Source organism: Uloborus diversus, chromosome 1 (genome assembly GCF_026930045.1).
Source record: "Uloborus diversus isolate 005 chromosome 1, Udiv.v.3.1, whole genome shotgun sequence".
In the NCBI taxonomy this organism is placed as follows: domain Eukaryota; kingdom Metazoa; phylum Arthropoda; class Arachnida; order Araneae; family Uloboridae; genus Uloborus; species Uloborus diversus.
In genome coordinates, this window is record NC_072731.1 from 131,657,785 (window position 1) to 131,801,963 (window position 144,179).

A 144,179-nucleotide genomic window follows, 5' to 3' on the forward strand; every position below is an offset into this window, starting at 1 on the left:
GTGTACGTTTGGAGGATTTTCACTGTATACCAATCAATTATAGTTCTAGTCCGCCAAATATAAATAATTTTTAAAAGCACATAAAACAAATGTGCAGGAACACTGCAGACACGTGTTTCTGTTTCCCCCCCCCCCCCCCCACCCATTACAAGGAACATATTTTTCAGTGCATAACACGTGAGCTAAAAAAGGTAAAAACATTCGACAAAAAAAATCCGAGTTTTGTCTTTAAATCCGCGAGTTCCCATTTTGTGCATTGAAATAAGAATTCCTTGTAACGCCAAAACATGTGTCTGCAGTATTCCTGCACTGTACTTTTAACGTTGTTTTATTTCTTTTTATTTTTTAAGCAAAGATATTTTTATATTTTTTATAACTAATTTTTGGTTGAAGCAAAAATCCATTTTTAATATAAAAATTCCATATTTTCTGTACTTTCCTTTTTTGCATAATTTTTAATAAATAAGTTTTATTAACTTTGGAGACATTAAAATAAAGATTTATTCCATTGAAGCATTACAAACTTCATTATTCTCAAAATTTAAATTTGACTTATAAATTTTAATTGTAAATGATTGCAGAATATAATGCTTGCTCTTTTTTTAATAAATTTTAGTATCTGTCTTGGACAATATTCAATTTTTTGCAACTACTCGGTATTGGCCGAGTATCTGATCAGAATTTGGGCGAGTACCGAGTACTCGGCAAATTGACCGAGTAGGCCGAGTACCGAGTAGTTACCAAGTACTCGGTACATCTCTAAAAATAAGTAAATAAAATAAGGCAGTCAAACAATAGCTTCGCGAAAAAAAACGCTTATCGACTTTCAAAATACTTTTAAATTTGTTTTTAGCCAAGTGTGATTGAAATTAGCCAAAGTAACAAATATCAGCCAAGCCTGGCAACCCTAAGCAAGTTTGAAATTTTGAAACAAGACTAAACTAATTTTCATTGTTATTTTTGAAAAAATATCTTCCTTACATGTCAATTCATAGTTTTTTCAAGGCTTAACTTAAGCAGACTTTACATTAAAAAACGGGTTTATGTAAAAATTTATGTTTTTACAGAAAAAAACACTGATGTAGGTGAACTTAGAATGCAAAACTACAATTAAATACAAAATTTTATCCAGATCGTTGGAGTCGTTTCCGAGATACGAAATATAAATAAATATATGAACTAGGGTTTCCAATCCCGCATGGAACTCAGTCCCGTAGGATTTCGAGATTGAAAGGAGCCAATCCCGCGGGATTTATTTCATACTTCTAAATTTAAATATTAATGTCAAATAGAATAGGTTGTGCTTTTTAGGAAAGACTGCTTTCATTACTTGAATTAATAGTCTTCCTGAAATTTCGTACACCACTTGTAGAGCACAACAAAGTCAGATCCTAATTTGCAATTATCGTTTGGTAAGCATGAGTGTGCTGCTCGAATGGGATGAGAAAGAATTTTTGCTCTAAAAATAATGTGCTTAATAAAAACACTTGTTGTGGCTTCACTGCAGTCGGTTTTACTGAAATTAAATAATTGTGGACATTTAGAAAAAGATCGCTATTAACTTTATCACCTTCTGAACTAGATTTTTCTTTTGTCATACTTGGTTTTTGCTCAAGAACTGCAAATCTCGGACAAAAATGATGTCCATTGGATATGTGTTTTGTTTTTTCTAGTTTAACTTGCATTGATAATACCCTTGTTGTTCTCACAGTCAAAGTAAAAGGTTTTGGATAACTTTGCTAATTTTACCTCTCACTTAAAAGATACATTCAAAAACATGAGCAGCTTAACGTACTGCACTGTCATTCCAGTCATCCTGTGTTTCATACAAGTGTCTGTCACCCCTTTAAAAGTCGTGCTGAATATATGTCAGGTTTTTCATTGTTTCTTCTTTGGATGCACTTTTTGAAACTTAAATTTATATTGAGTGCATTCCTTAAGCTTACAGAAGTGCTCCAATATTGCATTCAGGCATCTCCAACGGGTTTTTGAATCTGTAATGCGCTTTCTCTATTTTTTCTAAAGCATAATTTATTACATTTTAAATTTTAGTGATGGTTTTCGAAAATGCTTATAAATGTTAAGCATTTTCTCAATTGCTGTACGAATGAAAACTGAAACCTCGAAGGAGAATACCATTACCAATTCATTCTCAGGAAAATGTACTCTATTTTTATTATTTTCTTAAATGGTAAATCCACCATTGGTCATATGAGACACAAACACTTTCTTGCTTTTCTTGATACAAGGAAGGGGATTCAAACTTCAGATGATGCTTGTGAAAATAGTCATTTTATGAGCGGCAAAAGCTGGAAAACACTTGCATGGAAAAACTTTGTGGGATTAGAAATCCCGCTAAATATCCTGCGGGATTTGGGATCAGGATTTCGGGACTGGAAACCCCAATATAAACATATTTATTTATATACATACATACCCATACACCCACAATAATTGCTCGTTTAAAGATGTAAAATTGAGAAACACATATACAATTCTAAAATGCCGCCTTTCATCAATCTGAATCTGGATTTGAATACTTAGTTTTCATCACTTACAGAAAATGAACCTAGCCTAACATGCATTTTTCTATTTATTGAGCGCCTTGCCTCCAACACTTGCAATTTAAATTTCTTACCAAATGTTTTATAAAAATGTCAGCAATCACTGGCTGTGACTGCTTTATGAAAAGTTAATAGTAATCACAGTTCTGAGAGCTTGCGCTATGAGCTAGCACTGCGAGCAAAGTCATAACTGCATAGACCCATCTAACAGTTTGAAAGGAAAACTGAATTTAGACTTCCTTAGTTACAGCTGCAGCTATGTTTCCTTGACATAGAAAACTGTCAAAAGTGTTTTAAACCTTGATGATATTTGTCCTCCATTATCGATTGTTAACTTTAAGATTAGAACTGTTGATGTATTTGTGTGGAATCTCAGTTATGTGTAATATTTCTAGTAATATTCTTAGTTATGAATTTCATTTCATAAGTATTTTTACTGGCATTGATGGTAAGCTTAATATCTGTTACTGTAACTTCCAAAAAATTCAAACACTATGCACCAACTTTTTATTTTCCTAATGCACTGTTGTTCATAAATTCTAGTATCCAAAATGAACTAGTCGAAATTGTTTCTTACATCTCAATTTAAAATTTTCTATTTGCTGTTTTTTATGCTCTTTAAACCAAATTAATATAAAATAACCAATGAAAAATAGTTTTATATGTGTCTATGCAGGGAGAATTTGACCTAATCTGCTAAACAAAAGGAGGTGATAGAAGAGCCAAAGTTGAGCATTAAATCTTATTAACTTGTCCAATCCATTACGGTATATGACTGAAAGTTAGCCAAAAAACAAATTTCTGAAAAAAATACTGATTTCTGAAATTTGAAAAAATATTACATACAAAATAATTACATATTCAGAAAAAGCAGACAAAACCCTTTAAAAGGAGATTTTATTCAACAAGATTGTCAGATTTTTCAGCAAGCTACAAGTTTTGAAACATTTTAAGTACTCAATATTGAATTTGCACAAAAAACTGTAAACGGCAATTTCAAAAACAATCATTTGAGCAGCAGTCTTTCAAACGTACAGGGTGTCCACACTTATGGAAAGTCATGATTTTCAGTGAAAAATTCTCAAAAGTCATGGAAACTGACTTCTGGTCATGGATTTTGGGTTGAAGAACATACATATTTATCCAATTCTGCAAATTAGGTGCAAAATTTATGCATCTTAGCCGTTTCTTATGCTTTTACCGGTCAGCCCCAAGTTTTCACACATTTTGGAATCCAGTTGCATCCGCTTCTATAATGCTCTCTCTTTTTTCTTTACTATATGATTCTACCATTTGGACATTAATAATTATGTATTTAGCATTATTTTAAACCCTCGTTATATGCCTAACTGTGTAGTTGAGGAGTTGTGGACTTCTAATTTTGCTGCTCTCATTCGACTCGATAATTTTAAGTCATTTGCATCCATTTTGATTCAAGAGACTCATAAAAATTATCATTAATTTTCAGCAATCTTTAATTAATGAAGATTTTTGAAAATAAAATTGGTCTAAAGAATTAATTAAGGACGTTTAGGACATCGATAAAATACAGAAATCAGGGAATTTTCAATCGGGAATCTTTTCAATACTGTAGCCTATCCTAAAACTTTGGCGGTAGTATATCTGGTAATTCCTGGTAAGTTAATTATTATGTACTTTAATCTTTTAATTTTTCTGATTATTTGTTTTATTTATTGTAAACACAATTTTAGTGTTTACTAAATTATTGCTAGTCGCAAACTTTCTTCGCAGCGAGTCAGTTGCTAAAACAGACAAGCCAGTCGCAGCTTTGTTTTAGAAAAATATTAGCTTTAAAAAAAATAAGTTTTAGATATAGAATGAGTTTTAGTATTTGTTTATAAAATAAAATATTTATTTAAACAATGCATGCGAAAAAAAATCAAGCCTTAATGTTTCACTGTTCACCAGTAGTTTTAACTCATTATTGCTGCATGTTTGAAGTTACTTTTATTTTGAAAAATGTTTTGCAACTAAAACTTTTTTTCAGTATTTTTAGTGATAGAAAAAATATTGTGTATCACATCAGATTCTTCTGAGAAAAAGTAATAAATTCATTTTAAAGTAAATTCTTACCTACATAAAAATTTTGTTATTTATTGGAATCCAAAAAATTATTTCCAGAAATTTTAGATTTCTAAATGTATGCCCTTGATAGAAAAATAATAAGTTGGAACTCTAATTATTTCATGTATATCACTAGTCATTGTTGCATAAATTGTTTTTCAGTTATGATAGTAGCTGAGCTAGTTACATTTCACTTTAATTTGAATTTTTATGAACATATGTCCAAAGCATAGATCAAATGGTTGAAATTTAATTTTCACCAAACATATATTTAGATATTCTTGTGAAAAATTAATGTTTTTCTGGAAAAATTGCCTCCCCTGCGTCATAGAAAGTTTCGAGCAAAAGTCATGGATTTCAAAACTTGAAATGTAGCAGATACCCTGAATATACCAAAAACTATTTCACTTCTCTAGCTTTCAAATGATATCACAGCGAATCATGTTGGGGTTCAAGTTTGGCAGAAAGTTTTTGCCTTTTGTTTGAAACATGTGATATGTAGGACTTTTGCAGAGACCAGAAAATCAGAAAATGTAGAAAAATAGTCATTTTTCCTAAAATTCAGGGAGTTAGAAATTAAAAATCTCTGCACCTCTTACAGCTAGAGTAAAAATAAAAATATCTTTTTAAAGGTCATTTTATGATCTTTAATAAACCAAAGAATAGTTTTATTCTCAAGTAAAAAGGTTTTGCGATAAGAAACTGAAACTGAAAAAATGCACCTTCCAAGGTGGGACTTCCCCTTACATCTGGCCATATTTTGACAAACAATACAGCAAAAAAATATTCACCTTATCATAGTTATGCATAAAAATCTTTTTGTTCAAAAATAAAAATTTATCAGACAGATCTTGCACTTAAAGGGCTCTGACAGGTTTACTAGTCCTCTTTGACAAATGCTGACTTTAATGTTTCAAACAAGACTTAAATTCTGCAACACTTAAACCCTAATATGATTTGCTGGGATATCATTTGAATGCTTGTGAGATGGACTAGTTTTCAGTAGATTTGACTGATTGCAGCTCAGACAATTATTTTTGAAAATGCCTTTTACAGATTTTAGCGTCGATTCAACTTTGAGTACTTCGCAGGGGTGAGATTTCCTATGTTGGCTTCCTATGATGGTTTTGTAAAGTTTGTTTGTTTTTGTTGTTTCCTCTTTGTTTCACTTTTTTAGGCCTCAGAGCAATTCCATACTATTTTAAATCTGAAAAGATTAGGATTTTTCATATATTTTCAGTCTGTTTCCTTCCTCCCTCAAATTTCATCCACCCCAATATCCGTATGTATAATTTACGTTTTGAAAACATTCCAACCTTGAAACAGGTGCCTCATCAAAAATTGCTTGCCTTGTTCAAGATTTCAATCCCTTTTCATCCTGAAAATATTTTAATTATTTTGAACGTTTAGAGGTATTTTTTATATGCTACCATTTTTTGACTCATTTTATTCGTTATTGAAGTAATTTATTTACTGTCATAATTTTAGTTCATTCATACCGTATATAATTAACTCCCAATGGCTTGACACCCAGTCTGGAATTTTTTTTGTAAAATTTTGCATGTGTGCTCTTTTTACGCATTAATGAAAACATACAAAATAGTTTTAGAAAATTTCAAACTGTTTAAGTTTTATAACCTGCTAAAGTTTTGAGGATTTTTTATAATTTTTGTTATCAACTAGTATTGTAATTTCAGTGATCTTTAACTCATCTTTGAGATGCGAGAATACTAGGCTTTGAGACCAAGCAATATGTGCAATCTTAAGAAGTTTTTTCAAAATATTTGAAGCCAATAAGCATGGGAAAGTTTTCATTGTGTCTTTAAAATTGATAAATCAGACACCTTTTTATTGAATTGCTATGTGTCATCTCCTCTGGATGCTTCTTTGATACATTTTTAATTATCTTCCTTTCTGCAAGTCTTTGAGATGAATCTTTAGATTTCCTCCTTTTTGCTTTCAGACCACTTTCATCCTGGACTTTGAATGTTTCAAAGCCGGCTTCGTAGTTCGCGAGTTTCGTAGCTCGCTCAAAAATTTATCTTTTTTGATGTAGAAAACGTGATTTTATAGGACGTTTATTTTTCTGCTCTTTCCAAAAATATATACTCATTTTGTGTATAGATTGCCCTCAAATTTCAGGAATCTAAGAAATTTGTTTTTTTTTTTTTTTTCTTTTTTCTTATTTTCCTTCTATACCCCTTAACTCGGTTACAGTTTGGAATTATACAAGACATGGGTTTCTCTGTGCTTGACTTTGACTGTTCTAATACCCCCTTTCATTTGGCAGATTATGTCATATTCACCCTGTATTTTACTACATAATTTCTTACAGGTTAAAGGAAGATGAAGGTAGTGCTTTCAATTCCAAATCATCTAATATTATTAAATTAAATAATAATACTGTACTTTATTTAAGAGAAGTCAACAGGTTTCTTGCTTTAGTTTGTATACTCAGAGAAGACAATTTCAATAGACAAGGTAAATGTTACATATGTCTTGTATTTATTTTTTTACTTTATAAACTTTGAAAAAGTGTAGCTGGAAAGTTATGTACCTGAAGTTTGTTATTGTATCAAATTAAATGTTTTTGATGTAGTGTAACATTTTGTTTCAGTCTGACAATTGACAAAAGATTACACAATCAGAACCTTATGCGTCATTGTTCTGTTTTATAACACTGTTTCGAACAAACATATTAAAAATCTGCAACTGATAGTATTTTGTAGATTTTAAAAAATCTAATTTCATTAAAGTATCATAAAACTCAAGAAAACTACAGGTTGTTCTATTTGGAATGTTGTTGTGAAAGTACTTTTTCAAAAAAAAGTCTAGTTGCTTTAAATGTAAATAACTATTTCTTAACAAAACATTGAAGCTGTAGAACAAATTGTAACAAAAAAGACCACAAGAATATCACAAATCTTTTCTTAAAATTATATAAAAATGACAAAAAAAAAAAAAAAAAATCTTGCTGTAGAAAAGCATTGAAAATTTTAACTCTTTAAGCATCAGTTTTTGTTTTTGTAACCGTAACATGCATGAGGCGTGGCACCGAAGAAACGCTAAAATAATTTGAAAGTACTTTGTTTTCAACAAGTAGTAAACAAACAAAAACAATTTTGAACAAAATGTTTTTAAAAACAATTAAATTTGGATGGAAAAAAAATCCAAGATTTTTTTTTTTTTTTTTTTTTTCAATCTAAGGGGAAAAGTTGCAGTTCTTACGTATTGGGCCACTTTAAATAATGTTGATTATTTTGAAACTATTGCTATTCAAACTTAATTTTGATTGAAGTGAGTAACCTGGAATTTTCTAAAAAAACAACATGGAAAACCTGGATAAGTCGGGGAATTTTTTTAACCACAAATGTATGAACTGTGTAGAAGTCATAACTTGTTCACAGTTACAAAATCCAATGATTTTGTATAAAAAGTTCATAATTTCTTTTAAAATAACACTTTTATAGCTTTTATTGTGAACTCTTTATTTATGAATGTTCCAATCAAGTATTCATTGTCATGCCTTAAGAGTAGACTTTCTTCATTTCATTTTACCTCTACAGGAAATTAAAGATTTAATTTTCTTTAACCGTACCTATCTGAAACAATGTTCTTTGTACTTTTAATGGTAAATTTTATACAGTCGAACCCTGATTTAACTTAACCCAGGACCGACACTTTTATACGTTAAATTGGAGTGAGGAAAAAATTAAAAAATTGTACTTAGCTTATCTAAAAGCCCTAATAAGCAACTTCAAAAATATCCATAATTAGAAAGTATAGACTTTTTACTCAGTATTCCGTGACTTATTACACTAGTTAATTTGAAATTTTAAACTACTGTGCAATAGATATTTGATAATTTCCTGAATATTTGACTCGAAATAGTTCTCTTTCCACATTATGGAAAGAAGAAAATACTGTGTCATTTACAGCCTGCTGCATGAGATATGTTTTTAGTTTCCAGGCCATCTAAAGCATTTGTAAAAGTAACAGTTTTAATGAAAGTTTCATTATCGCTTTCTGTATCAGAATCACTGTTAATTGGTTTTCCCCTCACCCGTCAAAAATTGCCGATTCCAAGAGAACTACTCTTTTCCTGCTTCGGACAATATGGGTTATGTCATTTGGAAAACAATCCAATATTTCCTAACTCAAATTGACAAAAAAAAATTATCGGCTGTTAAAATAATTCGTTACTTCGCGCAGGCCCGTGTCCAGGATTTCATAAAGGGAGGGGTTTTTGCAGGCCTGTCACTTCAAAATATTTTGTTTTGAAGGGGAGGGGCAAAGCATTTGATCGATACATTTTATCTGGAAAAACAACAAAATATGTACAAAAATGCTTAAATTCATCATGTTTGCAGGGATGTGCCAGTTGCGACAAACTGCTCCAAAAAACTGCTAAATGAACTTTTCTGCTCCAAAATCGGACAAACTTGCGCCAAAAGTGCGATTTTGCATTTAATGTTGCAGTTTCTTCAGCATATTTGGCAGTTTTTTCAGATTATCATCAAGTTTAGGCATTTGGAATTCGTTTTTACGATTTTTTTTATATAGCCCCAATTTTTTGCGTATAGTGAAACCTGTGTAAGTTGACCACTTGCGGTACACTACTTTAGTGGTCAACTTTAGCAGGTGGTAAACTTATAGAGGTTGAATTATATGATAAGATTTAATTCTCTGTGCCTGAAAATAGCGGTCAATTTAGACAGGTGGTCAACTTACAAGGGTGGTCAACTTTCCAGGTTTTACTGTATTTCAAAATCCGATTGCGTACGCTTTTGAAAAATTCAATCGTTTTAATTTATTATGTGATCGTTTCCTTTGAGTTGAAAAATTTTGCATTGACCATTATTTTCAACCATTCTTATCTTTTGTTTTCAGAAGGAGAGGACTTCTAAGTTCGTCTTCTTGCCACGCCCACTCAAAAATGTCAAATCTAGTTGCATCCGAATTGATCTAAGCAAATACCATGCGTAAAAGTTAATATTGTTCACCAGTTTTTAATCTTGGGTTTCTTAAGATTTTATGACAGAAAATTGATCCCTAATTTTGGTTGGAGACACATAAGACAGCAAAAATCGGGGAATTCTAATGCTCTGGCGATGAAAATGCAGACATTTAAAGTTTCTGAGACTCAAGCATTACTTTCCATATTCTGAGCCTGCCTCAAAATTTTTATTTTTTCACTTGTATTTTAAAATTCTTTTTCTTATGACATCATTTCTCAAAAGCATTTTTTTTTCATTGTAATTTCATTATTAATTTTGTGATTAAATATCAAATAGTTAAAAATTAAAAGTTTTAATGGTTTCCTTTGCATGATATTCAGATTTGTTAATCAAGTAGCTCAGTATGTAACATATATGACTATGTGTATAAGGTCAAATGTTAGTAAATAACTTACAGGTACCAAAAAAAAAAAAAAAAAGATTAATAAATAGCGCTTTAAAACTCACTTGTAATTTGTTGAGGTAAAGTTTTTAAATTTAACTATTCTTTTTTGCTTTTTTTTTAGCCTTTTTGAATATGTTTTTGAGTTTTATGTATATATATCTTGTGTCTTTTACATATATGTATGAACTACATAAAAGCAAACAAAATTTAAAAATAGATATCAAACACCAAAACTTAAATGTGAACAAAAGCAGTGATGAATTAAGCAAAGTAAATATGTGAACTAAATTTAAATCAGTGTAAGAAAAAAGTAGAGCAGGACATGGCTTGTTTTTTGTGAAAAATATTAGACAAAAAAGAAAATAAATAAATAAATATAAAATAAAATAAAAATAAACAAATAAATAAATGTAATTAGGAGAGCTTCAATAAGTAGTTGGAGTGTTGGAGTTACGGTTTTTCGCATCCTTAATCTCCTTTTTTATCATGTCACACATGTTTCTGTGCGTGAAATATACATAGTTGCTACAAATTGATGCAAAATTTAACTTTTTGCTGCTGCAAGCTGCTCCAAATTTGCAATTTTACTGCTCCAGGCTGCTCCAAATTCACGTTTTACTTCTCCAAACTCACCATTTTCCTGCTCCCAAGATTGCTCTAAAAGCGAGTTTAGGATGGCACATCCCTGTGTTTGTAAAAATCCAGGAAGAGGGGTAGCAATTGACCCCCCTGATCTCCCAAATGACGGACCTGCTTTTGTCTTCAATTATTTTCATTCGTAGTTGCATTGTCAGGAAAACACACTTCAGTGTGCAAATAATTCTTCACTGTTTAAGGTCACAATGAGGGGCTTAGCAGTTTGGAGGGGAGAGGGGGATGGTTCAAATTCACAGAAGATTAGGTTTTAAGTAATATACTACCTATTCTATTAATGTATTTTACACACAGCAGAACCTTGTTTAGCCAGCGCCTGTTTATCCAGATCAAATTTGTAGAAAAAATATATTTACGTAAATAATCAATTAAAATTATGATTTCAAGAACAGAAGTTTAAATGCGCCAAATACTCGGTTTCATTTCAATTAAGCATACTACTCCTGCAAAGGACGTACAATAAAGTATAGTACTAATTTAGCAAACAATATGATATACTCTTTGGATGTCAGCCCAATACTATTGCAGCTGAATTATAACTGATGAAGTAATTGAGAAAAAATGGTATGATATAGTTTTGTTAGAAAGCATTGTTTTTTGGTGCAATAAAAGATAAATCTGCATATTTGCATATTTAAGAATATTATTGATTATTGTCAGGATTTTCGTTTATTAGGATTGCCTTTGGTCCTATCTAGTCCGGATAAATGAGGTTGCATTGTACATGTAAGGATCGTTATGAACCCCACCTCCCAGAAGGAAATTTCTGGTTGGGCAAGAAAACCTCAGTATTTATCCGTTTTACTGCTTGTTTAGATTCAAACCTATTATCTGTTTACAGTGCAATATATTGCAACAAGTACTGAGAAAATTTCACAAACTCTTTTATAACATATGTTTTCAGGTTTTAATATTGTAAGATAATGCTTAGCAAACTAAATAGGAAGAGTTTTGATGCAGATGTAAATTACATTAACAAAAGCAATTACTATGCATCTACAGAGCGGCAACAGTTATCGCTTTTTGTGAAACGCCCCAGATCAAAACCCCTTATGAGAAACAATATTAAACAAAGTATTGACAGCCTATTCAACTCAGTCCTTCTCCATCTCTGTTTTCCAAAATATGATTTTAGTTGATTAAGAGAAGACAGTGTCATAAGTTACCAGGCAACTTCAAAGAGAATGCTTTTAAAAAAAGTTCTGCATACAAATTTAAACATTAAAGCTAATTTTAAGTCAAATATGCACAATTCTTCATTTATTTTTTTATTTTTTCTCCGATAGGAGGGGTTTAACCCTAAAACCCTCCCCTTGGACACGACTCTGACTTCGCAGTTTATTATTTGGTAAATGGGGTTTTACCTTCATTTAGGTTAGGGAAAATAAAAAATTCGTCAAATAGAGATTCATTAAATCGGGGTTCGACTGTACTACCTTTGATAAACTAATGTTCTTAACAAAAATTTCTTTACTAAGAATTTGATTGTTTCGTCATTCCTTCCTTCTGTTAGTTTTCAGATTACGAAGATTCTTAAGCGTTTCCATTCCCAGAAAGCGTTTTCCCCTATTAACTTTTAATTTTGTCTCTAAAAAATTCTATTAATCCTCTTAATTGTTATGAAATTTATGAAATTTATTTCAATTGCGATTTTTTCTAGCTCTGACGCGACAGACAGTTGTTCTTTGAAAATTTACTTAAATGAGCATAACAATTATGTAAAAAACAACAAATAAGTATAGGGTTACTCAACTACGCTGGGAATCAAATCACTCCTTTCGTTTTAACCTTTTGTAAAATAAATTAAAAATACCCAAATTCATCAGATCTTGATTTTTTGGAATCTCTCCACATTCTGAAGGATTGTTCTTCTTGTAAATTGTCCTTAAAACATTCCTTATTTTTCTGTGATTTGGCTTCCATTTTTATAATTTGCTTCTTTTCTTTTCTGTCTGAACTATTTTGTTTTTGTTTTTTTATGTAAGTGTTATTTCTGTCATTCTTAATTCTTTGTATGTGTCTTTACACGTACATGTTTTTTTTTTTATACTGTAACATTAGTCATATTTATTTTACTCTTTTCCCAACAATTTTCTATTGTTTTTCCCGGTATTATATTTAATCTACGTTCCCTTAGCTGTAACACTTGATTCATTACATATTTTTTCTGCATTAATTAGCAGTTTCATTTGGGCAGCAAAATTCATTAGTACCAAATTTTTTTAGAAACTTATTGATCAACTGTTTTCTCTTGGCAGAAATCATGGAATAAATTTGGGCTCTGAGTTGAAATTTGTCATGTTTGTTTTGTTAATTCACCCCCCCCCCCAAAAAAGCAAGAGCGCACCCCCTAAATATTCCAAAGACCCCCTCCACAAGAGCAAGAGCACACACCCCTAAATATTGCAAAGACACCACCAAAAGCAAAAGCCCCCTAAGGTAAAAAAAGCCCCTCAACACACCCCCCTAAAAATTTCAATGACAGTCTTGAGCCACGACCCTCCCACCCCCTAGGTGGTCACTAGGGTGGTCACAAGGTACATGGGGAAAAACTTTTTTCAACTAATCTTTTGCGGCACCCCTCTAAAATGTGCCAATAGACTAGAAAATGTGATTTGCAAAGTTTCAAGTCATTTCGATGATATTACGCGTGCCGCAAAGAGGCTAAAGTTACGAAAAATAGCTATTTTTAGCAAAAAATCGTGGTTTTTCATCTGTGAAACGAAAACTATTCATTCTAGAAACTTTGTTCTGGTCTCATTTTATAAGGAAATTTATTCTCTTTAAGTCTAATTTCATTTAAACTCTTGTAAAAATTGATTGAACATTATTCAGGATTTTGCAAGTCAGGTCGTGCTAATATCCTCAAAATGGCGTACAAAGAAGGAATCATTAAAAAATAAATTGTACTAGTTCTTTTAGTTAATGGTTGTAACCCCCTTACAATGCTAAATAATCAGAGCAAAAACAGCAATATTATCAGAAATGTATGCAGTGAAACCCCGTTACGGCGAATACTGATACAACGAAATAACCGATTTAACAAAAGAAATTTTCAGCCCTGATTTAATTTCCATTACATTGCTTGACTTTCATTACTACTAAAACCACGTTACAACTAAAATTTTCCGTAATCCGAAGTTTGTTGTAAAAGGATTTCACTGTACTATAGTTGTCTCTAAGACTCAAAACTAAAACAAACAACTGCGTGTAAAACTTTTGAAATTAGCTATAGAGGCCATAAATATGGAACGTTGCTTTATTCCTCGATGGTCAGAGCTAAGCAATAGCTTAAAAATCCCAGTCTTGTAAGGACGTTTGATCCCCTAGACAGGCCGGATTTGGAAGTGTGGAGGCCCCGGGGCAACGAAGGAGTGGAGGCCCCTTATCAGGGTTCAAAAAGATCATCATATTTTCGAAAATATCCGATACTTTGATATATATCCGAATATTTTGATATATATGTATATATCCGATATTTTCGATGTTTTTGGACCCGTGAAAGGTAGGATATTTTGTAAAAATTTTACTGTGGGGGCCCCTTTGTTGTGGAGGCCCAGGGGCAGTAGCCATGCCTGCCCTCCCCTAAATCCAGCCTGGCCCCTAGAGGAAGGAAAAACTACGATTCCCAGGAAAGTGGTCTGTGTTCTTAGACCCGGACGTGTTAGGGCTTCTTCAGTGCAAAACTGCGTTTTGTGAGTACAGTTGTTACAGAAAATGTTTTTGTATTTAGCAAGTCTCTACCATATCTTAGAAGTTGGTTTAAAAGAAGATTTGATTTGCAAAATAGGTACGTCCACTAGTCCTCAACCAGATGTTTTCAAGAATTTCAGGATGAATGGTATAGATACGAAGCAATCCAAATTAAGTATAGAAAATTAAAAACAAAATAAGCAATCCTGTTGAAATTTCAAGCTTTCGTTCTTGAGAAATAAAATCAGTAGCAGCCTAGGGATGACTACACGGAATTCATTCAACTTTGATTAACTTATTTAGGGATTCTTTCTCCGAACAACGTTACTTTTCAAGTACCTGGAGCTATTCATCACACCAGATGGATGACAAAGGCCATATGAGGTAGTGAGAAGCAAAGGGATGTAAGTGGACTTTTTAAGTTGCCTTATGAAACGCGTTTAAAGTTCAGATCCTAGCTAGGCTTTCAGTGAACTTTTTTTTTTCTAAATCATGCTATATAACAGCCCCTACCAGAGCTATTATTACTATCTCCTGCCCCTAAGCAGAGTAGACGATCCCCTATTATTTGTAATGATTATTGATTCTGTCAATTACATCCCTTTGCTTCTCACTGCCTCATGTACTCTTCAAAGATATATCTTTTCATGGGTCAGCTTTCCTTAATCGGTGAAGATATTTGGTTGTTTATCGTGGATATTTACGGAAAAGTGTGGTTTATTGTCTGCAATCCAGCTTTGGCCCCCAAACAAGATCTAAAGTTAGTAAAATCTTTGGTTCAATACTACAGTATTTATGAAGATGATGTAGGCACAGAACTACATAAAATAATTATCCATCTGTGGCCCTGAACTCAGAGAAGGTTGCCTTTCCTTTTTTTTTTTTTTTTGGATGATACTTAAAAAACAAAAAAGAAAAATCAAAACAAGGGAAGCTGCAAAATTAAAATCCGAAGTAGGAGATAATGAAGATGATTGTGATGGTAGGGATACAAAAGCACAGCTCAATCTGAAAGAAATTTAGTTTATTGGACAAAGATGTAGATTTTTTCATTTCTCTTCAAACTACTTAAAAGATTCAATTTTTTTTAAAGAGATTTGAAATCTATACAAAGTTTTTAAATACTGATCTTGATTAATAGTGTACAAACCAATATTATGTTAAAACAAAATAGATAGTGAACTGTTTAAGGGTTGTCAATGTCACAGCTGAAAGAGGTGTAAAACTAATTTCTAACTAATGACAGTTTCTATTATAAGCTATGTCTGAATGCAGGCACATTTTTCCACATTCATCAAAATCTATCATATCGAAGCTATTACCACTTGTTAATGAAAAGTAATAACATAACGATAAATGTTTTTTCAGTCTTTTCAGTGTATGTCATTTAACAGTGTAAGTAATAAAATGCAGCAGATTTTTTTTTTCTTTTTTGTAGTTTAAACTCTTTGCTTTCTCTTTGAAACAGCTTAGTTCCTTTATTTTAAATCAGCAATTTGTTGCTTTAATTTTTAAAATAACTCCAAATGAAGCCTCTTTAATGGATAAATTAAAATTAACAAAGAGTAAATAAATGTAATTGAATATTGTAAAGCTTTTAGGTTTTTGCATGAAAATTCCTTATTGATGATTCTTCCATGACCTGACCGGAATAATGCCAAGTACCCTTCTTTTACTTTTATTTTAAAAAATGGATAAAGCATCTCATCAGGAAAATAAAATTTCCTATAAAATGAGACCAGAACGAAGTTTCTAGGATAATAAGTTTTGGTTTTAAAGAGGAAAAACTACGATCTTTTGCTAAAAATCGCTGTTTTTCGTAACTTTAGCCTCTTTGCGGCACGTGTTAATATTATCGGTTTAAGCTAAAACTTTGCAAATCATGTTTTCTAGTTCATTGGCACATTTTAGGGGGGTGCCGCAGAAGAAATTCGAAAATCCATTTTTTGTGACCACCCTAGTGGGCACCCCTATAGCATCTCTTTGACTACAATATTATTCTTTGAGCAATCAAGCCACTAAAGTTCATCAATTGCATCCACCCGAGGTTTTTAAAAAATGAAAAAAAAAATCCTTCTGTCATAACCCGACTTTTACATTTTGTACTTCTGAGAAGATACAGACTATTTTCAATTTTGTGCCCGGCACTAGCAGAGCCAGAATTTACCTTCTGTGGTGCGGGTGTCATAACAGTCTTTACATGGCAAAAATTTGTCATGTAAGGGTTGGAAATATGCATTAAAACCTATTATTTTGAGAATTGATGCTCAAACGTCCCATCACTGTGAAAAAAATTTAGAGTTTAAATTCTTTTTTCATGTCTTAAATAATTAATGTTTTAAATATTAAAAATTGTTTGCTAATTTGACTCTAGCTAAAAACTTTCAATGAATAATTTGATCGGTGCTTTTCAAAATTCTATTGTTCAAATTATATCAATGTTATTTTTAAAATTTTGTTGGCTTCACAATGAATAAAAAAAAATAATAAATTAATTTTAAAGGTTTTAAAAGGATTTTAAAAATATTTCAGAGCATTCTCCTTTTTATTTGTAACTTAAATCTTTAAATGATTTAGAAAAATTCTTTACTTGTTGTTTATGTTCACAAAATCTTTAATACATGGTTCATATCTCATTTTTAGTTGGCATGTTGCACTGTCTTTTCAATTTGTTTAACTAGAAATAATCTTTCTCTATACTGTGATTTTGTTGTAATTTACTTGAATTAGAGTTTTCATTTATTTATTATTTATTTTTTATTTTTATTTATTTATTTTTTGCAGCACTCATCGATTACAACTTTCATTGTTTTAGACAAGCTATACAAGAAGTGTTTGATGTTAGATTTAAGTCTCCAAAAACTTCCCGCTCCATGTCACGCAACAACTCAGCAGCGGGAAATGGGTTGACGAATGGTTATGGAGATCAGCCATAATGTTTTAACTATGTGTGCCATTCATTTGTACATGGTGTTTTCTCAGTCCTGTGGCAAAATTCAGAAATATCCTTATCATTGAAATTTTTGATTTAAAAGATATTTGTTTAAAAATTATATGTCTAGTTACTTTTTTCTTAATAGCTGTTTTGTGTTGGTTGCAAATTTATTTGGTTAACTTTCAGATAGAGTGGAACCTTGCTATTCACACGCAGTTGAGGCAGTGAGAGGCAAAGGGATGTAAGTGGACATTTTCAAGCTTTGTGTACAACTCGTATAAAGTTGCGGTCGTAGCTAGGCTTTCATTGATTTTTTTTTTTTTTTTTGAAAATCATGCTGTATAGCAGCACCTACCAGGACAACTAGTACTATCTCTTGCCCTAAAATAGATGGGAGGTTCACCTTCCATATGCATTGATTATCTCCAAATTTTTAGTTTTGGCACTTGGATCATTTCACAGTATTTTTGACATTTATGTAGAATACATAACGTGATATTTTTTCCCATATCTTTTTAATTTACTGTTTAATTAGGATATTATTGTATTTTGAGCTTTTCCTACCAGCACACCAACACAAATTAAAATAATTTGCAAATTAAACTAAATTAAAAGGTTATGGCAAAAAAATGTCAGACTCTACATAAATGTCAAAAATACCTTGAAATGACCCACTTACATCCCTTTGCTTCTCACTGCCTCAATTCAGCTTGAATTTTGATTTGTGCAATTGGCAAATCATTTTTAGACCAATTGAATCGTTATTTTCTTCTTTTTTTTTCTCTGACCCACAGCTGCATCATTTTTAATGAAAATTCCGAAAATAGCAATAAAATTGTACAAAATTTTATGGAGCCTGCATGTTGTGCACCATAGGGAAAGAGTGACCAGACTAAGCTGAGATGACCGTGTAGCTCAATTGACAATGAGTGATGTTGCCCAAATCACGGAGAAAACGTACAAATGACAAGTTGAATTTTAATAGAGCAAGTTAGACAATTAACAAGTTTTACGTGTAAAGAGGCAAATGAATGGTGTGGTTCCACTGTGTTTGAAAGCCACTGTGGTTATGTTCGAATCAATATTTTGGCCCTAGCTAATCTTTTAGCATTTGTTATGGTGCTTAAAAACATAACATTAAGTTTGCCAGCATTACCTTCAAATGTTCATACCAATTTGTTAGACATATTATATGTAAAATTTATTCAAAGAACATTTTTTCTGAACCAGTTATGTTAGAGACCATATTATGTTTTGAAGGTGCTTATTATTAATGCTATTAGTATGTAAAGGATAATTGAAGGCTTTCAAACTTTCTTTGAGGAAATAAGCATGAAAGCTATAGTTCAAATGTTTATTACTGCAACAAAGTTTAAAATGCCAAAATAATTATTCTTGCTCAAAATTTCTGAAAATTACTTTCTTACTAAAGTTTCAGTATCAATTTTTAACATACAATAAGGTGTCAAACTATAATAAGTTTGAAGAATGATCATTGCTGCTTTATCAAAGAGAAAGTGATGGACTGCGACCTGTTTGCCACAAAATTAGTTCAACTCCACGACTCCCACTCTGCAGCCCTGTGGACTTGGAGGGAGAATCACTGACACAAGTTTAATACTTCTTTTGTCCCAATTACTTCAAAATCAGTCTGATACCACATCCCTGATATAATTGTAAAATGTAAAAGATTGTTGCTCTATGTTTCAAATTTTATGTTCAAAATTAAACTTCTATAGCATCATTTCATTCTGATGCATCCCCTGAAAATATCATTAATTTGTTAAAATTAACTATTGTATGTGTGTGCGTGCTAGAAATTTAATTTTGAAAGCTAGTCTGTTTATTTCTTAATGATATTTTAGTAATTATAAACTTAGTTCATCTTTTGTCTCTGCAGCATTATTTTGATAAGTAATCTTAAAATAGACATTTATTTCTTTTGTTTGCTCTCTTGAATTTATTTTACTCTTTTTTTTACCAGAATTTTCGAAATAAATTTTCTCTTATTATGCCTTCTCATGAATTCCCAAAGTTAAATTTTTACTTTATTATCGTTAGTAATTTTTTTAAAGCTTTTGATTTCTGTCCTTTTAATGAAGCCTTATGAAGTGATAACATAATCTGAAACTAAATGTTTGTAATTATTGAACAGAAAATTGTAATGTGTAACTTTGTTAAAAAGTTGCCTGATAGCATAAATTTATATTCTTATTTTCTTAACTGTTCTATATAATTATATTGTGGGGGGAGGGGGTAAAAGTTTATATTGGAAAATCTTCAATGTTCACCATGCTGCTTTGTTTAAAAGGATTAAAAAGATCTGCACATGCATGTTTTAATCTGCCTTATTAATTGAAGAGAGACCAATGGTTCTCATAAAATGTTTACATACATTAATATTTCTTTATCATCAGTTAGTTTATACTCAGTTCAGCTTCAAGGATCTGAAAATAGTGACAGTGAATCATGCTTTTCTCATTTTGTACATTATTTAAGGAGGGGGTTTCCCCCTATTTTTTTTAACTTTGGTTTTAAGTATTCATGTATGGGATGATTTTTTGAGGAGGTGCTGAGATGAATTTAGTGATGTATTTTTTGCAGTAGCATACTTTCTCATGTGCTACTCATTTTAACTAGTCATATTGTCTTCAAAAAAATAAGACAGAATATTTTTAATGTTTCTTACACTGAAAATTTGTCTTATAACATTACAGTTGCTTTTATAAAGTATATTTAATGTTTTTTTTTCTGCATAATTGTGTACTTTTATTTCTGTACTTTTTCCATACTTAAAACTAAAATAGGGTAACGGCATCAGTAACAGACATGCTTAAGACATCGCTCTCAGGTTAACTCAATTCTCTGAACCTTTTAATGTGTTTAGAATTTTTAAACCATATTTCTCTCATCTAACGTTTGACTGCTTCTGGATACTCTGAATTAGTTAATTTTATTTTTATTTGCTCAATTTCGAAAAAAAGTCCAACCCCCAGTAACAGGCACCCAGAAATCTGATGATACCCAGTAACAGATAGGATGAGGAAAGGATGTGTAATGGGCAAAATTCCCTTTTTCTGTTCAAATTGTGCAAAAGTTCTTTATTTTTAGAACTAAAGCCTTATTTAATTCAAATGAACATGAAACACCAGCAGACCTTGTGGTGTCTGTTCATAACCTTTCACCATTGCCTTGTAAATACCAACTGGCTCATAAAATTCACTCGAACACTAGATGGTTGCACTGTATTCATGGGCCACGACAACGTCAGTTTTACCCGCCAAAATTCTTATTATTTAAATCCATACTTATGACTGTCTGTTACTGAACCCTTGGCTTTTACTGGTTCTGTTACCTTATCTCTGAGTATTAAAAAAAAAGCATTTCAAGATGGATAATTTCGAAAACATGATTTATTTATGTATGAATGGCTCAACATAAACTGCTCAAAATTATATTTTTACTTAGCATTTCACTTGATGTAAATAGCTTTAAAGTAACAGTATTTCATCTCTTATTGTTAGCATTACTCTGTTAAATGAAAAAAAAAACATTATTTTTAAACTCTATTCTGACATTTAGCAGTTACCTTATTTGTATGCTTGGAGCCAAATGTAATAATGTATCTAACTTTTTTAACCAGCATACTTTTGAAGAATTGTTTTTAAATTAAGTCTTTGTATATTTTGTCTGTAAGAAAAAAAATAACTTTAATATATACTTTATTTACAAAAATCATACTTGCGATGCTTATGTGAATCCTTCACATTACAGCTAGTTTAAAACGTTCTTGCCAATGACTATAAGAAATAGATATTTTTGTAATGCAAATGATGTGATTTAATCTAGGAGTTGCACAACAGAAAATCTTTTTTCTAAGCAAATTAATAATGGCATCATCTGTAATTTAATAGATGCTAATGTAATGATATGTAAATTATGTATTTATAAATGTTAAGTCCTTGTATTTTTATGTAATATTACTGTATAAAAAGGTTTTTAACTTAAAGTTTGCTTTCAATTTTTTGCTACCTACTTACTTATTTTTAATCCCCGACACTCAAAAGAAGGGGGTTATAAGTTTGACCTGTATGTGTATCTGTTTGTGGCACTCTAGCACCTAAACGGATGGATCGATTTTGAAAAAAAAAAATTTTGTTTGAAAGGAGAGTTGATCGAGATTGTTCTTAGCTGGGTTGCATCTTTAGATGACATTAATTAAGATATTAGATTAAAAACCTCTTAAAGGTTTTTGGGATTTTTGCTGTGAAAACATACTTAAAAATTTAATCCCAAAATGAAGAGTATTTTTTTCTACGTCTGATAGTGAGTTTAGAACTTCCATATAAAATTTGAATCATGACCTTTTTTCAAGCAGGCTAAGACTTGATTCATGCAATTGGTAACCAAATTCATTGTTGGCCCACAAGGAAATTAAATGCAATGATTGAAATTTTTATCTGCTGCTAGTTTCTATTTGTCAACAAATAAAATTCTTTTAATTGACAAGGCTTTTAAAAGGGTTTTCAATTTTGCCTCTCGATTCTACATTTGCGACCCAGTCGGGGGTCTTTAAAAAATTTTAACTTTAGTTACTTGAAACTAAAATTGCCAAATTTTTTATCAGTTAATGTTATGCCTACCTTTGTTTTGTGAATGAAAGTTTATTTAAATATTTTTAAACTTTTTTTGATAATTTTTCATATACAGTAGACCCTTGTTTTATGCGGGGGTTACATTCCACGGAAATGCAGCGTAAATCAAAACCGCATAAATTGAGACCTAGTAGTAGTGTTAAAATAGGAGTTAGGTTCCGTAGATAAAAAAAACTACTTCATTCTAGTGAGATGACTAATTGTATAATATCATAGACAAAAGTAATTTAAGAGTAAAAATATAAATAAAAGGGAAAAAACAATTTTAAGATCTCAGATTCAAAACATTCTTCATAAAAATGTAGTAATTTTCTTTCCACATAAATAACCAAATTGATTATATGCAGGGGAGTCAGGATAGGAGGTCATTGCGACCTCCAAAAAATCCTTATTTGGAAAATTTTGTTTAATTATTCGTCAAATTTGGAAACTGAATCGCGAAAAAAAAAATTCAATGCCCAAATATCCTTTTTCATTGGATGCAATTTTGTGTAAATACCCGTATTTTATAATTGGCTTGTGAAACATTTGCAGTTTTCTGCATCTTCGCCCTCCCAAAAAGTGGAATTTGGTGTGCCCTGGATTATAAAATAAGCGTTAATGCTATCAATTAGTTCAGTTAACGTTATAATTTTTATGCTTTTATATCAACTCAAAAGCCAATGTGTTGTTTAGCTCTTTTTTTTTCTGGGTTTGCGAGAAATGTCGACTAGAAAGGAAAAGAGTGGTGTCTAATAAATTTTCTGTTACTCGCCCAAAGCGACTAGAAATTTTTTAAATTTTGATTTTTGCTTTGAAAGAAATCACATAGTACTTTCTTGGTATAACCGTGCTATTAATGGAGACTGAGTGTTGCACCAAATTATAATTTCAATCGCATTATGGCTTTGCAAATAAAATAACTTGCTTCGAAGGTCGTGAAGAAATAAAGGGTGTTATAGAATCTTGCACTAATAAACTTGATTTTAAAAAAGAAAAAATCTCTAGATATTTTACAAAATACATATTGAAAAACTCTATATCAATTGTAGCATGATTCTTGACAAAACACGCGTCACTTGACAAAACTTCTTTTTCAAGGTAGACCCTGCAAAAAGGCGGGCAATGCAGTTAGTTAAAAATAAACGAGAAAAAAAAAATTGACGAAATGGTTTTTTTTTTTTCGCAATTTGCATGCAAGTGAACCCCACCCCTCCTTCCATATTTGGTTCTGTCTGCATACATGGGTCTGGTTTATCTCTAATTGTGTCTGATAATAATATTTTAAGAAATATATGCTTAATACTTTCCTGAAAGTACAAAAAAACAATTACTTTTTTAAACATTTAACCATTCATTTACTAAAATTAATTACTTCACTGTTGTAACTGTCAGTTGGCGTGGAAAATTGGGGGGCTAAGCGCCGCCTAAAGAACTTTTACCCCCCCCCCTCAGGATCTTTCTAAAAAGATCGTAAAAATTTCGAGGAATATCTTCATTCCTGTCCCCTATTTATCCCCTTTCCCAGTCTTGAAAAATTAGCCCCTAAGACTTCAATTTTAAAAAATTCCAACAATTTTGTTTAAACACCAGAAATAAATTAAAACTGGTTTCTTAGGACATCATCAATTTCGCAAAATTTATGATGGAGAAATCCCAAACCCCTATTCTCGGTCTAGGAAGATTGGGCGCCGAGCACATTTTGTGCCAAATGTTCCCGGTTTCCAAAATGCTCGGCGCCCAATCTTCCCATTCCGAAAATTTATAGATCCGGGCCCAGCCCTGGTCATACTATGTTCTTTCATTGTCCGTATTACAGTACATGTAGGTGTAATTAGTTTTTATAATTTTGTATTTGAATAAAATTTCTTTTTTGAAGCTTAACTTATTTCAGAGTAACAAGAAATTAGTTTACACTTTACTGATGAAAAAAACAACTGACTTGCGTTAATAACAATGAAGACATACTGCAATCAAACCTGTTTAAACAAAATCAGAGACCTTTTATGATCTAGATGAACTAAAATAAGTAAAATACATTAAAAATGTGTTTAGTTTAAGTAAAAAGAACTTATTTTCTGCACAATGTGTATCACCATTTAAAAACTGGATGTATCTTATCGATGTGATTATTTAACTATTCTACAAATTGCTTTTAACTTTTGAATTTAAACTTGAACATAACCCAAACTAATAACAAAAACTCTCATTTTGCTTCATAAGTAAACATATATTTACTTACTGCTGAAATGTTAATAAAAGGTGCAGGCAGTCGACAGGATTTTTTTTTTTTTTAGTGGTGGTTGGAGGAGGCCCCGCAAGTCAGTATTTTGCTCCGGGGCCCGGTTGAGCTCTTGGCGGCTCTGTCCACGATCACATGCATCCATTGGCGTCGTCAGATGAAATTCATTGGGGGGAGGGGGGGAACAACTTTTCTTACCTAGAGATTTTTTGAAATTATTGTTCTATAAACTCAGCTTCAGACAATTTTTGGTGATGTTTGGGAGAAGAGATTCGAGGGTCCTCTCCGGAATTTTTTCAAAATCGAAGTTTTAAAAATACGATTCTAAGCCACGTTTGGGAACAAAGGGTTCGTACGGGTCATGGAAATCCTGGAAAGTCATGGAAAAAAAATAACAGAATTTCAGACCTGGAAAAGTCATGGAAAATTGAAATTTTCATTGAAAATCATGGAAATTTATTTCAAGTCATGGAAAAATGTTCTGGACAAAGAGAAAGGAACAGTAACTAAAGGAGCATTAGAAATCTTGAGTGATTTAACAGTATAGTACATAAAAGCTATTAAAAGTGGAAAATTGAACGATCCAAAAATCAAATCTGAATTTTGAAATCTCATTGCATCCACTTCTGTCGCAGCCGTTTGCCATTTTTTGCGATGTGATTTTACTGCCTGGACATCATTTATTTTGAATTTTCTGTTATTTTCAACACTTATGTTTCATATTCTGTAGTAGCAAAATTTCACGTTCTTACTTTTTCCACGCCCACTCAAAAAAAGCAATTCAGTTGCATGCGAGTTCGATTCCATCACTTGTAAGAACTTTATTATTAAATTTTTCAGAGTTATCTTAATTTGTTGAATGTTTTAGAAAATATAGATATTAAGTGAGGCGACAGAATACAGAAAAAGAGGAATTCCAATGCTCTAAAACAGTAGTGACCAACATACGGCACGCAAAACTAATCCATGCGACCCACCATCCATGCGACCAATTTGTAAACAAAACAAATATACTTTTGAATCAGAAGATTTTGATTCATTATACTGAATGGTTTTTTCAAAAACAGATCTGGTTTGGAAACAAAGATCTAAACTATGTGGCTTTACTTTAAAGAACCAAAATACTGTCAAGTTATGTGGATGTTTAATGGCACTTTTGACACTAAAAGGTAACTTTTGAAGCAAATTTATTGAAACTTAATGATGACTCATTCAACCTTTGTCCCATGCAATATCATTCTGCCTGTTTTTTTTTTTTTTTTAATCATACATTTAAGCATCATCATATTGGCTTCACTGCATTTTTACTTTACTTAAATTTATATGATAAAAACAAATAAGAATAGTTTAGTTTTTTAAGTGCGCACTTATATTATTTTCACAACGAGTAAGTGCTTCAATGAGGCTGTGGGACGTTTTGCTAATGCTCATTTCCAAATATTACCAAGTTTGAGATTAAATAGTGCTATTCTCTTCGTATACGAGGTCATGAAAATTTTCATTGAAGTCATGAAAAAATCTTGGAAAAGTCATGGAATTTTTTCATCCAAATAGAGTATGAACCCTGGAACAAACAATTTTTTGAAATTGAAGCTCCGAAAAAGTCGAGTTTATATCGATGACGTTGGGAAATGGAGTTTAAAGGCTTCATTCCTAAATCTGTCGAGGTCTAAACACGAAGTTATAGGTCCCCTTTGCTGCTATTAGTGAGTGGGAGGAAGGTTCAGGGGATCTCTGGAACATTTTCACAGTTGAAGCCCTGAAAACGAAAGTTAAGACTATCTTTGATAATGGGGAGTTTGTGTTTCTTCTGGATTACGGTGAGGGCGCTTTCCTGGAAGTTTTTCGACATTGAAATTCTTAAAACATAATTGTGGGCTATCGTTGCTGACGTTAGAAGAAGGAATGGGATTTAAATACTCTCCATTGCTTCCAAAATCTAAGATTGAGAAACACAATTTTTAGGCTACCTCCGATAAAGTAAACTGGAGGGATAAGGCTTGAAGTGAGTCTTTTTCTTTTTGTAAAACCATTTGACTGCTTTGGTATTCTATACAAATTTTCAATTTGCAGCCGGATAGTTTATTTGTTTGAAATACGTCTGCGGCTTCAGTAAAAACACTTATTTTGGACTAATGCAATACTTTTCTACACTGATACCAGAGCCTGATTAAATCAGAGGCATGCGGGACGCTCTAGGTAGATTGGGCGCCGACTATTAGGCTCCGCATATTGGGCGCCGGGAACTTTGGGCGCCGAGCATTTTGGGCGCCGAGCATATTGTGCCCAGTATTCCCGGGACCTAAAATGCTCGGCGGCGAATTTTGAAACGCTCTCAATGCTTACGTTACGGTAGCTACCGGTTACTTAACCACGTGACAGCTAATGAACGCGAGCTCCAATCAACTGCTTAGAATGGTAACCGGTTGATCATAGAACGCTGGGGTTAGTAACTGGTCGACCGGTGAGGTTCGTCAAACGCAAGGAATGCTTGCGTTCGCCGAGCCCAACTGGTAGCTACCGGTTAATCGATCACGTGACATCTAATGATCACGTGCTTCATATTAATACGGTAACCGGTGGATGATAGAACGCAGCGGTTAGCAACCGGTTACTCAGTGGTCGACTGGTTAGGATAGCCGAACAAAACCAATTACAGTACATTGGCGAAATGAGAAATTAAAACGAGCGCGTTCTATTAAACAGCATGGTAACCTGGATACATTAAAGCAACCCCGAGTAAAATGTAAACAGAGCCGCCCCGTTAAATTGTGAGGTAGAAATTGCAATGCGAAATATTGCTGTTTAAAGTTTTAGTTCGTTTTAATTTCACGATTTACTGTTTTTTGTGTTGTGAAATATTTCCGTTTTCGTAAGGTTTCTTCTGAATCTTAATTTACGTCTGTATTGTTGTTATGTTTGGAAAATTCTGCTTGCTGTAAATATTCGCAATAAACTCACATTGAAAGAGACGCAGAACAGATTTTAACATGGTAGATAATACATGCTGTTTCAAAATGAGTTTCTTTGACTGTTGATTTTTTTTTATATTCTTGAGAATAATAACTGAAATACAATCTGAGTGCGCTTCTCTTATGTTGTTGATGTTTTAATTTATTGGTTTTCTCTGAACAATATGTTGAAGATTTTGGTTATTTCATAAAGTTTTTTAACAATAAAAATGTCGTGAGAAAATCTGTAAAAAATACTACCATTTAATGATCTAAGAAATACATTTTATCTCAGGAAAGAATATAATCCTTTTCATTTAATTTAATTTCACCTTCATTTGTCTCAGTTTTTAGTTTTATAAAAAAAAAAAAAATAAATAAAAAGGGAAAGGATGGGTGGGAAGATGTTGAGTCACTGCTCCTATGCTCTGTGGGGCTGGTGAGAATTTGAGCGACCAGTGTCAGCCTTTGCACACTCCCCCCCCCCCCCATTTCCTATAAAAAATTAAAATGACACGTTTGGCTACCACCAACTACTCGCAATCAGTAGTCATTAGCCCCAGGAACTGTAAGCTTTTCCATTTCGATTGTTTTATGCTCCGAGCTTGTGTCACTCCTTAACTGTACTAAATCACTATAGTCTAATAGGTGTGAGTTCATTTGTATGCTAATGATAATAATATATTCAGAGCTCTAAAAAATTTTTTTTTTTTTTTTGGCCTTGTTAATTTTGCCTGAATGAACTGATAATTGATAACAATTTGCAGATGGCACCAAAATCTTAATTATATTAAAATGTTCCCTATCAAAGAAGTTTACAGCAAATATTGTATAATTGACTTTGAATTCATAGCACCTGTGATAGTTAAGAGGGGGGAGGGGAGCCAAAGTGAGTGCCCTTGGCTAGTACATTCTTGCACCCTTTGAACTTGTTCGTTTCCGTTTTTTTCCCTTACATTCATGGCATGCGAAAAATCCGGAAAACTTGCAGAAGGGGTTGCTATTCATATTGTATTGTAATTAACTCTGAATTTGGAGCACTTCAGAATTCATTGGTAGTTGGGGGAAAGGGTTCCAAACATAACAACAATACAGACGTAAATTAAGATTCAGAAAAAACCCTACGAAAACGGAAATATTTCACAACACAACTAGTATGTTGTGGCCATCACGAAACTTTCTTCTATATTTTTCTTTTTTTTCTGATCCCTCCCCATGCTTGACGAGGAAGCAATATTCCCAACAAAACAAAATTACACATGAAAAAACTTGACGACCATCCCAATGTCTGCATTATTGCAAAAGCAAAGCAAAGAGCGAAAATTGAAAGTTATTTTAAAAGCCTTGCTTGAATTAATTACAAATATTTTATTTGTTAACAAACATAAGATGGCAACAGTTAAAAATTTTAAATCATTGAGATAATATTTCCGATCATTTCCATAAAATTAAAATCACGAGAAATACGCAGACGACAATCTAATTACGATTTATCTTTCTTATTGTTGCATTAATAAAGCTATTTTTATTCGCAAAAAAAAAAAAAAAAAAAAAAAAAAAAAAAAAAATCAACACCTCTTGGAGCGATTGGCGTCAAAATTGAACCAAAGCCTGTTTACGTATGGATTCACATATATTCCAAATTTCAACCAGAACGTAGCATTACTTCTTGAGATAGGGTACTCACAATGGAAAAAAAGAACGGGCGATTGCGCTACCCCCCTTTTTAGCTGTTGACACCAAAATAAAATCAGCTCTTATACCCACTAAGGGCTATTTGCCGATAAATTTTTCTTTCATTCCGTTCATTATTTCTTGAGATACAGCAGTCACAATTGACGACAAAAAACGTTCTATAGCTCAACCCCCGTTTGAGTTATTGACACCAAAATTGAATCAGCACCTGTACCTGTTAATACCAACATATGGACCAAATTTTGTTTGATTCCGCCAGTAACTTCCTGAGGAATAGCAAGCACGCGTAACTCGAAAAACGTCCCATTGCTCCACCCCCCTTGGAGGAATTCGCGCCAAAAACTAATGGGCACAAGTTCACATAGGGGCACATATGTGTACTAAATTTCGTTCGATTTCATGCGGTAGTTTTTGTTGTAGAGCAGCCACAAAAAACTGGTCACACACAGACGTGACACACATACATACATACATACACACACACAGACAGACATTTTCCAAAAATGGTCGAAATGGACTCAGCACACCTCAAAACGTTCGAATCCGTCAAAATTCGAAAATTTGCACGAATCCAATACTTTCTCCTATATTAGATATAGAAGAAAGTAAAAAACAGTAAATCGTGAAATTAAAACGAACTAAAACCTTGAACAGCAATATTTCGCATTGCAATTTCTACCTCACAATTTAAAGGGGCGGCTCTGTTTACATTTTACTCGGGGTTGCTTTAATGTATCTAGGTCACCATGCTGTTTAATAGAACACGCTGTTTTTATTTCGCATTCCGCCAATGTACTGTAATTGGTTTTGTTCGGCGATCCTAACCGGTCGACCACTGAGTAACCGGTTGCTAACCGCTGCGTGATCATTAGATGTCACGTGATCGATTAACCGATAGCTACCAGCTGCGCTCGGCGAACGCAAGCATTCCTTGCGTTCGACCGGTTACTAACGGCAGCGTTCTATGATCAACCGGTTACCGTTCTAAGCAGTTGAATGGAGCACGTGATTATTAGCTATCACGTGGTTAACTAACCGGTAGCTACCGTAACGTAAGCATTGAGAGCATTTCAAAATTCGGCGCCGGAAACATTGGGCACAATTTGCTCGGCGCCCAATCTTCCCATTTCGCATGCGGGACACAGGCGCTTCTCTTAGATTTCAAGGGGCCCAAAATCCCCTTAATTTAACATGCTAATTAAAAATAATGATTTCTCTCAGAATCTAGAGTAAAATGATGTCATTGATATTTTTTCAAACACCAAGGCAAGGAAAAAGTTGATCACTTTGCAGATCTCAAAACCACTCCAAGTTTGTCTGTATTTACTCTATTAAAAGTTATATCACAGATAACTGTGATATTTATGGTAAACTGTCAAAGTTTAACCACGTAATTATCGTATACTATCTATCTTCTACTTTTTGAATACTGTGATTGAGGTACCACCAAATTTAGCATGGTTGTGTCAATAAATATCAAAATATTTTCTAACTTCAGAATAAGCGAAAATAGAGGAGGGGGGGGGGGGGAGACCCAAAATGAATTTCGTACCCAGTGTCTTCTAAACTCTTAGGGGGGCCCTGAAACAGAAATGTGCCCCATGTCCAATATCAGAATGATCGGGCTCTGACTGATACTTTAGGTCTATCTTTTCAATTTATTTTAAATGCTAGCTGCATTACTCGGTTTCGCAAGATTACCTCGCAAATAAACGTTATGTCAAGCGACGCATGTTCAACAATCTGGCTTGAACCGAAAAAATCTAAAATTTCCCAACAGACTGTGAAAAAATAACCAAAAAGGCTCGTTTATCACATATTTGTTCATTTTCAAGATAGCAGGCTTTTCTTTTATGAGGTTGAGGGCAATTTCTGCATATGGTGTATTTTGAAGGGTTGCTTTCCAACGTAGAACGTCTCTTCGTGATAAATCTGAAATATTCAATCGTATTCGTAATAAAGCATGAAATCTAACAAAATGTCGCCGATTGAAGTATAAAAACTGTTTTCATTGCGATTGACGATATATTTCCAACATTAGTCAATGAGCAAAGAGGAAGCAATCATTCGGCTCCTCATGGTCTGCCACCAAAACAAAATATTTGTGTTTGCTGCCACATGATTTTCTTATTGCTCTTTATTTCACATTTTTTATTTTACTTTATTTTTCCTTTTGAAATAATGTTGAAGTTTGTTAAATATTGTTATTAGCTAGAATACGGGACTTTAGCCGTCCCGTATGGAAGTTCCCCGGGATGCGGGACAATTTTTCAAAATCCGGGACGTCTGGCAACCCTGTTCAGTACATACCCTTTGTCCCCCACTCTCCTCCGTAAAAATTCGAAATGAGGACTGTGAGGTAGGTAGTTTAGACTTCTGGTTATAATTAGCAGCAATTCTTTGCTTCTAAGCTGTCATTGTAGACAGTTGCTTTCTATTGTACCAGCGAAGTTGTTTTATTAGATTACATAATAATTAAACATTTCACATAATAAATTATGTGTTGTGTACCATCTGCATTATCGTTCTTTGTTGGACTTAAAACAGTAACAAGTTCCCACAAAATAATGGATTTCATCTTAAATTCCAATATTTGCAGGGGTCGACTAAATTAGTTAGGGGGTCCGGACCCCTCGGCTGCAACGCCCATGCCTGCGTCATTTCCACAATATAATCTTCCTTCACTATCAAATAAGAACCATACGAAATACACCGCCTGCTCAGTCAATTCCAGCCGAGGACTGCAGTTCGTGCTTATTAGCACTCATCAACCCGGAATAGGAGTGACTGAGCTGGATTTCTATTGTCTAGGAATGGCTCAAATTATTCAATATGAACGTTATTTGTTGTGCGTCACCGACATTCGGTATCCTCCTTTACCACTTCTAAAAGCTCTACTCCTCAAGAGTTCCAATCGCATAATATGTCTCCTGTGGCTCAAGCTCGATTAGCAAGCCAAAATGCAGTTCATTATGCGCAATCCAGACTTTGAAAAGAGGGGAAAATTTTATGTTCGCATTGCCGCATCGCGTAAAACCAAAACCCATCCACGAAAAATAAAATAAAGGTGTCAAATTATTAACCATGTAAAACAAAATACTGTAATCCTTAAAAATTTACTATTAAGACAAAATAGTTAGTTTTTAGCACTGAAGCATGTACATCAATTAGAATAATAAGAAAAAGTTCTGAAGATAAAATTCTGCATTTTTCCAGAAAATAATTACGAGAAAGGCACATTTTTTCAATAAATATCCAATGCCGTTTTCAGGGACTTAAAGACACTTAAAAAAAAAATTGCAGCACATTTTGCGTTATTTTCATTAGTTAGCAACTGAAGAAAACATAAAATTCTGCTTTGACTTTGGAAATTTACGCATTCAAGGATCGTGTGTACTTCCATGTCGTGAATTACCAAACATGGCGACAACGTTTCCGACGTAGCTGAGACTTTTCGATCAAAAAAAAAAAAATTATTTTCCTCGATTGACCCTCCCATCTTCAGGCTTGTGCTTCTGAAGCAGTCAATTGTCTTCTCCCCTGTTGAGTTTGTGCATAATTCCTGTTCACCTATTGATGGTCAAAAATGGCGGCTGTAGAAGTTTTTTTGGGTTGCCACTTTTATTGTTGCTAGCATCATTTTCCCTTTAACTTTTACAATTTATTTTAGGAAACATCGATAAAAAAATTTTGGTGACAAATTTGGGAAATTCCCTGTGATTCTTCCCAGATATTTTGACCTGTGTCATTTTCCCTGACAATTCCTAGTTTTCCCGGAGCGTACGAACCTTGCAAAAGTATTTAATAAAAAAAACTGGCGTATGTTACTCCACCTGACCTTGATCTAGTTTTACATGTACTTTATAAGGATAAGCCACGACATGCTCGTAGAGCCCCTCACACATCAGCTAAATTTAAATGAGTGAGAAGATAACTTTCCTTTTGTTCCAGCTCCATAAAGATGATCCCTAACGAAGTTAAACTATTATCCCTGGATGCTATGTGCTTGAGTGCTCCAAAAGTAAATCAACATGAGGAAAAACTATTTCAACCAACATAAACATGCTATGTTTAATGTATTATGTAAAACAAATGAATGATCACATTAACAAAGAGTACAGTTCTTTTATTTGCAAATTCCACTTTATTTGCCACTCTTGCTTGGAAGGATGATACCGTCATACTAGAAAAAAAAAATAAACAAGTAAATAAAGTTATTCAAACATGCACGTTAATATTCTTTAATAATAAAGATCAAAGTCTCTGTCTGAATCTCTGTGACACGCATAGCACCTAGACAATTTGAACGATTTTCATGAAATTCGATTGGATCCCGATAAAGTCATGCCATGTATCACTCACTGTCGTCATAATCTTGCCTCACTTCTTCTCATGCCATTCTCCTACGGCAACCTTTCCTTGGCTACTTGGCCTAAAACCCGGTGCTGTGTTCCACAAAAGTATCGTTAGCGCCAAAATTGGCGAGATACATTCCTCCGCTATAAAACGTGAAAAATTCGGAAGATTTTGCTCATAACCGGAAAAGGATATGAAAGTCCGGAAGGGTTGGCAGGTATGAACTACAATCTCTACAACATTTTCCCGAGGAGGCACTTCACAAATACTAAGACTGTAGATGCATATTTTTTAATTTTCTTTCCTAGCTTATGTAACACAATTATCTACGCCCAATTAACTTTCTCAACAAAATTTCAGAATTTCGATGGCGCAAATACAGGGATCCAAGTGACCAACTGACAAAATATGGGAAATTTTTGGAAAAAATATAGGATTTATTGGACGGACACACACACACACACAAAAAAAAAATGTTGCATACATTATAAAATTGTTACCTTTGAGCAGGGTTTGTTAATTTAAATCACAAGTAAAATCAAGGGATTTTTTAAACAAAATTATTGTTTAAAACCAGTTAATTTTTCAAGTTAATTTTGCATTTTTAGAATGTGTTGATCTAAATTTAACTATGCTGCCTTATAAATCTTAACTCCAACTGGCAAAACTACATAGATGCCTGTTTCCGTGTGTAACAGATTTTCAGAATCTTGCAATATTGCTTTTGCTCCAAAATTAGTTCAGAACAAAATAAAAATTAGCAGGTTTTTTTTTTTACACAATGACTAATATAGTAAAGAAAAGTAATTGCTCGACATAGTACAGTCACAGTAGTAAAATAGTCATGAGATCAATACTAGTTTCTAATATATTGAAGAAAATAATAATGAAAGCGAATGATAATCATTTCGTTTTCTCGAAAGAAATATTAATGGGGTTCTTTGAAAACTTGCGACATTTTGAGGAAATTTTATAACAGTCGTGATTCATAATGGAAATCAATCATTACACTGTTAAAATGTTGCTCTGTAAAGTACCATAAGTAGTAAATTAGTACTCATGGGTTGCAGAGAGCGATATACTTTAGCACAAAAATATTTTTGGTTATTTAACCTATCTAAAAATTATTCTGTGCAATGTTTGTTCTCTCGACAAGTTTAAAAAAGGAAAGGAAATTAGGAACAGTCTAAATCAAAACTTAAATAAGACTTCAGAAGGAAGGCAACAATACTCTTCAAGAATGTACAGAAAATTAAAAAATTTTCATCATAAGTCTTATTTGAAAATTTGTGACACTTTGAGGCACTTTTATAACACAATCATTATTCACAGTGGAAATCACGCTAAATACACTTTTGAAATGTTGCTCCGTAAAGTACCATAAGTAGTAAATTAGTACTTATGGGTTGCAGAGAGCGATCTACTTTAGCACAAAAATATTTTTGGTTATTTAACCTACATAAAAAATTATTTTGTGCAATGTATGTTCTCAACAAGTTTGAAAAAGAAAAGGAAATTAGGAACATTCTAAATCAAAATTTAAATAAGACTTCAGAAGGAAGGCAACAATACTCTTCAAGAATGTACAGAGAACAAAATTTTCATCATGAGTCTTATTTAAACATTTGCAACATTTTGAGGCACTTATATATCTTCTAAGCTTATAGCCATCACCATATCTTAGAATTGGCGACCTGAGAGCTTAGGGACTATCTCCACCCCCTCACACAATAACTCCTTAAAAAACAGAGCATATAACATATAAAAACAGAGCAAACCAATTTTTTTGAACTTGATATGGCTGAAAAGGTCTTCATCACATCAAATTGCACTTAAAATAAAAGCTTATTTACTATGAAAAAAGCATAGAAACCAAAAAAAAAAAACACACCAAGAAATTAGATTTTAAAAATATAGTAAGAAATAATTCTATTGCATTTAAGAATAATTTTCTTTTCACCATTAGGTAACTAGAACAGTATCTCTAAAATATTACCACATAAAAAATATCAACACATATCTAAAACATTATTGCATGCAAAAATGTCAACATGATTGTGGAAAACTTAAATGAATAATAAATTAATACATCAAAACATAACAAAACTAAAACTGATATCTTGAATAATAGGCATGGAAATTTGAATAAAACATCAGAAGGAAGGCAACAATATTCATCAAGATAATCAGTAACATTCAATGTAACATCATTGTTTTACAATTCTTTCCACATGCACTACTATACTTGATACCTTATCGAGAACCATTTTGTGCGACAAATCAACTTAAAGTGAGCAAAATCTGTAACCATTAAGAAAAGCACATTTCTTAACATTTATAACCTATTTGCAGGCGAACCCCCCCCCCCCACTCATACCTTAACTATCTGTGAGCGAACTGTACTTTCGAGTACCTTCACAGGTAGCATGTACTTGTGTCTTTTTAAGTGCAGCATCATACTTTTAAGCATTCAGGGTTCATACCCTTCAGGGAGAAAAAAATTCAAGCCTTTCCAAGGAAAAACTTTTCCCCCCCCCAAGGTAATACCATAAATTTGTACTAAAAATATTGCATGCAGATTTCATTTACTACAAACATAGAGATAAGGTAATAATACAAAAAAGTATAGAAAAATAAAATTCAACAAGAGACACTTTGATGAAAGACCTATTGTGTCGAAATATTTTCTGAAAATGTCTGAAAAGTTCGGTCATGAAGAGAAGCAGATCCCAAGAGGTTTAATTTTACAATCTCCACATTCAAAAAAGTACATTTTCTAGAATCAGCAAATTAATATTAAAGGAAAAAAACCTTTCATGAGTGCTTAACTTTCATGGAAAGAAACCAAAATACATAAATTCAATGGCATTGCCAGAGAGGAGTTTTTGAAGTCAAATTTTAAGTGAAATTTTCTTAAATTTAGCCCATGCAGGACCCAAAAGCTACTTATAGGTGAGGGGAATGTTTTAATAAGTTTATTTATGCTTATAAGCAACATGAATTCTTAGCAAAAGTAGGAGATGCAGGTAAAAACACAAGAAAAATCTGGAGTATTTTATCAAAATTTTGATAGATGATTTTATTTCTGTACCAAAATCGAAGACAAGTCCACATTTAAAAGGGTTGGGACCTCTCTCTGAATCAAAGGAAGATGTAGAGGAACCCTGCAGCAGAATTTCCTCTTTTTATGTTCTGTGACGTAAACTGAAAATTCTTATAATAGGCTGCACAAAATTCTAAATAAGCACCTAGGAATGCATTTAAATAAAATGAATAATAACTAGAACCTGTGGATTATATATAACCCAGAAAAAAAAATCCTTTTGCTGAAATAAAGGGGGCTCAAGAAAAATATTTTCAGTTTTAATATTTAAATCAAGGGCTTTCAAGAAAAAACCAAATTCTAGTTTTACGTAGATTAAAAGTAAGTCAACTAATGGGACAGGAATATATTAAAACGTATGTAAGTTTTATTTTCAAACGAGATTTTCTTAAACTTCCAAAAATTCATGTTCTCAAAACATTACTATTTTTTCACTTAATACAATCATTTCGTCAACTTTCAGCACATCCAGGGTTCATACCCTTTAGGCAGAAAAAAATTCAAGCACTTTTCAAGGTAAAAAATTTTGTTTTCAAGGCAATATCAGAAATTTGTACTAAAAATATTGTATGCAGATTTCATTTACTACAAACACATAGAAATAAGACAATAATACAAAAAAGTATAGGAAAACAAAATTGCTTTTTTTTACAACGAGAGACACTTTGATGAAAGATCTACTGCGTCGAAAGCTTTTCTGAAAATGTTTGAAAAGTTTGGTCATAAAGAGAAGCAGATACCAAGAGGTTTAATTTTGAGGTTTTTCAAAGGTTGCCGCAGTTAGAGGTTTGTATATTTTCTAGAATCAGCAAATTAATACTTAAAAAAAAACCTTTCATAAGTGCTTTTAACTTTCATGGGAAGAAACTAAAATACCCAAGTTCAATAGCATTGCCAGAGAGGAGTTTTTGAAGTCACTCCCCCCCCTGGTTTCAACATTTATTAACAATAGCTATAGAGTGGTTTATTACAATATAAGGGCGGTTAGGACAAAAACACTACCCAGAAAGTTATTTCAGTTTGCACTATTAAGTTCTAAAAATATTAGGTTTGCAAATCATTTATAAGTATGCAAATCAATTATTTGTATGTATGTATTATTAGCTGTTCAGCCAATAAGGCATTTCAACTGTCCTCGAGTAAATTTAAAAATTAGGAAGTAAGAAAAGTTTATGAAAGTCCACAGTCCAGTCTCTACACCTCAAAATATACAAAAGCAGCTTAAACAGTGATAAATACTCTGAATGCAAACTTGAGCCTATTCAGCTTTCCTTGATTAACTTGCAATAGACAATAAATGTGCAAGTTCAGATTTATAGAGCCATATTTCGAAATTGAAAAGATTCACAAGAAGCTGACATATGTTATGACAAAAGTAGTTTTATTTTGGGAACAAATGGGTTATTGTTGAAATCAGAATTTAAATTTAGAAAGGCAATAATATTCAGGTGTAATTGTGATTGTGAGTTCATAAAAAATTACCTGAAAGTTTCAAAGAGCAAAATGGGGCGAGGGGGGGGGGGGGAATAATTTTTAAACCTAAGACCCCTATTACTTGAATATACATATGTACAACAATAACTTTTGCTATGCATACAATTCATAAAATGGTTTATTAAGTCAAAATATTTTGCATAGAAATACCATGCCCAGTGCCTGTTGATAACCAGCAACAGGCACTGGGACTAGCTAGGCTGGTCCTGGTCAATTTATTTGATCCAAATGAAGATGAATGACCCTCCTTTAGCTATCTACCACTTTGCTGATTAAAGCCTCTTTCAGTAAGCTGCTCGAAGTACCCACAACCTTAATAAAGTAGTAATTTTGAACATTTGAGGAAAAGGGGAAATTGGAGATATAGGGAGGTAAAAGCATAAAAACGAACACTACTGGATTTCAAGTAAATAATCATAATACAACCACCCCTGTTATACACCTTATTTATTTTAGCAGACATAAAAAAATGATGTACTTATAAATAAAATTCAACTTAATAAAATTATATAAATCAGCTTTATATTTAAAATACAAACTTTAAGTTAATTTGTTAGGTGCTCAACTGCTGAAATTTTAATTTTTTTTCGAAAAATCTGTTATGACCAAAAATTAGGTAAAGATAATCAAATTCAAAATTGCAAAAATAAATAAGCAAATAATTAAACAAGACCAAGGTAATAAATTCTTTAACTCTTTAGTTATTAAAATAAAAAATAAAATAAGCTAATCTGATGTAGCAGTGTCAAAATAACTACTAATTGCCAAAAATATAAAAATATTTACAAAATGCAAAAGGATTGAAATCTCGAACAAGGGAAGCAAATTTTCGCGAATTAAATTTAATGTTGTCATGTTTCCCATAAAATAAACTTATATTTTACTAAAATTAAACATAAAATATACTAATCTAAGGTAGCAAATATGAAAATAATATCCGATTAGTGAATATATTTAAATATTTGGAAGATGCAAAAAGATTGAAATTTCAAACACCAGAAGCAATTTTTCGCGTTAAGAAACTTTTTCAAGGTTTTCAAGCACTTGAAAATGAAGTTTTTTTTTCAAGCACTTTTCAAGGTTTTTCAAGGGCGTACGAACCATGACATCTGAAGCAAGTTAGAATTATCAAGTAAAAAGTAAAATGCTTTGCATACCACAGAATATTAAAAATTGGCAAAATAAATAAATGAAAGATAAACATAAAATGCACTAGTACCTTCTGCTGAAACCATTTCATAGCTTCCTCTTTACACAATCTGTGCTTTGCTCCAACTGTTCCCTTCCTCCTCCTTCTATAAGCTACATTGAATCCAGGTCTTCCTAAGACAACATAGAAATCCAAGCCATAAATACCAATAGTAGGATCATATTTGATACCTAAATCTATATGTTCTTGGATACCAAAGCCGAAGTTTCCGGTGTCTGAGAAATTTTCACGTTTCAATTCATATTCTCTGACCTGCAATAGAAAACCGAAATTACTTTTAAATAGCTTTTTACAAACAGGGTGGTACTCTCCAGACAACCTCTTTAGATTTTCAGGTTTTCCAGAGTAGAATGTCTAAAATTCCACACATTGCACAACAAATTTCCAATACCTTAATTTGATTAAAAACATAATAACCCCCCCCCCCACTATGATATATATCATATCTATTTACTCACATACATAGATGTGGTAGAGGGGAAGCTTGGTAGCAAGTTTGACGATAAACATAATTGTGGGATAATTCTCACAGGGTTCCCCATCCATTTTGCAAATAAAATTCAAGTACTTTTCAAGGACTTAAGGACATTAAAAAATTTCTCAAAGACTTCAACCTGAAGAGTATGCAAAAAAATCAAGATTCGCTTCAAGATTTTGAAACCCAATTTCATGTTATCTTTGGAGACATTAGGTGAAAAATGGGCGTTTTGAGATTGATCTCGAAAAAATTTCGAAATTAAAACCTTATGGTATTATAACCCTATGCTATTTTTGATTATAAAAAATTTGCATTATCTTAGTCGAAAAATACAACTGTTCCTGTAGTGGCTAACCCAGATAAGTAAAAATGCTTGGATTAGTTGCGAAAGTGACAGTAAATGTACTTTTTAAAAGTCATTACTTTACAGGGTTCATACTCAACTTTGAAAATCAAAAGTGAGTTTTTAAGGAGTTTCGCAGGAGTTCATTTTAATGACTAGTTTCCTGTTTAAAGATGTATTTTTTAAAACTTATTTCAGAAAAAATATGTACAACTCTAATATTATTTATTTTTGTTTTCATACAAAACATTGAACGCACAAACATACTACATAAATTTATAGTAAAATATGCATTTACTGCATTTTCTTTGACGTCAGCAGCCTCGGAATCAAATTCAAATACAATGGGGGGGGGGGGGGGGGAGGTAAATAAAAGAATTTATAGAAGCAAAAAAAAAAAAAAACAACAACTTGAAAATGGTATTTTAACAAACCTACAAGATGTTATTTTACAAATAACTATCTACATAATCGTCATAAATTTGAAAAAAAAATTCGGATGTGGGGAAGAAATTTGTCTAACGAAAAAATCAGATTTCCGGTATTACCAGACGAATAAATAACGGAATTTTGGTAAAGTTAGGTACAACGTAATCACTCCCTGCTTTAGTCGATTTTTTAAATGACACATTTGAAAGGTGTGAAAAGAAAATGCAGTAGGCGCTGCTTAATGTGATTACTTTGGGACAAATACAATTTGATAACAATAACAGACTGATAACAGCCTAAAAGAATCCAGGAGACACAAAATGATTTTTTTTCCCAATTAAGGTGCATTTATTTTGGCAACCTCAAATTAAAACCACAATGACTCAACTGAACGCAGTTTTAAATTATAAATCAACAGAATGGAAATATCTGAATTATAAAAAGTTTAAGCTAAATTATGCAATTTTTAATCACATAATAATAGGCGAGTCTGTGGTCACTGGGGGCGAACTTTCTGTAGTTTCATCCCTAGAAAAATTTCGAACTGCTATTGAAAACCACAAAATGCTACACAAAAAGTTAGTCTTGTCAGGGTTTGCCTATGCATTTCTGTTAATTGAGGAACAAAAATGGGGAAAAAATTGTAAGTTCATGAAAAAGTGATAACAATAAAAGAAGACGCTGACCACAATATCGTCTTTTTTAACGTGTGTTAACATCCAAGTGTTAAGGGACTTCGTGACTCTGATAACATTACGCGAATGATTGAAGGTCAAGATTCAGAAAATTTCTAAGTGGCCAGCAAACCCAAAAAACTTGGTGGCCACCACTCTCGCCAAGTGTTGAAGAACAAAATGGGAGAGGAGTTTTTACTACTTTCATGAAAAAACAAATGAATAGAACTGAACAGAATTACATTTTAAAAGTAATAAACATGCATTTTGTGGTTTTTCTTCTCCAAAATAAATAGATGAAATAAATCTAGGCTTGGATCTGCATACCCACAGACCACCCAATGCGGGAGGGCCAAACGAAGAAATTGAACAAAAAATGGAAACAAACTGGCACTAAGAATTATTTACGTTACAAATATACACTGCTGGCCTCTGGGTAGGGGCCCTACAGATTTTGTTGCAAGGGGGACTAAAATTTAATAGATCCAGGCAGGGTTGGGTTTTGGACTGTCCAAAACTGGTTTAGGACAGGACAGGTGGTTTTTACCGTCCAAAACTGTCCGAAACTATGCTAAAGCTAAAGAGGTGTTATCTAATCAATTCGTATTTACTGCAATATTCGTAATGCATAATTATAAATAATAATGAGGTTTAATTGATGAATATTTGGTAATATTTTTCTCCAAAATGTTAATTAAAAATATTTTACTTAAAAAAAAATTGCTAATAACTATTACATAAAAACTTTCTTATGTAGCAGTTGGTAGAGTTATGAAAGGAAATTCACAACACAACCAAGACAACTAATTTCAGTTCCATTTATAACTCAAAGGAATATTACAAAATGTGCAATATTTAGGAGCCAAAGAAAAAAAAATTAAAATAGTTTTTTCAAATAAGTTTTACATGATGGTTTAACGAAAATTATTTTTAAAATCATATATGAAAGAACAAGAAATTGATGCAACACTTATGTTATAAAACTAGTGCTATTCTTTTTTTTGTTCATATTTTTAATATAATACATTCTGTAACTATAAAAAAAATTAATTTATTGCATTTAAGTCAGTTATAACACCATATTTTGAACACTTTCTTTTGCATACATGCATAAATGTTGAAAAATTTGGCTTGTGGAAAAAAAACAAACTTCCGCATGCAAATTGAGATTTTTATTGTAGAATTTAATTTTTATGTAACTAGATTAAAATCAGCTACATAAATAAGTATGTATATATATATATATATATATATATATACATATATATATTTATACTTGAATGTTGAATAAATATATTAAATGGTCAAAAATATAATTTTGATACATGTTGTTCTGTTTTTGATATTTTCTCACAAAATCTCAAAAAGTAGTTTTGGACACAATGTAGAGGTGTAGACTGGTATTTTTCTTTGGTAGCCAGTGGCTACCAACACCAAAAACTTTGGTAGCCACTTCAAATTTTTGGTAGCCAAACATACACCCACACACACACACACACATATATATATATATATATATATATATATATACAGAAAAGACCGTTTATACATTTCTCTTTGGTACGTTTTTTGAATTGGTCCCTGCAGAATCCAATACATTTTAATGCATACCTATTGTACGTTTTTCCCCTTATACACTTTTTTCATACAGTCCCTTCAAAAACGTATCAACTCTGCTTCACTGTACATATATTTTATATATCTATGTATTAAAAATCTTAGCACAATACAAATCAGTACCAGTGAAGATTGGTAAGTATTTTCCTTCTCTCATTGAAGAAATCTGAGAATGATTTGGATTGAAATAGGATGGAGGAACACATTAAGTTAAAAATCTAATATTTGTTTGACCTACTGGTTTCACTTTTCATGGAATCCCCCTAGCCAACATATTTGCAAATTTAAATTTGTAGGACCAAATTTTAAAATTCAAAACCACATAATAAAAACAAACTAGAAAAATATTTGTAGTTTGCGAACAAAAGGGTTTTTTTAAAAGTCTGAATTAGAATTGAACTAATAATAAAGTAGCTATCCACTACTCTAGAAATCTGCCTATCAACATACGACATTTAGTATCGTTTATAGAAATAATACATTTCAAATTCAACAGCAAAAAAAAATGTTTAGATTTAATATTTTAGGATAAAATTAAATTGATTAAAATAAAGCTTGGAAAAATAAATATATGAACAGGATTTATTACTTTTTAGTTATTAAAATATAACTTTCAATTATCAAAACTTCTGAAGTATTTAAAAAATGCAAAAAGATTAGCAAAACTGGTGTGCAATGTCGGCACGTTTCCCGAAAATAATTGCATTTATTATTTATTAAAATAAAACTTAAAATAAGCTGACAACTTCCGACTGCCAAAAAAATTAAAATATGTTGGTACAAGATGCAAAAGGAAAGCTAAAGCACAAGGTGCAATTATCCTCAAAGTGCGATTCCAAAGTTAGCATGGCTCCAAAAATAAATTTTATTAAAATAGAACATGAAACAAGCTAATCTAAGGTAGCACACATCAAAATAACTTTTGCTTATCAAAAATATGAAGACAATTGTACAAGATGCAAAAAGATTGAAAATTCAACCACGAGGTGCAGCTCCCCGCGAAATGCGGTTACAAAGGAAGCATGGCTTCAAAAATAAATTCTTTTATAAAAATAGAACATAAAACAAGTAATATAAGGTTGCATTTGTCTAAATAACTTTCGTCTGTCAAAAATATTAAGATATGTATAAGATGCAAAAGGATTTAAAACTCAACCACGTGGTTATAGTTATCCGCGAAGTACGATTACAAAGAAAGCATGATTCCAAAAATAAATCAAGTCTTTAAAATAAACATAAAAATAAGCTAATTTAAGGCAGCCTGTGCCAAAATAACTTCCGATTATCAAAAATATTAAAATCTGTACAAGATCCAAAGGGATTGAAAAGTCAACCACGAGGTGCAATTCCCTGCAAAGTACGATTACAAAGGAAGCGTGGCTTCAAAAATTCTTTTATTAAAATGGAACATAGACCAAGCTTATCTACGGTAGTATACGTCAAAATAACTTTCATTTGTCAAAAATATTAAGAAATGAACAAGATGCAAAACTATTGAAAACTCTACCACGAGGTGCAGTTCCCCGCGAAGTACGATTACAAAGGAAGCATGGATCCAAAAATAAATCCATTCATTAAAATCAAACACGAAATAAGCTAATTAAATTTAGCCTGCGCAAAATAACTTCCGATTTAAAAAAATATTTTTAATATTTACAAGGTGTAAAAGGATTGAAATCTAAATCACGAAGTGCAATTTTTCACACGAAGTACGATTTCAAATTTAATATGGCTCCCTAAATAAAAAGTCATGAAAATTAAACATTAAATAAGCTAATTTAACGCTGCATCTGTCAAAATATTTTCAGATTGAAAAAAAAAATATTATATTAAAGTATTTGCAAGATGTAAAAGGAACAAGGGAAGCAGATTTTCGCGAAGCAAGTCGTGAAAAGTTTATGACACCGGTGTAAGTCGGCCACTTTAAAGTAATTTGGTACTTCTAAAAATTGATTTTTAAATAGATAGCGTATTATACAGCAGAAAAATAATGTATTTGGTGCCATGTTTAGTTTGTCACACACGTTACAGTAATCTTCCCAAAAAAAAAAAATTTCTATAATGAAAAATGAACCGACTTGATGCTGGTTGTCTTCGTTTTGAAGAACTGAAATAAAGTCTTGGAAGATGTATCCAATTTTATTCTCTTTGAGCTACCTCTACTCGCCTTTTTTAACCTTTTAAAAAGTCATCAGAATGGACAGTATTCACCTGACGTCACTGCGGGTAAAAACCCTCACTGCAGTGCATTGTGGGAACTGTAGCAGACGAAAATCTGGCACTACAGCGTATAATAACACTTGCTTTTGTGTGGCTTATAAACTCTTTTTTCTATTTAAAAATGGGAGATTTTTTACGTTTCTAACTAAGAAACGCTGTAAAAGAATGATGATCTCTTTTTATTTTCTCCGTTTCTCGGCATTTTCCATACATTAGTAAGTCTTTTTAAGCTCTAAACATGTTCATTATGCGCATGAAGTCCAGTAATCCTTAAATAAAACGAGTTTTTTTAGCACTGCTGACACTGCGTGATTGGTCAAAATACCCACAGACGGACAGCTGATGGGACCGTTGCCAAACCGTGAATATGGTCCATTTTACGTTTCCCCTCCTCAGGCACTGCAGATGCTGCGGTGTTGACCTTGATTGGGTTTGGGGATCATGTCTGCTGGACCCCCCCCGGGGGGGGGGGGGGGTTCAATTTTCACCCCCACCCCCTCTCTGAACAACGCTCTAAGCCCCGAACGCAGTGTAGGTGTAGCAAACGGGAAGTGGTCAACGAATCAGCGAGGAGGGGGGCAACATTTCAACTTTTCTTGAAAGTCAGTAAGTGACGTCGTGTCTAGACGAGTGACTACCACAGCATGAAAAACTGGATCCGAAAGCACAGTGCAATCGATAACTTCAACTTGGGGGGATTTTTTTCCCCTTTGGTCACCCGGTGGCGATCGGTGCTGAAATCTTTGGTGGCGACCGCTAATCTGCACCTCTAACACAATGGTTTTGAACAGGATGATAAAAACCTTGCTTTTATTTGCCCACCAGCATAAACATAAGGAAATTTGGTTACTAATATAAAAAAGCTAAATAAAATCATGCATACAAATTGAAATTTTAATCAAGAATTCAACTTCTATATAACTAGTTTTGAATCAGCTGCATAAATAAGTTGAATGTTTTCATTGAATAAATGTTCTATCTAAAACATTACTTTGATACATTTTATTCTGTTTTTGATGTTTTCTAACAGAATACAATTTTTCTAAAAATATAGTTTTGGACAGGACGGTAAAAACCAGGGTTTTTACCGTAGTATCCAAAACCTTGCCAACCCTGGATCCAGGCCTGAATAAATCAATGCAAAGTTGGCAGGAAACTGCATTTTAGAAAAAATACAATTATGCTGACAAAATTTCACTTTTCTAGAAAATAACTAATTTAAAAAATATATATAAAATTCTGGCTCTTTTTATGTTACTTTTAAGTAGTTTGCACTGAGATAGGCATCCAATTCTGTGTTTGGAAATTCAGGCAATTAAATAGTCTTGTCTGCTTCCATCTTGCAAATGACCAAACATGGCGACTAGAGATAAATTTAGGATATGAAAGTAATTTTAATAATTAAAAACCCTCAAAAAACAATAATTTAGATGAAAGAGTCGGTTATTTATGGCACATTAGGGTTCAAGCGCTAAAAATTAGGATTTAAGTTTTTGAATTTGGAACAAAAAAAAATTATAAAATGTAAAAGTATCATTAAACATCAATTTAATTGAACTGTTATAGCTTTTAGCACATTAGTGTCCAATGCAATACGGATAAGATGAAATTTTAATTACAACATTTTCATTTCTCAAGAAAAGCGTTTTGAACAATAAAAAATAAATGAATAAAAAAATGAAATGCTTACAGAACATTTTGCGTTATTTTCATTAGTTTGCATTTGAATAAACATCAAATGATACATTGTTTTTGCAAACTTAAGCAGTTAAGTACTTTGCCTACTACCATCTTGTGAGTGACCAAATATGGCATCTAAGTTTCAGACGTAACTGTATTGCGAATGACAACATTAACCATGATCACATTAAGCGGCGCCTACTGTATACAAATAGCATGGAACCCTGGGGTTCTGCAGAACACAATTTAAGAAAAGCTGCTCTATGGGGTTTTCTTTGTTTTACCAGAGGTCATTTTGACATTTAGTAGCCAAACAAATTTCGGATAGGAACATCCTAACTACTTAGCAGTATGAAATATATTTTACTACCTATTCTCATATCTACCCAACATTTCGTAAAAATCGGTCGAGCCGTCTGGGAGGAGTTTGAACAAACACCATGACATGAGATTTTTATATTTTAGATTTAAAAATTTTTTGTTTCCATCTTTGGTTTGTCTACAAATGAAATGTCTGTATTTAATTCAAGCAAGGCTTTTACAATGATTTTCAATAATGGTTTTTTCAATGATTTTCAACAATGGTTTTTTTACAACGATTTTCAAAAAAAAAAAATACAGGGAGGGGGGAGGTAAACCATTGAAATATGTTTTATTTTGAGGATGAATAAAAAATAAGTGATATTTAAAATTAGTATTTTCTTAAAAACAAAACAGGTACTAACAATTTCCTAACCAAAAAAAAAAAGACAGCTAAACTTGTGTTTGATTTTGGCATAGAAATAGAAGGTCACTCATACAAGATTGAAATCAAGAAAATTCAATTTAAATTTTAGGGATCCTTTAGAAAAAAAAGTACAAATTATTTTTATTTTCAAAATAGATCCAAAATTTTGTAGATCATTTCAAAACTTTTGTGTGACTCTACGCTGATAAACATAGAAAACTGACAAATTTTAACAATTATGTTTCAGGAAATAGTGGTACTACTGTTTAGCTATAAGTTGCTCTTTGATCTATTGTTATGTTATGTTTACTCATGCTGAGTAATTAATATCTACAAATTAAAAAAAAAACTGATTTAAATAAAGTCTAAGTTGAAACAAAAATTAATTTCAGCCAGCGATTAGCATAAGAAGCGTTGAAAATCAGAAAAAATTCGATCCTCATATTGGATGCCAAGAGATTTTAATCAAAATAAAAGCATCAAAAGTCTAAAAACAGAAAATAAAAGAATTTATTAAAGCAAAAATTTTTTAGAATGGTCCTTTACAAGTCTACAAGATGTTATATTATTGATAGTTAGCGACATAATCGTCAGAAATTTCGGGGGGAAATCACGATTTCCGGTATAAGACGAAATAATAGCGGAATTCCAGTAAAATACGGAAAAACTTAATCACTAACGACTCGTATCGGATTGGCGATAGCAAAAAATATTTAAGGTCATGTAGAATAAAAAATTTAAGATAATAGCAAAATTCAGGAGTTTTAAGGGCCCTTATTCTCTTTTCTTAAAAAGCAGGAATTTATAAGTAGCGTACAAACCCTGTATTAGATTAGTTTAGCTAAAAACTTTTAGTTAACTAAAAAAGTGAATGAAATGGACAAAATGACATTTTGTCCGGGACAGTTTTTTTCGGGTGGACAAAATAGGACACCACTGTGAACAGTACAGTTGAGGGTTCATTTTTAGTTCTAAAGCAACTGTAAAACCCATTTAATGTTTCCATTCCCCTTTTAATCCTTTTTTATTGCCAAGAAAAACTTTTTCCAATTACTTATGGGAATTCCATGAAATTTTTATCTTTCCCTCTGAAAGCAGAAAGTGTTTGGTTGTATTACTTAGTTACGAGCAAAGAAATATATGGAATACAAAACAGATACCTTCAATCCTTTTTCTAAAATTTCTTCAGCTTTTGGACCTCTTACAGTGCAATGAACAGCAATCTTTTCATTTCTTCTGATACCAAAAGATCTCACTGTGTATCTGGCTTTGGAGAAGACTGGTTGTTGACCTGTTAACTGTTCAAGCACCTGAAGAGAAAATCAGAATTTTTGCTAATCTTGTACAACTATCATATGTCAACAAGTATTAGGAAGGCAGGGTTGGTAAAAGAACCGTTTTTTTTTTCGAAAAAAAGTTTTTTTTGTTTAAACCAGGTTTTTTTGGTTTAAACTGGTTTTTTTTTGGTTTAAATACTATTCGTGAGAAAAACAATTAATTTTCGGAAGATAATTAAGGTTCCATGTAATTAACAGTTATTCAATAGTCACATTCTACCTAATTTCTTGATTAATTAAAGAGATAAGAACAAAATCTTGTAACTAAATTAAATAATTAAAATAGCTTTCTACGGGGAAATATTGATTGAAATGTTTGACTTTATTAACATATTAGTATGCATGTATATATAGACCCTTTATGATACGAAATACTTCAAGAAGTGGTTGTGATGCGGGTTAAGATAAAATATAATGAAGATCCAAGAAAAAAACTGTATAAAACCAACATAATATGAATAATTATCGAATAAAGGTAAAAGTTATATTTTTAAGCATAATCTTTTCAAAAGAACAATTTTCATATTTTTTCTTTCTGATCTTACATAATGCTGATTTTTATATTTTATCTTTCATCCTTTTAACTTGCCTTTCCATCTCACGACCACTGTTTTTACACTTAGCTCTTAATATTTTCTGGCTTCATTTTTCATTTCATCAAATGAAAGCCAGATTAGGTCTTTTTTCTACCAGAATTAGACATTCTTTTTAAAACAATATGAGTAAGTAACTTTTGTAAACTGCACAGGTTAGCTAAGGCAAAGCAAATACCAAAATCCCAATTCCAATGAACAAAAGGGGGGGAAAAAAACTAAGAATTATCTCCATCCAATAGTCATAAAGCAGCATAGGTGTATAGCCAATCAAAATCTTTTGAAAACACAAAATTTAAAAAAAAAAAAAAAAAAAAAAAAACAATGGAGAGCATAGTTTATATGTGAAGATTTATATATTTCTCAATTAATTTTTACACATACATTTGCATTTTGTTCTGGGAATTTAAAAATTCCTACATTATAATATAAGGAACTATTATGTATCATAATATGAAGTATCCTGCAGAACAAATCTTAATTTTTAGGTACAAACAATTAAGTTAGACTGTTGATTACCTTACAAGTCAAAGCTAAAATTCCAGGAAAGTGCAAATAAATGGGCAAAAATGTCACACCCCTGCAACAGCAGTGAGCAATATAATGGATTGCATCTACAATAAAAGATTCAATCCTTAGTAAATCTTAACTAATCATGCAAATTAAGCATAATGATGGAAGTTGACTGAAATCTGTTTATGGCACATATATGAAATATATATTAATATTTTTTTTCGATTAAAGCTAGTAATACATTTTGAAGAAGCAACTTTGCAATTTTAGTATTTATCTCTGCAACTTAGCATAAATGGAATTTTACATTTTTCAATATGTGTGGGGAAATCAATGTAAACCTGTAAAATGGATTTTTTTTTTGACTTATTTCTTTTAAAAACCATTTTTAAAAAAAATTGCATGGTTTTTTTTAAAAAAACCAATTGGTTTAAACCAAACAACCCTGTAGGAGGGGTTTTTGGGAGGCAGGGACTGCTGAATTCATTCCAAAACAAAACATAGAAAAGCTTTTCCAGCTTGTCCAGAAAATGAGATAAATCTAAAGGTGCTACATCTACAGGACAAGCTGGAGCTGGAAATAACTTTTCTTATTTTACTTCGATATGAAAGCAAGACTGTTCAATTTCTTCCATTGGCATTTGCTGCCACATAATTTTCTTATTGTTCATTATATTTCACATTTTTTTTGTTTTACTTTATTTTTCCCCTTAAAATGATGTCTTGTTCTGTAAAACATTGTTATCAGCTACAATATGGGACTTTAGCCGTAATTCAAGAATGAAGCAACGAATTTTGTCTTAAACAGGGTCCAACCCTCCGACCCATCGCAGCAGGGTGGAGTTGGGAATTTGTCGGTGCTCCATTATACGACGGATGATGCTAACATGTCGCCCTGAATGACTAAATTCTCATTTAAAGTACAATTACATATCATGTATTTTGTTTTAGCATTCATTTTATTGTCAGAACCATCATTTCGATTATTAAATCGTATTTTTATCTGGTATTTTGCTGGGTCAACAATATATTTTAAGTCCGACCACCTAGGATATCGATCAATATCCGATTCGAGCTATCGTAACTTAGTCGGATGGGATTCAACACCCCTTTGAGCATGGGTCAAGTGGGTCAGCCAGATCCGACCCATCAGAGGCAGTTCCGCTTTGCGCATGCGCCGAAACTGGTCGATGCTTCATTACGGATCCAATGGTCGGGTCTCTAAATCTGCCTAAAAATATTTGTTGTTTATCAATTTGTACATCTAAAGTATAATAAAGATTATAATATAAAATTTTTCACATTGAAAGCAATCATGTTGTAGAGTTACTTAGGCAACAACTAAAAGAGGAAATCAAACTTCGTCACGATTATTAAGTTTTTTAAGCTATCACTGCTTGCTCTTAGTGAGGCTGATCACATTCATTGTAGTATGTTTAGTTCACCTGGTGCTTTCCACTGGGCAAGATGGATTGCGAAAGGCATTTACTGCTTAAAAATTTTGTGCTTTTGCAAGCGTTTCATGCTAGCATCATATGAGATCCAAGCATTAAAAAGAACGTGTGCTCATGGCAACAAATCCATGTAAAAATTTGGCTCAATGCCCTCAGTAGCTTCAATGAGCTACATAATGACTTACGTCTTCCAAATACCAGAACTATAAACTAATAGTGGAGTGACTCTTGTAGCACTTAAAAAGTTTAAAGGACAACTTTTGATATCCAAGTGTGGATTTAGTTGGATTAGGTTTTTTCTCAGATCTCACGCCTCTAAAGAAAAAAGCTGCCATGGTTAAAGCTTTACAGCAACCAAAATCTGGAAAGGAATTTGGAAGACTAGAAATCAAAGATATTCTTTTTGGAGAGAACCATTGTCAAATTTTGTTACAGAACAGACTCTTAAATTTGTTTACTGTAATGAAATTTTATACTGATTTCATACCCGAGCAAAAAGAAATGATTCAGCCATAGTTCAGAAAGTAGTGTTTGCATTGAAGTTAGTAAATGATTGAGCTGAGTGGGCAGTTAAATTCGCAAGAGATTGAGAAAAGAACAGCATCAACTCATTTTTTAAATGGCGGAAATCAAACTGAAAATTAGTGAAATTACTGTAAATCTTTAAAAAGTAATTTTAGCAAAGATTTAAAATTTTAATTATCAGGCAATATTCAAAAAAAGGTAAGAGAAAGTTTTTGTGTTGTGTAAGTTTTATAAAATTAAGAGATGTTGTTCTAGTCAGTAAGGTTTCCAAATCCTTTGAGTATAATGCATTCCAATTAACTTGATACTTCAGTGGAGCACCATTTATACTTTTCACTTTTACACTTTTTTAAATTGGTCACTGCAGAGTCAAGTACACAGTAATGTGTATCTATTAAACAGTTTTTCCTTTATACTTGTTTCATACATTCCCTTCAAAAACGTATAAACGGTGCTTCACTGTATTTGCGTTCAAGAATCAATATCTGCACTTCGTAACTGCTTACATATTTCAGTCAGCTTTAAATTTGCCAAAAGTGCACAGAATATAAATAGAAATTATAGACATAATTGAGAGTAGTAATTGATATAATAATTGAGAGAAAAAAATTTTAACATGACAAAATTACTTACTTTTGCAGCTCTTGTCAGTCTATCGCCCGATTCACCAACACAGATATTTAAGCATAGTTTTCGAATTCTGACTTCTCGCATAGGATTCTTTTCTTTGTCTTTGCCTCCATGTTTAAGGCTTTTCTACAAAGAGAATAACACAATGTAATTTTAAAATGAAAAAAAAAAAATGTTTAGCTCCATGAATAAAGGGCCTTGGCTCCATTTGCCAAAGCAAAAAAAATGACAGGTTATGCAGAGAGGTCAAAATAACCCTAAGTCTGTCAAATCTTCAATGAGACACGGATTATAATATTGCGAACAATTACATTTCACTTTAATGACCCGTCTCATTCACTTATACTCAGCATTTACTTTACACAACTCGAATTTTCCCCTCTACTTTTAGATCGCATGTTGTTTAATATATTTATTTTTGAATTACAAATTCTTCGTTTTTTTGGACACTTATAATATCTCATTTTCACCCATTGGATATTATTGACCGTGTGTGTAACACTCGGAAAATTGTGTACACAGAACATTAAATATGAACATCTTTGAAAAAATCAATATTTACCAAATTACATTAAACAAATCAAAGTGATAATGTACAAACGATTAATTTGATTGAAAAGGATTGAAACATACAGGCTTGGGGACTTTCAAATTTCTCGTTCCTTTTTTCACCATGTTGACTGTATTTCGCCCTTCCCGACAAGCCACTGCTTGCACGTTTTCAGATATGCGAGTGAGATCGTTGCCAAATCTTAATGATAGAAATTATAAAAATAAAGTACAAAACCTTGCGTTCGGCGAACCTCACCCGTCTACCGTGAGTAACCGATAACTAATCGCAGCTTTCTTGAGAGCTACCGGTTTAACTTTTTGCTTCCGATGTCGTTTTATGAGCCTCACCGATTGATTTGCCGGTCGACCGCAACTCTAGGGTTGTATTCGACGAAACTCACCGGTCGACCAGTAAGTGACTGGTTACTAACCGAATCGTTCTATAATCAACCGGTTACCACGGTGGTTACCATTCTAAGCAGTTGATTGGTTGATTGGAGCACGTGATCATTAGCTGTCATGTTGTTAACTAACCGGTCGCTCTTGTTGAACGCAACCTAGCTGGTTCAGCCGCGAATCCAGTTGCGGTTGACCGGCTGTCAATCACCCCCTTCACCCATTTGGGAAACAAGTAAATGCGTTAGGATGTTGTACTAATACTAGAGTCTCTATATGAAAACGTAGTTTTCAGAGGTGCGACAACAGCTACGCTCGGAAAGCGCAACCGATTACAGGAGAAAGATAGGATTGCCGCCGAGCTGCAAGATTGGCTCTTTGTTCGCTTTCGAGTTTCATTAAAAAAATAGTCACAAGCGGGAGCGGGAAGAGTGGCTGAAACGGGTTCTGAAGGATGTAAGGACGCGGATTCGAAAATGCATGCTGTCAATAAATGAAACGCTCGATTTTGATTCAAACATTAGAAAAAGACAAAATGGCCCTGTGTTAGCAGAATTAAAAGCAGATTTTTTTTTAAACCTTATTCTCCTTAATACGATTAATTTTAAATTAATCAAAAGATTCTGAGACAACGAAAATTATATTATAGTTTGAATTGATTCAAAATGAATGAAGGAATAAAAACTGATTAAGAAAATGAAAATAAATAAATAAGCTACAAATAACGAACATAAAAAAATTGCTTGTTTTTGCTACATTAATTAAGTTTTATAAAGATTTTTGAACATAGAAATATTTCTTGAATTGATATCAAAAGTATTACTTATTTTTTTTTTCTATAAAAGGAAAAAAAATACAATTTTCTGATTTAAATGGAAAAGTCTAGCATTAGCTTAAAAATTCCGAAAGGAAATATATGCCTGGAATGTCCACCTACGGGGGGGGGGGATAGCACCCATGTATATGCAAAGGAAAGTTTGATAGAAATATGCAGAAGCTTAAAACAAGGTATCCTATCCAGGCCCGGATCTATATATTTTGGGAATCCCTGCAACAAAATCTCTATAGCTCCCTCCCCAGAGGCCATCAGGTTATATTTGTAACATTAAATAAGTTTTAGTGCTAGGTTTTTTCAATTTTTTTTCTTCAATTTCATAGGCCGTTGGACCCCTTAAGACCTGGAACTCCCCACACTGCGGGGATCCTATCTCGCTCCCCCCCCCAGTCCAAAAAAAAAAAAAAAAAATAAGAACCTATGAATATTTCAATGGTTCAGTGGGCACACCTAGTTAATAGATTAATTTGTATAAAGTTGAAAACTGAAATTATACTAATCAGAGGTCCTTTTTATTTGAAACTAGATGCAGATAGAAATATTCAGAAATGAATTGGGAAGTTAAGGGGGGGAGGCGTGTATTTTGACATATATTTTTTTAACATTCGTATATGCATAAGAAACAGATGTCTCCAATGTTTTAGATTTATTTCTTGAAAGTACACTATCTATCAGAGGCGTAGCTAGACCCGACTTTCGGGGGGTTACTTCTTTTATATATATATATATATATATATATATATATATATATATATATATATATATATATATGTGTGTGTGTGTGTGTGTGTGTGTGTGTGTGTGTGTGTGTGTGTGTGTGTGTGAACTTTTACATACTTTGGAATGGGGTGCCCCAAGTTCGATACTTGTGTCAAACAAAACAAAATCAAAGAATTTTTTTTAATTTTTTAAATTTTTTGTAATGTTTTCGAAAATTTAACTTTTTTTTCCTTTTTCTCCATTTAATTTAAAGGGAAACTTTCTAGCAACAGGTCTAGTCAAAACCAGTCTGTCCAAATCAGGGGTAAAATCAAATATCTGATGAGCGTGTTCCGTTCATTTCAGTGTGACTGCTTAATTTAGAGGCTAACACACATCTACAAAAGCTGGCATCCCTGAAAGCTAATAGATGGATCCATTTCCGCCTGTGAACTGGATGTTTGACTTTCAATCTCATCGGTGGTCAGACTATTTTTACTAACTTGGTTCGCACTAAAAGCATGAAATAAAATAAAAAAAAGACTTCTTGACTATAACCTGCAAAAAATGAAATGACTTTTCATATCGTTATATTTATATGTTGCTTTTTATATGTATTTACATTTATGCTAGTTCTAAGCAGTTCTAAAGCAGTTAATAAAATTTGAATTAAAAAAGAGGGAAGAAATATATAGGCGGTAGAAAGTTAAGCTGCATACCATCTGTTCTCCTTTCAAGTTTTTATTTTTAATTTTATTACCTGCTTTAGAATTTACATAAATATCTATTTGAGAGAGCAACAGCAATTTTCGAGTGTTATAAACAGAAGTCTTGTTTATTTTCTACTTTTTAATGCGAACCATCAAGCTAACAGAAATAGTACAGAACAGTTTAGATTCATTTCGTTTTTAAACATTTTATTCCTGTAATGCTATGCAGTTTTCCTTTTAAATTAAAATAAAATTTCCTTCAGAAGGGTTCGATGGAATTAATGCTGCTTCAGCAGACTGTACTTCGTTTTCTTCAGAGGATGTTAACTTTCTCTTTTTAGAGCAACCATTTTCGTCATTTACATTTTTGGGGGGGGGGGGGGGGTTAAAAAGCTTGTTATCGGTTTTGCTCGCTTCATTATACAACAACGTTCACTTAGAATATACTATTCTAAATAGTTCAGACTGCACGTTTTTAAAAGAATACCCAGTAAATACTGGCTGACATTTTCGACAAATCGATATGATTGCGGTGGATTTTCTGGTTAGCAAAGGCCGTTTTGACTATGACAGCACAACGCCAGCAAAAACCTTTTATGTCTCGAATTCCGGCTATGCTCTCATTTTCGGATTCGAAGCCCAATGATCTTCAAAGCAGCAAGCAAAAGCATTTTCTTCAACTCGAAACAGAAAGGGCTGAGGGGGCAAAAAAAGGAGAAATGCGTTCCACGAATAGGTTTGCTAGGAAGATTAACGAAAGGACAGTCGTTTCGAGCACTTTCTTGGAAGAAGAGTAAAGCAGGGTTGGCAAGGTTTTGGACACTACGGTAAAAACCACGGTAAAAACCCTGGTTTTTACCGTCCTGTACAAAACCCTTGTGTCCAAAACTGTCCAAAAGTGTCCAAAACTATGTTTTTAGAAAAATTGTATTTAGTGAAAAAACATTAAAAACAGAATAAAATGTATTAAAGCAATGCTTTAGATTAAACATTTATTCAATAAGAACATTCAACTTATTTGTGCAGCTGATTTTAATCTAGTAACATGGAAGTTGAATTCTTGAATACAATTTCAATTTGTATGCATGAGTCTATTTTATTTTTTATTTGTTATTTTTTTGATATCAGTAACCAAATTTCCCTATGTTTATACATGTGTGCAAATGAAGGCAGGATTGGCAAGGTTTTACCATTCTGTTCAAAACCCTTGTGTCCGAAAGTATCCAAAACTTTTTTTTGAGAAACTATTTGTGAGGAAATATCAAAAACAGAACAAAATGTGTCAAAACTATTTTTTGGATTATTTAATACATTTATTCAATGTGGATATTCAAATATATATATATATATATATATATAGTATATAACTTATTTATAAAGCTGATTTTAATCTAGTTACGTAGAAATTAAATTCTTCATTAAAAATTTCAATTTGTATGCAGAAGTTTTTTTTTTTTTCATTAACCAAATTTTTCGACATTTATGCATGTGTGCAAAAGAAAGTGTTCAAAATATAGTTCAATAATTGACTTAAATGCAATAAATTACAAATTTTTGTAGTTACAGAATGTATTATATTAAAAATATGAACTAAAAAAAGAATAGCACAAGAGTTTTATAATTAAGTGTTTAATCATCAATTTCTTGTTCTTTAATCTATGATTAAAAAAGTAATTTTTATTAAAACATTATGTAAAAATTATTTGCAAAAACCATTAAAAAAATTAAGCTTTTTTTTCACCTCAATATTTATTGCATATTTAATAACATTCCTTTGAGTTATAAATGGAACTGAAATTAGTTGTCTTGGTAGTGTTGTGTATTTCTTTTCATAACTCTACCAACTGTTACATAAGGAAGATTTTATGTACTAGTTACTGACATTTCTTTAAGTAAAATATTTTTTAAATGAATATTTGGAGAATAATATTATCAAATACTCATTAATTAAACTTCATTAATATCTATATTTATGCATTACGAATATTGCATTAAAACAAATTGATTAGATTACACCCCTTTAGCTTTAGCATAGTTTTGGACAGTTTAAGACAGTTTCGGACACTTTTGGACAGTTTTAGACGGTAAAAACCACCTGTCCTGTCCTAAACCAGTTTTGGACAGTCCAAAACCCAACCCTGGAGTAAAGGGGTGAAATTCACAGGTTGAGTATTAGTTGCATTATGGATGAGTATTTCAAGTTGATGGTTAAAGGTCATTCAAGTTAAAAGCCATTTTGCTCTGTTATCTGGTTTAGTACTGTTCTGTGATCGCTCTCTTTCTTAAAATTATGATTCCTTAAAGAAAACCAAGATGATAGGAGGGAAAAGAAAGTTTAAGATTTTTTCAAGTAAAGAAAAAAGGAAAATCCTAGAATATTGGCCAGGTTAGATTTGCAGCAATTGCTAACCTCAAGAGGATAAATAATTAATCAAAAAACAAGAAAAAGAAAAAATCAAAAGATATGCTCAAAGTTTCTTTTACTGTCAAAATGTTTCCTTAAACTGGCAATAAAGCACTTAATAATGTAATAATAGAATAAAGACCTAACAAAACTAATACAGAGGAATTTTGATCAAGAGCCCATGTTGTCTATAGTATCGATTTCAAATTTTCACCATCATATTCCAAATTTCTATCGCCCCCGTATCTTAAAACCTCTATATCTCGATTTTTTTCCTTCCTGTGAAATTCGAAACATACAGATTCAACTGTATGATGTAATATTCCCACTGCGCCGCTCATAAAATTAAACATACTTAACAATTTTCAGAATCTATGACAAAAAAAAGGCTACATATTCGTAGATTTAACAAATCAATCTCATTTCTAAAGCAAAGTGTGAAATTTCACTCAATTATCAAAAAAATGTTGCAGCACAGTGAGGAGTGAGGCGTCTTTACGCTTCAGGGTCACTCATTGAGCTGATTTTCAATGGCACTGGGGGGGGGGGGGGAGCGTAGTGAATTTTCGACCACTGTTATTCAGAAATTTTTTTTTTGATTTTTTTTCTTTTCTTTTTCTTTTCTCTTCTCTTTTCTTTCTCTCTCTCTCTCTCTCCTTTATTTGGGACAAACATTTCGGGGGGGGGAGGGTTGTCCCCAACCCCCCCCTTAGCTACGCCCCTGCTATCTATTATTTAAAATTTTCAGCAACATTTTTATACCAAAACAATATTAGAATGAAAGGTAGTAGACATTTTTTTAATGAAACAAAATTAAAACAATTCAGAACACCAAAAAAGGACTTGTACTTATTTTGAATTTTTATGAGAAAACAAAAACTAAAAATTAAAAACATAGATCTCTGTTGTTCAATTTATTTTTTGGTGTTATTGCATCTATAAACTTTATTTAAAACACAAAATTTCCAGCATTTTCATCCGAAAAAGAAAACATTAATTTAATTAAAAACTTCAGTCACTAATGGGCTAATCTTCAAAAAGTGCAACTTTGCTGTCACATGCCTTTTACAGTTAAAACTAAGGAATAGTTTATTATTTTTTAATTTCAGCAAAAATATATCCATTTAAATCTGCCGACAGTTTTTTTTTTTTTTTTGTAATAATTTTTATTTATTTATTTATTTATTTTTGGGAGTTTGCAGCATGTGAATTCTTACCTCCATGTATTAGAATTTAATTAATTCAAAATAAATGAAGTGATAAAAAAAGGTAAGAAAATGAAAATAAATAAATGAACGACAGATAATGCACATTAGAAATTGCTTGTTTTTGTTTCGGAAAGGCAAGCGTTATAAAGAGTTTTAAATCTAAAAATATTTCCTGTAACCATCTAAAAAGCAATATTACTAATAAAAATGGTTTGCTATTAAAAAAATTGCATGTTTAAGTTTACCCTGTACAATTTTCTGATTTAAATGTGATTAAGTTAAACATTAAATTAAAAATTTGAAAGGTAAATATGCAAAGGAAAATTTGAAAGCTTAATACTAGAAATAGGTAGATGGTTAAAACGAGGTAAACCCCCCCCCCCCCAAAAAAAGAAAGAAAAAATACCGAGGACCTCTAAATATTTTAGTGGTTCAGTAGGTAATCATGGTTAAAATATTAACGAGTGAAGCGAGTTAACCGAACGAGTCGTTCAAAAAGAAAACGCTTTAGCTAGCTGATCGTTCAGAAAGTGTAACTCGGTTAGTTTCGTGAAGCGAAATTCTTAACGAAGCTCACGAAGGAAAGAGGTGGTTTGCTCAGTTAGAAAACATGGCGGCGCCCAGTGCATACATGTTTTAAATGCGATACATGTGCGCAAGGCCGTATCCAGAATTTTTTTTCGGGAGGGGCCCGGATTAGCACATTGCCCTAACACACACACACACACATATAGTATATATAGACACACCAAACGCATAAAAATGTTAACATAGAAGCCTTTTTGTCTCAATTTTTAATAATTTCACTGCTTGGACTGTTGTTATTTTAATTCTTATTATTTTTCTTATTCACCTTGTAGTGGTAAGGATAACAAGAGAGTGTCCCTTTAAATCGGATGTAGAACATCCATAATTTCAGGGGGCCGGGGGTTTTTCCCCCGAGAAATTTTCGAAAAAAAAATCTGTATTTTGAGGCCTTATATTAGGTAATTGAGACTACAAAAATATGAAGAAAAAAAAGGCAAACAAAGCCTTTTAAAAGTTATACATTCTTTTACAAATCAAGATCAAACAAAATAAAAACTGCTTGCTCGACAAATCATGGAACTTCATGGACAGAGAGGAAAAACGAGAGAGGAGAAAAGAGAAGCACTTCGTCATCTGCTCATATCGGCTTTTAGTGAAGTTTGTTTTTGATCACTCCCCCTACCCCCATTTTTTTTTCATTAAATGTTCTACAGTATGAAAATTGTAAAAAATAGTTTAAAAGAAATGGTGTAGACATTCAGAAAATAAGAACGGAAGAGTAATATTCTGGCCATTTGGACAATTCATACTTTATTTTCTTGATAAGATACAAAATTGAAGAACTTTTCAAGGAATTTCAAAAACTTAAATAATTTTCAAAGACTCTCGAACAGTTGAAATTATTTGAAGCTCTTTATTTACACTTTTCAGAAGTTGATTGCACAGTCTTACAAAATGATTATAACTTTGTAAGACACACCCGTTTTAAGTTAAAAATAAATGCAACGAAATATTTCTCGAAACAAACTTTTTTTTTTCAATCACAAGTAGTGCAGAAAATGAAAGAGAGTAGAGTAAGTGTTATTTTTTTTCTCATACTTAAGGTATTAACAGTATGCAGTAGAGGTAAGAAAAAAAAAACAAGCAATAACAAAAGAACTTCCATGATACTGAATTCGGCATTAAATAAATGCAAGACATGAAACATATCAGTCACAAAAATGATCTTGAAAATTATGCTACAAAAACGCGAGAATCGTGATTTTTGCATTTTTTACTCAGGATGTATCAAGGAGCTGAATTTGGCACATCTTGGTAACAAAATACTCGCCTAATCGGAAACTAGGGGCCCAGCCTTTGGGGAATCCCCGACTCGAATCAGTACAGTGCAAGTTTTATAGCAGTTTTAGGGGGAGGAGGGCAGGGTCGTGCACAGAGGGGAGAAGGGACACCTGTTGGCCCGGGCCCGAGCTTAAATGGGGCCCAATATTTTAAAACCTACGGTTGAAAATATGGGTAAACAATATGGAGAGGGCCCAAAAAAAGCATTTGTGACAGTCCCAAAATTTCTGTGCACGCCCCTGGAGGAGGAAGTGCACAGAAGTCAGTTTGGTAGACTTGAAAAATCTACCAAACTGACAAAGGGCTTGCCTTAACCCTGGACTGCCCTGAATTGAATTGGGAAAGAGAGCAGGAAGTCCTAATTAAAGGTCTAAATTTCAAGTGTGCCTTGCAGCTAATGAGAACTAGAACTGCTTTTTCTGTATTTCTTCAAAATATTATAAATTTTGAATAGTAGCAAAATTAATAAAAAAAAACTTTGTTATTTTCCTTTTCTGACATTAGGAATTTAAAAAAAAAACCTTCTTCTGTTTTACGGTACAAAACATTTCGGGTTTCGGGGGGGGGGGCCCGTCAGGCCCTCCCTCTGGATACGGCCCTGCATGTGCGGTTTATAATGAGTTTATTGTTGAGCATATGAAATCTTGTAGCGATAAAACATCAGAATTTGCAGGGTTGGGAAAATTTCAGTAAAAGAAATCGAAATAAATACTTTGTACTTTAATTATTCATTTGCTCTAGACAACTGTGACACAAAATAATAATAATAATAATGCATTTTGAATTTTACTAGCCTTTACCGATGCATTGTGCTTTACTTTTAGTCAAATAATTTAAATACACCTTTGCCTATTATTTCTTAACGGGGGAAAAATGTGTCGGAGATCGGAAATTTTAAATCAAAAACACATTTTGCATTTTCCTGTAACTCATCAAGAAATATTTCAAAATACCTTGTTTAAGTCCGGTCATATCTGATTTTATAAAAGTTAATTGATATAGTGAAATGTTTTCTATCCAAAAAGAGTCGGCGTGACTTTTTCTGCATATATACCGGGAATACATCAATTTAAGAGTAAAGAAAAGACTTTTCTATGAAAAATTTTAAGATTTTTTAGAAATTAATAATATTTACAAACAGTAGGGCAGAAAATAGAATGTGTAGGAACATATATTTTTTCTTTTTTTAAAAATGTACTATTTGTTGTTCTGTGCTAAGAAACAAGATGGAATCTAAAAAATTATCTTAATTAAGATGAAATTTAGTTGAAAGGAATCTGAAAATTTGTTTTCCTCTTTTTATTTTATTCAAAAGAAGAATCCTCTAGTCTTTTTTTCATCACTAACTTCAAAATACATATCCTCCGAAAAAGCAATGATCTGCGTCGTCTGCTAACCTAACGTCCGCCATCTTTAATTTTAACTGACCGTTCAAAAAGTGAACGCGGGTAACGAAAAACCGAAGAGTTATCGTTCGTTAAGCCAGTGAGTTTCGTTAGACTTTTTGAACGCACGCAGTGTATGGTGAAAGAAAGAAAGAAAGACTCGGGGACCAACAGTGAGCTCTATAAAATGGAGAAAACCTACAATAGTGGAAACTTGAGCTCGCTTGGCGGGAGAACGGGGTAGAGCGGAAGACTAGATTTGTAAGATTATCGCTGTTTCGCTGGCGTTACGATTTTTGCTGATGCACTGGAAGGCGTGTTAACGAGGATGCGATCGCTGATCTCATTGGATGCAACCAGTTATGTAATAGCTGCGCTTTTTGGGAAGACTGGCAGTTTTGCTTTTCTCTTGAAAGGAAATAATTGATGCAAATGAAACTTAAATGAAGTATTGTTGTGTTGTGTACCGTATCCTGTTGTAAAACCATAAAGGATGGACTTGACACTTATATTTTACGTGAAATATATTACAGTAGTTAGTAGTACAAGAACTTATATTAAATTAAAAAATTAAAATAATCGCGACCTCGATTGCCTTAGCTCATTTTCAGATGAATCTCGCGCATTAAATTCAAATTTTTTTTATAAGAAATGAAAAAACAAGCAAAAAAGAAAGATAATCACAACTACTGAATTTTGCTGGTCGTAAAAGCAGAATCATGAGAGAAAATTGAAAATCCCTTACTAAATTACCTCCAATAAACCTCGTTACCAATTGCGTAAATAAAGGTTTAGAATTGTTCTTGAAACTTACTTGAGAAAGGTTATTTATAACTTCAGTTCAATATGAATCTAAAGTCCCAAACGAATGCTTTCATAAGCAGGAAAAATGTGTTCTTTCGATTGCTATCAACGGGTCAGTCCAAACACATAAAATAAAATACTTTTTTTTTTTTTTTTGAGCAAGATATCGAAATTTAAATGATTTTTTTTCTCTCTAAATAACAGAGGACAGCACGGAAAAGAAAACGTAACTAAACTTTCACGTGTTGCTACCCCCAAAAGTAGGATCAAGGGAAAATTTTAAATCTTTTTCATATCGGCTATTGTCAATTATCGGCAATTTAATAGCATAGTTATAAAAAAAAAAATACAGAAAAATCTTTCGTTGTAATACAATGTTTTGTGTTTTATCGCCAGTCAATGTGCTATCGTTTTACGTTATCTTCAGGAATGAAATGTTTTCCATTTCAACATGCATTTTAATGAAGTAGTTAAAATTTAATTTTTTTCATGAGGTATTTAGTCAAAAAATATATGAAATATAGCGGGATTTTTCCACTGTCATAAAATTATGGCTCGATGAGTGAAAATCATATTTTAAACAATTGGTTAAAAGTCAAATCGTTAAAACAATGTGAACGGTTGGTATGTCACTTAAACTTTGCGTATGTGTTCCGCGGGTCACAGGTTTTTCACCCCTGTATTTACCGAGAATTTTGTTAATCAAATAAATAAATATTATATGTAAATATCAGGTGATGATTGTGTATTATGAATATTGCTTTTCTTATGGTCTCTTTATTCAGGCAAAAGTTGTATTAAAGGACGGGTCACAGGTTTGTCACCCCGGTATTTACCTAGAATTGTGTTAATCAAGTAAATGAATATTATATGTAAATATCAGGTGATGTTTGTGTATTATGAATATTGCTTTTCTTATGGTCTCTTTATTCAGGCAAAAGTTGTATTAAAGAGCTTTTGTTATTACTTAAAGTTTATAAAAATTAGTTTCACTCCATTAATTTTTAGAAAAAACGAAATTCAGATTAAAAGTAATTATATAAATTTGTGAGATTTTTATTTTTTAATTTTATGACTTAAAAATATGCAAAATGACCATTTGTAATATATTTTCAACATCTCACGACGTTTATTTAAGTGTGTGTGTGTGTGTGAGGGAAACACATAATTGATTCTCTTTTTTTGCCAAATAACACACACTTCAAACTTGCCAAATAAGTGTGAATCCATTTCTTTGAAGCTTAGGTTCAATTTAATCTAAGAAATAATGACTATTTATTAAACCGTGTAATCTTTACTTCAGACAAATCTTTTTATGTATGGGTGAGACAGGTTGAAACATGATATTTATTAAAATTTGCTTCAAAACTATCCAAAAGTAATTATTTTAATGTATACATTTAATGTACATACAGTATTTGTTTAAAATATTTCGCTCAATCAAATGTCATTTTGTAATTTAGTTTGTGTATTTCTCACCTGTAAAACGTTCTATAATTGCACATAATCTTAAGGATTTTTGTTTTTCAATGTACTCATTACACATTTTTATATGCTGAATGAAATTTAATGATACTTTTTTCGTTAAGTGTTTAATTATAAAATATAGAAAAGATTGCATGACTTTTCAAGTATCACAAAATCATGATTAAATTAGAAAAATTAAATTTCAAGTTGTTGAGAGTAAATCTTGTATTATTTCTTTCAAGTAACTCGAAATTGTACGTCAATATCAAATCAAGTATTATATATTTTTAATATTAAGTTCGTATAAATATGAAGTATGTCTTATAATTGTGTGTCACTGTTTGGGACTGAGATCGAACGATTTAGAAGATTTTAGATTGGGGAATCGTTTGAGCTATAATAGCCATAATTCCATTCATACATCTATATTTTGTTAGTGCAAGGCTTTCAAAACTCTTTTGTTATTGATTGCATCAAATGGCTAGTTGTTACTCAATTGAATTTATAAGTAATACAGAAGTACCATACAGCAGTGAGGCAATTCTCACTGTTCTCTCATTGTAATATATAAACTCAATTAACGCCATTTTCAGACCCCCCTCCCCCCCCCAAAAAAAAACGTTAAATAACAGGCTAAAGCATCAGTCTGTAAAGTTAATGTAACAGTTTTAGACACAATGCAGATATTTTAGTTCGATGGGGTCAAATTATGATGACATAGTCATTTCCTTTGCATCAGGTTTGAAAGCAACCTTTTATTTAAATATTGTTCACAGACAGTAGCGTAACTAGGGGTTGGCAGGAGTGGCTCTCGCCAGGGGCGCAGCAGACAGAGGGGCGGCATGTCGGCTGATTAAACAAAAAATTTTTAAGAGGTTTTTTTTTTTTTTAAATCATATAAATTGAAAAATGCTTTAAAAAATTGCAAAAAAAATCTCAAGAAAAAGAGCTAGAGGGGGTTCATATATATTTACACACATACATAACATCTACTGAGTTGGAACATTGAGCATCGTTGAAAACAATTCTAAAAAAGAAAATAAGAAAAAAAAACTTTTTTTTTTGAGGACACAATGAGTTGCAATGTGGGCGACTGGGGTTTGGGGGGGGGCGTAATTTCTTTAGTTCGCCAGGGGAGTTAGACCCCATAGTTATGCTACTGTTCACAGAATGTCGAAATTGATTTTTCAAAACTTTTACCAAGCTGGAATTAGCCTAAACATAAAAGAAATTTTTGCTGTCTCACTCTTCTTCCTGTCTCACTTTGCCTAATTCTCTTTTATACTTTCTACGTCTCATGTTCTTTTTTTCCCCCCTTTTTGCGGGGCAAATATATAGCTGCTTTTTTTTTCTTCCCTTCACTCCTAAATTTAGCATTTCTCACTCCAAAATAATTTTTTGTTACTCCAATGCGGAAATTTTACTACTCAAACATTATTTTCTGCCCTACAAAATACATTTCTTTGCTTTAAAATCATATCTTTGTTTCATTTTCCGCAGTTTTTAAAAATTCAAAAATTTATCTTTCTACATATTTTGCTCATACAATCAAAGTCAACAAGAAGTGTATATTTGACTTACTATAGAAAACTTGTATCATTTCATTATTATCATTTGTATTGTTTTGTGTATACAAGAAATGGTTTCATGAATTTTATATTTCGATTTTTGAATTCGTTGATTTATTACACTTGTTTTATTTATAGTACGAACAGGAACTGAAATACATATTTTTTTTTTACAAATGTATTGAGTTGAAATTTTATTCTTTCTTTCATCTTCATTTTTAGGAACAATTGGAAGTAATTGTACTATTATACATAGTATACAAGAACATGGACTTGATTGAAATAATGAGTTTCAATTCAGTCACAAACCTATTTTAGAAATATAAAAAAATATTTCACAAACAAAAATCCCCCATACGTGCAAGGGCGGACACAGAAATAATTTTTGGGAGGGGCACCGAAAGGTAACCCCCCCCCCGATACAATTAAAAAATAAAATAAACAATATCATGGGTTTTTTTAATAATGTTTTCAAAAAGCCCTTAAGCCAATAAATCTTCTTTAAAGAGCAGAAATATTGTACAGTAAATTATTTCTAACCTGGACACTTATGGAATGGAACAAAAATATTCTGATTGGGGGGGGGTGCACCATAAAGGGGGATTGGATAAAACATTGTCGCCGCAAAAGCAACAGTAGGATATCTTACTATATGGATTCGCCCTCAAAATGTGTTCAGAATATCGGGGGTGTTCACATTACGGAGTGTTCAAAGAGAAAGTCAATATTAATTTCTTCCAATGTGGTCGCAAAATCTTTTCTTTTTTTTTTTTTTTTTTTGAAATTTTATACCTATAAACTGTTTAACCTTATATAATTTCACCATAATTGTATAAAAATACACGGTATTACTTAGAAACATTTTCATAATGATTAAACCAAGAGGATATTAATACATAATTTGTACTTTTTTCTATCAACGAAGAATGAATGTCTAAACGATTTAAAATAATTAATAATAAAGTTGGGAATTTAGACATATTTTTTTTTCCAACTATTTCTTTACATTGCAAAAGAAATAGTTCTCAAAAAGATGAAAATATAATGCGATACGTCACAAATCTGTAAAAAAAAACTGGGAATTGTGTAAAAGGAAAATTGATAAGTTCTTTTCTTCACTAAATTCTTTTCTAACGATCAAAAAAAAAAAAAAAATCTGTGATTCAAAAATTAGTATGTACCTCATAATTATAGCTAAAAACCAAATTAAGAGGTTTTTTTTTTAATGTTTTTGAAAAAAAAATTTTTTTAATAAATATTATGAAGACAACACAATACTTACAAAATATCTGCTGAATATTTGAGAAAGTAAACCTAAAACTTCCCTGCAGAAAAGAGATAAATATACAAAAACAATATTGTGAATGTGAAAACCCTTGTTTTCGTTTTACTTTAATTTTCGCTAGCTCATCATTATCGCGAAAATTTAAGCCACGCGAAATATTTAAACTTTCTGTTCTATTCACATACAATTCACTAAATTTTTTATCTCGCAAAGTCACCGATACGTTCATTTTCGCAAAAATTACGACTCGTGTAACTGTTTTTACAGAAGGTAAATGGTTAATAAATTGAAATAAATCTGCATTTGTTTAAAAAGTACTGTGTTACTGTGTTAAATAATCCTACATTCTCGATGAAAAATACTAAAATTTTTAATTATACAATTAAAATTTGAATTAACAAATTATCTGTTAATTCTTACTCTTATTAAGCGAAACAAACAAAAAACGAAGGAAAAGAAAAACATATGTCCGAGCGCTCCGAGCGATGGAAGTTCCCTCCCTCTCCTTCTACGTCATCTCACGTCACCCCGAGTCTTGGCAATAATGGTTGCCGAAAAGGAGCCAAATTTTTATTCTTTTACTAAATAAAAGGAAAGAATTGTTTTGTTTAATGATGTATATATTCAGCAGACCGACAACGTGATGTGGTTAAAAACCGGTCATTTGATAACAAAAAGCAAATGGGTTATTTTTAAATATTTTTTAAAGCTTGCGAGCTTCCTCGTAGACTCCAATGCTAAGACCATCTCCTAAGCCTAACGAGGGGAACATTGGCGAGATTCGAAGGTTACACTCTACCCCAATCCGATTCGACCCCATCCGCTCTCCAGGGTTACTATACAGCTCAATGGACGGGACTCTAGCTAATACGAATACGAAGTACGAACTACGAAGGCGCATTCTCAAACGAACTTGATTGTTGATTTATTTATTTATTTTTTGAGCTACTAGTTCTTCTCAGTGCTCCATCTCTGTTAAGTGAAATAACGTATATGGTTTTGAATTAAAAGATTTGGAGTTACATCAGTGGCATTTTCCTCTTAGAATGGAAAAAACTTCACGTTTGAAATTTATCGACGATTTGGATTCATACCTGAATGTGAAAGAACACATTTTAAGAAATGTGATTTCTAAATTGGAGTGGGATGAAGAATCCCTTCATGATGATGTTAGTATTGAAAAATTGAGCATTATTTATTTTCAAATAAATAAACACAGCGACTTTCATTATTTTCAATGATACATCGATAATCGAAAAAAATATTGGGTGCAATTTTTTCAATTTTTCGGGCCCCCTCCAAAAATTATTTCTATCCGCCCCTGTCCCAACCTGCCCCTCTTAGGTTGTTGTTATTAGATCAACTTTTTAAAATTTAAGCTTAGCAGTACAATACATTTTTTTTAACCTCTAAATTATTATAAAAGAACATGTTTTAATTCTCATATGCTCTGATTTAAATTATTTCATTTCTTACTTGGAATTTTTAAAAAACAAACCAATTATTAATTTAACTCTGAACGTTTGAAGGCAGAGAAAGTGCTTATATCTGATAATGTGAGAAATTCCGAAGTATGTCGAACAGTAGATCCTGCTGTCATTTATGATGTCCTAGAAGAACTATAATTTCTGTGAACAAAATTCAATTAGTCTCAATTATTTTAATGCCATTAATATTTTCTATTTTATGGTCAACAAATAATACCTATGGTCTTACAAATCCTATGATGAAATCACATGGTACAGTTATAATGAACGAATTTTATTCCTGAAAGTGTATTTCAGTAGTCCTGAGTAATTTTCAGAAAAGTAACTTTATTTTTTTAAATAATTTTCTCCAAGATTTTGGGGGAAAAATTGAACTCCATTCCTAACGTAAGTGTCTTTAGTTCATAATAATTGGCATTTTTTTTCATTTTTTGTCAAAAGGAAAAAGATTTAAGACAGCACTTTTTCAGACCAAGAACATGGGATAGGTTGGTCCACTCTGTGTGGGGCACATTAGACCAGACTAACCTACCCAACATAATTTAAAAACTTTTTTTTTCTCATAAATCTCAATAATTATAACAATGTTCTCTAAGTGTTTGTATTTACACATTCATTTCATTTCATGTTACGTATTTTTCAAAATAATAATAATAAAAACTTTGGGCGAAAAAGCAAAGATATATTTTTAATTACTAAAAAAATATATACTAAATTAATTTTACCAAAAGATTTATTTCATATCTGCATGTTTTTTCTATTTATATTTTCAAAATTTTTGTAGACAATTGTATTCTAAGAGTAAAATACACTATGTGCAAAAAAAAAAAAAGGCGCATGCCTTAATATTTGGTTCGACCACCTTTTGTGCGTATTACAGCTTTCATATGCCGTGGCATTGCTTCTGTGAGCTTTTGTAGAGTATTCGTTTTTATTTTTGCCCACAATTCCATCAAGAGGTCTCCTAAACGTTCAATAGATGAAGGAAGTGTAGTGTGTGATCTTAAATCCTTTTTCAGGGTTGCCACGCCACAGGGAAACCTGAAGACACAGGGAATTCAAAAATCAACAAAAAAACAGGGAAAATCCAGGGAATTTCGAAAATTTCCTCAAAAACCTGGAAAATACAGGGAATTTTTTTTCCTTCTTAAATTAAAGTTACAAAAATCAATTCCCAAACATATAAACTACCAAAAATTAAATAAATAGTAATAATTATTATGAGAATATTAATAAAGTTCAGAAATAAAGTAAAATAAAAAATGGTAATTTTGCTTGAAAGTTTTTTTTTTAAAGTAAATATTAAAATATATATCATAAAAATAGAATCTTGAATTTCATGATAATTTAGAGTGTATGAAATTAGTCGTCAATAATCATTGTTCTGGGTCACTTATACACTTTTAGGTCCATGGCTAAGTGAAGTTTTTTTTTTGAATAAAAAGTTGATTATATTCAACCACCATGCTATTATTTCAGTTATTATGAATTCTTATTTATTTTCCCTTATTTATTTAGAAATTTGTGTTTCATTTTTTTACCCTGTGGTGAAATTATCAAGATATCAATGTTCTTTTCCAAATAATCAGTGCTCGCTCGTTTGTAATGTTTTATTTTCATACAGGGAAAACACAGGGAATTTTTTTTCCAAACGTGAGTGGCAACCCTGAGTATGTCCCACAGATTCTCGATTGGATTGAGGTCTGGAATTTGTGGTGGCCAAATCATGTGTTGAAATGATGCATTGTGCTCATCAAACCAAAATGTAACAATAGTAGCATGGTGTACTCAGGCGTTATCGTCTTGGAATACACCACTACCGTCAGGAAAATAAATGTCCATAGATGGCACAACATGATCATCAAAGTCTTAAGGTACTGTACAGACTTCATTTGGATGGTGCGCAATGCAGCCGAGCCTAGTCCAGATGAACAGAAGCAACCACAGATCATTACACTGCCTCCGAAAAAAAGCAAAGTGGGAACGAGACATGTAGGGTCCACTGCTTCATGTGGCTCTCTTCGAACCCTGACGCGTCCGTCATTTTGAAAGAGCGTAAATCTTGACTCATCGGACCACATGACCTTTTCCCAATCATTAAACAGTCCAATTTTTATGATCTTTTGCAAATTGCAGTCTCTTTCTTTGATTAATGGCACTCACAAGTGGCTTCCTTATTGCAACACAGCTTCTTAGTCCCGATTTGTGAAGTTCTCATAGCATTGTGCGCTTGGAAATTGTTTTACTTTCTTCGTTGAAAAGTGCTGTGAGTTGAATGGTCGATTTCTTGCTATTTTTCTTCACTAATCACTTCAAAGAATGCTGGTCACATTCGTCCAGAATGGACTTACGACCACAAAGATGTCACAAACAGGTAGCTTCTCTGCCATCTTTCCACCTTTTAATAATGTGTTGAACAGTTCGCAATCCTATGCCACTAATTTTAAGTATGTCTTTGCATTTTGTCCCACTTTGGTACAGGCCAACAATTTGCCCCTTTTTGAACTCTGTGTTACATCACTTCCTCGAACACAAGTACCGATTCCAGCCATACTTACTTTGAACTAAACAGTCTTTTAGAGCAACGCCCGCATATTAAGCTTGCATTGAGCAAAGATTTATGCAAATATCTGTAATACTCATCGAATCACCTTCTTCCAAAATTGGAACGTTTAACACTCCGTTGGGCGCAACTGATTTATTAGGCACACCTCGAATTCTTTAGTTAGCCACGCCCCCTCAATAGCTCATGGAAAATTGTATATTCATTTTCTCAAATAAACTTATGTTACATTCGAAAATCATGAAAAACTTTTATTTCTCTTCTTTGGTGTTTGTAGTTGACAATTTTTTCGTAAGAAAATGTGAACATGCGTAGAAAAGATCAGTAGATCAAAGTGTGCTTCCCAGGCTCAATGCGCCCGATCGTGTTCTACAACATATTGCGCCCGACGGAGTGTTAAAATTCAATCGCCACTTTTTTTGGACACTTTGTGTATGCAATACATGCTATAATAAAGTTCCTGTATTAAACGAATTTTTTTTTGCTAAACAAGCATTCTACATAGAAACAAAATAAAACAAATAATTGATTAAAGGAATACAAAAATATACTTTTGCTTAAGATTATCTAATTTTGATTTTGGAACAAAGATATGCTAACTTAAAGCTGTCAATTTTATTGTACTTTTTCTTTGAAATATATGGTATTAGTTTTACAGGATTCTTTTCTTTTTGGAGTTGTTTCATGCAATGCAATGAAGAAAAAAAGAGCCTTCTCCCCCTAGCAAATATTGATGTAACTTTGCATTAAAGCAATATATGACTTATCCTTCCAAAACCCAGTCCAATAAAAGTGCTACTTTCAAAGCTCAAGAAGTAGAACTTTTAGGTTCCCAGATATCATTTAACGCATCTTTAGTTACTTTATTCTGCATAAATTGCCTCATGAGTATTCATAAATTGATTTTTCTTTTGATTTTTTAAAAATAATTGTGTACTAATGGTGAATGCTTATTGGTGTTTTTAAATATAGATGATTTATCCTGAGATCACTCACAAAGTTGTCCTATATTTCCTATAAATCCTATATCTTTCAAAAAAGGGCAAAAACCATCCTACATTTTCAATAAAAATCCTATATTTTTGGTACCATATAAGATTTCTTTCTTTATTTCTCTGCATCTTTGATTTGCCAAGTTTTGTTACAACTGTTGCCAGCTTTGAAGAAATACTTCCTAGAGGATCTTCCTAAGCAAAAGAGTTCATTGTTAGGGCTTGATAAGTATGCACTATGCAAGGATCAAGAAAGTTCTAGCAGTCTCTTTACTACAATCCATCTCGCCTTTTCTGATTGGCATCTGGTCATTTGAGGATATACAAAATATTCTTCAGCAAAACAACAAGCTAATACACCTTTTGCTTAACAAGTTGTGTGACCTTTTATTGAAAATTATGCAGCGCTTCATCAAAGAAGAAGTGAACTGGTGAAAAATTGCTTGAGGTAGATCCAATACTGTGTTCCCTTAAAAGTCATCAATGTGGGGTAACAATGCTTGAAAAGCATAGCATGCAATTGAAAATTCTACAAAAGATGTGTTTCTCCTCAATGGCAACAATTTTACTAGGGCTAGGTGAAAAGTTCTCGACCTGACAATGAAAGACTTCTATATTCAATTTAAAGTTGATTTTATTTTTTCTACTATAGTGTAAGAATTAATTTGTTTCCATGAACGCATTTAAAAAAAAATGTTTTTTTTTTAAAAAAGATTTTGTGTTTGCAATTACAGTAGTTATTGATAACTATTGCTTTTGCATTAAGTTAATATCAATAGAAATTTGATTTATGAGTTCTCCCAGCCTTATTGCAGTCTTGGCGTTTAACAATTTCTAGATTCCACAATCCAGAAAATTCTTGAATCTGGTTTTTGGCGTTTCCCGCAGTTTCTCGATGTCACTTATGCTCTAAACGGCTTTAATGAAAGGCCATTTGATTAAAAATTGCATTAGAATGCTACAATATTCATTTATTTCTTTTTCAGTTAAACTAAAGCATGATCACTAAATCGCATGATCACATGATGCACTAAAACATGATAATTAATATCATGAAGTTCTTAGAGACTAATATTCTGTTGCAGTATGGTTTCAGGAAAGGTAAATCCTGTACTATTAATTTATTGCATTTCTACAATAAGGTTACCTCAGCTTTAGATAACAAAAAATGTGTGGATGTTGTTTATATTGATTTTCAAAAAGCTTTTGACAAGGTACCGCATGTTGCTCTTCTCAGCAAGTTAGCTGACATAGGAATAGGAGGAAAAACTTTACTTTGGGTTAGAAATTGGCTCACTGGTTGGAAACAAAGAGTAGTTGTGAGAGGAAATCATTCTAATTGGAGTGATGTTTTAAGTGGGGTTCCTCAGGGATCAGTTTTAGGGCCTCTTATGTTTATTATATTTATGAATGACATCAATGAAAATATTTCTGGAAGCATGAATTGTTTTGCTGATGATGTAAAAGTTATGGGAATTGTCGAAAATGAAGAAAAAGTAAAACAGCTTCAAGAGGATTTAGATCATATTACAAAGTGGGCAGATAAATGGGGTATGGCAGTTAATGTAGGGAAATGTCAAGTGCTACACTTAGGTCATGGAAATAAGCGTATGAAATATCGTTTACAGGGTTCAGTCATAAATCAGGCAGAAAATGTTATGGATCTGGGTATCTTAATAAATCAGGACTTCAAGTTTAGTCAACAGTGCAGTATTGCTAATAACAAAGCCAACAAAATGTTTGGGTTTATCAATAGATCTATTTCAAACAAATCTAAGAAGGTTCTTCTGCCTTTATATAGGAGTTTAGTAAGACCTCATTTGGACTACGCTGTTCAGTTTTGGTCGCCTTATTTGAAGAAATATATTTTTGTATTGGGAAGGGTTCAAAGAAGGGTAACTAAACTAGTAAGGAGACTCTCAGATTTAGATTATGATACCAGACTTAATATGCTTAACATGTATAGCCTGGAGCAAAGGAAAGTCAAAGGGGACATGATTCAGTTATTTAAATTTATCAAAATGAAAGATGTAAATGGATTAAATTTTTGCGGGGAAAGCAGGACAAGGGGTCATTATTTTAAGCTATTTAAATCTCAGGCTAACTTGGAAATTAGGAAAAACTACTACTTTAGCAGGGTCGTGGGCACTTGGAATAGCTTACTGGAAGAGGCGGTAATGAGCAAGGGGGTGGATAGCTTTAAGAGGGCCATTGATCTTCATTGGGGACTAATTAATTGAGTAGGACCAGCCTAGCTGGGCCCAGAGCCTGTTGCTGGTCGTCACATTTGTATTTGTAAAATGTCAGACTTACAAGTGTGTACTTTTTAATTCAGGAAAATATTTCAGAAATTTTGCCACGTGTAATGGATAACCCTTTGAACTTTTTTTTTTGTAAGCATTTTCCTGAGTTATACATGAGTAATATGGTATTCATTAAAAAACTGTTTTTATTCTTTTCAGTATTTGAAAAAAAAGCTTAGTTTTTGAAAAATTGCCGAAAATGCATAATTTTTTGAGCTTAGGAAAATCGGCAAAAAGTTGCTGGTTTTCTGGTTTCACATTTTTTTGGTTTCCAGATAAAAGATTCTGCATTGTATGTATTTGACAGTGGGTCAAAAGAAAAAAAGTACAAGGTTAGTAAAGGTTCATTGGGTTCTTTTCAGCATATAATCAGTAGGTTGTATTTAGTTAATATGAATTTGTTAAGCAATTGCTTGTTTATAGCATGATACATGACTCTCTTATTTTATCGAAAACTGCTTTAGCTCTTATGTGTTAGAACAAATTGTACTCTATGGTATGTACCAGGGTTGGCAAGTTTTTGCCGGGGGCGGAAAAAACCACGATTTTTACCGAAAATAGGTTTTTGCCAAAGTGGCAAAAATAGATGTTGTGTTAACAACTTACGGACAGTTTTTTTTCCTTTTATATAAAAGTAAAAGAATGTAAAGATTTTGATAAAACTTTAATTATTTTTATAGTTTAAACTTACTTTTAAAGTTATGGAGCATTTTCACTTCTAAATTTTTAAACATTAACATAAAATTTCAGTTCGTAGCATCTAAGACAAATAATTAACTTACAATGAAAATGTAATTAGCTTGTTTATTATAGCATTTTTTACAGAATACTAAATATCTATATAAAGTATACTTAATCAAGATAAAACTATAAAATAAAAGTAATTAAAAAGCAAAATACACATTTCTTTAGATTGAAATATCACTTAAATCTTCATATCATAGTCTATACCATCTTCATCAAAACCTATTTGTTGTTTAAGTATGGCATAGCAATAAACTAGTTTCGCGAGAGAAGCAACTGACAAAGGGGTATTTTTGATTGTATAAAAGAAAAATTTGAGAAATATCTCTCTATTGCAGCAGAACTTGCAGGACACATTTGAAGAGTTGCGACTAGTGTGCAGAAATCTTTAGGTACTGCATGTAAATGCATTATTTCTTTAGTGAGGGAAAGTTAATATTTTTCTATATTCAAGTAAATATTCTGTTAATAGTTAAATAGCTTAAAAATCTTAGTGGGATAAAGAAAAAAGTGATTAACTAAATGTATGTATATATATATATATATATATATATATATATAATTAGAATGCAATCTTTTTATTAATTTACTATGCTTAACCCTTTCAGACATGGCGTCCGGTATACCGGACATGAACTTTAAACAGCTGCTAATCATTTATTGAATAAGTTACTTGATTTTTTCGTAGTTGACTCTTCACAGTCTGATTATTATTATCTGTACAAGAATGTTTCATTTTGAATTGACAACATAAAGAAATAGGGGTTAAGAGAATGGGATTTGCCTATTTTTCCAACCACGGATTCTCGTCGCAAAAGCGAGTGTTTTTTTATGACTTAAAAAAAAAATATATAATCTTATATTAATCATTTCAAATGCTTACATTATGTCTTATTATTGTTGAGAGAATATTTTAAAAACATGTTTGTTTGATGTCTCTCATCGTTTTATTATCTGAAATATGTATTTCTATAACATATGTCCAAATTATTGGACGTGTCATAACTCTTTTAATTCCTCACCTATAAACTTGAAATTTTGTCTATAAGATACTCTTTACCATAGTAGACTGTCTACCTAATAAAAACACTTTTGGATAAGTATTTTAAAATTCCGTCTGAAAGGGTTAAGTAAACCATTCTTTGTTTTAGCATTGAAGGAATTGGCTCATTCTGAAAAAATTGTTTTAGCAAACATTTAAAATCTTAAGTTTTGCAATCCCAACATTTCTTTTTTATTTATTTTTCACCTTATAAATTAGAAGTAACATGGAGAGACATAATTAAAATATTAAAGTGCATTATTTATATTATATTGTCACTATTTCTTGATTAACAATATAATGCTACTTTATTTGCAATTAGGTTTTTGCCGTTTTTTCCATTTTTGCCGGTGTTTTCCATTTTTGCCATGGTTTTTTCCACTGTCCCGGCAAAAATACCTTTTTGCCAGCAAAAAACCCAACCCTGGTATGTACTGTATGGTGTAAGGGTAGGAAGTTAAAAATTTCTTGTTTCTAGTTCTGACTACAACTAATTACATGTATAGTTCCTAGTATACAAAAACTTTCCCACTCGAGTCTGCAATTCCCGCCTGACAATTTCGTACTTTATTGAACATATTTGTTTACGTTTCCCAAAATCCATTTTGCAGGAAAATAAGAAATTTTGTGCCTCTAATCTAATTGCTTTTAAAAATTTGTATTTCTGTTTTAATTTAATAGCTTAAAGTACCCTGTCATAATGATCCTGGACATTGGATTCCGGAATTACGACTTTCACGACATGATGTTGGATGCTCTTGGGCTAAAGATGGTTATCCTAAAGATGAAAAGGTGCGTTTAATTTTTCTTATTGCTCTTTTTATAAGCCAATACTGTTATTTCAATTTAAAAAAATTTTGCTTTACTTCTCTTTATTTTTATTTATTCATTATTTTCCTGTGCTGGGGCTATCAGGATATTTATGTTTCCTGTCAGCGTTCGCTCGTTGTTAGTAATGCTGCATATTCATACAGAGGAAACTCAGGGACCTCCCAGAAATAAGTGGCAACCCAGATCATGGAATTTTTATTGCTTTATTTTTATAATATTTTCTTTTCTTTTTTCTTTTTTTTTATTGAGAAATGTTGAGAGTTATGTAAATTTAAGAATTTTTTTTCATTATTTGTTGAAGCCTTTCCCCAAGTTTTGGTAATTATATATTGGCGTAAGTATATTAGGTTATTAATTTTAGAGGCAACTTTTTCAAATGACTGTGTTTGAGATTTCTATCTTGTTACATCCTGCTAATATTTCAATTATTTGAAAGGATGGGTGCAAGACCTTCCGTCTCAGGACGGATTTCCGTCTTGGACAAAATTTCCGAGACGGAGGGCGGGACGGAAAGAAATTCGATGACTGTCCTTCAGTTTTTACTAAAAAAAAGAAAAGAAAAATGGAGTGTTTAAAAAATATGTTTTTTAATTACTGTACCGTTCCATAACCACGTCAATTTCACATCAACATTCTCCCGCTTTTCCGCCATGGGCTTGTTTTGTTTGCAACGTCCTTTTGGAGGAGTAACTTTTAGACTCGCGCCGTTTGACTTTTTTTAGGTAACTCTGTTATTTCCAACTCACTGCATTGCATACCGCGGTGTTGCTCGCTATTCTCGCTAATTTTTCGAATCAATCGCCTTTTATCTCTATTTTTCACTTGCTATTTTCGATCATCCTTTCTTTTTTTTTTCACATTTGCGTTTTTTTTTTTTTTTTTTGCAAACTTTACATGCATAAATTTAAAATATTCTAATACTTGAGGAATCACAAAATTCCAATGACTTTCAATCTAACAATCGCTAGAATGGAAATAGGAAGGCGGGGGAGAGAAATAGAGAGAGAAAGGAAACGGAAAAAAAAACGGCAGCAGGAGTTTGAGAAAAAATGCTGCTCTTGCAAAGAGGGTAAGTCTGCAAATTCCCACAATATTGAGGTCTTAAAACATTTATATTTTGGAGAATCTAAGAGGGGGGGAGGGAGCTACTCAAGGGGCCCCAGAACAAAAAATCGAAAAACTTAATTGTAAGCCATTTTTGAAACTAAGGGGTGGTTCGGAATTTCTCCTCTGCAATCTCTAAAAAGAAAAGATCAAAAATCTTTAGGCTGTCTTTAATGATGTAGAGTGGGGAGGGTGAGGTTTAAAAAAAATTGGAAACTGGTGTCTTAAAAACACTAAGGCAATCTTTGGTGAATTTATGAGAGATGGTTTCGGTGTTCTAACCTGAAAATGTTTTGTAGCTGACGTATTAATAACTATTTGAGGCTATACTTAAATGACTCAAGACAAAGGGTATTTGAGACGCTCTCCCGAAAAGTGTTTATAATTGAAGTCTTAAAACTTTTAGGCTGTCTTTGGCAATGTCAAGAGGAAGGGGGGGGGGGGCTCTCTTTAGGCGAAATTCCGAAACTGGAGTCTTAAAAGCGCAACTTTAGACCATCTATAATGAACATAGAGGCAGACGGTGGGGTTCGGATCCCCCTCCCCCTTCAAAGCTGAAATACTCAGAACTCTGCTTTAGGTAATCTTTGGGGGACTCAAAAAGAGGGAAAAGAGGGAATTCATAGGCTTTCTCTCAATAAATTTTAGAAATTAAATTCTTAAAACTTCGGTGATGAAAAGGGGAAACCGCAAATTTAAATCAAATTTAGTGAACTGAGGGGAAAGAGTTCGGGGGGGGGGGGGGGTGTCTCTCTCTCCCTGAAAATTTCTCAATGCGGAAGTATTGAAATACTATTTTGGATATTTTTGAGTGAGTTAAGAGTGAGGGAACTCGGGGGGGGGGGGGGGGGGGGGCTTTCTCGAAACATTTTCGAAATTGCAGTCATAAAACTTTGGGTTGTCTTTGGCGATGTGGGAAGGGGAGTTGCTCATTCAATAGAAAAATATAAAAAAGAACTTTATCTTTTAAATACTTACACTACCTTTAGTGTGCATGCTTCACACATGGAGAGGGGGGTATTCCGCCGCGCAGCCCGAAAAATTTCGTTTCTGAAATTCTAAGAATTCTGTTTTGCGCTATTATTGGATGACTTAAGTGGGAAGGGAGTAGGAAGCTTCTGTCAAAAAGTTTCTGAAATTAAAGTATTAAAACTTTTAGGCGGTCATAAGTCATGTATACAGGTAAAGAGGGTACTGTTCCTTGAAAAAAAATTTAGAAACTGAAGCCTGAAATTAAGGGCGTTTGTGTTGAACTTAGAGAAAGGGGTTCGGGAATTCTCTCCTGAAAATTTTTTGATAATGAAATATTTAAAACTCTTCTTTAGGCTGTAACCTTTTGAGGGATATGATTCGGAGACCCTCCCTGGGGTGAGGAATCAGGTCCCCTATTGTTTTTTTTTTTTTAATTAAGGAATATTGGATAGTGTTCCTCGTTTAAAAAATATATCTACTTCCCTGCAGCTGTTTTTTTTTATTGCTAAATTTACCACCTGTTAACTTATAAAAGAATCCTTTTCACCATAATCGTCCATACCCTTCCCCCTCCTTTCCTTCTTTTCTGGATTGTTCACGCTATCTTGGGTAGATTTTCCGGTCAGAATTGATTTATGTTGCAACAATGAAAATCTTATGTCCCAAGCGATTTTATTGCTGCAATACAAATGTTTACGATTGGCAAATAGCTAATGGTGGGGAGCTCCGAACGCTTTTACCCCTAACATCATCCAACATAGTCTAAAATTGCGTTTCTGGAACTTCAATTTCAAAATATTGCCGAAGGAGAGTGCTTCATCCCTTCAAATGCATTCAAAAAGCGTGTAAATGTTATGAAAGTTGGAGTACAATTTCGTTTTTAAAGCTTCAATTTCAAAATCTTCGAAGCTTCAATTTTGAGGAAAGCCAGCGCCCCCCTCTTTCCTCACTCTTTCTCCAATATTTTTGAAGATTGCCCAATATTGTGATTTTAGGACTATCAGTTTGAAAAATTTGATGTGAGAGAGTCCCTGAACCCCTCCTTTCCTTGAACTTTGCCAAAATGGCCTACCATTGCATTTTTTGGACTTCAATTTAAAAAAATTTCTGGGGGAGATACCCCAGACCCCCCGTTATTGGCGGTTTTTAGTTTTTTTGGATTACAATATCAAAATGCTTAAATATTACAATTTCAACTGGGTCCATGTTAGAAAAAACGAAAGCTTAAAATTCAGATTAAACACGGATTCTAAAACTGCCATTGTTAAAATCTAAAACACTTATACTCATAAAAATTTCCTTAAGCACGCATGTGGGAGGGGGGGGGGGAGCTCAAAAATTTTTTCCGTCTTGAACATATCACCAAACTTGCACCCATGGATGAAAGTGATTTTGGTGCATGCGGAAAACTAATTTTGTTATCTATTCTGATAATTTGTTTTTCAGATTTATATATTGGTAACTGTACATTTTTTGAAAAACTACTTGTTTTTAAAATGATACGCACTTAATTTCTTAATCCTTTTATTTGTTTTTAAAGTAAAATATTTATTTAAAAAACCTCCTTAAATTGAGAAAAAAGAAAAAAAGAAGGCTTTTAAACTGTCTTAATGATTCCCTCTTTGCCAGTAAATTTATTATATTAGTATTGACACAAATTTGAAGATGCTTCTATTCCCCAAATCCATTTTTGAGTTAATACTTTTATTCAGTATTTTAGTGATTGAAAGAATATAATTGTGTGATATTTTGGAGATTTTTGTGAGAAAAAAGTTTACATTTAGATTTTTAACTGTTGAATATATTTGAATTTTTGCCTGATATAAATTTTTTTCCAGGAGGAAAAAGGGAAATTTGCATTAATTTCTTCTTTACAAAATAAAGAAAATTCATAAGAATATTTTGCTTTCTCACAGGGTTCATGGGTTTAAATCAGCTTCATTTAAATCACAATTTAAATCACGATTTAAATTAAGTGATTTTTAAAAAAAAGTGGTTGATTTAAATTGATTGATTTTAATCAAGTGATATTTTAACAAAGTCATTGATTAAAACCAGTTAATTTTACTTTTATAAATTAAATTTGCATTTTAAAAATGTGTTGATCTAAATTTGACTATATTGCCTTGTAAATCTTAACTTCAACTGGCAAAACTACATAGGTGCCTGTTTCTGTGCGTGTAACAGGTTTTCAGAATCTGCAATATTGCTTTTTTGCTCAAAAGATAGTTCACAACAAAATAAGAATTTGCAGTTTTTCTTATACACCATGACTAATATACAGGGTTCGTACGGGTCATGGAAATCCTGGAAAGTCATGGAAAAAAAATAAACGAATTTCAGACCTGGAAAAGTCATGGAAAATTAATACTTTCATTAAAAGTCATGGAAATTTATTTCAAGTCATGGAAAAATGTCTTCGGTAGTAAGAAAATAACAACAGCTAATGAAGCGCTAAAAATATTGAGTGATTTAGTAATATTGCATGTAAATTGAACGATCTCAAAAACAAATCCGATTTTTGGAATCCAATTTCATCTGCTTCTGTAACAGCCGCTCGCCTATTTTCATAATGTGATTTTACTACTGAGGCATCACTAATTTTGTATTCACCATCATTTTCAGCACTTCTTATATTTTATATTTTGTAGTAGTAGACATGCACGTTCTTAATTTTGCCACGCCCCTTCAAAAAGTGCAATTAAATTGCACGCGAGTTCATTTCAACACCTTGTAAAAATTCATTAATAATTTCATCAAAATTTATCTCAATATGTTGAAGGTTCTAGAAATTGAAGACTTTAGTCAGGCAATAGGACATGAAAATAGGGGAATTATAATCTTCTAAAACAGTGATGCCCAATATACAGCTCGCAAAACTGATTATTGTGTGGCCAGCTGAAATATCTGGTTTAGAAAAATGAATTTACTGAAAAACGTGGCTTTACTTTAATGAACAAATATACGGTCAAGTTACATGGGTGAGTTGTGCACTATTAACACCAAAGGGCAATATTTTATGAAGTGAATTTATTATTGGAAACTTAGTAATAATGACTCACTCAATTTTTCTCCCATTATTGCTACTCTGCCTTGTTTATTAAATATGTTTTAGACACTTAAACAGTGTATATTACATTTCATTATATTTTTACTTTACTTGGATTTATATGCTAAATACAAACAAGAATAATTGATTAGTTTCTGCTGTGCACTTATTTTTTTTTTCATTCACAAGTAAGTGCTCCAATGAGGTAGTGGCATTCACTAAAAAGTTTTTCTAAAGCCTATTTCCGAAAATAAGCAAGTTTGACATTAAATAGTACTATTCTCTTCGTGTAATAAGGTCATGAAAATTTTTTTGAAGTCATGAAAAAGTCTTGGAAAAGTCATGGAATTTTTTTATCCAAATTGAGTATGAACCCTGAATATAGTTAAAAAAAGTAATTGTTCAACATATTATTTTACACTAAAAACGTACATGATGATGGAAACCTTATCTTTTAGCAAAACATGAAACAAAATCACATCTTATCTAAACATAATATATTTATAAATCTTAAAAATTTATTGAACATGTTTAAAGAACTTATCCTAATTTTAAGCTGAGCTGAATGGATTCATTAATTCAGATTGCTTTATTATCAAGGTTTTTTGCCTTCTTCACTCCAATTGAACAATTGAATCTATTTCATAACTTTTATTGACTTCAAGCTGAAAAACCGAAAACTGTTAAATTTTAAGAATTTTTCTTCTAAAACATTCCAGAATTATAAAAATAATGTAAAGTAATTAATATCTAAACATTTTTGAAGATTTAAAAACCATCAAAAAAAATCTGATTTAAATCAAAAAACCTGATTTAAATTTAAAAAATTCCAACTTTTTTGATAAAAAAAAAATAAATAAATAAAATCACGAAACCTGCTTTCTCACAACATGGGAACCCAAAAATAAAATCTGGATCAACCTCTACATATTCCTATTTTCCTTTAAAAAAATATTCTTTATGCATTTATGTATTTATTTATTTTTCCAGGATAAACAACCTCCAAGTTCACAGTTTTTTTATGAACAGTGTTCTTCTATTTTTTCAATTAATCTTGGTAAGTTTACTTCAATGTATAATTTTTCAAAATTTTCCTTTATCAAAAGTTTTGTGAAAGTTTCTTTGTATGTTTTGTGAAATTAGCTAATTTATGAAGAACTTGGGACAGTGGTGTCAATGGACAATTCTCAGGTCCTTATTTGATTTTCTCTGTTTTGTTTTGCATTACAAGTTTTCCATTTTCAGTAAAACCTCTCTGAGTGGCCACTTATTCTTAAATTCAATTAAATTATTAATTGAAGATCTTGTAAATTTTGATTCTCAACCCACTACAACAGTCACACCATTAAAAAAAAAGGTTTTTCCATTAAAATTTTGACCTCTTGCCCCAGAGCAGAGGAAATTAACCAAGAGATAGGAAACTTTGCAAAATAATTAGTGTTAGGAGTTTACAAAATTAAAGACAGGCCTTTTATTTCAAATATTTTCAAAGGGCGTGAACTCCATGAAATTTTATCGGAAAACCACGTCCACAAAAACATTAGTTTTTTTTAAGTTAGGGGGGACATTAATCCCCTTCCACTTAATCCTTTTAAATGACAGACCTGGTTCAAGGGGTGGTCTGGCATTGTCTTTTAGTTGATTAAAGTTTCGAAGCATTGTAGCTTATTTGGTATGTTGCTACTTTGTTTAAAATTCTCAAAATTCAGGTCTCTCGTCAGAGCAGAAATAATTAACTCAGAGGCTTGAAATTTTATGTTGTAGTTTCTGTTAAAAATTAGGAAATTTCGACACTAAAGCTTAATGTTCTACATGTTTTGTAAATATTCTCTTTATTTGATTTTTTTCTTAAAATCTTAAAAATGTAAGTCTCTTGACAGAACAGAAGACATTAACTCAAAATCACAAAACTTAGCATAGTAATTTAGTGTTAGGGAGACCCAAATTGTCTGCACTAAGATAAAGTACTCTGCAGAATTTTGATTTTTCTTGGCCCACTAATATCGTTTTTACCTATTTTGTGGATTATCTGTAGATTAGCTTATCCAGGATTACTGTGCCACACTATTCTGTGGATAACCGGGAGTTTAATAATAATAATGCTGACACAGAAAGAAAATTCTACTTAAACTGAGTTTATTATAAGTATTATAAATTGCAATAAAAATAGATTTCTGTTGTCTTATTTAATATATTGCTTTACTTTTGTAGATAAAAAAATCCAAGAAAATGTGTTATCGAAGTTTGGACTCTTAATTAATGGTATGTTTTTGCTCAAGAACTTTTGCTCTTACAATTTCCTACTTACTTTATTTAATTGTAAACATTGTTTCAAAAAGTAGTAAAAAAGAACTATATTGTTCTTAAGATACATTCTAAACAGACTTTTTAAATTGTAAAACATGAATAAAATTGGTGCTTATGTTATTGTAAATTCTATTTTTAAATTGTGGTGAAAATATATCAATGTAAATCTTTTAATTTAAGAAATACATTTTAGGAATTTAAAAGTAATACATACATACATCTTACTATATTTTCAAGAGGAAAACAGCTTTTCCAAAGTAATTATGCTAAAGATATGTCATGTGTGTATTTTATTTATTTTAAAACATGTTTTAAATTAAATTAAATTTCTACTCTGTTTTGTTTTAAAAATAGATCATAGTTTAATATTTTATAATCATGCCTTAGAAATATATAATATTTTACTCATTTTTTTTTCAGTTGCCAGGTATAATTTGGATGATCTGATAATCTGAATTTGATTTTGTATCCTCTTTTAAACACATATCCTTTTATGTACAATTTTGCTGCCTACAGTTTTCTGTTTTTTTTTTCGCTTTTTCCATTGTGTGGAAATGATTTTGTGATCAAAATTATTTTCTTAGGTAGCTTGGTTGAATTTTTAGATGTTGCAAAATTTTATGGGTTGTACAGGAGGTTTATAAATCCTTCCACTGATAAAAGAAAATTTATTTGAATAAACTGTTTGATTTGTGCATAATTAAAAAAATTTTGATCCTTATCTCATCAAGTTTCTTTTCCCCATCGGTACAATATTCAATTTTGACTTAAGTGATGTAGGTGGCGCAAATGTCGAAAACTGAAAATAGTATCTATGAAAAAAAAAAAAAAAAATCTGCCTTCCTGTTTGACCTGATTTCCATTGAAAAACACCTGTAGGGTTTTGTCATTGACAAAAGGTTTGTACGCTGGTTCCAAATATTGCATCCATTATACTTCCTTTAAGAAAGTATAATGGATGCAATGGGTTACCACCAATATGATAGTTAATATCTGCCTCCAAGAGGGGGTTAAGGGGGGTTTTAGGGTTCAACCTGCCAGAACCACTTGTTTTTTTAACACCTGCTGGCAATCCTAATTTGGGTTTATATCCTTGTAAGTCAGAACTTGAAAAGGTGCACACCAATAGTGAATTAATGTTCGAGGAAACTTTTTAAAAAAGGGGAAGAAAATTAAAAAAAAAAGTTTAAATCAGAAGTAGTTTTTTTTATAATGAATTTTCCTTATCAGTACTATACTTTATGAACACCCTGTACATTAAAATATTTACACTAGAATTCAAGATCAAAATGTAAAAGTGTATCCCTAAAATAAATATAAATTCCCATAAAACTAGATGTTTTTAAGGAGGTAGAAATATCTAAGGGGCCGTCCATTAATCACGTGAGGCTCGAAAGGGGGGGAGGGGTCCAGAAAAAAACAAGAAACATCACATAGGGGGAGGGAGGATTGTAGTAATATATCACATGAATTTGTTTTGTCGACAAACGCACAATGCTCAACCGAAAGCGGCTTGTAGTGTGTGACTTTGATTCGTCACCGCGGTGTTGCCAAACAAGCGAAGTGAAGTTCTCGATCGCGAGCCGTGACAAATATCCACCTGACTTCATTATTCTGTTGTTTTGGCACTGAATACACGCGTAAATTGTTTAACCTCGTATGTTTGCACTAAAACAATGTCTAAACTAGGTGATCTGTATAAAGACCTATTTGCAGAATATAAGATAGGGAAAAAAACCTGGTGTAGCTCAAAAAAGAATTTAAGGAATTGTGGGCTAATGCGAAACAAAAATATACTACAAAAGAATTTATGATGTGGGCAAATGATCTTTTACTAGATTACGGTCAAAAGCACCAAGCAAAGAAATCTTCCAATATTCTCTTTTATTGTTCTAATACTAAAAAGGTAAGTTAAAATGTGTATGTATTAACTATATCTTTTTATGAACATTGTTCTAATAATAAGAATTCACTTATAGTTTTTTTTTGCAGTAGATGTTATTGTTAAATCTTACGGTTTTTCATAACATTGAGAAAATGAATATACTTATTCCATAAATAAAATATGCAAAGCGTACCTACCTACTTTTAAGTATTTAAATCCAAACATATTCTATTTATTTTTACATATAAAAAGGTTATTAAATTAATCTCTTGGTTTTTAATCTTTATGAATAATATTTTAAATTCCGTTAAAAAAGCAGTGCTAAAAAGCAGAACGTGATTAAGTGAAGGTACCTATTGGCTACTTTTCACTGCTCGCAGGACTTTAAAAAAGCAGGTATTTTGACCTGACAATCTACAAGGCATGGGTTTATTAAATTAACATTGTTACGGTTGTAAGTGGGTGATTCTCCACAGTACTAACAGTATTATGTCCCAGGAGCCTAACACAAGGATTGTTTGACGTAGAATTTTTATTATTTTTTTTAATAGTTAGAAATAACTTTTCTGGTGTTATTTTTCCATTATTATGTTAATTGGGTTATTATTCCATTATTATTAAAACAATAACTCATTTATTTTTCCCTACAAAATTTTTGAACAGCCATAAAGTCGCTCTTTTGGCGTGTCCCTATTCATTTCTCAAATATACTTAAATTATTTAAAAAAATTATATCAACATTTCACTAACTTAATTTTTAGTACAAAATTATGCATACTTGTAGGTGTAATATAACATTCTTTAAATAAATTTAATTATTTAAATAATCAAGATACATCATTTTGAAGATTGTCCCCGGGTTTTCACGTCACTCTCCTGTCCTAAAAATGAGTTCAGTTATTGTAGATTAAAAAAAAAGAAATTTTAAAATCTGCTGTTCTACAATACTGTATATTGTTGCCATTTTGTTGGATTCCTAGAATATTTTGTTAATGTGATCTGTCTTCTGTTTTCATTAAAATTTTGAAGTTCAAAAATGGGGTATGTAACATTTTTGCTGTCACTCCCCTGGGAACACATTTGTGTTTCAAATAAAAGAAAATTTTTATTTTACTCATAGTGTGAAGTTGAACTAAGAGGTTAGAGTACAAAAATAAGATGATACTTATACTTGTATTTTATAAATATTTAAAAAGAGTAATAAAATTTTTCGTAGGCACTAAAAATACACATGATATAGTGGAGGAGGGGGGGGGGGGTGTCTTCAACCTCTCCATGTATCACCAAGGGGAAGGGAGGGGTTGAAAATGCCCCAAAAAATCACATGATTAATGGACGTCCCCTAATATGATGTTAATTATACTCAATTTTTATTATTGTCAGGAGACAAAGAAAATTTGTCTTTTGGTCTCCTCCCCCCCCCATAATGACTTATGAGGGAGCATTAAGATTTAAAGAAAACATTTTTTACTCTAAAGATCTCAGCCATGAGACTTTTTTTTGCATTGAACTATCAGCATTCAAAACCCTATGAAGAAATTTGATAAATAATTCAAGGATAAGAAAAAAAAAACACGTTGGTTCAAGGGACGAGTAACTACCAGATTTCATCGGTCTGTAAACACTTTTAGTGGTCCATTCTTGCACCCTGGTTTTAAATAAGGAAAAATCAAAGAAAAATATGTGAAGTACAATTTTTTGATGTGACAAACAGAGTGGTTATTTGATCTTGAGTTTGCGTTGATAAGACTTCTACACTAACAAAAATAAATAACTTTTATATCACAATGTAATAAATATTGATGTTAAAACTTTGAAATGTAGAGCCCACAACATTCAAATGCTGTGAAATGGCCTACTGAAGACAAATAAGCTGCCTGTTGCTAACATAATATCAGTATTGAAGGTCTGTGTGGGGCAGAATGTGTAATCATTCAATACGTTCTTGGTGATCATTGTATGTCTTCTTGCAAAGCAGACTTGAACATTGTAAATAAAAGTGCAAACTTTTTCTCAAACATTTCAAATTATTGAAACATAATTTCTAAAGGTTTGACAGAATGATTTTGAAATTGTTTTATCTTAACTGTTTTCTTTTTACCTTAAAGGCACATTTTGTTTTCAAGAATCCATTGGAAACAATTTGGAGCCTAAGACTAACAGGATAGAGTGATATGAGTGATGTTGGGTACCGTAAAGTAGGCTGGTTTAATACTGGGCATCTGTTTTAAATTAAACTTTTCTCTATCTTTTGAAGTATCAATTGCTAAATTAATTATACTTATTGGTGTTTTTGTAAGGTTAACTAATTGATCAAACTGGTTTTATGAACAAATAAATCCTCTTTTACAACATACTTTATTATACTTAGATACATAAAGTATTAACTTTCTTAAATATTATGTGTTGTCTTAGTGCAAAATTTTCCGAAGCAATAGCCTAGACTCAAAGACTGCTTGCCACATGTTTGAGGCGTTTGTTCTTTCAAACCTTCTACAGTGAAACCTAGTTATATTAATACTGTCTATAACAATAAACCGGTTTATAATGATATTTTTCTTGCTCTTAGCAAAATGTCCGCATAAATGATCAAACTGTCCATAACAGTAACATGTCTATAACAATATTTTTTTAGGTCCCAACAGTATCGTTTTGTAGATAAGTTTTACTGTATCAAGTTCGTTTTGTTGTTCTTAATGTTGGTGTTAAATGACTTGATATTTTGTTGTTTTTTTGAACATTTTAATTACCCAACTATTAATAAATAGTTGGTAAAAGTTGCTTTTGAATAATAAATTTGTTGTTATTATAATTTCTATTTTTATTTTAATTCTACTGGAATTGTTTTGGAATTTGCTGTAAAATTTGGTTCCTTTTTTTTCCCCAGAATGCATTTGCATAACAGGTCTACAACTCTCAACCTCATCTAGAATATTTTGTATCGCTTCCATATAACGCAGATAAGATTAAATGAACCTATATCCGCGGTTTTTGACTTTAAGAGCCATGTATACTACTGCAGAAAATTGTTGCACTAAAGGGCAGGTGCAGTCTCACAGACCACTTCTAAGAATGCAATGAAATTTAAACCATATGCACTTGCCTAAAGTTACTGATAAGCAAAGGGGTGTTCAAGGTCACAAAACAAAAAGCTATTGGGAAAACCAATCATTCGGACTAAAAATGAAATAGGGGTGATCGGATGAACTTTTGAGCAGTCTGTGAGACTGTACCTCCCCAGGGCCCGATCTAGCCAAAGTGATGCCCAGGTCCTGGTAAAATTTGGTACCCCTCTAATAAGAACTGTTGTATATTGTCAAAGTAAACATTTTTAAAATGATGTAGAAAAAATTAATTTACCCCATTTTGGTGCCCCAAAAAATTATGGTGCCCAGGTCCACGGCCCCGCAGGACCGTGCTTTGATCAGGCCCTGTACCTCCCCTGTTAAGTGTTAACATACAAAAAAAAAAAAAAAAAAAAAACTTCTACTTACTGGAATAGCAATTTCAATATTGAGAAAAATATTATTTTTTGAATTTTTCAGTTTAAAATTTAATTAATGATCCATTAAAATTTTTAAAGTGAAAAATTTTACAGTTTCAATTTTAATGAAAACAGCTGTCAATTATTTTATTTAGTTCCTGTACTTAAAACATCAAAATTGCAACTGATGATAGAGCATTTTGAAAAATTACATTAATTTCACATGTATTCAAAATGACTTATCAATAATGGTTGAATGGTTGATGTTGATTCTTATATTTTTTGGTATTTTCTTAGGTTCAGATGATAAAGTATTTGATATCCCAAAGACTGTGGATAGATGGACCGTAAATCTAAACCCTGAACAGCGACTTGCAATCTATGACTATATTGTGAAAGAAAGTAAAGCTGCTAATAAGCTTAAAAATGTAACTGTTGAAGATTTAATGTTTGATTTTGGAAAGAAAGATGATCAAGGTACTATAAAAGTTTGAAATATTCATGTTATAATGATTGAATTTTTTTAAAGTAATATTTTTTATCCAATAATTCACTATTGTATGTATTTTAATGCATTTTATTGTTTTTTTTTAAATAAAATATTTTTTGTAGTATTTATATGTCTTCTGAATTCAGACTTTATTGTAGATCTCAATGAATTTCAAGTTTTGTCTCTCATCTTATCCATTACTATTTTTTTAGTTATTTTTAGATTTTTAATGTATATGTATATATACATTATTTTGTATATATTATTATTATTAAATTTCTTCAGTTGTGAAATAAACTTAAATCCAACATAACCTTATACATTAAAATTTGTACACTGAAAAATTTTGGTTTGTTAAAAAAAATTGAGCAACTGTATTTTTCAGAGAATTCTTGCAATTTTCTCGTGTTGTTTAATTACTATTCAAAACGAACATCAAATTTTGTATCGAGTGTCTCTTATATTTTCATGAACTTATCCCCTCTGAAAGTTCATAGCCTTGGCTGAATATTCTCTAAACATTTATGACAACCATAAACAGGTTGTTGGTACAGTAGAGTCTCGAAAATCTGAGGTAATTGGGGCTCGCTCCACCTCGGATTACTGAAAACTCGGACTATCTGAGGACTACATAATTCTTCTTTGGACTTCATAAAGTCATGCACTGTTTACTTCTTAGGCTATGAAAAGGAAATATTGTCTCATCGAAAAATATATCACTCAAATTTCAAGATAAATTTATATTTTAATTGACCCTAAACAAATTTTGATTGTTTTTTTTTTCTTGATGTCTGCACATTCTTGTGTGTAAATTTGCAGGCAACCAAAAAATGCCCTTTAATCGTCCTCAAATAAATTTTGATGAGTGTTCGATACTTCCTCCAAGAAATATTACCTCCGTGAAAGATTTTATTTTTAATTGTTTTCTAATGGCAACAGTAGTGAAAATATACTTGTGTTCTTCCTTTGTTTAGAAAAAGTGTCAGGGTTGCCACGCACCTGGAAAATATGGAAAACCTGGAATTGTCAGGGAAAATGAACCACCTAAAATGGTCAGGGAATTGTCAGGAAAAGTCAAAAATTATTGAAATTTCTGGAAATGTCAGGTAGTCCCTCTCAATTTTTGCATCTCATGGGTGAAACTGTTGCGTAAAAACGTGGAAGTGCGGTAAATGTCATTCTTAATAAGCGAATTTTCCTGAAAGTTGAGAGGAAGAAAATTCAATTTTCTGATGTTTTTCAGGGGTCGAAGTAGTCCTATATATCCTATATTTCCTATATTTTCAAAAAAAGCATCAAAATCGTCCTATATTTCCTATATTTTTCAAAAATGTCCTTTATTTCCTAGATTCCCGTTGTTTACCCTATATATCTTTTAAAAAGAGCAGTAAATAAACATTTTGACATCGGATTTTTCGCTCAAAGTACGTGCCCAAACGAATTTCAAATTAAAAAACTTAACTGACCAAATTCTGCAACAGGCACCTTTTCTGATTTTCTTTTTGCAATCTTTTCTTTTTGTGGAATTTTGGGATCGTGGAATGTTAGTTCCTTATGATGTTAAAACGTAACTTTGTTGTATAAGTGGAATTATAATGGTGAAATCGCATCGCTTAACAAAATTTCGTGTGGAGTTGTGTAACCAGGAGGACATTAATTCTACAAATTTTGGTGCATGGTGCACTAAAGGAAAAGATGATTTTACCGCTTTTTGCCATTTTTGCAACTGTTCAGTGCCCATAAGCAATAGTGGATTTTCGCAAATGAGGCAGCATGCTAAAACATTCAAGCATAAAGAAAACTCTGAAAAACGTCTGAAGGATCCTTCTCAAGCTCTGTTTGTTCTTAATACAAGTGGTAAAGGGTTCAGTTTAGATATAAAATCAAAGAACAGTGGAATTAGTGCTTGGGTCATGTCATGAGTGAGGTAGAAAAAATAAATATTATCTTTGTTCAAATTTTGTTTAGTTATTTAGTCTATAAAGTACACTGTTTTTTCAAAAATTATTCTTTCAACTACAGGGAAGTCATTTCAGATGTAAGGTATAATTTTGTTTTCGAGGTTTTTTTTAAAATAAAATCATTGATAAGAATAACTAAATACAGTGTCTCCCAAAAGTGTTCGTACACTTCGAAATTTTTTAGTAAAACCAAAATAACTCCAAACTGAAATCGAATATGAAGTCCAATATTTTTTCACATCTTTCCTATGTCATTCTAAATACAAACCATTTGTTTTTTTCAAAATATTGACGGATCTTCTTTTTGAATGGACCAGAAAACAAAGAGACAGAGAAATAACACGCCACAAAAGTCATCGTACACTCAAATATTTTCAAATAAATTCATGATTAAATTTATCATATGGCGTTTTTTTAATATTTTTGCATTGTGTTGACCCTTATAAGTCATTTGGCTTTACTTTTTTGTTTATTTATTCCTTAATATTGTGCTTATTACTATAAAATGGCTGGTATTCGTAAAAAACAGCAAACACCATTCAAAATTTGAATTTTTTTCCCACAGTAGCGGTAAATTGGTTTGAAATGTCTCTAATGTAGTTAATTTATTTGCTTGTATAGTAAAGTGCTTGATAAGATGCTTTAAAGAAAGAAATCGGACCGAAAACAAGGCAAGAAAAGGTCAACCGGCAAAGTTGACAAAACGTAATCGGAGATTTAAAGTTGAAAAATTTATGAAAAATACACATTTAAGTGCTGTAAAAGTTTCTGCAGAGTTAAGTGAAACATTTTACATTTAATTTTCACCTAAAATTGTTCGTCAAGTTCTCTGATTAGCTGTATTAAGTGGGACCCCTTCCCGCAGAAATTTTCTCGGTCGCGCGAAAAACAGAAAGCTTACGCTTTTTGTCGCAAAATCAATGATAAATAAGCTCAAAACGTTTTAGAATTACGTCTTACTTACAGATAAAAATTAATTCAACATTTTTGGTTAAATTGTTGTATAATTGTAAGTCGAAAAAAAAATTAGGAACTTTATCTTTAGAACTTAGTTGAATCAGTTAATCAGGACAGTGAAGGTGTTCTTGTGTGAGGGTGCATCTCAACATAAGGACTTGGAAATTTGGAATTTTTTGATGAAATAATGAATCATGCTGTTCCTTTAAATATTTTAAAAAACCAATTTTGAACTCTTAGCCAAAGATTTGGTTATTGGAAACAACTTTGTTTTTTATCAAGATAACGATAAGAAGCACACGGTTTTCAACATTTGCGTCTAGTGCCTCGAAAATTGTCCTAAAGTATAGAAAATACCCCCTCAATCTTCAGATTTTAACTTAATGTAACGTATTTAGAGATATCTGGAGGCTAGATTACGAAAATAGGGCTTTAAAACGAAAATTGAGCTAGAAACAGTAAGAATCGAAGTGTGGTTGAAAACTTACTCTGAAATTACGCAAAAAAAAAAAGAAAGAAAAAGAATGAAATTTATTCCCAGACGTTTAAAAGGTGTTATGAATACTGTATGATATTCTACTAATTAATAACTTAATCAAAATTAGATTGTTCAATAATATATAGACATTTTATAAAGTGTACGAAGACTTTTGTGAGATAAAATTTTCGGCACTTTTTGGTTTTTGATTTTTAAAAAATTAAGTTTTAATATTTTTTAAAAACTTTTCATGTAGTTTTGTTAAAAATTGATCATAGATCTTAAAATTAAATACTTATTAAGAAATATTATTTCTAACTAATGGATTGGGGCCTATTTCTTTGAAAGTCAAAGGTGTACGAAGACTTTTGGGAGCCATTGTATGTGATATGTATTATTTCTTTTTTCATAGCAAAATTATTCATATAATGTGTCCTATATTTGTCCTATATTTTTTGTGGAAAATGTCCTATATGTTACAAGTCGGTCACTTCTACCCCTGGTTTTTCTTACGGCAAATGAATACATCAATGCCATCAAATCATTTTCAACTTTTGCACAGGAAATTATTGAGTTAGCAATTCCCAATTCACGTTTTGATTCATTTGAAGTAGAACCTTAGAAGGAAGAAGTGAGCATCAAGTCTGAATATGCAAAAGATGACAATAAGAAACTTACACGATTCTTAGAAAAACATGCGAGTGATATAGAAGTGATGGATTATTTTCTCGCATTAAAAAAAGACATAGAAAAAGCTTATTTTGGACAAAAAATGTCTAAGTAGCGTCTGAAATTATTTTCTGTCAAAGAACAAGTTGCTAAGAGAACATAAATAATTCTCTAGCCTTGAAATCTATGTATTTATATATTTTTTACTTTTTGAAGTAATAAAGGTAAGAACACGTTTTATTTTTGATCCCATTCCTTAATATTATTACTCTGCATTTTTGTGTAATCTTATACTTTAAAATTTGATGTACTGCCCAACTCGATATAACGCCACCATTGGATCGGATCTGACAGTGGCACTGTATCGGAGTTTGACTGTAACTAAAAACTTACTTTGCAACTTGAATTTCTTCATAAAAGAGCAGTATAATTAAGTATTGAATATTTTCATAACTTATATATTTTTAGATGGGAAACCCAAGACCCGGTTAGAATTAATGGCTGAGCAACGTGACTATAAAAGACGACGACAATCTTATCGAGCTAAAAATGTACACATCACAAAAAAATCCTACACAGAAGTAATTAAAATTTAAATCCTATATTTTTTATTTAAAAGTTGATTATATCTTACTTTCGACTTAATGTTTACATACTATTTTAGGTGATGAAAGAAGTTATTGAAAATCAAATGTCATTCCTAATAGAGACAAGAAAACAGAGTTTTCATAGGTGAATAAGATGCATTTATATGTTTTAAAATATGCAATATGTATTTAAACAATTAAGACATATTAGTAGTTCAATATGCAGATGAATGTCGCCAGGTTTAACTTGACACAGTCAGCAAAAACTTATTGTGTCTTGCTTTTGTAAGGAAAAAAAAGTTAGATTGTACTCTTTGGTCTTTTTAAGGTGGAGCAAATACTTGAAACTGCCACACATGAGGATGCATAACTCAATGCAAACTTTATTGGAAATTTGCCAAAGCCCCACTGGCTTATATCATGGGTGCAAGACCTTCCGTCTCAGGACGGATTTCCTTCTTGGGCAAAATTTCCGAGACGGAGGTCAGGACGGAAAGAAATTTGGTGACTGTCCTTCAGTTTTTACTAAAAAATTTTTTTTGAAAAAATAAGCTTTAATAACTGAACTTTTCCATAACCAGGAATTTACATCAACATTCTCTTGTTTTCTGCCATGGGCTTGTTTTGTTTGCAACATGCTTATGGAGGAGTGGCTTTTGGTCTAGCACCATTTGACTTTTTTTAGGTAGCTCTGTTATTTCCAACTTGCTGCATTGTAGACCGCGGAGTTGCTCGCTATTCTCACTAATTTTTCGAATTGATTGCCTTTTGTCTCTATTTTTCAATTACTATTTTTGATCATCCTTTTGTTTTTTTCTCATTTGCGTTTTTTTTTTTTTTTTTTTGCAAACTTTACACGTCATAAATGAAAATTATGTGCACTCTTAAATTGTCTTAGATTTGAATCTGAATCATCGGTTGAGAGTGATTGCTGACGGATTGAAATGTTTACGCCACATCAAAGGGCGTCCACATACCAGGTGTGAACTGTTAGGGATTAGGAAGATTTCAATGAAAATGGGAATTCTGGAAATCGGAGGCAAATTTCAAGCTGGTTTGAAACACCAATGGGCAACTATTCCTGAATTTTTGATATGTTTCTGGTAAAATATTCTACGACTTGAGGAGTCACTAAATTCCAATGACTTTCAATCTCACACTCGCTAGAATGGAAATGGGGGGGGGGGGGAGTGAGAGAGAAAGGAAACGAAAAAAATAACGGCATCACGAGTTTGAAAAAATGCTGCTCTTGCAAAGATGGTAAGTCCGCAAATTCCAACGATACTGATGTCTTAAAACATTTATATTTTGGAGAATCTAGGGGGGGGGGGGGGGCTCTCAAGGGCTCTAGAATAAAAAATCGAAAAACCTTATTGTAAGTCATTTTTGAAGTTAGGAGTGGTTCGGGATTTCTCCTCTGCAAACTCTAAAAAAGAAGGTCAAAAAGTTTAAGCTGTCTTTAATAATGTAAAGTGGGGAGGGTGAGGTTAAAAAAAAAATAAATAAATAAATAAAAATCGGAAACTGCAGTCTTAAAAAAAAACTAATTCAGGCAATCTTTGGTGAAATTACGAGAGATGGTTTCGGTGTTCTAACCTAAAAATGTTTTGTAGTCGATGTATTAATATCTATTTGAGGCTCTACTTAAATGACTTAAGACAAAGGGTATTTGGGACCCTCTCCCGAAAACTGTAATTGAGGTCTTAAAACTTTTAGACTGTCTTTGGCAATGTCAAGAGGAGGGGGGGGGGGGCTCTTTTTAGGCGAAACTCCGAAACTGGAGTCTTAAAAGCGCAACTTTAGACCATCTTTAATGAACATAGAGGCAGAGGGTGGGCTTCGGGGTCCCCCTCTCCCTTCAAAGCTGAAGTATTCAGAATTCTGCTTTAGGTAATCTTTGGGGGACTTAAAAAGAGGGAATTCAAAGGCTTTCTCTCAATAAATTTTAGAAATTAAATTCTTAAAACTTCAGTGATGAAAAGTAGGAACCGCAAATTTAAGTCAAATTTAGTGAACTTAGGGGAAAAAGTTCGGGGGAGGGGGTCTGTTTCCCCCGAAAATTTCTCCATGCTGAAGTATTGAAGTACTATTTTGGCTGTTTTTGAGTGCGTTAAGAGTTAGGGAATTCGGGGGGGGGGGGTCTTTCATGAATCATTTTCGAAATTGAAGTCTTAAAACTTTGGGTTGTCTTTGGCGATGTGGGAAGGGGAGTTGCTCTTTCAATAGAAAAATAAATTTTAAACAAACTTACACTGCCTCAAGTGTGCTTGCTTCACACAAGGAGAGGGCGGTATTTCGCCGCCCAGCCCGAAAAATTTTCGTTTGTTGAACTTTGTTTTGGGCTACATTGGATGACTTAAGTGGAAAGGTTGTTGCAAGCTTCTGTGAAAAACTTTCCGAATTTAAAGTATCAAAGCTTTTAGACGGTCATAAGTCATGCATACAGGTAAAGGGGGTACTGTTCCTTGAAAAAAAATTTAGAAACTGAAGCCTTAAAAACTCAAATTAAAAGCGTTTGTGATGAACTTAGAAGAAGGGGTTCGAGATTACTCTTCCAAAAAATTTTTTTGCTGAAATACTTAAAATGCTTCCTTAGACTGTATTTGAGTGCCTTTTGAAGGATATGATTTGGGGGTCCTCCCTGGGGTGAGAAATCAGTTCCGCTACTGTTTTTTTAATTAATGAATATTGGATAATGTTACTCGTTTAAAAAATATATCTACTTCACTGAAGCTGTTATATTATTGCTAATTTTACCACCTGCTATCTTACAAATGAAAACTGTGTGGGGGAATGGTGATAGTTACCATACTCGTCCATACCCTTCCCCCACCTTTCCTTCTTTTCTGAGTTGTTTGCGCTATCTTGAGTAGACTTTCCGATCAGAACTGATTTATGTTGCAAAAGTGAAAATCTTATGTCCCAGCGATTTTATTGCTGCAATAAAAATGTTTACGATCGGCAAAAAATTAATGGTGGGGAGCCCCGAGGGCTTTTACCCCTAACATCAAACATTGTCTAAAATTGCATTTTTGGAACTTTAATTTCAAAATATTTTGAAGGAGAGTTCTTGAGCTCCATCCCTTCAAATGCATTCAAAAAGCATGTAAATGTTGTGAAAGATGGAGTACAATTTCGTTTTTAAAGCTTCAATTTCCAAAGCTTCAAATTTGAGGAGAGCCAGCTCCCCCCCCCCCACTCTTTCTCCAATATTATTGAAGATTGCCTAATATTGTGATTTTGGGACTATCAGTTTGCAAAATTTGATGTAAGAGAGTCCCTGAACCCCTCCTTTCCCTGAACTTTACCAAAATGGCCTACCATTGCATTTTTTGGACTTCAATTTAAAAAAATTTCTGGGGGAGATCACCCAGCCCCCCCCCCTCCCCCCGTTATTGGCGGTTTGTAGATTTTTGGACTACGATATCAAATGCTTAAATATTACAATTAAAAATCGGTCCATGTTGTTAGAAATGACAAAATCTTAAAATTCAGATTAACACTTCAAGGACGACACGGCCGGTTTTGGGCGATTCAGATGAATGTCCTTTGAGGACGAGCTCGGCTGTTTTCGGCCAGTAGATGTATCTTCAGGGGGTAGATCGCATAAAAGGAAGGGACACAGTCGGGACCACCGCAGCGGGAAATTTTTGCGGGAGATCTTTATCAGCGATCCGCTAATGACCGCTGCGATTTTCCTTGAAGGCACTCCTGCTCTGATTAGAAGAGTATTGTGTGCGGTTTCTACAAAAGAGGGGAATCTTATGTTTTCTTTTATTTTTCTTTGGTAAAATGTTTCGCACAAACATAAGACTCCCTTCTTTTTTGTTTATGTGCAAAATGTTTTAGATAAAAGTACTATTTCCTATCACATACAAATTGGAAAGAATACAATAATAGGCAAAGAATAGATGCATTTAGTATTTTTGTTCGGGTGGGGATCAAATAAACATTTCAGTTTAATTGTGTTTTCTATACTTTTATTATGGAGAGAGCTTTCCCCATACTTGCTTGCGATGCTATATAATTTCGTGTCAATCTTCAATGTGATTTTTTGCAAAATTGTATGGTGGGAACTTTAGTCGCCTTTTTTCTGCAATAGATTTGCTGTTTTGTCATTTCTATTATTTAAAATTTTTGATAAGCGGAACAATGCATTTCTTTTATTTAAGAAAGTCTTTAAAAGATTTTTTTTCCCGCTTCTGGAAAGCATTTCAGACCCCACAGTACTGTATGATTTCGAGTAGTCAGGATGTACCGTACCCCTCAAAGAAGTTCTGAAACGTTTAACTGAAACTTCTTATATATATATATATAAAAGCTAAGATCACTGATCAAGTAACGCACTGACGTCTACAACAATGAAACTCGAGATAAAATGAATGTACTTATGTCCCTACCTTTGTACGAAATCATAGATTATAAATGATTAACGGTAGGGCATTATTTCATTATAGTAGCTCCCAAAATTCGGTAATTTTATTTTGCAACAGTACTGTCCCAGAAAACTGTCCTTTTCCACATTAAGTTATAACAACGTAATTTTGTAAAAAAGAGAAAAAAACTTTTTATTTATTGATCCCTTTTATAAGAGCGCGAGTCCCAACCTTTGTATGCAGTAAAGAAACGTTTTTACGCTCTCTTGAAAAGTAGGGAAATTTGACTTACGTTACTTTGAGCATCTGAGTTTGAGAAACATTTAGTTTAATATGTCAAATTTTCAGTTCAATGTCCCTGATAAAAAAGCAATTTGTCTTCGTCATACAATGACATGTTATTTTCTAGTATATAATACGTACACAAAACTTTGGATTATAGCAGCAGTACTCGTAAATTAATATAAAAACGTCAGTCAATTTTGTTTGAAAAGTGCTAATCTTTGATTTTGTAGATCTATGGAATAAAAGATGGAGAGGAGCGGGAATAAAAAGTTTTAAAAATGTCCGTGTACATGCAGAGCCGGATCATTCTGAGATTGCACGTGGGGCACATTTCTAATTCAGGGCCCCCCTGGAGTCCGACTAAGATTTGTGAAGACACTGGGCATGAAATTCATTTTGTGCTCTCCCACCCCCTATTCCCTATTATTCTATATAATTAAGCTATAAAATATTTCGATTCTTGCATAGTAACACAACCATACTAAATTTGGTGGTACCTCATACATTTAAAAAGTAGAAGAGTAGTATACGAAAACTGTATAAGACATGGTTAAACTTTGCCCGTTGCAGTAAACTGTAAATATCAAAATTATCTATGATATAACTTTTAATAGTAAATACAGACTAAATTTGGAGTGGTTTTGGGATTGCAAAGAGAACAAATTTTTAAAGGGAATTTTCATCAACAAATAAGAGATTTTTTCCCTGTCTTGGCACTTGCAAATATATCAATTATATCATTGTACTCAAGATTCTGCATGAAATCATTATTTTCAATTAGTATGATAAATTAAGGAGAATTTGGGCCCCCCTGAAATCAAAGAAGAGAGGCCTGTGCCCCGCATGCTCCTGCGGTAATCAGGCTCTGTGTACATCTGTTTTTAGTATTTTGGATAAATATGCTAAAAAATATCCTACATTTGCTGCAGAATTTCAAGAATTGTGTGTGTTGTGTGCATAGCATTCTTAAATGGTCATAGTTAAAAAGATTTTATTCATCTGCTAATGAAAACTCAGCTCTTTAATTTAAAAATAATTCTTATTATTAAAGATTGCAATTAGCAGCACTAAATAATGAATTAGCAAAAAAGGAGTAAGTATATAAGTAAATACTACTTATTTCCAGGGTGGCGACAGATCAGGGAGATCAGGGAAAAGTCAGGGAACTTTACTAATCAGGGAAAAAATCAGGGAAATATCAGGGAATTTTGAAAAAATAGCAAAAAATCAGGGAAAATTGATTTTATGAAGAAAAAAATTTTTTTTTTTAATTTATAAAATTAAGTACTCTAATTCCCTACGCATTTTCCGCCAATTATCTGTTAAAAATAATGTTAAATTAATGAGGTGCAATTATATACTGTCGCATATTTGTGCATCTTTTTTCCTCAACGTCAAAGTATTGAATCTTACTTATTAACCACAGGATGAACTTCCTAAGATTGTTTATTTTACTGTTAGGTTGTTTATTTTACCTAGCTTGAAATTTCCTTTTACAATTTCAATGCTATGTAAAATAAACAACCATACTTGCAAAGAGGAAACCTTCATTAATGTCTTAGCTCCTTTGCCTTTATTCCATTGTCTCGAAGTAATTAAGTACTGTAATCATTATTTCAAGAAGAAATCTTTGTTTTTTGAATTAATACTATAAAAGCTTAAAAGTTATTACTTCTTCGGGTTTTTTAATTTAATTGCTAAAATTGAACTTTAAATTAAAATAACTTTGTTTTTTGCCGTTATACCATTTATTGTCACAGCAGATTGTAAAGGTTTTCTTTTCTTCAGACTTAAGTATAATTCTTTAATTTTATAACCAAGTTGTATTATTCTTTTATATATTTTGAAATTAACTAATTGCTTTTTTTTTCTTGCATTTCAAAGTTGTTTGTTACAAAAGCAATCTAAGATTTTTTTTTTCGTTACATGCTGAAATCATTTGAAATAAAGTTAACTTGTGTACTTAAGTAAATATCTTTATTTTTTTATTGTCAAAATGCTGTATTCATTCATTAAAACCTATGTTCTTGATTAAAGAAAAGCTCCCTATGAATGGATGTCAAATGGTTTCATCAGAATTGCATAAATATATCAATTAGTTATATAAGAATAACTACATTACTTCTATTCTTTCACTATTACTTGTTATTCTTGCAACAATTATTATACTGTTTGAAAACTTAATTCAAAATAATTTCAATTACTTTTTAGTTCTATCATAAATACACATATGTTTTTAAGAGTAATTTTAATAGTTTCTTAAAATTCTTATGCTAAGTGGGTTCTGGAAGTAAAGTATTTGTTTTTTTTTTCTATAATCTTTCCGTGTATAAAAATTTAATATACTGTTTTGTAGGTTCCCCCCCCCCCCCCTCCCCAAAAAAATTGTCTTTTTTTTAAAAAACCATTTTATTAAAAAAGTAGCATCTTTTTAAAAAATATCTTTAGTTCAACAACTTTACACAACTTAAAACGTTTAAAATACTGCATTTTATACAAACATACAATGGATTTCAAGTAGAGCAAAGAAAGAAAACCATTCTCATTGGTAATATAAATCAGGGAAATTTGGTGAACTTAATCAGGGAAATCAGGGAAAAGTCAGGGAACTTTTTTTCACAGTTTCTGTCGCCACCCTGATTTCTTAAAATGAAAGTAAGACGAGTATAAAATATGGACCGCAACCTTTGCGTGACTATTCAAATACTCTGCATCTGATTGGAAACTTTTCAATTTTGAATTTATTTTTAATGTCAATTACTGCACAAGAGCATAAAAATCTGTTCAACCCCAGTTCCTCCTAAAAAGGAAAATTCCTCATTTTAAAACTATAAAATAGTTTTTTAAATATTAATGTGGTAAAATTTAAAAAAAAAAAAAAGAAAGAAAAGAATGAAAAAAAAAAAAACAGAAAAAGGAATTTCTCTGCAAGCTCTGCCCATTCTTGAGCAAAGCATCGAATTAGATAAGCAATCTTGCCATAAGGGGAATTCTCTTCCTCCCGATTAGCTCACAATAGAGGAGCACAGCTTTTTCCCGCGTAAAACTGAACAGTGGCGGATCACCGCATAGGCGCATGAGGCGCGTGCTGGGGCCTCCAGCAAAGCAGGGGCCTCGGAGCCGCGAATTGTCACATCCTCGAAACCAAAATTTTTTGTTTTGAGGATTTGCCATAGAGAGTCATAATTTTGAGTGGAAAATGCTCAAAACTCATGGAAATTGACAGATAGTCATGGATTTTAGGAGCGGGCTGATTGCTTCTAAAATGGCCCCTGTGTCTAAAAAGTGGCCCCAGATTTCAGGTGCTTTCGTTTGGATTTTTCCAGGAGAAAAAATTGGGATATTAGAAAAAAAAAAGTATGTTTTTTTTTTTTTTTGTATGTACGAGGTTCAAAGTTTCAAAATATATTTGTTTCTTTCCTCCGGAATGCTTCATCAAAACAAGCAGTATATTTCGTGCTCTATAATCAAGCGAGAAGAGTTGTCTTTAACTTGTTGTACGTAGCTGCTGCTGCCAGGGCCCGACCAACTAAAAGTGAGGCCGAAGGCCCACGTTAATTTGGAGGTCCCCTGAATACTCTACAGTGGTTGAGTTACAGGTATAGGGCCTGTCGGAATGCTCTTTTGGGGGCCTCTTTGTCAATCATTTATCTATGTGTAAATCATTTATCATGTACATTTAATAACTCCCTTTGAGGCTCCTCATATTTATGATAAAGTACATTCGTTACTGGCAGAATGAATAAAAAGTCCCTTTTAAGGAAGTTTTTTTACAACACAAGCCAACATTTTATTATTATTTCAAAAATACTTGTATTTTTCATATAGTTGTAAAGCTATGCAGAGTTCTTTAAGAAATTAGGGGCCCCTTTGGAAGGTGGGGCCCCAGGCCCAGGCCTTGTAGGCCTGTGCAGTAATCAGGCCCTGGCTGCTGCTGGTGTCAAATGCAGGGTCAGCGAAATGGGCGGGCAAGGTGGATCGCACGGAGCGTCAAATCAGGGAGAGGGCCAAAAGAAAGTCGGATTCTAAGTTTCCTAAATTATGTATTACTTTTTTTCCTTCCCTTAATATTTTATGTTTGGAAAATATTCAGAAAAATTTAGTTTTTTTACTTTTCAAATTATGTATTCTAATTTGAACTTCTTTGATGAATTCAGTTCTCAGTTGTCTGGATAAAAAGAAAAGTTTCTGTAAATCCAGAGAGAAAAGTCAGTGGGGCAACACAAATGAATCTTTGACCTTCAGCGAATTCAGCTTCTTCTGGGACACTTGCAACTTAGGCCCTGCACTTGCACAGTTTTATTGTTGCGGGAGGGGTAGATCCGAGAACTCCCACTTCTTTGTTCAAACAAGTCCCCAGGAAAGTGGGATGTTAAGATAAGACGTAACAAAGGGCTCAAGGCTGTAAACTAATGGGGAAGCAGAAGCATTATTTAGTATTGCTTAAGTTTCACGTCAGTATTCTAATATATAACAAAACCCCGGGGTTTTGACCTTGAGAAAATGACCGCGACAGCCGTTTTCCTCTCTTTATACTTGTACATTTCAATTCAATTCAGTTCAGAGTTATCTTGTTGTCTTGTCACAATATTTAGCCTCTTTCTAGTTTAATAGGAAAAGCAGCATTTTCCGTTATAAAAGAACACTGGAATTTAGGTGAGCAATCAAACTTTTTTTCTCTTTTTTCTTTTGTAGTGCCTTAGTTAGCAGTTTAGTTATAAGTTATAACTTATAAGTTTAAAAACAGAATCGTTTTGAAAGAGCCGAAGCGTATTTTTTTTTTTTTTTTTTTTTTTGATGCACTGCTCTTACGCATCATTTTTTACGATGCCCGGAATTTTTCCTGCTATCGATGTAAACTATTCGCCCTGTGTAAGCAGGGAAACCCGTTTTTTTCTTAGTGAGTTAGTTATCCAAAAAAAAAATAGTGAAGTAAATTTTTATTATTTGCTTTCAACTGTAGCATAAGGTGTTTGTATATCATATTAACCAAGATACAGTGTTCCTTGAATAGAAGACATGAATTTACGTAACAGAAGTTGCTTATACAGTGAAACCTGTGTAAGTTGACCACTCGTGGTGCAGTACTTTGGCGGTCAACTTAGACAGGTGGTCAACTTATAAAGGGCGGTAATGTTTTTTTTTTTTTTTGTCATTTCTTGAACCATGTATTAATTTTTTGAGGAATTCACCCTTACTCTTTCTGTTCAACTCCACTTTCATTTTTTAACATTATTGAAAGTGAAACAATAATTAAAAATACTATTCTAATACTTTTGTTATTTTCAACTTGTTTTTAACTATATTAGACACTGTAGTTTTAGAAATTCCATATATGCCAGCTATTTTTCTCTGGCTTTCTCCATTTTCAATTACTTTTAATATTTCATACTTTTTATTAATCTCAAGCTCCACTAACTTTCTTTTTGAAGCCTTTTTATGTAAAACTTATAGCACGAAGAGCAAGAAGCTCGACTCTCCCAGTTCATAAAGGCAAAATTAAAATATCCTATCTCTTAATCCCTTGCACCAGAAACATGTAACTTTACTCATTCCTCATTAGCAGGCCCAGATCTGCGTACCCGCAGTGCGAGGGGCCCGCGTCCTTAATGGGGCTAACGGCCCTAGAAATTGATAAAAAAAAAATAGGGGAAAAAATAGCACTAAGGCTTATTCGCTTTTCAAATAGACACTGCTCGTCACTAGGGAGAGGCCCTACATATTTTGTTGCAGTGGGCTCAAAATGTATAGATCCGGGACTGCTCTTTTTAGCAGAATTTCTGTGTTGCCACAACATATTGCAACTGAAAGAAAGGACTTTGAACTTTTCTACTGACAACTATTTTCATTGAACAGAGTACAAAAAGCTGTCTCAAATAGAACAACAAATCAAAAACAAGTTTGGAGAATAAAGAGCAGCATAAGCTTTATGCTGCTGTTAAGTTCGTGAAATGCTATAGTATGTCATCAAAGCTTTTTTCTTTGAAAGCTAACCAAAAAAAAAGATATTATTATTATTATTATAAATAAATAATAAAATAAAATAATATTCTGAAGAAAGTTTTAAAAAATAAACCAAGTGGTCAACTTACAAAGGGTTTTTTACAATACTCCAGACCAAATTTGGCGTACATTAGTGGTCAAGATAGACAGGTGGTCAAGATAGAGAGGTGGTCAAGTTACAGAGGTTTTCCTTCATTATATGAGATAAGGCTAATTCCGTTCCTGACAAAAGCGGTCAACATAGACAGGTGGTCAACTTACAAGGGTGGTCAACTTTACAGGTTTTACGTATTCGTAAAAGTTTTTTCCCCGTTTTTGAGCTGACGTAATGGTGTTGCTTCGTCAAACTGATACCGAGTTAAACTTAGATTCACAAATTTTAAGTGATTTTTCATTTTCCAGAAATGCTTAGAAATGAGCAAAAAAAAAAAAAAAAGGGAAAAAAAAAAAAACTCAAATGAAGGAAATTACTCTGGAAATATTTAAAGAGCGTATTTCTGAGAAGAGAGCCGGTTCATTCCATGTGAAGTGTGATCCAAAATTTGAGAAATTTTTTCCCTCACATTTTTGTATTTCTTTGAAATTTGGCTCATCGATTGTATTCTTCGAGGTAATCAAAAGTTAAAAAATTTTTAGATTTGTATGTCTTTTATTATTTTTTTTTTTTTCATTTATGAGATTTTGATTTTTAGAAAAACCCTCTTTTTCATGAATGCTTGAACATATAATGGACGATAACTCAGCATCAAATATAGATAAAAAAGATTTGGTAAAAAGCATTTTAAAGTACATGAGTTGCTGTTTAATATGATATGCAACGATTAATTTTATGAAAAATTTCATTTTTGAAAAGTGAAATCTAAATTTCTGAGAAAACAATGATTTTTTTTTTTTTTTTTTTTGAATCTCAAATTTTTCAATATTTGTGTGTTTTATCTTCGTTTGTGCAAAATTTCAAGTTGGATCTCAATGGGATCATATTTTTTATGAATTTTTGAATAAAATTTGACTTAAGAAATAATGATATTTTTTAGATTCTATTTAGTTAAATATGAGGTTCTCTTTCTGGTGATGGTCTAGTGAGTAGTAATTAAACATGACTATGCTTGAAATGAGCTGGCATGAACCTGTAGATAAGTACGAACTCCTCCTCGCCGCACCACCGCTTTTAATCTGTTTTTAAAAACTGTCTTCAAAATTTAAAAATAAAATAAAATAAAACAAAAGGAATAGTAAACTTATTAAAAGTTGCTAAATGTTCTTCTTTAAAACAAGACGAAGTCACTAACATATTTATTTTCGCGAAAATTACCACTCGCTAAAATGAATGCTTTTACAGTGTTACAAATTTATACTTGAAACTATTATTTTTGAAGTCCCCAACACATTTTTACCCCCTCACATCAGCAAAGAAAGTTTTAAAATGCGTTTTGAAAACTACATGTTTCAAAATTTTTACCCTCCCCCCTTTCCTTACCTTTCCTATAAAATCAAAGGTTTTTTTCTTTCCTTTTTTTTGTCCAAGTGCCTCCCCCCCCCCTAAATGTTTTTTCTAGTTGTGCCTCTAAATTACACTTGCATTGAAAATCAGCGCAAAAAAAGCTGGGATTTTGCTAGATGCCGGAGACTGGAGCTTTGATCTCACCCTTTGCACTAGCTTAATTACGTAAAAATATAGAGAGGCAAAATATTTCACCAATGTTTTTTTTTTTTTTTTTGTCAGAAATGTCGTTTTTTTTTTCCTTTTAAATAAGAAGTAACTACCTCCTTCCCCTCAAATCTTGTTGATTCAAAGAACAAAAAAAAATTTGATTTTCTGCATTGTTTATATTAGTTAACTATATCATTTTTGTTTTGTCAAGGGCCTCCGGATCAGGTTGCGCCTGGGGCCTCACTATCCCGTAATCCGCCACTGAAACTGAATGGCTTTTCTACTTCGGAAGAGTCGATTTTGAGATGCTATTTCGAAACTGACCTCCGTCTTTAGGGGGTAAGATCAGTGGATGAACCATCGTCCTTAAAGAGTTAAATACAGATTCCAAAACTACCATTGTTAAAAACTACAACATTTAATACTCATCAATTTTTCCTTAAGCACGCATGTGTGTGTGGGGGGAGAGGGTGCTTAAAATATTTTCTGTCTTGAACACATCACCAAACTTGTACCCATGGCTTATACATAAACCCCAGGGATGCTCTCAGTGTATACTCCATATATGCTGTATAGTCTCAAACATTTTTCAGAATTATAGCATATGACCCTCAAGCTTAAAAAATTTTCATTAATAATTCTGATTCTATCATCGCATTTTAAATTTTCTTAAATCAAAAATAATGTATTTATGTTTAACTATATTTTTGAACAAGTAACCTTATTTTTTTATATTTCTTAACACTTAACAAATCAACGCCTTCTGATGCCACAGAAGCCACACATATCTTGCATATTGTGCATAATGGATTACTGAGAGTATACCCTCAGAAAAATTGATGGGAACATTACTAGAAAAAAACATTAAGTTTTCAAAGCTAGAGCAGCAATGGAGCCTCCTTAATGACAGACCTGACTCTAGGTGAAATCAATGATTTATTTAGTTTCTTTATTCAGAGAGCTAAGTTGCCTTGTGGAAGCTATTTTGTTTTCACTTACTCGTTTATCTGTAAAAAGTGTTTAAAATAGCTATCCTTTTATCACAACAAAAATTCTCCTTTTTTTGAACACAAGTTTACAACTAATATTCAGCTAAAATGTAGATTGAACCTGAGTTTTGAAGTAATCAGAAAGCAGTCCAACAGGCTTGTTTGATATTTAGAGTTGTTTGTTTAAATTTCAAGTTATCAACATGAAAGGTGTAACGAAATCTCTGATTTGTAAGACTTTACTTTTTTTCTTCTTTTTGCTGCAATTAAAAATTTCTTTTAATTTTAGCAGATTATATTACACTCCTGTTTTCTATTAATTTTTAAAATAAAAATGTTTTTTCAATGTATGTCAACATGTTTACTTAAGTTTATCTTATTATTTAGTTCTAATTGTGAAGACGAAGATTCTAACAAAAGAAGTTCTGAAGGCGAGTCATCAATGGAAGATAAAAAATATGATTCAGATTATCGATCCAAGGAATATCATACCAAAAGCCACTCGCCTAAGAGACGAAAACATAAGCGTGAAAGAAGTCGCAGTGAATCGCGTGAATCTAGACATAGGCATAAGAAATCTCGACACAAGCATAAAAAATCTCATCACTAATGGGTAACAATTCTGTATTTTTGTTTCTGCCTGCAGTTACTGATAAGTCAGTTGTTTTCTTTTCATTGTACCCAAGTAAATAAATCATTTGAAAAGTTAGAAATACTGGTTGTTAAAGTAATTATTTGTTAAATAACATATTTTTATGACGAGTACAATATTTGCATTGTGATCTAGGCAGCTTCATTGATACATCATGTGAATAGACTTTAAGTTGGGAAAGAAAAAATTTTTTTTAAACATAGCATCTTTTTTGTAACATTTCTTGAAAAATTTGAAAACTATTTTGAATGCAGTAAGCAAACATTTCCAAATGTCCAAGACAGCTAAGATGTGTAATTTAAACTTTTAACTAAAAAAATTATTTTCCCCAAACATCATTCTTTAAAACCTTAACTAAAATATTCTTAATTTATATTTATGTTTTTAAACACTCTTAAACTATGTGGAAATTTTCTGATTTCCAACTCTTTAAGCTTAAACAAAGAAGAAAAAAAATACCGACATATTTTAGCATCATTCTTTCTGTTAATTAAAGGTTTTAATTCCAGTAAAAGCTTGACTATCTAGGAAAAGCAAAGACGCCGATAGAAGTATTTGAATTTTCCCATCTAGTTGATCACATGAAAATTCAAGGTTCAGTGGACCATATGAAAATCAAGGAAGCTAAGACTAATAAAAATTATTAAATAAAAACAAAAACCTGACTGCATTTTGCAATCTTTTCATTTCTTGGGATCTAACTCCGCTTAAAGCTACATCTGCTTAACCTTTAGCAAAAATGCACGAACTGAAGCCAACCACAGCTATATGAACTGCATGTATAACTAACTTATGAAGACGCAAGCTTGTGTACATGTCACAAAACCCAGTCTCCCGAATCAGGACAAAAACAATGTTAGAGATGAAAATCGAATTAGTATACTAAGTAAACAAAAAATTCAGGCAGCGAAAATGCTACCTGCATTTGTCACACGCAATCCCAAACTGACAATATGGTGAGTTTTGATTACTGTCGTGTTTAGTGGCACTCTCAAGGTTAAGACCAATCGATTGACCTAAGAATCATCAAAATTGGCCAAGATGTTTAGCCTCTACAACGCCATGTAGGAACAAACATACATAGACTCATAAACACATTACCCTCTTTTTCATCGCGCACGCAGGTAAAAATAGGACTTCAATATTATTGATTCCAAAAATGAACCCTGTACAGTAGTACACATTACAATTAGAAGATCCTTTCATGCATGACTGAAAACTGCATTTCTGATCTTAAACAAGCCCATGTTTTCTTTCTTTTTTTAAAAAAATATTTGCTTCCAACAAACAACCAAAAACATTTTCTCTTTTTCTCTCAAAGTAGGGGTTGAATTATGAATTTTAAATTCAAAAGGCAACAGCAGACCTTGAAACGTTTTTGATGAGGAAGGGGGATGCTTTCAAGGGCTTGAAATGGTTTTGAAAGTCTTAAAAGCTAATTAGAGGTTTAAATGCTCCTTGACAGGAATTAATAATTTGTTCGAAAATTTTGAAAGTATTTCAACACCTGCCTCCTCTCATTCCCCCCCCCCCCTGTTTTTCCAATCTTGTGGTTGGAAAACAAACTTTTCCATTTTAGAGCTGTTTATTCATATTTTAAATATGAAGAATCTGCTAGGTTAAATTAAATCAATCATTTCCAAAATAATCACTTAGACACTACAATGAAACATACTAATAACATTTATTCTTTTTAAAAACATATACAAATTTTCCATTTTTAAACACTGTTTTCACATAAAATTACAACAGGAAGCTAAAAATAATTTAAGCAGCTAAAAGAAAGACAAGGAATTGTTCCGAGATCCAGGAAGAATATAAAATGATAAAAAGGGACAACCAAAAAGCAACAACTATTGAACACTTTCATAATGCCTATAATTACTCCTAATCATTTTAATGAATCATTCCATTACAATACTTGTTGCTTATTGGAAGGATACATGAAGTAAAAACATTTGTTTTCTGGATACCAGATTCATCATGAAAAGAATGATTTGCCGTGAAATGAATTTACAACCATCTTCATTACATGCAGGTAGTTCTATTTTTTTTAAAAAGAATATTCTTTGTTTTTTTTTCAAAGATCTAAACTTCAAGTATTTGTGGAATATGAATGACTTTATTATGTACAAATAATGCATAAAATCTCCTTTAACATTTAATTTATTTTCCATTCCATTTGAATTAGCTTTAAGTTTGTGATCAATGGTTAACTTTTTTTACAATTTTTTTTTTTTGTAAACTATCATTGTCAAAAAAAGCAAAAATTATTGAATTTAATTAGCAAAAATAAAGCAACAAAGGTTCAAAACATTGGACTCTCTCCCTCTCTTACAACATTTTTAAGGGTGTAGTAGATGCTGGTGAAATCAGACAATTAAAAATGCTTTCTAAAGTTTGAAAGGTTTTTCGATTGAACATTTAACTGGGTACTTAAATGTCTTGGTACTAAATATATAGCACTGCAATTAAAATTTAAGGGGCAAGGGTTTTTTTTCTTGGAATTTTTCTTTTTGTAAGTTACACAAAGCCTTATTCTGAAAAATTGTAATTTCTCCTAAAATATGCTATGTTTCTATAATGAAACTAAACATTTAAGTTGAACAACCAACAACACAGATCAGTCAGGAGAATGTGCTACTTCAGCTCTCTAGTAGGCTTCATGCAAAGCATATGACACAAAATATGTAGTAAAGTTTAACCTTTGCTACTTAAACTAACAACTAAATTTTAGTATTCTAAACAACACAGAATTCACTTGCTGTATTCTGATTAAAATAAATATGTTTGAATATTTTGTTTGTGTATGATTTTTGGCTATTAAATTGATGACAAAAGGAAGAAAAAACTAAATATTTGTTGTAATTAAGTTTCTGCTAGGGATTTTCTTTCCTTCTAAATATAAAATAAAATATTTTAAGTGGGATATTTAGTTTTGTCGATGGATTGTTGTTTTCTTTTCTAAATATTATCGTTTTTTTAAACTGTTGATTCTATTAAAAAATAAATTAATAATAATAATAAATAAATAAATATCTGAAATCAGAAAAATTTATTTGAGTTTTGAAATTTTGCAGTTTTTTTTTAATCAACCAGACACTTGTAAATAATAGTTGTTAATAAGCTTGAAGCATACAGTATTTATTCAAGATAAAAGAGCTTTGTATGTTTTTGTTTTGAAAATGCTTTTTTTTTCGGAAAAATATTGTTTTAAATAGAATGAGTATGAAAGAAAAATTTTACAGTATAAAAAATAACTTTATTATTTGTTTGAAGAAAATATGACATCCTTATAATGTAAATGTGAGGAAACATAACTCTCAGAACTAAAAATTTTTGATCAGCTTAATGGTGCAAAACATTTTTATATCATAAGTTATGTGTCCTTATTTATATTTCAAGGTATAATTTATTACTTTAGGAAATATGTGAAAGTAAGATTTTAAGTTCATACTTTTATTTATTTTTTATATGCATCAAGCTAAAGAGGGGAAAAAATAGAAATTACAATTTCAATTAATTTTTGTATACTGAAAAGAGCATTTCTCAATCAAATTTTGAATTTGACGATAATTTGCTCTTTGGATATTTTGCTTTTCATAACATATTTACATAGCTGCACCAGATTTTAATCATTGTTTGAAATATGTTATTTTCCTTTCTGTAAATATACCTATTGAAATGTTTGTTTTTGCGTTAAAATGAAAAGTGGCATTGCTTTTTGATGGCTGTTATTTGAAAGAAAAAATGCACCAAGCAATGTCATTTGCAAATAAACAGTTTGGTTTTTTGAAAATCAACCGAACTGTTTTTTTTTTTAATTTTTTGTTTCCAGTAATTTCTTTTTTAAAAATTGTTTTTTAACTTTGCTCACACAGGCAAATTCATTCAATTCATTTTACAACTTATAGTAAGTATTAGTTGGTTCTCCCAACTGCTGGATTTGACTAGCTCGTTCAGATCGAATGATGAACTCAGTCATAAGCCACATGACAAAATGAGCCTTGTATGGACCTGACCATTGATTAAAAACTCATCACTGAAAAGGAAGGCTACGTGTTGGGATTTGAACTTCCTGCCATTTGGTTTGCACCTGAACTGGTACTTGGGCATGACTCATCCATTTGTATGTCTGTAAAAGAAAAAAAAAGACTACAATGGATTTTTTCATAATCAGTATCAAAATTAATTTTTAAAAACTATCTTAACTACACTCTATCCAGAAAGTTACATAATTTCAGGCACAAATGAAGGAAGAAGAAGGAAACAATCATTTGCATTCGTAGAAAGTAAAATTTTTTGGCCTTAGGGGCGATTCATAAATTATGCAAGGACAATTTTGGTTATTTTTCACCCCCCCCCCTCCTGGTGTAAGGGTACGTAAGATTTTTCAAACCCTTCCCCCCTATTCTCACGTAAGATTCCATTTCGTTTTTCAAAGCAATAAAATATCAAATCTTACATCACTGGAATCATAATTAAATTCATTATTATTAAATTAAACTTTTTTGTGTAAAGAAATATTTACTAAAAAGTTGGAATCAAGACTGAATGTTTTTTTTTTATATATGATGCAATACTAATTAAAAACAAAAAAAGCCATACATAATTGGATTCTTTTGTTTTAGTATATTTTACACTATTCATTCTTTGTAAAACAAATAAAAAAAAGCTCATCCTAATATGTTTCTTTACCTTCCAGATTCAAATGAAATATAATCCATGTCAAACCACTTGACAGCGCAATTTCAAATGTAAAATATTGACTTGGAAAATATTATGTAAGAATGTGTTTGAACCCCGCCCCCCGCCCCCCCCCAAAGGAAAGGGTATGTAAAGATTTCCCCCTCCCCCTCGGGACCCTTAGGTAATTAATGAATAGCCCCTTGCAATAAAAGTGAGATTGTAACGAAAAACACCTGACAAAGCGTAATCTATTTTGGACTTATTAATTTTGTATGCCTAAGAGTATGGATAAGAAGTTATAACAGAGTTCAAAACCAGGGCCCCCGCTGAGCATTTGCCACTGCATTTGCCTTCGTAAATTCGGCAAAAAAATTCTGGTTTGGAAAAGTATTGGCAAAGGGAAAATTCTGAATTAAAAAAAAAAAAAAAAAGAACTCAATGTTATTTATTAAACTTAAGTGTGTGCTGTATATTTAAAGTACAAGCACTTGCATTGCATCATTGTATATTTTTTTAAAAATCATTACTTTGTTTTCTAATTGAAGTTTAAAAAACAATAAAAATTCAGCTAAAATTTATTAAAATTGAGTTTTTGGCTAATTTGTTGATTCTCAACTTGAAATCCCTAGACTGCAACCATGGATCAGCTAATGTAGGAGGGCACAGCCTCCTGCCCTCTTTAAGGCAGTAGTAATTACCATTCTCAAAAATAATCATTTTTTGATCAATCCTCAATTTGTAACTCTGTAAAATGAGAGGGAAAGGTCCTTTACTTTTGAAAGTGAGGAGGCAGTTGCCTCCGTACAAGTTGCCTATGGCCAAAAGGTAGACGAATGTTGCAGTAGATCATAGCTTTCAGGCCTTTAGCTATAGTACAACATCCAATTCCATGATGAATTACAAATTTAAAGTTCATGACGAAATATTTACTTGCTATAAAAAGTAAATGGCAAAATATACTTTGTTCAATTTTCAACGAAACTTAACTACACTTGAATGTGTTTAAGGTGTCAAAAGGGCAAGGGGGAATCAGTTCAACAAACTTTTAGATGAAATCATCATTACTGAATTCAATTTGAAAATAAACCAGTACTAGAATTTTTTTCTATGTTGATGGATCAATAAAAGAATCCAGGTTACTTGTTGACTTAAAATTTGATAAAATCAAAGAAGAAATATCTTTGTGTAAAAAAGTGATAGTAGGAAAACAGAATGTTGAAAATGCACAAATTACTAATTTGTGAATTTTCTACGTTGTGTTATTCTCCTGTTATTTTTCACTAGGTTACAGAAAAGTTAACCCACAGCCTCAATAAAAATAGAGGGAATGCACAGGGGAAAAAAAAAACCTTGCTTTAGTACAGCAAGGGTTCTCAACCTTTCAAGCTCTGCGCCCTCCTTTGAACACTGATGTGTGGTCACACCCCCTCCACTCATATGTGACCAATACAAGAAGTACAACAGGAATTTTAAACCAAAATTGATTAAGATAATTGAAGATAGTTTTTAAATGAAAATATAGATAAGTGCATACATAAAAGTAAATATTACTTTGCAAAACTTTTAATTTAAATATATATTTTTATTTAGAACATGTGAAATAAATGAATCAAAAAATTAATCTGAGTTGATCTAGGCCATTTTGGCATATAATTCCAGTTACTTTAACAAAATCAATGGGAAGGCCACCACTGTTTTGATTTTGAACATTAGGTTGTAACTGGGGTTAGTTTCACTTCGGGCTTCTTTCAAATCCTTCTTCAATGTTATGACTTTCTATATCGTCGCCTCAGAGCAACACTAAAACATCTAATCCCAGGAATAACACTAAGATATCCTACTGTTGCTCTGAGGCGAGGATATGTTAATGCTGGAAATCCGGATTCACGTATGTTGATAGAATTTGCACTAAAAAAGCTTTTAAGGTGGAGTCAAAATATTTATACATGTGATGACAAATTATGCTAATTATATAGTTTTACTTCATTTCTTTGAACATTCACACCTCCCTTAGAATTCTTCTAAGTGCCCCCCTCCAGGTTTAGAACCCATGCTGTAGAGCATCACCTATGACACAAATAATATTTTGACAATTATCAGGCCTGGCTCTTGGGGTAGGTTGCCTAGGGCGACAAATTTCCAAAATTGAAACTTTTTAAAAGAGAAAGAGTAGTATGAATATCTGTTTCAGCGTCATAAGATTCACTGCTTCAATGATAAAAATAATAATAATAATTTAGAGTGTGTACCACTGCTTGGACATGCAAAACATAGTTCAGAATTTTTCAAGAAATTCAATTTAATTTTAGAGGCAGCAAATCTCGTGATTTAAGTCTTTTGAAATCAGTGCCAAAAGATGCACTATTTTAATGTAAAAAAAGATAATTTAAAGTATGTACCAGTGCTTATTTTTTTAAATACATATATTTTTATATATATATATTATTATTCAATGGGGGAGGGGGTGGCACTGGTAAATATCGCCCTAGGGCGGCAAAACTACTAGAGCCGATCCTGACAATTAGATTAGGTGAAATTAGATGGATCTCTAAGTTTTCTTGAATAAATTTAATTACAGCTATAAAAATTATATATAGAGATTAATTTTCACTATCTGGTCACATGAAAATTGCTTGTGGATGGGCGGGTTGATCACCGCTGTAGAGCATAAAAAGTTAAAGAATACCATTAAACTTTAGTTGTTACATAACAACTAAACATTACTTTTTAAGAAACACTACTTTTTACTCCCATCTAAAACTTTAACATTTAATGGCAAAGATTTACATTAACCTCAGTACTTAAGGCAGAAGAAGGGAATAACTGAAATTGAAAACACAAGATTTTTATTTAAAATAAACTTGTCAAAATAATAAGTTTTTATCTAATGGCACTGAAACTTGGAATCAAAAAGATTTTTAAAAGAAATGACAAATTACTAAGATACATTTATTGATATGAGAACAAATTAACTAAATAAAGTATTTCAATTGAAATAAAAACAAAAACATATTTTTCCCGATTATAAATATAAATGCTGATGAAAATCGTTTGAGATTTTTTCGTCAACTAGCAAGAACTAGCAAATATTTCTTTATTGTTGAAGCAAAATTGTTTGAAGTTCCATATTTTTAAAATTGTACTATACTTTTTACTTCCATCTGAAAGTACTTAAGGCCAGTGGCGGCTCTAGGAGGTGGGCAAGGGGGCAATTGCCACTCTGTCGGAGACTTCTTGCCCCCTCCCCCCCATCGGGGAAAACTCCTAGTTCTGTCAGGGAACTTCAAAAAATGTCGATGCAAAAAATTGAACTGCTTAAAATTTTATCTTTCAATCACATGTTTGTTCAAGGTTGCTAAAATTTGTTATTTGCTACTACCAAAAAATAAAGGTTTTTCAGCAATTCCCGAGCAATTGTCCACTAATAACATCTTCTCGTCCGGAACTCTGGGCTATTGCCGCATCAGCGTCATGAAGAAATGGAGAGTGGGAGAACAAAATAACACCCCCACATGTAAAAGGGTCGGTTGTCCCCTGCCAATGTTTGTATTTGACCTAATGTTGCCCAACCGTGCATCAGAAACTGGAAAACACCCACGGGGTAATCGGCGATCCGATGAGTCTGATTTTAAGCGGGAACTTAAGGGCCTGCTTGTAATGAATGAAAGAAAGACGTTTTTGTTGACGGAAATGGTTTCCTGTCGTATTCAGCATAAGTTGGTCTTTCATTCATCAAAAAGGTAAGAACTTTGTTTTTCAGTTTGTTATTCAATTCAAACCAAGTGCATATGATTTTTCCATTTAAAATACATGTGAATAAAAAAGAAGTATACAGTGAAACCTGTGTAAGTTGACCACTTGCGGTGCACTACTTTAGTGGTCAACTTAAACAGGTGGTCAACTTACAGAGGTTGATTTATATGATAATGGCTAATTCCGTGCCTGAAAAAAGCGGTCAACTTCACAGGTTTTACTGTATGTCGTGACATGGTTTAGTCGTTATAATTGATAAGCGTCGTATTACGCTACACCATTATCTAATTCTTTTAATGTTAAATGACAGCCATAGAGTGTAACTGCTGTTGGGACATTAAAAATTGTAGGTAACACAGATTGCCAACTGAATTCAAACAATTCAATGATTTATATCGATGAATGTTCCCGTCTTGTAAAATACAATCAAGTCCAAGCCGCGTACACAATACACATGCTGGTGAAAAGGAATACATCATTGATCATTGGAATACCATTATAAGACATGCTCTAAAAGTGGAAAAAAAAAGAAAAAAAAAAAACCTTAAATTTTTTTTTATTGTTCTACTGTAAAAATAAAAGAATTTTCTAGCAAATTAGAAAATAATAAATTTTTTGCAAAATTTATGTCTCTATCTATCTAATCTATATTTTTTGCTTAAAATATTTTATTTATATTAAAACATCATACTCATACAGTCCTACATTATAGAAGTGGGAGGGGCAGTGAATTTGTCATTCGGCCCAGGTGGCAGACTGGTAGAGACCTACGGCTACGCTCTCCCACTTGCCCTCCTCCCAGTTTTCAGAAAACGGATCATTAACATAATTTTGTAATTTATAAAAATGGAAGACTTTTGCAGTGCTCAAAAAATAAATCAAAGTGCTCAAATAAAAAATATTTTTTTTCTGTTAAATTTAAAAATTGAATTTGATCATACAATATTATTTAAGAATATCTGAGAATCTTCGTATTATTCAGATTACTTAACAAAAGAAACATATAGACATACGTTTCACATGTTTTTAACTGAAAGAAAGAAAATGTAGCATTACACAAAAACTATGCAAACCATAGTTAAACGTAAAGTACCTTCTGATCGATGCAATAACTAGGTAAAAAATGATTATTTAATGTTTAGTAACTCCGCCTTTCACTGCTTGGCAAAATTTCAATGCATAGTATGGCTACTTGTTGCAGTCTCAGAGTATTGTGCTTGTGCAATGTTTGATGATATTCTCAATCACACTGGCCAGAAGAAGCTTGTAACTTGAAATTTTAACGGACACTGACAGTGACACATTTAAAATAATGATAATAAAATAGTGTTGTCTGAAAAAGTATTAAACTTTTAAATAAACTTTAAAAAATCTTCAAATAATAAAACTATGTAACAACAATAAAAATACAGAAAAGTTTGAGTACAATAATTTTGCTACTCTCTGTACTATTGAAAACTGAAAATTAGCATCTATCGCAATTTTTTCAATGAACACTTCCTTTTACATTTAAAATAATCAATAGAAAGAACCAAATTTTCTGCATCTGATAAAACTTGTTTGAAACTTTCAAGTCATATAGATCTAAAATTATGACCGTTTTTAAGTAAAAGTCAAATGCAATTCTAAGCAATTTCAAGCGTTTAGTTCATTTTTAGCAGATTAGGAAAGAAAGCTTTCAGCCTCAATGACTTGAAATTTTAATCTGTTGTTAGTTTCTATTTGTTATCAAATAAAATACTTGTAATTGGTTTTGAAAAGCAAATCTTTTCAAAAGATTTTCAATTTTTCCTATTGATTCTGCTTTTGCACTTGCAAAACTTAGTAAATGTGATTTTTTTTTTCCTTCCGGGTTTTTCAATCTTTCCAGCAAAAAAAAAAAAAAAAAAAAGATTTATATTTAATATGTGTTCTGGTCGTTGAGGTTCTTCTTAATATGAGGTCGACCCTCAGGGTCGGGTTTCTTTTAAAATTTTTAATTTAAAATTCGATCTTCTGTTTACTTACGATGTGGGTTTCTCTGCTCCCTAATAAATATTTTGAGCTGATAACAGCTGAGCACCACCACACCCCTGAAGTCACCATTCCATAAATTGTAGTATTTATAAGCTCTACGGAGGAGGGGTTGGGGGGGGGAGGAAAAGTGTGTGACCAAGGAACCCTCAATGCCCAAATATCTTAATTGGTCCCTCATCCAGCACCCCTAGCACTACCAAACATGACCTACAATTGCATACCAATTCCAAATAGACTGAAATCTCGTTTTTAGAACTTCAATTTCTTTGGGTGAGCACCTGAACCTTCTCTCCATAAAAATACCAAAGATTGTCTAAAATTGCCTTTTCAAAACTACAACTTCAAAAAATTTCCGAGGGAGAACCCCTATACACCTCAAACTTAAGTAAGTACATTATGCTCACTACTAAGTTTTTGTTGTCAAGTTTCTTTGCATGTGTTCTGTACAGCACATATTTCTCCAGATTCTCCGTCATATTCAGGTTTCTCGCCAAATCCTGAATCTTAAGACTAATTCCAATATTTTTTTGAACTCGCAATGTTTTTTTCGCAAAAGCCTATTTTTATGTTTTTCATTTTAACTTGATTTTTTAAACATGATTTAGCTTTGTGTACCCCTGATATTCTTACAGGAAATAAAGCTTCCATATGTACATTTTAATCATTTTATTTAGTTTAAATTATTATTTCTTACTTTTATTTTTTATGAGGAAGTAGGCTACAAATACAAAATCGATATTCGTGTCGTTAGACACAAGAATGATTGCTTTATTACTATAGAAATTTCGGAAAGGGAGATGAGGAATCCTGTAAAATATAATTTGTCTATGCCCCCCCCCCCCCCTGTCGGGAATTTCCTAGCGCCACCACTGCTTAAGGCAGAAAAAAGGAGTAGCTGAAACAGAAAAACAGAGGAGGTTTACTAGTAACAGGTTCCTTTAAAAATTGTTTCTTGGCAAACATGAAGTGACCGATGAAAATCTAAAATTTTGTAACGGGACTTGTGAGTCTGACTTCAAAGAACGAATTCTTGATATTTAGCACAGCATTTTGAAACGAAATTAGTTTATACCTGAGCAAGATAATTTTTGTAAACTGTCAGGGAGAGCAGCTGTGCTGACTGCTGCGTTTTCGTTTCGGATGTCCGGTAACGCATTCCGTCTGCCCGTCCTTCCCGTCTGCAAAAAGTCGTCAAACGCAGGGGAAGTCGCTTGATTTTCTACTTCCATTGCCATGCACACACCAGTCGTTGAGAATCAGCTTAGCAGCAATAATATGAGAAATCTATGCAAAGAAAGAAAACCAACGATCAAGTTAAATGTTCTTGCATAGAAGCAATTAAGACAAACGACACAAAAAAAAAAGATAAATTGTATGAAATTGTAAGTAAACATACAAATAACCAACTTAACAAGAAAGAAGAGTAACTTTAATAAGTGGCGCCATCTATTACTGAAAGTGACAGCTTTGTCAGAATTTTCAATAATTCTCTGGTATAAGATTTAAGACGCACACGCGTAGTGATGCGTCCTAGTGGCGTAGTGTAGTGTGGACGCCTAGTGGCGTAGCCAGGATTCTGTTTCGGGAAGGGCCCAAATTTAATATATTGAAAAATCCCATGAAAATTATAACATTTACGACTTTGTTTTTAAACTAGTTTTATTGGAAAGATTTAAAATTATTTCACACATTAAACTTTATGTACTAACTATAAATGTGACTAGTACAATATTTTTTGTGTTTCATTTAAAATATTGTCACTTTTATTGTAATAAATGGAATCAAAATTTTTTTTCATTCAGGCAAAACACATTAACTTCAATAATTTTAATCCAATGCGTGAAAAGTTATTCAGATTAACAGTTTCTTATTGTTACTTCTGTATCTCAAAAATAATCTCCAGTTAAAAGAATTAATTTAAACAGAATTGAGAATTCACATAAATTTCGTTTTGTCCGAATGCTTGGGTGACAAAAATGTCATTCCACCCACCAAACAAACAATAGCATAATAACTGAAAAATAAAACTATATAAATTTATCTTTCTGTTTTTATTTTAGCATTTTAGTTATAAAAAATGAATTGAAATTGGATAAAATGTCAGTTCTAATGAACATTAATTCACTGTAATACCTCAGACTTTTGTTTTTCAACAAAAATGGTCATTTCGTTACACATGAATTTCCCCTGTTATTCATTTTTAGACTTTGTTATAGATATGCTGAATATTCGTAACTGCTAACTATTAATTAAAATCATTTATGCATCAAATTCGGGAGGGTGGGGCGGGAGTCATGAAGAAGGGGAGAGTGGGAGGAATGGGACTGCTGACGCCGAAAGAAAATGCTTCAGACTCTAATTTGCTACATTTCCTGGACAAGAAACAGTTTTTTCTTTTATTTCAGCATTAAATCAGTTGTTTCATTCCTCCCAGAAACTATCCGAAACAAGTTTTATCGACGCAGTTTTAGGCCACCTTAAGAGATGTTAGATGAGATAGCGGGTGGGAGGTAACAAAAGCTGTCTCTAGGAAAATTTTCGAAATTAAAGTATCTCTAGAAATTTTTGACATTGAAGTTTCAAAAGCGCAGTTTTAGGCAATATGCTAAAACAGTAAAGTAGGGAGAAGGTGCTCTTTCTCAGAAAAATTTCAAAATTGAAGGCCTAAAATCGTATTTAAGCTAACATTGTTGCCTATTATAACATGCGCGTAAGCTCACGCTGGGGGAAGGGCGAGGATGATAATGGTGGAAGGCCTTCAATGGCCTGATAACGTTTCCTCCCCTAGAAAGCGGAGGTGTTTTGTACAGTTCTGAGTAGAAGTCTGTGGGTCCGTTCCATCAAATGGCTTTTATCACTTGGCATAAAGCAAAACATTTTTTCTACGACGGTAGTCATTAATGGAGGACAACTGGTCTTGTTTTTCGAATTTTGAACGCAAAGGATTACTCGACAGGTGGTCTTTCCGGAGATCGACACAATGGCTCTAGGTTTGTCCACGGAGTTCTTCCTCCCTGGGTTTGTCATATTTGTGGCAGGTTTGCTACAATAGTGGCAGTTGGGCAAACACCAAAATTTTCGCCCCGGGCGTTGCCATCTCTTTATTAGACGGCACTGCGTTAGGCCCAGCTCATGGGGTAGGCGACCAGTGCCATCGCCTAGGACGGCAGACTTTAGGAACGGCAAATTTCATGACTACAATGTGTAAGGAAGCAAAAAAAAAAAAAAAAAAAAAAGAACAGTTTTTTCCCTTAGTTTATTTATTTACTTAATTTTTGCAGCTTAAATTGCAGGGGAATATGACCTATGATCCTATTCCTATTCAGAGTCACAACTGAATACAACTGTATTTATGTCGAGGACTGCATACTAAGTGCCTTGCCTCCATTATTTTATATACCGATAGATGGCAGCACCATCACCGGATCGAACAGTTAATGAGAATTTAGAACTAGTCCAGGAGCTAATAGCTACCTGGTGCTAGCACCCCCAGAGGTATCGTTTCACTTGGAGGACATTGAGACCACGAGCATATTTAACGTCGCCCAGTCCCCTTTAATGACGACGGTGGGTCTTCGATCATCGAGGTTCGAACCCAGGACCCTCTGGTCCGAATCCGACACTCTACCGATCGGGCTACCACGGCCCATGACCTATGATAAAAGAAAAAAAAAATATTACTAAGGGCAGGGGGTGGCATCTTTCAACATCACCTGGGGCAGCAAAGCCGGCTCTGCCCTGCGTGTTGCTCTAGAAAGCCGTGATTTAGGAGAGCTACCCAGTGCCGGATCCTTGCCCGGCGTTTATTGCAAAATTTTGGGTAGTGACAGTGACCTCCCATGACCTTCCAAAGGGAATCCCCTGTGTGCTTCCGTCTGGTGGAGAAACTGGACATCAAAATTGGTGTGGTAATAGTATCCGCCGATAATGGTGCCACTTGAAATAATGGAGGCTACATCGGGGTCATGTACAGGTCTGCAAAATTTGCTTCTAATGCAACCCCATCAGAAAGAAGAAGAAAAAAAAAAGAAAAAAGAAAAAAGGAGTGTGTTAAATGTGGGATTTTATTGAATAAATCAAACGTAACACACAAGTCAGAAATATTTAATTAAAATGCATTAAGTAAAAACTCAAATTCTTTTAGTACGTTCGTTCAAAATTGAAAAAAATCAAAGTGGGCTACATAAATTTCATGCAATCCTATTGAAAGACTTTTCAGCTAAATTTTCAAAAAGAGAATGAGGAGAAGAAAAATTCACTAGTTCCTATCAGGAAGGTGTTCCAGTAAATCAAAAGGTCACGCAACAAGACTGACAATGAGTCAGCTTGACGTGATTCAGTCGAAACATTCAGTTTCCGTGAGCGCTAACCGATCCAAACTTTAAGAACTACTTTGTCTTCTCAAAAAAAAAAAAAAAAAAAATTCCCCCTCAATTATTTCTGACCGAGTTATACAGTGCACTGACCTGGCCATCCAGGGTACCCTATAACTCGACAACGAACAACGAATGGATACTGAAGAAAATACAAAAATATTGACAGGGTTTAGTTTAAAAGCTCCTCTTTTTGTCATTTTATTTCCGCTGTCTTATTGTGTTTATGTGTTTTATACGGCTCATTGTTTTAATCAAAATCGAAAATTGTGTGCAATGTAAGTCATTGAATGTGGAAAAATATTCGAAGTTTAAGGCAGAACAAAAGAACAATTATATAGTAACTTCTGTCATGGCTCTCAATTGCCCAATTTATTGTTGAAATGTCTTAGCGAGGGAATGAAGTATTTTTGGCATTAAAGATTCAATATACAGTAGACCCTCCTTTTACCCGAGTTTATTTTACGCGGTTTCGATTATACGCGGTTTAAGATTTTTTGACACCTTTATTTTATTTTACGCGGATGAGTTTCGGTTTTACGCGGACGCGGCAATGCAAACAGATAAAACATTTTCATCTCTTTCAAAATCCAAACTCTGAAAGATTGCAGATTGCGCGTAATAAACTGCATTTTTGAGCGCAAAAAAACGAACTTGGGGCCCTGGAGACATTTTATGCGATTGGTTCCAGAGCTCTTTCCAGAAGTAAAGTTATTAAACTCACACAGTTCTGAACTCACTGGAAGAAGAGCTTTTAAAAGTGGCAGCCATTGGGAAAGTGGTAGAATTTTGAAGGATTTTCTGGAAATTTCTTTGCTGGTATATAACGACGGGCGTCTTGTGAATCAGAGGAGAGTCAGTTATGCTTTTTAACTGTCTGAGATTCGTCTGAGCCGTCGCTCTATTTATTGTGAGGCATATGCCATGTGTTCTGCGTATTTGGATGTAAATACGTGTGCCATCGTTGAGTTTACGGTGTTAATTGACATTTGCTTAATTGCTGATCATTGATTTAGCAATTGTAACTACGTTTCTTTTACATAGTTGTAAATAAATCTCCTGTGCTTTTCTCAAGAACTGTGTCGTAATTTAAAGACTTACTTGAAGTGGATGAACTCGTAACATTATTATACAATTTCTCCTCACTAGAATGAATTATTTTGTTATCCACGGAACCAAACCCCTATTTTAACACTAGTATTAGATCTCAATTTACAGGTTTCGATTTGCGCGGCATTTCCGTGGAACGTAACCCCCGCGTAAAACGAGGGTCTACTGTAGTATTATGCTGTAAAAGTTCTAGCTTCTTACTCAAATTTTAAGAGGGTGCTCAATGACCCCTTAATTTAACATTAGCCGTAGCATAGAAAATGCCACATGTTTCGAAACGTTTAATTTCCCCAACTGTTTTTTTGTAAATGATTATTTTATTGCAATATATATACGCATATTACTAGTGTATATTATAATATGTAGCATTGTTTTTTCAGTTTAATGTATTTTTTTAACCCCCCCTCCCTCTCGACTTACAAAGTTTGGGGGAGGGGGTTGAGCACCGTCTTTCAGTTTAAAAAGGAAGTTAAAATTCTTCCAGTATATTACTATCCAAAATTCTAAAAATATTGAGGGGTATCCCGTTATACTCTGCTTCTTTGCAGAGCATTAACGCACCCATGATCATTTCAATGATAGATATTCCATGTGTAGAGAAACCTAAGCTCTATGCTCCTTCCCAACTATTATTCCTATAGAGAGCGCTGCAAGCGCTTATTGAATTAAGTAGATTATGGAAAAAGTTAGTGGCAACACTGACAGTGGAAGAGATGGAATAGAATTCGAAACACGAGCGCAAGCTCCGTGGAAGCGAGTAATTCGCTGTTTAGAATAAATGATTTGGTTTAATCACCAATATGTAAATATGCACATAGTCTTCAATAAAAATGTTAAGTTTTCTTCGAGTCGTGATAATTTGAACCTATCACTGAACCACCGGATTTACAAAGAATTGCAATTTTTTCCCACATGGTGCATCGGCATCGGAAAGATGAACTATTGAACTTTTAGTAAGTGAATCTCATTTGGATAGCATTTTTATGCGAAGACTGCAAAAGGTAGGAACTTTTGAATCATTTACATTGTTGAAAATCATTGAAAATGGAACCAAAATCATTTATACAAAAAAGAACTGTTCTTCGCTCTTCTGCTACGGTAATCGTAAAAAATGTTGATAAATACATAGAAGAAGAGCAAAATGAAGAACTAGAAAATTGTTTAGAACTGTTAAATAGCAAGGAGATAGAACTTGATAACTTAGATGAAAAAATACAAATTTTGATAGAAGACGAGAAGAAACTAGATTCTGATATAGAAACTTCCATGAATTATAAAGATAAAATAACTTTGACGAAATGTCGGATAAATCGTTATTTTAAGAAATTAGAGCAGCGAAATGAAAATAAAACGTCCATTAATAACGTATCAAATAATTCCTCTCTTATCGATGAAATTCGAAACCAAACACAAAGTAACGTACGGTTACCAAAAACTTCCATCCAAAAATTCAACGGTGATTACAGTGATTGGATAAATTTTTGGAATTCTTTCGAAGTAACTATTCACAAGAACACAACACTTTCAAAAGTCGAAAAATTCAACTATTTGAAAAGTTATTTGAGCGGAAATGCTGCTAGTGCTATAGAAGGTTTTTCGATTTCGGAAACAAACTATGATTCTGCGATAGACATTCTCAAAAATAGATTTGGTCAAAACGACTTGATAATTAACACGCACATTTCCAATCTCTTGAGTTTGACCCCGGTACAAAGCTCAAATGAAGTTACGAAATTAAGAAAATTGTATGATAAAATTAACGTACAAATAAGAAGCCTTTCTTCACTCAATGTCCAACCCGAGAGTTACGCGAATATGTTAATTCCTGTTTTGATGAAAGTAATTCCTGCTGATATCGCTCTAGAATTTCACCGCAATAGAAAGAATTCAGTCAATATAGATTTGAATGCATTTCTAAACTTTCTCCGTTCGGAGATAGAATCTCGGGAAAAAATCGCTAGTATAAAACTTCCGCCTTCGAATAGCAGTGAACAGATTAAAACAAGTACTTTGAATAGTAAGCAGTTCAGAAAGATCCCTTCCAGATCACAGCACATTACAGAAAACAGATGTCCTTCAACACATGAGCTAATTGCTAAAACGTCAATAAATCTTGACAAGTGTCTGTTTTGCTCAGAAGATCACGAGTCGGAAAAATGCGTAAATCTCAACGTGGATGAAAAAAGGAATGTATTGCGGGGGGGATGGCAGGTGTTATTTATGCCTTAGAAAAAATCACAGAATATCTGCTTGCCACTTTAAGGCAACTAAGCGTTGCAAAATTTGCAAAGGAACTCATTCCGAGGCGATTTGTTATAAATCTCATTCAAAGTTAAAATATAATGACACCGACAAAAAAGAAGCAAGTTCACTTTCGAGAAATAATGATAGTCAAGTTGAAAAAAATAAGGAAATCATTTCTGCCGTATCACATTCTAAATCCAATTCGATGCTTTTGCAAACTTGCTCTGTAAAAGTCAAAACAAAACAAGGCATAAGCTATCCGCGTCTTCTTTTGGACAATGGAAGCATGAAGTCTTTCATTACACAAGAATTAGCTAATAAATTAGATCTTGAAGTAATTAGAAAAGAAAAATTATCGGTTTACACTTTTGGAATTACTGCGCCAATTCAAAAGACTTACGACGTCATTAGATTCAGGGGCGTAGCTAAGGGGGGGGTTTTGGGGACAAACCCCCCCCCGAAAAGTTAGTCTCAAAAAAAAAAAAGAGAAAATGAAGAGAGTAGAGAAAGAAAAAAAAAGAAGAAAAGGAAAAAATTCCAAGCGATTATACATATATATATATATATACACACACATATATATATATATATATATATATATATATATATATATATATATATATATATATATATATATATATATATATATATATATATATATATATATATATGTATTTATATATATATATATATATATATATATATATATATATATATATATATATATATAAGAAGTAACCCCCCCCCGAAAATCGGGTCTAGCTACGCCACTGATTAGATTAGTACTTGAACATAGAAATTCCCCTAATTCTAGAATAGAAGTTGAATTATTGGTAACCGATCACATATCAGGTTCGGACATTCCTCCACCAAAATCAAAAGAAATTAGACAAAATAAACTGCTACGAAATTTGATATTAGCGGATTCTCTTGACAGTCAACAACCTGTTGGCATTTTGATCGGAGCAGATTATTACTACAATATAGTAACGGGTCACATTAAACGTTTGAACAAAAATCTTGTCGCTGTAGAAACTATTTTTGGCTGGAGCCTACAAGGACGAGAAGGAGAAGATAACTTTACTTTATCATTTAATGTGATAGTAGAGGAAGATTTAATCTCGAAACAAATAGAAAAATTTTGGGACTTGGAAAATTCCGGACTCTTATGCGAAAATCAAAATTATAATTCAACCGAAAATGAAATCCTCAAACAGTTCGAATCTGATGTAGTATACGAAGATTGTCGGTATAAAGTTAAATTACCATGGAAAAGTGACACATCAAGATTGGATGATAATAGAGAAATCGCGGAACAAAGGTTCAACCGACTTAGAAATCGATTCAAAAAAAATCCGCAACTATTTTCTGAATACCAAAACATAATACAAGATTACTTGAAACAGAATATAATTGAACCCGTCACAGACGAAACGGATAAAGAAAATATCGTGTTTTATTTGCCTCATAGGGAAGTAATACGTGAAGATAGAACCACAAGCAAATTGCGAATTGTTTTTGATGCGTCATCACATGACTCAAACTCCGCATCTTTAAATGACTGTCTCCACGTTGGCCCAAATTTGTATCCGAGATATTCGAAATTCTGTTAAGATTTAGATATTATCCAGTAGCATTTACTGCAGATATAAAGCAAGCGTTCTTACAGATTCTCTTAGATAAAGAAGATCGAGACGTAACCAGGTTTTTCTTCACTGACTCCCCCACCAATGACAATATCCCGCCAAAAAGGTTTATTCTACAAGTGTTAGGACGAATTTTTGACCCAATAGAAATTTTGGGACCCTTCACTGTAAGAATCAAACTCTTGATTCAGAAGATTTGGGCATCACATGTAGATTGGGACGAGCCACTTCCTGAAGATTTGATCTCACTATGGAGAAAATGGTGCGAAGAGTTGCATCAAATAAGTGAATTCAAAACCCCTCGACATTATTTTTTCGAAAGTTTGTGCTCAAACATTAGAAATCTTGAACTACATTGCTTCTCAGACGCTAGCACTGTGGCATATGGTACAGTTGCGTACTTACGTTTCAAGACGAATGGTAAAGAAATTCAAACGACGTTCATTGCTTCTAAAAATAGGGTAGCGCCATTGAAAATACTCACCTTACCCAGATTAGAACTAATGGGGGCATTACTATCTGCCAAATTGGGAAATAATATAGTTAGAATTTTGAATTTAAATATCCCTTGTTATTTTTGGATCGATTCAAGCATAACGTATTTTTGGATCAAGAAACAGCCCGATGAATTTAAACCCTTTGTTAAGAATCGTGTTCAGGATATTCAGAAGTTGACGTCACCAAATAATTGGGGACACTGCAGAAGTTGCGATAATCCAGCGGACTTGGTCAGCCGAGGAGCAAGGATCTCAAAGTTGATTAATGAACCCCTTTGGACACAAGGGCCACCTTGGTTGAGACTTTCGCCTGACCATTGGCCAAAATTGATCCATGAGAAAATAGTAGAAGAATCTCAGCTAGAATATAGAAAAAAATCCCTGGAGACACATGAACTTGAATGTATAGTCGAAAATAGAGAAGACCCAGTTGATTTATCCAAATATAGTGACTTAGAAAAGTTATTGAGGGTTACAGCATGGACAATGCGCTTTATCGCGAAATTGAGAAAATCTAGTAACATACAAGGAGCTCTAATTACAGAAGAGCTACAAGAAGCAGAAAATTTATTGATACGATGTGAACAAAAGAGACACTTTGGAGAAGAATTTAAATCTTTAAGTGAGGGTAATTCGGTTGAAAAGAATTCCCCGTTGTACAATTTCGCCCCCTACATCGATGAAAAGCAAGTCATGAGATTAGGAGGAAGATTGGAGTTCTCAGAGTTTTCTTTGGATAATAAACATCCAGTCATCTTGCCTACAAACTCCGCGCTAACAAGACTGATAGTACTTAAAGAGCATGAAAAAATAATGCACGGAGGTACATCTGCTACTCTAGCCAAAATTAGATCTCGCTTCTGGATCCCGAAGGGGCGCCAATCAATTAAAAAGATCATCAAAAAATGCTTGATTTGCCAGAAATATTTAGCCAAACCAGCAGATCAAATGACAGCGCCTTTACCGAAAGATAGAATCCAAGAGTCACCACCATTTTCCATTTGCGGAATTGATTTTGCGGGACCTGTATATGTAAAGAACTACAAAGATATGCAAAAGTCGTATATTGTTTTGTTTACCTGCGCAGTAACTCGTGCCGTACATCTTGAACTTGTGTCAAACATGTCGACACAAGCCTTTTTACTTGCATTCAGAAGATTCTTAAGTAGAAGAGGGAATTGCAAAATCATTTATTCCGATAATGCTAAGACGTTTAAGAAAGCTGAAGAAGAAATGAGAAAGTTTTCTAAAATATTGGAAGATGATACATTTAAAAATTTCATAGCTAAAGAAAGAACACAATGGAAATACATCATCGAAAGAGCCGCATGGTGGGGAGGATTCTATGAACGCCTTGTTACATCGGTTAAGGAATGTTTGCGAAAAGTAATAGGAAAAGCCCTTCAGACGTTCGAGGAAATGACAACGCTTCTAACCGAAGTGGAAACAGTTTTGAACTCGCGCCCACTATCTTACACCTACAACGAGATAGATGAACCTGAAGCATTAACTCCCTTACATTTTTTAAATTATGCAAAGAATGACCACAGCTATCCAGTTCACTTCTCTGATCTCATCGCCAAAACTTCTTCTGACCAATTGAGAAGAAGAAAGGAGTATCAGACAAAACTGTTAAAGAACATTTGGCTGAAATGGAAAACCCAATATCTTCTAGATTTAAGAACTGGACATCGCTTGGATTGCAGTAAGGAAGGAAAATCTCTCAAGATAGGGGACGTGGTACTTCTCGAAGGAAGTAACAAAAATAAGTTCTTGTGGCCTTTAGGTATTATTACAGAACTCTTTAAAGGACGTGATGGACTTGTTCGTGCCTGCACAGTTAAGACAAAGGACGGACAATACAGGAGGCCGATACAACTAGTGTATCCTTTGGAAATGATCAATGGACCGTGAAAAAAAAAAAAAAAAACCTTTTGGAACTTTCATTTTATACTTTTCTCATATATTAGTTAAACGATTTGATAGTTTAGAACTTTAATTTCGTTATTTTGATTTTTGAATTTGTCTAATTATGTTTCATTTTGATATTCATTACTTATTGAAAAGCATAATAATTTGAATATGATATTATTTGTTTCTCTAAATACTTTTTTATATTGCTATATTCCTTTTTGTTGTGTAAAATTGTTATTGTTATATTTCAATATATTTTGATTACAAAGAAAATGTAAACTCGAGGAGTTTAGGTGGGGAGTGTGTAGAGAAACTTAAGCTCTATGCTCCTTCCCAACTATTATTCCTATAGAGAGCGCTGCAAGCGCTTATTGAATTAAGTAGATTATGGAAAAAGTTAGTGGCAACACTGACAGTGGAAGAGATGGAATAGAATTCGAAACACGAGCGCAAGCTCCGTGGAAGCGAGTAATTCGCTGTTTAGAATAAATGATTTGGTTTAATCACCAATATGTAAATATGTACATAGTCTTCAATAAAAATGTTAAGTTTTCTTCGAGTCGTGATAATTTGAACCTATCACTGAACCACCGGATTTACAAAGAATTGCAATTTTTTCCCACACCATGATAGAATCTTCCTTCACTAACAAATCAGAACAATCATTTCTATTGTCAAGGAATGACTAAAAATTTTTGTTTTTGGTTCTTTGTCATCGATGTCGGTATTCTCGATGTTTTTGTCCTCCTTTGTCCAGTGAGTTCTGAATTGTGTGAGTTTAATAACTTTAATTCTGGAAAGAGCTCTGAACCAATCGTATAAAATGTCTCCAGTGACCCAAACTCGATTATTAGCACGTCAAAAGGCAGTTGATTACACGTAATCTGCAATCTTTAGGAGTTTGAATTTTGAAAGAGGGGAAAATTTTATCTGTTTGCATTGACGCATCCACGAAAAACCGAAACTCATCCGCGTAAAATAAAATAAAGGTGTCAAATCTTACCCGAACCCTTTTTTCACAACTGCATAATAAAAGCTCGTGATCATCACATTTTCTCGAAGAATATTTTCTCTTACTAGAATTGGGAGCAAGGGCGTATTTAAGGGGGGAGCCGAAGAGCCCCTGTAAAACCTGGCCCCCTCCCAAAAAAAATTGAAACCACTCATTGTGAATAAGGATTTAATATTTTTAAATTTAAATTTCGAAATTTCGCAAAATATTTTGCTTTGGCCCCTCCCAAAAGATATTTCTATATACGTGCCTGATGGGGGCCGGGGGGAGGGGGAGGCGCCGAGCAGAGGGCTTGCCTCTGTTCGAAAATGACCTAGTTACGTCCCTGGAACTGTGTTTATGTCATAGCACATTAACTGAAAAGAAAGTCGAAATCCCAGAGGAGAATTTAATAACCCTTAGAGGACAAATTTTTTTTTTCAATTATTTGAGCAGCTATTAATTCCTGCAAAGTACTTATAGATCTTAACAAAGGATCTAGTAAATGATTTAAAAGAAAAGGCTTATTTTATTCTCTTTGATACCTATGCATTTAATATTTCAACATTTTGTTCAAAACGCTTTTTAATCATTTGTTTAGAATTTAGTTGTATACTTTAAAATGATTCCAAAAAAAGAAAAAAAAAAGCCTTGGTTTTCTTAAAATATGTTTTCCCCTTCATGTTTAATCTTCCTAAAGGGACATAACTTGAAAATAATTTTCTATTGATTATTAGGCATCTAATGACATAATTAATAAAATTTCATATAAATTGTAATCGTGTTAAACTACAAAATTAACATTACAACGCTTGTTTACGGTGTTTACTCGCATAAGAGTGCATGTTTTTCAGATTTCCTGCAGAACCCCCCTCCCCCCCCAAGGGCCGGTCGGTGTTAAAGATTCCAGGGTCGAATTTCCTTCTCAGTCCGCCCCTGGACGCAAGTGATCGTGGATGCGTAAATGCTCTGCAAAGAATTACAGAGAAAATTTTTTAATAACTTCCAAAAGACTATCATAGCCAGCTCTTCTTTATAAACAGAACACGAAATTAGTTTATGTTTTCTTTATGTATGTTGTGCATAAAATTCGATGTAAGTACACATTAAACTTTCGGTCATCACTAGAATGAGGTATTTTTTACTTCCTTTACGAAAAAGGAAGTATTGTATTCGCGAATTTTTTTTTTCACAATTTTGTGTTATTTCGTCGGTCGGGGTAAGTTGGGTGGAATGGGTCAGCGCTGCATTTACATTGAAATAAAATGCGGAAAATTATTTCTAGCCTGTCCAGAAGCACTTTACACTTTGCTCCTGTGTCCTACATCTACCAGTCTATCTAGAAATAATTTTTCATATTCTATCTAAGCATTAATGTAGCGCTGATTCATTCCTTCCAATTCCACCTCAATTTTAACGGTGATTTAAAGAGTAAATAACTGAGTCTTGTTTATATTTTCGCGGTAGATGACATTTGTTGAAGAAACAGTGCCATTACCCTAACGGGAATACTTTCCGTAGCAAATTTTACACTTGAGTAGTTAATTTGGGTAAAAAAAAATGAGATCCGTATCCGTATCTGCGGATCTTGACACTAATGATCTGGGTCCGTATCCGTATCCGCGGATCAACTTTTTTAACGATCCAGCACATCACTACTACATATTGTAACGGATCCGGCGAGACTTCCACTTTCTTGAAATGAAAACACAGTTCTTGATAAAAACACAGGAAATTTATTTACACTATGTACAGGAAAGATCTTCAACAACTGCTAAATTATTCATCAGCAATTAAGCAATTATCACACAACACCGTAAACTCAACGTTTACACACGTATTTACTTCCAAATACGAAAACAACACAGCGAAATGCCTCGCTATAAACAGAGCAAAAATCTTCTCAGTTCGAAATATCAAACGAAAACTGTTTATCCATCGCTAACGGCTTAAATACACCGAAAAGAATTTTCTCAAATATTCCACACGCTTCTCGAAATGCGTTGACCGTTATCAATGAAAAGAAAGAAAATAGGGTTCGTATACTTTAGCCGAATGAAAAAGGGGTTGTATATTCATTACGGGAAACTATTTACAGGTTACGTTCCTACAATATTTACTATTTACAGGATTTGTAACATTGCCCCCTTCCTAAGGACTGCACGTCCCGGGCAGTACAATCCCCAGAAAGGGTGCCAAACTTCTATCACAAGTTTACAAATATACACATTAATTAATAACTAACAGATACAGAAAACACAATAATAACAAGAAATATTACTAAACATTAAAAGCAAAAATTATCTACAACTTTTATGTTATCAACCATGGTTGTTTACGTAATACTCATGAACTATGGCCATAGTATGGGGCTAACCGATCATAATGTACAACCCTAGATTTTGCATTAGGTGATTTTTGGATCCTCACTACGACGTCATTCAGTCGGTTAACGACTTTGTAGGGTCCATCCCAATGCGACTGCAATTTGGGTGAAAGACCTTTCCGTCGGATGGGATTCCATAACCAAACCTTGTCGCCTTCGTTGAATTCATGTCCAGTAGACCTTGTGTCGTATCGGGTCTTCATCTTCTCCGCCGCAATGTTGATTCGCTCACGTGCGAAGTTATGAACGTCTTCCAACCGGGCCTGGAGATCCTGGATGTACTCCTCCGGCGATGCAGGCGCATCCGGAGGACGACCGAAGACGAGATCACAAGGTAGCCGAAGCTCTCGTCCGAAGAGCATCTGAGATGGGGCATATCCGGTAGTCTCGTGGACAGCACTGCGGTAGGCCAGCAGGAACAAAGGTAGCTTCTTGTCCCAATCCTGTTGATTTCTGGATACCATAAGTGAGAGATTATTCAGGATTGTGCGGTTAAATCTCTCCACCATGCCGTCCGATTGTGGGTGTAGTGGTGTTGTCCTAGTTTTCTCAATTCCGAAAATTTGACATAGGCCCTTAAACACAGCAGAGATGAAATTCCTCCCTTGATCGGAATGAATCTGCAAAGGTGTTCCGTATCTCGAGATCCAATGTTGGACTAGAGTCTCTGCTACGGTAGTAGCCTCTTGATCTGGAATGGGATATGCTTCCGGCCATTTGGTGAAGTAGTCGATGGAAACAAGAATGTATTTGTTCCCATCAGCAGTTCTTGGTAGAGGATCCAGGATGTCGATCCCAATTCGTTCGAAAGGAGCTCCAACGTTGTACAGATGTAGCTTCCCTCTGCTTCTCTTCTTCGGTCCTTTACGAGCAGCACAGGCGTCACAAGAATGGCACCACTTCTCCACGTCATCCTTCGCCTTGCTCCAGAAGAAGCGCTCCCGAACTTTATTGAGAGTTTTCAAGACACCAAAATGTCCTCCAGTCGCACTACTATGTATTTCTTTCAGAACATCTGAAATCCTGGATCGAGGAAGTAGTAACTGCCACCTAGATGTCTTGCCGTCGTCAGATTCCCATTTCCGGTGTAGCACGCCGTTCCGTAAATGGAGTGAGTTCCATAAAGCCCAGTATCTTTTTGTTGCAGGACTGAAGATGGAAACGTCCTGCCAGCTAGGGCGTCGACTGTCACTTTCCATGAACTCTAAAATTGGTTTTATGTCGGGGTCTTCAAGTTGATCTTTTCGAACTTGGTCATCACTCCATGGATCAGGTTCTGATGATGTTGGAGTCACTGTCACCTGATAGGCGGTAGGGCTAGTCGTTCCATACTGTTTCTCGATTCGGGAACAATAGTGGCAGTTCTCAGGACAGGGTCTCCTTGATAAAGCGTCAGCATTCCCGTGAGATAACCCTTTTCGATGCTTGATCTCCATGTCATATTCCTGGAGCCGCTGTATCCATCTGGCTATCTGGCCTTCTGGATTCTTGAAGTTCAAAAGCCAAGTTAACGAGGCATGATCTGTCCGACGCAGAAATTTTCGGCCGTAGAGGTAATGATGGAAGTGTTCTACAGCTTTCACTATGGCCAGTAACTCCTTTCTGGTGACGCAGTAATTTCGCTCCGACTTTGATAAGCATTTGCTCCAGTAAGCGATGACATGTTCATTTCCGTCAATTTCTTGGGATAAAACAGCTCCAATTCCCTCGTTGCTCGCATCAGTGTCCAGGATGAAGGATTTTTCAGGCTGAGGATAGGCGAGGATAGGCGTTGATGTTAAAGCCTCCTTCAGTCGTAGAAATGCATCTTCGCATTCTTTTGACCATTCAAACTTTTGCTTGCTCTCCGTCAGCTTATGCAAAGGTCGTGCAATGTCGGAAAAACCCTTCACAAACTTCCTGTAGTACGTGCAGAGCCCCAGGAAACTTCGCAACTGATGGATGTTTTCGGGACGACTCCAACTCCTGACCGCAGATACCTTCTCTGGATCGGTTTGTACACCCTCAGAAGAGATGATGTGACCAAGGTAGTTCACTTCCCGGCGGAACAAATTACATTTGGACGGGCTTAACTTCAGATTGGCTTCCTTAAGCTTTTGCAGCACCTTCCTAAGATTTGCCTTATGTTCTTCGAAGCTGCGTCCCACGATGATGATATCGTCTAAGTAGACCAGACAGGATTCGTAGGAAAGTCCTCTTAACACTGTCTCCATAAGACGCTCGAACGTAGCTGGTGCATTGCAGAGGCCGAAGGGCATCACTTTAAACTGCCATAAGCCTTGTCCAGTTGTAAACGCTGTCTTCTCTCGGTCATCAGGGTGTATCTCAACCTGCCAGTAGCCGCTCTTCAAGTCCAGGGTCGAAAACCACTTGTGTTCGGAAAGAGTGTCTAAGGTGTCGTCTATCCGTGGAAGAGGGTAACTGTCTTTCTTGGTGATTTCATTCAGTCGTCGGTAATCGACACAAAATCTGGTGGAGCCATCTTTCTTTCGGACCAAGACGATGGGAGAGGCCCAAGGACTGGATGAAGGTTCGATTACATCATTCTCCTTCATCTCTTTCAGGAGGGTCTCAACCTCTTCCTTCTTGGCGAACGGTAGTCGTCTTGGATGCTGTTTAATAGGGGGGTGTTCTCCAGTGTAGATCCTATGCTGCGTTAAATTCGTCCGGCCCACATCCTCCGATGTAGATGAAAACAGATGCTTGAAGTCGTCCACCAATTGTTCCGCAGCAGTTCTTTGATCCTTCGATAAGGGTGCACTCCCAATTAACTTCGATGTCAAGGACTCAGAAGACACAGTCTCGGGGGAATTGATTCTTCTAATGATGCAGTTTACGGGAGTACAAGTTGCTAACACTTCGCCTTTCCGGATATTCCTTGGCCTTTCACTCACGTTGGCGACTCTCACAGGAATTACATCCTTGGAAAGGTCCACAAGCGTAGATGCCACCAGCACTCCTTTTGGGTTATTGCTTAAGTTGGGGTATTCAATGAGTCCAAATCTAAAACTATTGCTTTCTTCAATGGAGCCGGGTATTAATGATTCTGACCTTGAGGGAATTGATAAATCTGTTTGGGCAATTATTTGATGAGCGGATTTTACATCACTTTCTGCGGGAAAGACTGCTATGTCTTCTCTCGTCGAGTGCAGCTCGTTAGTCTTGAAGTCGAGGTTGAAGTCATACTTCTTTAAAAAGTCCAATCCGAGAATGAAGGGGTCTATGATAGCAGCAACGAATGCGGTATGATGGTAAATGGCATTTCCAAACACAATTTCTAAGTTCACTTTACCTTCAATCTCGATCTTGTCACCTGTCACAGTTTGGAGGGTAACGCAGGGCGGCGTCCACAGAATGTTGAGTCCAAATTGACGAGCCACATCTGTTCTAATGATCGTAACATTGGCTCCAGTGTCAATAATCAGTTCGCAGGGAAACCCGTTTACATATGCGTAAACAAACAGTCCATTACTGCCGCCACTCGTCGATGAAATCTGGAAAACTTTAAGATGGGGCTCATTCCAATTTGGCGACCTCCGCCCCGCGAGATTGCCATGGCTTAGTTTTCCTGGACCTGCGAGGGAGAGGTGCTCTTCCCTCTGGTTTCTTGACGAGCTTCACAGTTTCTTCGTAAGTGACCCTCGCCACCACATTTCCAGCACTTAAGTGATTGTCCATTATGGTCCTTGGGAGCCGAATTCCTTTTGAGGATTCCTGCAATTTCTTTTATTTGCTTTTCCAGATCAGCAAAACGTGACGAAACCGGATCAGGCTCATCAGTTTTCACGCCGCGGATTGAATGGCGATCCTTGCGGGTTGCTTGCTGGGCGGCCTCCAACTTCATTGCATACACAACAGCAGAACTCAGGTCTTTGACATCCGCCATCCGTAGAGCTTTCTGGATTTCCGGATCTCGAACCCCGTCGATGTAGTAGTTGAGTGCCAGGTTGTCTCGAACATCCGCAGGACAGTCACAAAAAGCAAGATGAGACAATCTCTCGACGTCCGCCGCTAGCTCTTGCAGGGTTTCCCCGGTTTTCTGGAAACGGGATTTCAACTGGAGTCGGCTGAAATCTTTCTGGCACTTCTCACCGAAGCGAAGCTCCAACGCAGATGTGAGGGCGGCGACATCCAGGCGCTGGCTGTCCGGAAGGGTCTGGAGAATGTCCGCTGCGTCACCTCTCAGGGATGCTGCAAGATGACAGGCCTTGGTAGCAGAGTCCCATCCGTTCGCTTCCGCCACTATCATGAATTGAGTTTTGTAAACCTGCCACGAAGTTTTCCCATCAAATGTGGCAAGTTTAATGGACGGTCGAGCAACCGATGTGGGAGCGCCAAACTGTACAGAGCTGCTTTCCGCGGTAGCCAATCTCCTTTCCACGTCCTTAAAGATCTCTTCTTTAAGTAGATGAAATCTTCTATCTTCATCTTCAAATTTATTTTCTACAGCATTGAATCGGCTTTCAACGGTATCAAATTTTTCTTCAATTGCATCAACTCGATGCTCTATGTCATTAAATTTATTTTCCATCACAGTCTTTACCGAAATAAGGTCGTTTTTAATTTCTTCTTGGTTAGACGTTAAGTCCTTTTTCAGCACCGTTAAATCGCTTTTTAACTGGTCTTGATTTGCCAACATACTTGCAGTCAGATCACTTTTTAATTGTTCTTGATTAGCCGCCATATCATTTTTTAATTGTTCTTGATTTGCAGTAAAACTTGCAGTCAAATCACTTTTTAATTGGTCTTGATTAGCCGCCAAACTTTCGGTCAAGTCACTTTTCACAGCATTAATTGCTTCCAGAAGTTGTTTTAATTGGTCATCCATTGCGCGAGTAATCACCATAAAAACAAAGTCTATAAATTCAAACAGTCTTTATGAAAAAAATGTCCAAAGTCACACTTACTCCAAGAAAGTCCAGAAGAAGCCCCACGTTGGGCGCCAAATTGTAACGGATCCGGCGAGACTTCCACTTTCTTGAAATGAAAACACAGTTCTTGATAAAAACACAGGAAATTTATTTACACTATGTACAGGAAAGATCTTCAACAACTGCTAAATTATTCATCAGCAATTAAGCAATTATCACACAACACCGTAAACTCAACGTTTACACACGTATTTACTTCCAAATACGAAAACAACACAGCGAAATGCCTCGCTATAAACAGAGCAAAAATCTTCTCAGTTCGAAATATCAAACGAAAACTAACTGTTTATCCATCGCTAACGGCTTAAATACACCGAAAAGAATTTTCTCAAATATTCCACACGCTTCTCGAAATGCGTTGACCGTTATCAATGAAAAGAAAGAAAATAGGGGTCGTATACTTTAGCCGAATGAAAAAGGGGTTGTATATTCATTACGGGAAACTATTTACAGGTTACGTTCCTACAATATTTACTATTTACAGGATTTGTAACAATATTATAATCGACACTAGTAATATGCATATACACAATAAAATAATTAGTTACAAAAAAGAATATGGGGAAATTAAATGTTTCTAAATTTGTGGCATTTTCTATGCTACGGCTAGTGTTAAATGTAGTGGTCATTGAGCACTTTCTTAAAATATGAGTAAGAAGCTAAAATTTCTACAGCATAATACTATTAGTAAGTCTAAAAATAAAAAAAGGAGGGGGGGGGGTATTCTGGACTCTAGCTGAAAAAAAGTTTTTTTGAACCACCCTAGTGTGGAAATACTGTAACTTCCCTCAGAATTATGCTTGACATAAATCAATTTTTAGTCATAAACTTCCAAAACATATTCCCCCTCCCCATGCAGACATCAGCTCTACTAGAACCGCCCTTGTAGTCTTCTCGAAAAACAATTTTTTAAATTTACCAAATCTCAAAATATATTTATTTTCAAGACAATTTTCTCGATCGAATGTGAAATAAAAACACAAATAATAATAATAATAAAAGAAAACATTTGTGCCAGATTTTTCCCGCGAAATGCTCCGTATAGAAATATGTACAGATTATTCCAATAAATGATCAACTCTGGGCTGAGATAGAAAATTACCCGGACCTAAGTGAACGGTTTATTTCCAACATCTCCAGAGAATTCCATTAATAAATAAAAGATAAAGCTTATTTGGGGAACAGTAATAATTCTCTACCACAATACAACGTCGTGGACTCCGCTCGTTTGGAACAACAAAGGAACTAGAAATCAGCACAGCGACGCGTTTTCCTATCAGAGAGTTATGACAAAAGCGTTGAAAATGAGCTAGGTGGCATTTGTGTGGACAGCGGCCCGGAATTTAGCAAACGAACTTGAGTTAGAGGTTGTCATGGTGACAATTCAATTTCTGCATTGAGAAAATTACGTTTCTACAAGCGTGAATGCAATGGAAGTTTTCGCGGCTAACGTTTGTCACAAGAACATAGAGAGTTTAATCGTTTATTTACTAGATAAATACTTGGAAATGATTGGAAATTTGTTTCAATTTAATAAATGGCGATATCTGTTGTGTTAGAAGCAGCTGTTATATATATGGAAATTGGCTTGGTTAGAAAAAGGATTTTTATTTTGATATTGACTATAACAGAGATTCCTAAGGTGGATTCCGCAGCAAGCTGGAGAACCACAGGGAGAGGTTAGGGGTGCAGGGCCATGCACAGAAATTTTGGGACCCGTCACAAATGACTTTTTGACCCCCCTCCATATTATTTACCCTTACGTCTCTACACTATATTTTACCCCCAATTTTAAAAACCATTTTAAAAGCCTGATTGGGGCCCGGGCCCCAATCAGGCTCGGGCCCGGGCCAACAGGTGTCCCGTCTTCCTCCCTGTGCTCATCCCTGGAAAAGTTCCGCACAGTTTCCATGGCACCAATATGTATAATATATAAGAGAGGTTCCCTAACTTCAGACCTCCGCGGACCCCCTTCGGAAAAATTACGACCTTCGCGAACTTCTCCCCCTCCCCCGGCGCGCGCAAAAATAAAAAAAAAAGGCACAGTTAAGTCTGTTTAAATATATTTTACGCTTTTTTCCCTTTAAATTTTTTTATTTATTGTTCTATATGTTTTTCACTGATTGAACTTGCATCAGTGCTGCAAAACCTTGCTCACCGCTCTTGTTCATCAGTTCACCATATACTAACTACATCATTAGAGTGCAGCAGGTGCGGGTTCAATATAGTGTGAAGTATGCTAATAATATCAATACATCTTGAGCCCTAAATATTTTAGGCCTTGACGATTTGGCCAGAATGAAAGGATGATTGCCCAAAATTATGTGACTGTATGAAAATCTCAAGCGTCAAACGTTGACTTTTACTTCAAATGATTTTGTTGAATAAACGCAAGCATATTATGCAACAGATTCATATAAGAGTGGTACTCCAAAATTATTAATTTTATTGATTACATTTGATTTTAAGTCAAAATTCAATTTTAGCAAATTGAAAACGCCAAATGATAACTTTTAAGATTTTCAGCATTAATTTAAAAAACAAAGATTCTTTCATGAAATCGTGATAACAGTATGCTAATTACTTCAAGACAATGAGTAAAAGCAAGGGAGCAAAGTCATTAATTACGGCTTCCTCTTTGCCTGTAGGGTTGTTTATTTTACGTAGCATGGAATAAGTGAAGGAAAATTCAAGCTAGGTAAAATAAACAACTTTACAGACACAGAAGCAATCTTAGGAAGCTAATCCAAAGATTGAATACTTTTACTTTGAGCAGGGCCGGCTCTAGTAGCTCTCCCGCCCGAGGCGATATTGACAATGCCCCCCCCCCCATTGAATAATAACAATTATAATAATGTAAAATAATAATATATTAATAAAACAAAAATAATAGCAAAGTGCTTAAAATAAAAGTGAGTTTTTAATTCCAAACATTGTTTTGCATAGCCAAGCACTGGTACACACTTTAAAATATCTTTTTTAACACTAAAGTAGTGCATCTTATGGCAGTGAAACTGATATTATTATTTTCAAAAGGTTTTTAAATCATGCAATTTGCCACCTCTAAAATTAAAATGAATTTCTAGTTAAATTCGTAGGTCTATTTTTCGTCATTAGCCGGCTGGGTAAGCTTTAATATGAGGGGGGGGGGGGGAATTTCTTCAAGAAAGAAGAGAGATCTCGCCTACCAACAGAAAAATGGTCCATAGAAATAATATCTAAGATAAGATACTGACGAGAAGTGTTTTTATTTTTGAAAATGTATATAATTTTTGTTATCGCAGCCTGCTTGAACTGCTATGGCTTAGATGGCAGCACGTATTTATCATTTAACCGCACGGTCAAATACAAAATCAGTTGAACTAAGTTCGTTTTTTAAGCGTAGCTTTTCAGATGTAGTAAAAATGCGGCAAATGTGACTTGTTTTTTGTTTTTTCCGGAAAGAGAGGGAAAAAAAATATTTCACCTATCGAGTTGTTTGTAGTTTTAATGTTTTGCTTCGTATTCTAATAAATATTCATAGGTTAACTAAATGAAAAGCGTAATTTCAATTTGGGTAATAATTATTTTAATTGTACAAAGGGTTAAAAACTGTCATCAGAAGAATCTCCATTTCAGCATACGATTTTTTTTTTTGTGAGGAAAAATTATCCAACTGTACTCTGAAACCTTAAACCTGATACTTATATTTTCGCTTATACAGTGAAACCTGTGTAAGTTGACCACTCGCGGTGCAGTACTTTGGTGGTCAACTTGGACAGGTGGTCAACTTATAAAGGGCGGTAATGATTTTGTCATTTCTTGCACCATGTATTCATTTTTTGAGTAATTCACCCTTATTCTTTCTGTTCAACTCACTTTGATTGTTTAACATTATTCAAAGTAAAACAATAATTAAAAATACTATTCAAATAATTAGTTATTTTTTTCTTGTTTTTAACTTTAGATACTACACTGTAACAAATTTCGGAAACGTTTCTGGATATATCGGAAACGTTTCCGAAATAGTAGGAATCCTTCATCCAATAGCGAACTCCTCAATATTCAGAAAGCTTTTTGTTATTTCAAGATATCTAGAAGCGGAAGTGATGACGCAACGCTTCGAAACCTATTTCATCCTTCCAACACAGGCGCCAATGAGTCGGAAATAACGAGAACTTCTTTTTTTCTTATCTATGGTTGCTGCAGTCAGCAACTGTGTAGCATTGAAATGCTTGTTATTTCATGTCTAGAGAGTAGTAAAATGTGTCAAAACTAATTTTACGCCTTTGCATTTTGGACTGCCCTTGATTTTTTAGACGATGTACGCAGCTATTAAGTTAGTTAATAACCATTTGCTTCTTTACA

The 144,179-nt window shown here is 33.1% G+C and overlaps 3 protein-coding genes across 3 annotated transcripts in view; 2 read left to right on the plus strand and 1 right to left on the minus strand.

Annotated features, from left to right (window-relative positions):
• Positions 1–17,562, plus strand: part of LOC129221293 (ras-related GTP-binding protein D-like) — a 58,318-nt gene extending 40,756 nt beyond the window's left edge. Inside the window, exons 8-9 of the mRNA XM_054855755.1 lie at positions 6,985–7,130; positions 17,184–17,562. Of these exons, the coding sequence (XP_054711730.1) occupies positions 6,985–7,130; positions 17,184–17,335 (298 nt within the window). The 3' untranslated portion in view covers positions 17,336–17,562. The remainder of the gene's footprint in view (positions 1–6,984; positions 7,131–17,183) is intronic.
• A 15,351-nt stretch (positions 17,563–32,913) lies between these two features.
• LOC129232189 (60S ribosomal protein L11) lies at positions 32,914–52,988 on the minus strand. The gene is made up of 5 exons (XM_054866429.1): positions 52,873–52,988; positions 52,243–52,365; positions 48,348–48,497; positions 39,029–39,271; positions 32,914–33,039 (listed from the first exon to the last, which is right to left on the minus strand). The coding sequence occupies exons 1-5, from the start codon at positions 52,912–52,914 to the stop codon at positions 33,001–33,003; spliced, it is 597 nt and encodes a 198-aa protein (XP_054722404.1). The 5' UTR covers positions 52,915–52,988; the 3' UTR covers positions 32,914–33,000.
• Positions 52,989–68,277: 15,289 nt separating this feature from the next.
• On the plus strand, positions 68,278–109,343 carry LOC129232178 (U11/U12 small nuclear ribonucleoprotein 48 kDa protein-like). Its single transcript, XM_054866421.1, has 8 exons — positions 68,278–68,590; positions 77,234–77,344; positions 83,499–83,565; positions 84,720–84,770; positions 90,482–90,661; positions 95,208–95,320; positions 95,404–95,471; positions 109,018–109,343. Exons 1-8 carry the CDS (start codon positions 68,468–68,470, stop codon positions 109,238–109,240), a joined length of 936 nt encoding a protein of 311 aa, XP_054722396.1. The 5' UTR covers positions 68,278–68,467; the 3' UTR covers positions 109,241–109,343.
• The last annotated feature ends 34,836 nt before the right edge of the window (positions 109,344–144,179 follow it).

Excerpts from the sequence above, each read along its gene's own strand:
- LOC129232189 (XM_054866429.1), bottom strand. The coding sequence starts at position 52,914 with ATGGTGAAAAAAGGAACGAGAAATTTGAAAGTCCCCAAGCCT. Across the intron at positions 39,272-48,347 it reads TTTTAGAAAAAGGATTGAAG|GTCAGAGAATATGAATTGAA; the intron begins GTATCTGTTTTG and ends TTTCTATTGCAG. Across the intron at positions 33,040-39,028 it reads TGAAATGGTTTCAGCAGAAG|TATGACGGTATCATCCTTCC; the intron begins GTACTAGTGCAT and ends TTTTTTTTCTAG.
- LOC129232178 (XM_054866421.1), top strand. The coding sequence starts at position 68,468 with ATGGAAAAAACTTCACGTTTGAAATTTATCGACGATTTGGATTCATAC. Across the intron at positions 84,771-90,481 it reads GTTTGGACTCTTAATTAATG|GTTCAGATGATAAAGTATTT; the intron begins GTATGTTTTTGC and ends GTATTTTCTTAG. Across the intron at positions 95,321-95,403 it reads CAAAAAAATCCTACACAGAA|GTGATGAAAGAAGTTATTGA; the intron begins GTAATTAAAATT and ends ATACTATTTTAG.